We start from the raw sequence: 102,023 nt of genomic DNA, 5'->3' as shown, positions 1-102,023 counted from the left end.
CTAGTATAAACTGGGACCTTCTGAGTACTAGATGGGGCATAATTTGTTAGGTGCATCCGGGAGGGTTTCTTAAATCAATCTGCAGACAGTTCAACAAGGGGAGGGGCTGTACGGGACCTGCTGTTGGGTAACGAGCCTGGCCCAGTGACCCACCTCTCAGTGGGTGAACAGTGACCACAACCCTCCCGGATCGGGGGATTAACACCATTCAGACCAGAGCCTGCATTGCCAAGGTCTGGTGGGCTCCGGACCAAGTCCTGGTTAAACGGGACTAGTATAGGTAAGCATGAATGTGACAGGCTGAAGGGACTGTTTCTGTGCTGTATGGCTCTACAGCCTCAACCCCTTCTCTGAAAGTGGGGTGTCCAACAGCATAGAGTTGGATAGGACCAGCTTCTAGATGCTGTCCCCAGTGTTTCCAACAAGTTTCCTCCCCCCCCCCACCCAATGTTAAACTTTTGAAAAGTGAAATGAAGATAAGTTCCATCTGCCAGAAGTGGCCAACTATTTTACTTCCAATCCCCATTCTCACATATCAGCCCACGGCCTCCTCTTCTGCCACGATGGGGCCATCCTCGGGGTGGAGGAGCAATACCTCTATTTCTCTCTAGGTAGCCTCCAACTCGATGGCATCAACCGATTTCTCCAATTTCTAGTAATTTTTTCCCCCATCCATCTTCTTCCATTCCTCATTCTGGCCTTAGACCTCTCCTCACTTGCCTATCACCCCCTCCTCCTTCCTTTCTCCAATGGTCCACTCTCCTCTCCTATTAGATTTCTTCACCTCCAACCCTTTACCTTTCCCACCTCTCACCTCCCAGCTTCGAACTTCATCCCCCCTCTCCCCCCGGCTTCACCAATCACCATCTCCCTTGTACTCCTTCCCCTTCCCCTCCAGTCCTGATGAAGGGTCTCAGCCCAACACTTCACTGTTTGTTCATTTCTATAGATACTGCCTGTCCTGCTGAGTTCCTCCAGCACTGTGTGTGTGTTACTCTGGGTTTCGAGCATCTGCAGAATTCCTTGTGTTTACAGTAAAGATCAGTTGTTTATTTTTTTGTGCTGTTTTTAGTTAAAATGCAAGTGAATATTTTCATCGGAGCCTCTTGTGAGAAACGTATTTTATTTGAGCTGGGCAGCACCAGGCGCCGACGTTGCAATGTTTCCCCACTGCCTTGCTCTCAAACTTGGCTCCTGCACCAGCCCTGGTTCATCCCGTTGCCCGAATTCCTGATCTACCAGCACAGTTCAAATCTCCCTCCCCACCCCCCCCAACCCTCCCTGGAGGAATGTGCAACACAGAGGCAGCCCATGTGGAGGGGTTGACATCTCAGGGGGCAGCTTTGGCCGTCCCTGTACACCCAGCTTAATTGTGGGAGGGGCTGATGTCCTTGGGCAGCTGGAGTACAGGGGAGGGAAAGACACGTGCAGGGGACGTCCCGGTGGGGCGATGCCTGAGGTCCTGGGCCCAGTTGGGGGCAGAGGGGGATCACTGAAGCCAGACTTTGGGAACGAGGAGGAGGGGGATGCAGAGAGGCCATTTCCTGAGGTTGGAGATATGGGAGCAAGGACGGGGTCAGGGTTTAAGGACTGAACACAGGAGGCATTGCTTCACGCACAGGGTTACACATCTTTGGGTCTCTGCACCACTCATTCTGGAGGACACATGCACACATTGGAAGCAGTCTGTGTGGAAATCTGACCACCTCTATGGGAGGTCATCATGCCAGCCCGCAGGAGGTCCCAGTGCCCATCTTCTCCAGCCCAATGCCTTACTCTTCCTCAATTCTTCCTGGACCCTCCCCACACACCCACTGGCCTGTTGTTGTGAGGGGGGTGGAAATGACAGCACCCACGGGGAGGGGTGGGGAACCGAGACAGGTACAGGCAGACCATGCAGATTCCACACGGACAAACAGCTGCAGGAGACTGTAAATCAGAGCGAACCAGACCGCGGTGGGAATCCAGAGAGCGTGGGATGGACCCTCAAAGCCGTGGTCACTGGGAGACAGTTCCTAACCCGACCCGTTGACACCATTGTACCGTGGAGGGTCACACACTGTCCTCTCTCCCTCTGGGTCTGGGTGGGGCAGTCAGTGAGGGGTGTGGTGGCCCAGGGTCTCTCCTCAGCTCGAGCCGCGGAGCATCTGTTCCAGTCCCCTCTCTGCCTCCATCACTCGCTGCAACTCCTCCCGGATGGCCTCTGCCTGCAGGAGGAAACAGTGGGTCAGTCAGCACCAGGCAGGCACCCAGCACCCCCCTTCAATCCCCGGACCACCTGAGAGAAAGTGGGGCACGACAGGGAGTGGGGGGGGCAGAGAGAATGGAGGGGCAGTGAATGGGCAAGAAGAGTATTGATTGAGGAGTGTTGAGAACTGAATCGTGGAGTGGAAAGTGGGGTGTGAAGCGTGGAGGGGGGGTCCGGAGCGTGGGGGGGAGGGAGGGTTGGAGAGGCGGGGGTGGGGGCAAGGGGCATGGGATGATGACCAAGAAAACGGGTGGCAGGAGGGGTGGGGTAAAGAGGGCAGATTTTAAGGGAGGAGGTCCTGTTCGCAGCCCCCCTCCTCCCACATCAGAATGCCCTATCGCAATCTACCCCCATTCTTATCACCACCTTCCGTGCGTGCTCCAGCTGGATCCTTTCCGGAACCTTCTCTCTGTACCCGGCCACCCGTGTCCGGCCAACTGCTGCCTCCAGCTCAGCTTCCAGATGTCGCCGTCTTACCATCAGCTTCTCCAGCTCCCTGCGGGGCTCCCTGGCTCCCTACGGGGGACAGAGAGAGAGAAGGTTAGAGGGGAAGGGTCAGCCAGAGCCGGGGAAGGGGTTGGAGAGGGGTCACAGAGAAAGGTCATGGCAAATTTAAACCCCATTCTCCTGCCCTCTCCCCGTAACCTTGGATGCCCTGATCAAGCAAAAACCTATCAACCTCTGCTTGAAATAAGCCCAGTGACTTGGCCTCCACAGCTGTCTGTGGCTATGAATTCCACTGATTCACCACCCTCCGACTAAAATTACTCCTTGTCTCTGATGTCCCTCAGTTCTCAGGCTGTGTCCTGTCCTTGACTCCCCTTCCACAGGAAACATCCCCTCCACATCCAATTTGTCTAGGCCTTTCAATGTTCAATAGGTTTCAATGAGATCCCCCTTCATTCTTCCAAACTGTAGCAAGTACAGGCCCAGAGACTTCAAACATTCCTCATACATTAACACTTTCATTCACGGGATCATTCTTGTGAACCTCCTCTGGATCCTCTCCAATGCAACACATCACTTCTCAGATATACCACCACCCCAACTGGGTACGAGGTTTCACAGGGATGGTCATAGAGAAGCACAGCACAGAAATAGGCCCATCGGCCCATCTAGTCCATGCTGAAAACCATTTAAAATGCCAACTCCCAATGACCTGGTCCATACCCCTACTATCCGTGTACCTATCCAGACTTCTTTTAAACATTGAAATCGGGCTCACATGCACCACTTGTGCTGGCAGCTCGTTCCACACTCTCATGACCCTCTGAGTGAAGAAGTTTCCCCTCGTGTTCCCTTAAACTTTTCACCTTTCACTCTAACCCATGAGCTCTGGTTGTAGTCCCACCCGACCTCAGTGGAAAAAGCCTGCTTGTATTTACCCTATCTATACCCCTCATAATTCTGCATACTTCTATCAAATCTCCTCTTAGTCTTTTACGTTCTGAAGAATACGGTCCTAACCTATTCAATCTTTCCCTAAAACTCAAGTTCTCCAGACTCGGCAACATCCTTGTAAATTTTCTGTGTACTCTTTCAACCTTGTTTTGATCTTCCCTGTAGGTAGGTGACCAAAACTGCACACAATTCTCCAAGTTAGGCCTCACCAACACCTGCAACAACTTCAACATAATTCACCATTTCCTACACTCAATACACTGATTTATGAAGGGCAATGTGCCAAAAGCTTTCTTTATAACCCTGTCTACCTGTGACACCACTTCCAATGATTTATGGACCTGTATTCTCAGATTCCTTTATTCTACCACAGTCCCCAGTGCCCGACCGTTCACTGTGTGAGACCTACCCTGGTTGGTCCTACTGAAGTGCAAAACCTCGCACTTGACTTCACTAAATTCCATCGGCCATTTTTCCAGCTGATGCAGATCCCTCTGAAAGCATGATAGTCTTCCTCACATCCATGACACCCCCAGTCTTGGTGCTAACCGCAAAGTTTTTGATCCAGTTAACCACATTATCATTCAGATCATTGATACAGATGACAAAGGAAAAGGACCCAGCATTAATCCCTGTGGCACACCACTAGTCACAGGTCTCCAGTCAGAGGCAACTGTCTACTACCCTGTCTGTCTTCTCCCACAAAGCCAACATCTAATCCAATTTACTACCTCATCCCGAATGCCGAGCGACTGAACCTCCTTGACCAGACTCCCACATGGGACATTGTCACATTTCTTGCTAATGTCTATGTAGACAACATCCACTGCCTTGCCTTCATCCACTTTACTAGTAACTTCCTGAAAAAAATCTAAGATTGGTTAGACATGTCCTACCACGCACGAAGCCATACTGACTCTTCCTAATCACTCCATGTCTATCCAAATACTTTCATATCCGGTCCCTTAGAATACAATCCAATAACTTTCCCACAAGTGATGGCAGACTCACAGGTCAGAGCTCCCCCCCCACCCCCCCACCTACCTGGAGATGCAGGTGGACCTGGCAGTGCTGGTTGACCACAGCCATCGCGCATCCCTCGGGTGGCTTCACACCGGGATCCAGCAACTGCGTCCGTCCTGAGCGCGACAGTGTCCGCAGCGGCCCGAGGAAGGGGTGCAGACGAACGGCCTCCTCCTCCCGACAGCAGACGTAGACTGCGGAGAGATACAGACGGAGGGCAACGCTTATTCCGGGCTGGGTGTCGGGAGGGAGGGAGCTACCGTGCACCATGTCCCAGGCGGTAAGCGGGACCAGGGTGGGGGGGGATCCTCAGCTGACAGGGTCCAGACGGTCCAAAAGGCCTGTCTCTGCTGTATGACTGTGATTTACCCCCCAGACCACCTCCCCAAAACCCGTTGTTACTGCTGCAGGGGCCTCTTCCTCCCGACAGCAGAGGGACGGAGAGGGCGATGGGATCGGGTGGAGTGGGTTCCGAAGGAAAGGTGTTGGAGTAAAGGAGGATATGGATTTGCCCACAGTTCATACCCCAGATATTTATCTCCCCGAATATTCTCCCCCCATATCTGAGTATTTCCTGACCCTCTCCCAGTCTCCCTCTCCCCACTGAGTTCCCCTGCTATCCCCACACCCTGTGGGTGTTCATCACCAGGCTTTCCCCCCACCCCTGGTATTTCTCCCCCACCTGATCCCTCCTCCTCCCCACTTCCCCGGGTGTCCGAACCCCTCCCCACCCCACTCACGGTCCGGCCGCGCCTTGGTCAGCTGGTAATCGGCCCGCACCGCCCTCACCGCGCGCACCACCTCCTGCGCCAGCAGGAAGTCTGACTCCAGCTGGGGGCAGCTCCAGTCCGGCTGCGGGAAGAGAACACACCGAGTTACCGCTGCCCCGTAACCCCTCCCACCGCGCCAAGACTCGACCCATCTGTCCGCGGGCACTCGGACCAGGTGACCCCAAAGGGATCAGCACAGGCTGTGAGGGGCGGAAGGACCTCATTCCCTGCTGGACATCACTAGTTACTAGTGGATGAATTTCTCCTCCCACTCTGCACCCCCTTGACAGAGGTTCAATCTTTCACCGAAAACTCTTTAACCCCCACAGATGTACTGCTGAAAGCACCTTGCCAGGTTGCATCGCGGCCTGGAATGAAGCTGTGGAGAGCAGTGGACTCTGCCCGATATATCACCGGCACGTCCCTCCCCACTATCTACAGGAGGTGTCGCCTCAAGGCGGCAACTTCTGTCAGCACCCAGACCTCGGCATCGTCCCGCAGTCCCACACCACCAGCTTCAACCAGTTGGTTCTGGAACCAACCTGCACAGTCCCAATCGCTCCTGCAGTATGAGCACTATGCACTAAACGGACTTCGTTATAATTGAGTTCTTTCTTGAAAAAATTATGCATAATATATGTTCAATTTATGTTTTCTCTTGTGAATGTTGTGCCTCTAATGTCGTGTCCCTGAGATGCTGCAGCTAAAAAGTTTATCATTGCACCCGTGCGCACACGCACTTTTGACATTAAACTCGACTTTAACTTTTGTCAGACAATCTGAAAATAATTGAAACTTTTCAAATGATTTTATGGAAGTCCAATCGTATCTGACAAATCTGCTCCAATTGTTTGAGTATATAACAGGGAGGGTTGATGTGGGGGAACCTGACGATGTAGTATATTTAGATGTCCAGAGGCACATGACATGGTGACACATGTGGGGCTAGGGCATAAACTAAGAGTAATCAGAAACATTCGGGGATATTTGAGTATCAAAGGAAGTGTGTTAGAGCACCGAAATCCAGAGGGGTATAGTTCATGTTGTATAAGTTGTGTGTAATTTTCTTATGAATGTTGTATATCTGATGCTCTTTCCCTGTGGAGCGTAGAGTACATGAGACTGTAGCCTCAAAATGGTTGGTGGTCAGCTGAGCTCTGAAAGGCTGAAGGGCCCCTCTTCCTGCCAGGCATCCACCAGCGGTTCAGATTCTGGTCTCCCGACACAGCAGAACGAAACGAACCGTCCCCCTGGACCCCTTTATCCCACACCCCAGGCCAGTCTCCTACCAGCCACCCAAGGTTGGGATACGGGGCGAGGCAGATGCTGGGCTCCGGCCGCTGCTCCTGGCCCGGCAGACGCTGCCACAGTTCCTCGGTCAGGTAGGGCATGAAGGGCGAGAGGAGGCGGAGGGAGAGGTCAGCACAGGCGTGCAGGACCTGGAGGGTCCCCTCCCGAGATCGGCCATCTTCTTCACGCAGAGCTGGCTTCACGCACTCCTGGAGAGGGCAAAGAGTGGGGTAAGTCAGGCAGTTAGGTGAGGGGGAAAGGAGTCCGGGGGGATGAGGGGTTAAAAAAAGTCTGGGGATGAGGGAGGTCAGAGGGTGCAGGGTCAGACTGTGATGCTCTTCCCCCAGCCCACACTCACCAGGTAGACGTCGGACAAGTCGTGCAGCCAGAAGCGGTGCAGGGCCCCGGTGACCAGCGACAGGTCGAGCTCCTGAAACCCGTGGTCACACACGCCGACAGTCCGCTGCAGCCTCCCCAGCACCCACTGATCGACAGCGGCCATCCCCTCCACCTGCACACCACACGTCAATGCCGCACATGATCACTGTCGGCTCTCTGTATCCTGACCGTCCACACAACATGGCCATCCCCTTCTCCCCTGTCAGGACATCCCGGGGACCGTCCACACCCACACAACATGGCCATCCCCTTCTCCCCTGTCAGGACATCCCGGGGACCGTCCACACCCACACAACATGGCCAACCCCTTCTCCCCCGTCAGGACATCCCGGGGACCGTCCACACCCACACTGAGCCCACACAATGTGGCCATCCCCTTCTCCCCTGTCCAGCTATCCCGGGGACCGTCCACACCCACACTGAGCCCACACAATGTGGCCATCCCCTTCTCCCCTGTCCAGCTATCCCGGGGACCGTCCACACCCACACAACATGGCCATCCCCTTCTCCCCCGTCAGGACATCCCGGGGACCGTCCACACCCACACAACATGGCCATCCCCTTCTTCCCCCGTCAGGACATCCTGGGGACCGTCCACACCCACACTGAGCCCACACAATGTGGCCATCCGCTTCTCCCCTGTTCAGCTATCCCGGGGACCGTCCACACCCACACTGAGCCCAGTCAATGTAGCCATCCCCTTTTCCCCCGTCAGGACATCCCGGGGACTATCCACGCCCACACGATGTGGCCATCCCTGTCTCCCCACCCGGACATCCTGGGGGTACAGATCTGATACCAGTGCCCGACACTGTCTCCTTTCCCTGTGTGTGTGTATATATATATATATATATATATACACACACACACACACACACACACACACACACACACATCCACACACTCTCCTACCCTGCTTCCACTCACTGCAGCCCAGCCACTCAGGAACTGTCAGGTTCTGTCCACTGGGACGGGGACCCACCCCATTCTCGAGTGCCCCAGACATCACCCCTGTCGTGAGACCCCCCCCCCACCGTTGTGGACAGAGTTGGCCCCGACCAGCAGGTGGATCTTCCCCTGGCCGGTGCCTCATCCCCACCCAACCCCCGCACCTTCCCTTTGCCCCCACCTCATCCAGCGGCAGTGGTCGGAAATCTCTGGGCAGGGCGGAGAGGGTGAACTTCACGGCGTTCCAGATCTTGTTACAGAACCGTCGGGCGTTCAGGAACGAGGCAACATCCACATTAATGTCTTCACCTAGGGGTGAGGTGGGGGGAAAAGCGGGAGACGGGGAGATCCCGGTGATGCAGCAACAGAACAAGATAGATGACAGGGCGGGATGGGGAAGGACAGGACAGGGCTTAGGGAATCGGAGCGGGGATGAGACGGGGAAGGGGTTAACACCCCTCTCCCCCGATTCCTGTCTCCTTACCTTGACACCGGTGGGAGCACAGGGCGAAGCGCAGGGCATCCGATCCGCACTCCGGGATGCCCTGTGGGAAATCCCGGCGCTGCCAACACAACATCCCAGTGAGGTGATCGATCCTGTATCCCCTGTGTGCCATCACCTTTCTGACCGCCCACTCCCTCACCCCTCCCAATCTCAGCCCCCCAACTCCTCTCTCAATATTCCCCCCACCCTCCTCCACTCCACTTCCACCCACCCTTCAGTTCAGACAACCCCCCCGTGCCCGACTTCACCCCCCCGTTACCAGCACAACCTCGCCTCCACCCACCCCACCAAAACCTCAGACCGCCCCCCCGCAATCCCGATGTAGACACTCTCACCCGCTCTGTGACTTCTCTCAGGGGTCCCTCACACGCAATCCCGCTCCTGAGGGAGTCTCACCCACCCACATGCCCCTCCCGAGGGACCCTCACACCTACCTGCCCCTCCAGGGCGATGTGTCTCTCCCGAGGATCCAGGTTCCCCTCCTGAAGCTTCTCCTGCAGACACTGGAAGAGACGAGAGTCAGCGAGGGCCCCATCCCGGACAGGAATCACGGGATGGCAGACTGGCAGGCTTACAGGACGGGCCACAGCGGTGGGGAGGGGTTGGGTGTGGGTGGGAGAAGGTTAAGGGCTGAGGAGTTGAATTGGTCTCCCTCCCTCTACACCTTCACAGAGCAGAGACCCACCTGCAACGAGGTCCCATTGATCACGTCCAGCGGGTCAATGATGTTCCCCAGCGACTTGCTCATCTTCCGACCGTGGGCGTCCCTCACCAGAGGGTGGAAGAGGACCTGTGGGGTGGGGAGATCGTTGACTGGTCAGGGTGGAGGCAGGTGGACAATGTGACATGCAGCGTTTACTTGTGGGTGCAGGAGAAAGACACACACTTGTGCATGGTGAGAGATAAATATAAACAAGTAAATAATATAAATAAATTAATTATATCTAGAGGTAGGTAAGGGGCAGAACAGCGAGAAAGGAGAAGCACAAAGACACAGATACAAGTATAGAAAACAGACAGGCAGGCACGCGCGCACACTCTCACACAGAGTGAAGGGGTGGTATTAAGCCCCATTAACCCTCCCGGCTGCGAGCCTCCTCCCCCGAGGGTCTGCTCCCGCCCCAGCCCACCTGAGGGAAGGGCAGCTGCCCGGTCAGTCGCTGGCCCAGCATCACCATCCGGGCCACCCAGAAGAAGATCAGGTCGCTGCCCGTCTCCAGCAGCAAGTTGGGGTAGAAGGTTTTCAAATCGGACGTCTGTTGGTTGAAAGAAACGCAGGGTCAGCTCCCAGCCAGCTGTCTAGACGTCCCGACCTGCATCACCCCCACCCCTAACGTCCCAAAGTTGTGGCCCCAGCAGTGCACAGGATGATCCCAGCGTGGTCCAGAAGTAGAGCAGGGGAGTGGGGGTAAGGGGGAAGATGCTTAAGAACAGGGATGAGGGGTGTGGATGGAGAGGGCAGGGTAACGGGTGAGGGGTGTGTGGGTGGACAAGGCTGGAACAGAGTTTCACACAGAGAGGGTACAGGTAATAATGGGGCAGCGAGGGAGGCAATGATGTGTGTCGGGGAAGGAATCTCATCCTCTGGTCTCCCAGTGGAGGGACCGCAGGAGGTGACCGGACGCGGGAGGCAGGGATGGGACTGGGCAGAGGCAAGGAGGAAGTGAGGAGAGGTCAGGTGTGGGGCAGAGCAGTCTTCATCTCCCCGCGACTCACCTCTCGTGGCCACCCCAGAGCCGCGAAGGGGAAGAGTGCCGAGGAGAACCAGGTGTCCAACACATCGGCATCTGTGGGTCAGAGAGCAGAGTCACCTGGGGGTGGTGCAAACGCACTGTCACTCACACACTGCCGACACGCGTGCAGAGACAAACACACACAGACGTTCACACAAAGTGAACCGGCAGCTGTACGAACCTGGACACACAGACCACGGGCATCATCACCACCCCCGCCCTACCCTGTGTCAGCGTGAGCTCGCTCTCCTCCCGGCCGAGTTGCCTCGCAGCCTTCCCTCGGGCCTCGTCCTCCGTACGACCCACCACCCACAGCTCGCTCGAGTCGTCCTGTAACGGGAGAGGGAGAGTCAGCTGGAGAGGGAGGGAGAGAGAGACACACACAGCAACCTCTCCCCGTCACCCTAACCCACATGTACTCTGTCCTGTCCCCCAGGTGGCTGCAGGTCAAATCTCAACCCACCCCATAATGATCACCTCCCTCCCTGACTCCAGATTCCCACTGTCCATGGTTCCCACCCCTCCTCACCCCCGGTCTGGGACCGTCACCCCTCCCGGCAATTCCGAACACAGAAACACAAGAGGCTGCCGAGAAGAACAGAGCCCTCCCCACCACTGACGACATCTAGAGGAGACGCTGCCCCGAGGTGCTGGCATCCATCACCGGGGACACTCACATCCAGGCCAGGCCCTCGTCTCATTGCTACCGAAGGCTGAAGTCCCACACTGAGCTTCAGGAATAGCTATGATCACAGACTCAAGTGATTCTGCAGTGTTGCTGGAGGGTTTTGGCCCAGTCGAGGGGACTATAGATGCTGCCTGACCTGCTGAGTTCCTCCGACATTTTGTGTGCTGTACCTTCCCACAATCATCAGGTTGTTGAATCTCTAATCCTCACTCAGCAATGGAACATTACAGACCACCTCCCGCATTACCCTGAATACGTGTCTGATTGCAGCCTCCAACGTGCTGGCATACGCATCGATTTCTCCCCCATCCCCTCCCTTTTTCCATTCCCCTCTCTGGTTAGTCACAACATTGAAAGGCCCTTGGACAGGGACACGGATTCGAAGGGGTTACGGTGATAAGGGCCAAACACAGACAAATGGGACAAGCCTGGATGAGGCACTTTGGTCAGCAGGAACCAGTTGGGCCGAAGGGCCTGTTTCTCTGCTCTGTGACTCCGTGACAATAAAATTGATCTGATTTCTCAGAGACGAGCTCCGTCCTTCACCCCTGACATCCTCCTCCTCACCCCCTCCCTCTCCTGACCACCAGCACCCAGCTGCTGGGCTGAGCAAGGTCAAAGGTCGCCGGGTCATACACACGCACCTCGGGGTCACGTGATCCGGGGAGCGAGACGCGATAGGCTGGAATCCGGTGACCCCACCACAGCTGCCGAGACACACACCAATCACTGGAAGGCAAGAGGTCAGAGGTCAGCCTGTGCTCACATGGTCTCCCAGGTTACAAGGAAGGGAGAGTGGAGGTGGGTGGGTGTGTGTGGGGAGGGTGAGGGGATAGCGTTGGTGGGGTAATGAGAGGGTGGGGAGACAGAGGTGATGGAGGGGATCGGCAGAGGGGCTCAATGGAGGGGGGGCGTGCAGGGGGAGGGAGTGGAGAGTGAGAGAGAGGGACGCACACAAGACCGTGACTGAGGGGAGCACAGGGAACTGAGCCTGGAACAGTCAGTCCGTCCGTCCCCACAACTGTCCCACCCGACCCCCCGGCCTCCACCCACCTGATGTCAGACAGCCAGCTGTTCCAGATGTTGTTCAGGGAGGCAGGAACGAAGGTCAGATCTCCATGGTCCACAGCCTGTGGGGCAGACGGGTCAGTGAGAGGTGGGGGTTAGAGGCAGGACGGGGTAGAGAGGGAAACAGAGACAGAGGAGTTCAGTCTCCCCCCTCCCCACCAACGTCTGTGGGGAACTGCAGGCTCCTCTCCCCACAGAATCTCCCAGTGCCTCAATCTGTGGGAGCGTGAATGACTGCCTGTAACGCGGCCCGAGGAAATGACCGCCAGAGCACGGTCTGATCCCAGAAAATACAACTGGGGACCCAGGCAGCCGTGTCCGAGGGCCCCCACCCAAAGCCTGTGGTCACACCCTGTCCTCTCCCTCTCTGGGACCGGGTGGGGTAGGGGGTCACACCCTGTCCCCTCCCTCTCTGGGACCGGGTGGGGTAGGGGGTCACACCCTGTCCCCTCCCTCTCTGACACTGGGTGGGGTAGGGGGTCACACCCTGTCCCCTCCCTCTGGGACTGGGTGGGGTAGTGGGTCACACACTGTCCTCTCCCTCTCTGGGATGGGGTGGGGTAGTGGGTCACACACTGTCCCCTCCCTCTCTGACACCAGGTGGGGTAGGGGGTCACACCCTGTCCCCTCCCTCTCTGACACCGGGTGGGGTAGGGGGTCACACCCTGTCCTCTCCCTCTCTGACACCAGGTGGGGTAGTGGGTCACACACTGTCCTCTCCCCCTCTGGGACTGGGGTGAGGTAGGGGGTCACACACTGTCCTCTCTCCCTCTGGGACCGGGTGGGGTAGTGGGTCACACACTGTCCTCTCTCCCTCGGGGACCGGGTGGGGTAGTGGGTCACACACTGTCCTCTCCCCCTCTGACACCGGGTGGGGTGGGGGGGTCACTCACTGTCCCCTCCCCCTCTGGGACCGGGTGGGGTGGTGGGTCACACACTGTCCTCTCTCCCTCTGGGACCGGGTGGGGTAGTGGGTCACACACTATCCTCTCTCCCTCTGGGACCGGGTGGGGTAGTGGGTCACACACTATCCTCTCTCCCTTTGGGACCGGGTGGGGTAGCCTCTCTCCCTCTGGGACCGGGTGGGGTAGTGGTTCACACGCTATCCCCTCCCCCTCTGGGACTGGGGTGGGGTAGGGGGTCACACACTGTCCTCTCTCCCTCTGGGACCGGGTGGGGTGGTGGGTCACACACTGTCCTCTCTCCCTCTGGGACTGGGTGTGGTAGTGGGTCACACACTGTCCTCTCCCCCCGGTCTGTCCATTCCCATTGAAGGAGCCTCACTCACCGACATCGCGCTGTCTGCCAGTTGCCGACACCTCACGTACCACTGACTCTTCAGGAGGGGCTCCACCACGTCTCTTGACCGGCTGTGGGGAAACCAGACCATCAGCGGAGTGGGATAATGAGGGGTGGGGGAGTATCGGAGTGTTGGCGGTAGGGAGAGGGCTGCGGTGTGAGAAGGACTCAGGAGGGGATGTGGGTGAAAGGGTGAATTTTCCATCACTCACCACCCCCCCGGGGGGTGAGGACCCCACTGGACCCAGGAGCACCCCCCCCTCCCGAGCCTCTCACCTGCAGAGCCGCAGGACCATGGGGTGGTCCTGGGATCCTCGGAACAGGCCTCGCTCCGACAGCGCCGTCACTACCTGCTGACGGGCATCAAACCTCTTCACACCCTGGGGGGGTGGGGGGGGCAAAGGTAAGAGCTTTGGTACACAAGACAGCTCATGCCCTCATCCCCGGCTCTCTTCCCTCACCCCACCCTCACCTCCCACGTCCTCGGCACCTCCCCTCCTGATTCCTGCCTCATGTTCCACTCCCCGTTCAGCCTGGCTCCCCCACCTTCCCACCCACCCTCACCCCCTGCACCCCCCGCCCCAGGCCATACCTTCAGCCAGCCATCGCTCTGGGCCACCATGGTGCCATCCTGCTGAATGACGGTGAGAAGGGGGAGCTGGTGCCGGGCGGCCAGCTGGTGGTCAGTGTGGTCGTGGGCCGGAGTCACCTTCACCGCACCTGCAGAGTGGCCGGGTCGGGGACAGCCGTCACTCGGGGGGGGCCGAGGGGTGTCGGTGGTGGAGGGGTCACTCGCGGCTGAGCAGTCAGTGGGGGAGGGGGGGCGAGGGGTCCGCGGGGAGGGGGGCGAGTGGTCACGCGGGGGAGGGGGCGAGTGGTCACGCGGGGGAGGGGGCGAGTGGTCACGCGGGGGAGGGGGCGAGGCGTCCACGGGGGGGAGGGGGCGAGCGGTCATGCGGGGGAGGGGGCGAGGGGTCCGCGGTGGAGAGGGCGAGGGGTCCGCGGTGGAGAGGGGGCGAGCGTTCACGCGGAGGAGAGGGTGAGCGGTCCGTGGGGGGGGCGAGCGGTCATGCAGGGGAGGGGGCGAGGGGTCCGCGGGAGGGGCGAGCGGTCCGTGGGGGAGGGGGCGAGGGGTCCGCGGGGGGAGGGGGCGAGGGGTCCGCGGGGGGGAGGGGGCGAGCGGTCATGCGGGGGAGGGGGCGAAGGGTCTGCGGTGGAGGGGGCGAGCGGTCACACGGGGGAGGGGGCGAGGGGTCCGCGGGGGGAGAGGGCGAGGGGTCCGCGGGGGAGGGGGCGAGGGGTCCGCGGGGGAGAGGGCGAGGGGTCCGCGGGGGGAGAGGGCGAGGGGTCCGCGGGGGGAGAGGGCGAGGGGTCCGCGGGGGGAGAGGGCGAGCGGTCATGAGGGGGAGGGGGCGAGGGGTCCGCGGTGGAGGGGGTGGGGGCGAGGGGTCCGCGGTGGAGGGGGCGAGCAGTCACGCGGGGCAGGGGGTGAGCGGTCACGCGACAAGCACATCATGTAAATTTTACTATCAGAGAACAGACATGTCACCACAGACAACCCTGCGATCCATCACCCTGCATTATGTGCAGAACATTAACTACAACAGGAACAGTGAAAGATCAACCAGCGTGCAGACTGTGCAAATGCAAATGCAAATGTCAATAACAAGAGTCTTTAAAGTGGGATTATTGGTTGTGGGAACATCTCAATGGATAGGCGAGTGAGTGTAGTTATCCCCTCTGGTTCAACAGCCAGATGGTTGAGAGGTAATAACTGTTCCTGAACCTGGCAGTGAGGGTCCCGAGGCTCCTCTACCTCCTTTCTGATGGCAGCAATGAGAAAAGAGCTTGGCCTGGGTGGGGGGGGTCACTGATGATGGATGCTGCTTTTCTACGAGTGTTTCATGTAGGTGTGCTCAGTGCTGGGGAGAGCTTTACCTGTGATGCGCTGTGACAAATCCACTACTACCTTCTGTAGGGTTTTCCATTCGAAGGCTTTCGTGTTTGCAGGCTGTGACGCAGCCAGTCAATACACTCTCCACTACACATCTATAGAAGCTTGTCAAAGTTATGGATGTTGTGCTGAAATAGAGGTGCTGTCGTGCTTTCTTTGCAATTGCATTCACATGCTGGGTCTGGGTCAGAACCTCTGAAATAGTAACACGATGGAATTCAAAGTTGCTGACCCCTCCACCTCTGATCCTCTGATGATTACGGGCTGACGGACCCCCGGTTTCCCTCTCATGGAGTCTACAATGACACTGAGCGAGGGGTTGTTGTAACGACACCACTCAGCCAAATCTTCAATCTCCTTCCTTGACGTTGAATCATCACCCCCTTTGATCTGGCAAACAACGGCAGTGTCATCAGCAAACTTAACTATGGCATTGGAGCTGTGTCCAGCCTCCCCATATAAAGCGAGTAGAGCAGGGGCTCACCCGTGCTGAAGGAGGTTGTGGAGGGGACGTTGTTGCCAATCGAAACCGACTGGGGTCTGCAGTGATTCAATTGCATAGGGAGGTACTGAGGCTGAGGTCTTGCAGTTTATTGATTACTTCTGAGGGGATGATGGTATTGAATGCTGAGCTGTAGTCGATAAAGAGCATCCAGATGTGTGCATCTTTGCTGTCCAGATGTTCCACAATCGAGTGACGGCATCTGCTGTGGGCCTGTTGCTCTCGTAGGTATATCGGAGAGGATCCAAGCCGCCTTTCGGGCAGGAGCTGATGTGTTTCATCACCAACCTGTCTGAACACTTCAGCACTGTGGATGGAAGTGTGACAGGGCGACAGCCGTTGAGACAGGTCACCACACTCAGCTGAACGGTCAGCAGGGGGCTGGGGAGCGGGGAGCGGGGAGTGGAGGGACAGGGCGTGTTACCTGTGTCCTACAACAGCTCGACCAGTGGGAGGGAGTTGGAGGACGTGCGTTACCTGTGCCAAATGCCGGGTCGACCAGTGGGTCGGCGATGACGGGCAGCAGCCGGTCGGTGAACGGGTGACGGACGCACTTCCCCTGGAGGTGCTGGGGTGGGGGGAACAGGATCAGTATCTGTGTTCGGGATGCAGGGTCCACCTCCCCCTCCCCTATCCCCCACACCACACTCCCCCATCCTCCTGACCCACCTCCCCTCCCCTATCCCCCATCCTCCTGACCCACCTCCCCTCCCCTATCCCCCACACCCGACTCCCCCATCCTCCTGACCCACCCTCCCCCTCCCCTGTCCCCCACACCCCACTCCCCATCCTCCTGACCCACCCTCCCCCGTCCCCCACACCCCACTCCCCATCCTCCTGACCCACCCTCCCCTATCCCCCACACCCCACTCCCCCATCCTCCTGACCCACCTCCCCTATCCCCCATCCTCCTGACCCACCTCCACCGTCCCCCACACCCCACTCCCCCATCCTCCTGACCGACCTTCCCCCTCCCCTATCCCCCACACCCCCATCCTCCTGACCCACCCTCCCCCTCCCCTGTCCCCCACACCCCACTCCCCATCCTCCTGACCCACCTCCCCCTCCACTGTCCCCCACACCCCACTCCCCATCCTCCTGACCCACCTCCCCTCCCCTGTCCCCCACACCCCACTCCCCATCCTTCTGACCCACCCTCCCCCTCCCCTGTCCCCCACACCCCACTCTCCTATCCTCCTGACCCACCCCCCTCCCCTGTCCCCCACACCCCACTCTCCTATCCTCCTGACCGACCTTCCCCCTCCCCTCTCCCCCACACCCCACTCCCCCATCCTCCTGACCCACCCTCCCCCTCCCCTGTCCCCCACACCCCACTCCCCATCCTCCTGACCCACCCTCCCCCTCCCCTGTCCCCCACACCCCACTCCCCTTCCTCCTGACCCACCTCCCCCTCCCCTGTCCCCCACACCCCACTCCCCATCCTCCTGACCCACCTCCCCTCCACTGTCCCCCACACCCCACCCTCCTGACCCACCCTCCCCCTCCCCTGTCCCCCACACCCCACTCCCCATCCTCCTGACCCACCTCCCCCTCCACTGTCCCCCACACCCCACTCCCCATCCTTCTGACCCACCCTCCCCCTCCCCTGTCCCCCACACCCCACTCTCCTATCCTCCTGACCCACCCCCCTCCCCTGTCCCCCACACCCCACTCTCCTATCCTCCTGACCCACCCCCCTCCCCTGTCCCCCACACCCCACTCCCCCATCCTCCTGACCCACCCTCCCCCTCCCGTCCCCCACACCCCACTTCATCTTCCTGACCCACCTCTTTCCCCTATCCCCCACACCCCACTCCCCCATCCTCCTGACCCACCCTCCCCCGTCCCCCACACCCCACTCCCCCATCCTCTTGACCGACCTTCCCCCTCACCTGTCCCCCACACCCCACTCTCCTATCCTCCTGATCCACCTCCCTTCCCCATCCCCCACACCCCACTCCCCCATCCTCCTGACCCACCCTCTTCCTCCCCTATCCCCCACACCCCACTCCCCCATCCTCCTGACCCACCTCCCCTCCCCTATCCCCCATCCTCCTGACCCCCCCTCCCCTGACCCCCACTCCCCCATCCTCCTGACCCACCCTCCCCCTTCCCTATCCCCCACACCCCACTCCCCCATCCTCCTGACCCACCTCCCCTCCCCTATCCCCCATCCTCCTGACCCACCTCCCCTTCCCCTATCCCCCACACCCACTCCCCCATCCTCCTGACCCACCCTCCCCCTCCCCTGTCCCCCACACCCCACTCTCCTATCCTCCTGACCCACCCCCCTCCCCTGTCCCCCACACCGCACCCTCCTATCCTCCTGACCCACCCCCCTCCCCTATCCCCCACACCCCACTCCCCCATCCTCCTGACCCACCTCCCCTCCCCTATCCCCCATCCTCCTGACCCACCCTCCCCCGTCCCCCACACCCCACTCCCCCATCCTCTTGACCGACCTTCCCCCTCACCTGTCCCCCACACCCCACTCCCCCATCCTCCTGACCCACCTCCCCTCCCCTATCCCCCATCCTCCTGACCCACCTCCCCCTCCCCTATCCCCCACACCCACTCCCCCATCCTCCTGACCCACCCTCCCCCTCCCCTGTCCCCCACACCCCACTCTCCTATCCTCCTGACCCACCCCCCTCCCCTGTCCCCCACACCGCACCCTCCTATCCTCCTGACCCACCCCCCTCCCCTATCCCCCACACCCCACTCCCCCATCCTCCTGACCCACCTCCCCTCCCCTATCCCCCATCCTCCTGACCCACCTCCACCTCCACTGTCCCCCACACCCCACTCCCCCATCCTCCTGTCCGACCTTCCCCCTCCCCTGTCCCCCACACCCCACTCTCCTATCCTCCTGATCCACCTCCCTTCCCCTATCCCCCACACCCCACTCCCCCATCCTCCTGACCCACCCTCCCCCTCCCCTATCCCCCACACCCCACTTCCCCATCCTCCTGACCCACCTCCCCTCCATCCCCCATCCTCCTGACCCACCCTCCCCCTCCCCTGACCCCCACTCCCCCATCCTCCTGACCCACCTCCCTTCCCCTATCCCCCACACCCCATTCCATCCTCCTGACCCACCCTCCCCCTCCCCTATCCCCCACACCCCACTCCCCCATCCTCCTGACCCACCTCCACTCCCCTATCCCCCATCCTCCTGATCCACCCTCCCCCTCCCGTCCCCCACATCCCACTCCACCCTCCTGACCCACCTCCCCTCCCCATCCCCATCCTCCTGACCCACCCTCCCCCTCCCCTGTCCCCCACACCCCATTCTCCTGACCCACCCTCCCTTCCCTATCCCCATCCTCCTGACCCACCTCCCCTCCCCTGTCCCCCACACCCCACTCCCCCATTCTCCTGACCCATCCTCCCTCCCCTATCCCCCATCCTCCTGACCCAACTCCCCTCCCCTATCCCCCACACCCCATCCTCCTGACCCACCTCCCCCTCCCCTAGCTCCTACACCCCCATCCTCCAGACCCACCCTCCCCCTCCCCTGTCCCCCACACCCCACTCTCCTATCCTCCTGACCCACCCCCTCCCCTGTCCCCCACACCCCACTCCCCCAGATCCACCTCCCTTCCCCTATCCCCCACACCCCACTCCCCCATCCTCCTGACCCACCTCCCCTCCCCTATCCCCATCCTCCTGACCCACCTCCCCTCCCCTCCCCTATCCCCATCCTCCTGACCCACCCTCCCACTCCCCTGTCCCCCACACCCCACACCCCATCCTCCTGACCCACCTCCCCCTCCCCTAGCTCCTACACCCCCATCCTCCAGACCCACCCTCCCCTGTCCCCCACACCCCACTCTCCTATCCTCCTGACCCACCCCCTCCCCTGTCCCCCACACCCCACTCCCCCAGATCCACCTCCCTTCCCCTATCCCCCACACCCCACTCCCCCATCCTCCTGACCCACCTCCCCTCCCCTATCCCCATCCTCCTGACCCACCTCCCCTCCCCTCCCCTATCCCCATCCTCCTGACCCACCCTCCCACTCCCCTGTCCCCCACACCCCACTCCCCATCCTCCTGACCCACCCTCCCTTCCCTATCCCCATCCTCCTGACCCACCTCCCCTCCCCTGTCCCCCACACCCCACTCCCCCATTCTCCTGACCCACCCCCCTCCCCTGTCCCCCACACCCCACTCTCCTATCCTCCTGACCCACCCTCCCCCTCCCTTATCCCCCACACCTCACTCCCCCATCCTCCTGACCCACCTGCCCTCCCCTATCCCCCACACCCCACTCCCCCATCCTCCTGACCCACCCTCCCCCTCCCCTGACCCCCACACCCCCATCCTCCTGACCCACTTCCCCCTCCCATATCCCCCACACCCCCATCCTCCTGACCCACCTCCCCTATCCCCCACTCCCCATCCTCCTGACCCACCTCCCCTCCCCTATCTCCTACACCCCACTCCCCGATCCTCCTGACCCACTGCCCCTCCCCTGTCCCCCACACCCCACTCCCCCATCCTCCTGACCCACCTCCCCTCCCCTATCCCCCATCCTCCTGACCCACCCTCCCCCGTCCCCCACACCCCACTCCCCCATCCTCTTGACCGACCTTCCCCCTCACCTGTCCCCCACACCCCACTCCCCCATCCTCCTGACCCACCTCCCCTCCCCTATCCCCCATCCTCCTGACCCACCTCCCCCTCCCCTATCCCCCACACCCACTCCCCCATCCTCCTGACCCACCCTCCCCCTCCCCTGTCCCCCACACCCCACTCTCCTATCCTCCTGACCCACCCCCCTCCCCTGTCCCCCACACCGCACCCTCCTATCCTCCTGACCCACCCCCCTCCCCTATCCCCCACACCCCACTCCCCCATCCTCCTGACCCACCTCCCCTCCCCTATCCCCCATCCTCCTGACCCACCTCCACCTCCACTGTCCCCCACACCCCACTCCCCCATCCTCCTGTCCGACCTTCCCCCTCCCCTGTCCCCCACACCCCACTCCCCCATCCTCCTGACCCACCCTCCCCCTCCCCTATCCCCCACACCCCACTTCCCCATCCTCCTGACCCACCTCCCCTCCATCCCCCATCCTCCTGACCCACCCTCCCCCTCCCCTGACCCCCACTCCCCCATCCTCCTGACCCACCTCCCTTCCCCTATCCCCCACACCCCATTCCATCCTCCTGACCCACCCTCCCCCTCCCCTATCCCCCACACCCCACTCCCCCATCCTCCTGACCCACCTCCACTCCCCTATCCCCCATCCTCCTGATCCACCCTCCCCCTCCCGTCCCCCACATCCCACTCCACCCTCCTGACCCACCTCCCCTCCCCATCCCCATCCTCCTGACCCACCCTCCCCCTCCCCTGTCCCCCACACCCCATTCTCCTGACCCACCCTCCCTTCCCTATCCCCATCCTCCTGACCCACCTCCCCTCCCCTGTCCCCCACACCCCACTCCCCCATTCTCCTGACCCATCCTCCCCTTCCCCTATCCCCCACACCCACTCCCCCATCCTCCTGACCCACCCTCCCCCTCCCGTCCCCCACACCCCACTCTCCTATCCTCCTGACCCACCCCCCTCCCCTGTCCCCCACACCGCACCCTCCTATCCTCCTGACCCACCCCCCTCCCCTATCCCCCACACCCCACTCCCCCATCCTCCTGACCCACCTCCCCTCCCCTATCCCCCATCCTCCTGACCCACCCTCCCCCGTCCCCCACACCCCACTCCCCCATCCTCTTGACCGACCTTCCCCCTCACCTGTCCCCCACACCCCACTCCCCCATCCTCCTGACCCACCTCCCCTCCCCTATCCCCCATCCTCCTGACCCACCTCCCCCTCCCCTATCCCCCACACCCACTCCCCCATCCTCCTGACCCACCCTCCCCCTCCCCTGTCCCCCACACCCCACTCTCCTATCCTCCTGACCCACCCCCCTCCCCTGTCCCCCACACCGCACCCTCCTATCCTCCTGACCCACCCCCCTCCCCTATCCCCCACACCCCACTCCCCCATCCTCCTGACCCACCTCCCCTCCCCTATCCCCCATCCTCCTGACCCACCTCCACCTCCACTGTCCCCCACACCCCACTCCCCCATCCTCCTGTCCGACCTTCCCCCTCCCCTGTCCCCCACACCCCACTCTCCTATCCTCCTGATCCACCTCCCTTCCCCTATCCCCCACACCCCACTCCCCCATCCTCCTGACCCACCCTCCCCCTCCCCTATCCCCCACACCCCACTTCCCCATCCTCCTGACCCACCTCCCCTCCATCCCCCATCCTCCTGACCCACCCTCCCCCTCCCCTGACCCCCACTCCCCCATCCTCCTGACCCACCTCCCTTCCCCTATCCCCCACACCCCATTCCATCCTCCTGACCCACCCTCCCCCTCCCCTATCCCCCACACCCCATCCTCCTGACCCACCTCCACTCCCCTATCCCCCATCCTCCTGATCCACCCTCCCCCTCCCGTCCCCCACATCCCACTCCACCCTCCTGACCCACCTCCCCTCCCCATCCCCATCCTCCTGACCCACCCTCCCCCTCCCCTGTCCCCCACACCCCATTCTCCTGACCCACCCTCCCTTCCCTATCCCCATCCTCCTGACCCACCTCCCCTCCCCTGTCCCCCACACCCCACTCCCCCATTCTCCTGACCCATCCTCCCTCCCCTATCCCCCATCCTCCTGACCCACCTCCCCTCCCCTATCCCCCACACCCCATCCTCCTGACCCACCTCCCCCTCCCCTAGCTCCTACACCCCCATCCTCCAGACCCACCCTCCCCCTCCCCTGTCCCCCACACCCCACTCTCCTATCCTCCTGACCCACCCCCTCCCCTGTCCCCCACACCCCACTCCCCCAGATCCACCTCCCTTCCCCTATCCCCCACACCCCACTCCCCCATCCTCCTGACCCACCTCCCCTCCCCTATCCCCATCCTCCTGACCCACCTCCCCTCCCCTCCCCTATCCCCATCCTCCTGACCCACCCTCCCACTCCCCTGTCCCCCACACCCCACACCCCATCCTCCTGACCCACCTCCCCCTCCCCTAGCTCCTACACCCCCATCCTCCAGACCCACCCTCCCCTGTCCCCCACACCCCACTCTCCTATCCTCCTGACCCACCCCCTCCCCTGTCCCCCACACCCCACTCCCCCAGATCCACCTCCCTTCCCCTATCCCCCACACCCCACTCCCCCATCCTCCTGACCCACCTCCCCTCCCCTATCCCCATCCTCCTGACCCACCTCCCCTCCCCTCCCCTATCCCCATCCTCCTGACCCACCCTCCCACTCCCCTGTCCCCCACACCCCACTCCCCCAGATCCACCTCCCTTCCCCTATCCCCCACACCCCACTCCCCCATCCTCCTGACCCACCTCCCCTCCCCTATCCCCATCCTCCTGACCCACCTCCCCTCCCCTCCCCTATCCCCATCCTCCTGACCCACCCTCCCACTCCCCTGTCCCCCACACCCCACTCCCCATCCTCCTGACCCACCCTCCCTTCCCTATCCCCATCCTCCTGACCCACCTCCCCTCCCCTGTCCCCCACACCCCACTCCCCCATTCTCCTGACCCACCCCCCTCCCCTGTCCCCCACACCCCACTCTCCTATCCTCCTGACCCACCCTCCCCCTCCCTTATCCCCCACACCTCACTCCCCCATCCTCCTGACCCACCTGCCCTCCCCTATCCCCCACACCCCACTCCCCCATCCTCCTGACCCACCCTCCCCCTCCCCTGACCCCCACACCCCCATCCTCCTGACCCACTTCCCCCTCCCATATCCCCCACACCCCCATCCTCCTGACCCACCTCCCCTATCCCCCACTCCCCATCCTCCTGACCCACCTCCCCTCCCCTATCTCCTACACCCCACTCCCCGATCCTCCTGACCCACTGCCCCTCCCCTGTCCCCCACACCCCACTCCCCCATCCTCCTGACCCACCTCCCCTCCCCCCCACTCCCCATCCTCCTGACCCACCTCCCCTCCCCTATCCCCCACACCCCCATCCTCCTGACCCACCTCCCCCTCCCCTATCTCCTACACCGCCATCCTCTTGACCCATCTCCCCTCCCCTATCCCCCACACCCCACACTCCCATGCTCCTGACCCACCTCCCCCCCCATCCTCCTGATCCACCTCCCCCTCCCCTATCTCCTACACCGCCATCCTCCTGACCCACCTCCCCTCCCCTATCCCCCACACCCCATCCTCCTGACCCCCCTCCCCTCTCCTATCCCCCACACCCCTATCTCCTACACCACCATCCTCCTGACCCACCTCCCCTCCATCTCCTACACCTCCATCCTTCTGACCCACCTCCCTCTCCCTCACTCACCCCTTCGTAACCCTCGCCCTCCTGTGTTCCCTTCCCCTCCCTCGCACCGGTGACAACTCTCCCTCACTTCTCCCCCACCCCCCCGACTCACAGTGTACCGCTGGTCGTCAGGGTGGACTGCCACAGCAACATCCCCCAGCATGGTCTCCGGTCGCGTGGTTGCCACGACGATCTCCTCCCCTGCAGTGAGAGAGTGAGAGAGGGGGAGCGTCAGCTGGGGAGGGGGTTGCAAGGTTGGGGGGGTGGAACGGAGAGGGGTGGGGGAGATGCAAGAAGGTTGCAGGAGGGCCAAGGGTTGGGTGTGAGAGGAGGGAGAGGAGGGAGGGAGGGAGAGGAGGGAGGGAGGAAGGAAGAGGGAATGACTAGCTGTCCCCATCTCTGGACCCGTGCCCAAGCTGGGCAGTGTGAGAGCCTTACCCAGGGTGTGTGGGCACCACGTATGCCAGGGTGCCTACAGAGACCCCCAGAATCAATGGTCCTCTCTCCCATCCCCCTACTCAGTGCCAGAAAGGGAGAACGCAGAGTGCGACCCACCATCCCCTGGGAGCCAACTCAATCAGCAATCAGGGTCGGCCCAACTTCCCCGGGAGTGTGTGTGGACACCCCACCCTGCAAAGCCCTCCTCTCTCACCACCGTCCTGGATCTGGTAGGCAAAGTTCATCAGCTCTCCAAAGACCACCTGCTCCTGGTATCCAGGCACCGAGATGGGAGTTCGTCCACGCAGGGGCTGGCTCTCCACCTGTGAAAGGTTAAGTGGGGCCAGAGGTCAGGATCCGGAGTGGAGGGAGGTGAGAGTTCAAGATACAGATCGGGTGGCGGGGGGGCGGTTTAGACACAGAATGGAAGAGTCAGTATGTAGAACTGAGGAGAACAGAGGTCAGGATCCCAAATGGAGTTCAGGGGTCAGGATGTACAGTGGGAAGTCAGGGGTTAGGATGCAGAGCAACGGGGTCAGTGGTCAAGTTCCCAAGTGAGGGTCAGGGGTCAAATTTCAAGGTCTCAAGGGAACAAGCGTGGCGGTTTCTGGAATTCTGGGACAAGGAATGGGGCTGCTTGCCCTTCACGGGACAGAGACAGGGCAGAGGGCCACCTCTACCCACACCAGCCACTGGGAGGCTGAGGGGGCTGAGGTGCTCTCACCAACCACCGTGGTCCCGGTGTAGGCTCCCACAGCGCTGTAGGCGGGGGAGCTGGAGGGCTCAGATGACGTGGTCAGTGAGCTGTCCGGTGAAACAGTGCTGCAGGTCAGTTGGGTACCGAGGTACAGGAAATAGCTCTTGAAAACATGCCTTCCAGATCATTCCACACTTTGGAACGGAGATAGTAAAAAGAAAGCAGAATATAGTGTTCCAGTTACAGAGAAAGTGAAGTGCAGGGAGTCAAAGAGCAAAGGCAGTGACAAGACAGACAAGGAGATGGGGTCCGCTCGGGAGACAGACCAGGAGACGGGGTCCGTTCAGGAGACAGAGGAGAAGACGGGGTCCGTTCAGGAGACAGAAGAGAAGACGGGGTCCATTCAGGAGATAGATGAGAAGATGTGGTCCATTCTCGAGTTCATTCTAGTGGGGTAGAAACTGTCCTTGAAGCTGGTGGTACTGATCCTCAGACCTTTATCTCTCTCCAAATGGGAGAAGGGAGAAGAGAGAACGACTGAGGTGGGTGAGGTGTTTGATTATGCTGGCTGCTTTCTCGAGGAAGCAGGAGGTGTAGTCAGAGCCCATTAGGGTCTATTTTCTGTGCTTTAGTGTTCCATGACATGACTGAACATTGAACTGAACTTCCCCCGGCAGCTTTATGACTAATACAAGGGGAAAATTTTTAAAATGGTGTCCAAGTGGTTGTTGTGATGTGTCTAGTGTGCTAGTGTAGTCACTTCTCTGTGGATTGTCACCTTGTCGTGGTGGAGAAGCTTGTGTGGTCCCGAGATCCCGAGAGCGATGCCGTCTGGAGCTATACTGCTGGTAGGGTCACCCATGGCAGTAAGGTCGAGGGTGAGGTCCCTGACAAAGAACAATCCAACCAAGACCTCAATGGTGGAACAGGCGGATGAAGTTACTTCAAACTCAATGGCTGTGAAGGCGGATGAAGGCTGCAACAAATCCATCAGCTCCAATCGTCGTGGTTTCCATGTCATTGGAATCAGTGGTTGATTTGTGAAGTATCGTGTGCTTCTCGGAGTGCAACATCAAGTACACGTTAAACAAATACACGCACAGGCGTCTTCGCTCTGTGGGCCACTTCTTCAGAACGAAGACCATCATCCTCGACCTCGAGGGATAGCCACGACAACGAGGACAAGTGTAGTAGGTAGTGCTTGTCATTCCGCCGCTGACTAGCAGTCGTGAGAAAAGGAGAGCTGAATGTGTAAGTCTCTCCCTGCCAGTACATAGTCTCTCCAACAACAAGCCTCATGTAGTGCCTCCTCCCTAACGACACACTGAAACTGTTCTCAGACTCAGGCTGAACTACAGAGGATGGGGAGGAGTTCCTGACTCCTGCACACGGGCCTATCAATGTGTGGACACGCCCTGGTGCTCGTGAACCAGATCCCCTAGCTGTGGGTACATAGCCCCACTGCCTTGTGGCTGGCCTTGGGAGAGATGAAGGCTACTGGAGTAAACCCAGACAGCAAATCCAGAGTGGAGCCCCTAAGTTGGCTGAACATCCTTCTGGCAGCTCCTGCAACCAAGCTGGTGCCAAACGTATTGCTTCATAAGCTTTCCTTTGGACTCCACCGGTGAGGCCGAGAGAGGGATCTTGGCAACTGGGCATCTCAGGATCTCCATACCTTCCACCCAGGCTTGTAATGATGATCAGCATCACCCATTGTCCTTCGAGACAGCCAACCACCACCCATCTTAATGTGACTGGTTAAAAGTACAGGAAAGTTCAGAGACAAGTTCCTTACACAGAGTGCTAAGAGTGAGGAACATCCTGCCAGGGGTGCTGGTAGAGACAGATCCATTAGGGGCAGTTAAGAAACTTATAAAAAGACACATGAATGATCAGAATGGAGGGCTATCAGGCAGGGAAGGGTTAGATTGATCTTAGAGTAGGTTAACAGTTTGACACAACATCAGGAACTGAAGGGCATTTACAATGTTCTATGTACAATGCATAGCAAACTTTTCAACCTGAGGGGAAACGATTCTGGTTTTCTTTAACTCCGGGAGACTTTAGTAAGGAGATTTCGGCCGTCAATCCCTTGGTGGGAGTGGGGGCGGTACCTACCTCGATGTCAGATATGGCAGAGTTGAGGGCGCACGACCAATTGACCAGACCCTGCCCGCGGTACACCAAGCCTGCCTCATGCAGACGGACAAATGCCTCTGTCACGGCCTCGCAGTAACCCTGTGGGGGGTGGGGGGTGGGGAGATGCAGAGAGAGGTGAGGCTCTGGGTGGGAAGAAGGGTGAAAGTGTCTGATGAGAGCTTGGGAGAAAGAGGACGAGACATGATCGGCCCTCAGGGACAATATTGCCTGTGCTGTACAGAGTCCCAAATTCAACTACATCCCTTGTGCCTGCGCAGGATCCATACCCCTCCACCCCCTGCACGGGCTTTATTTGTTACACTCACATCGAAATCCACCGTACAGTGAAATGTGTCGACAACCAACACAGTCCAAGGATGAGCTGGGAGCAGCCCACAAGGGCTGCCACATCTCCGGCGCCAACATGCCAAGCACAGCCACAACTTGCGAACCCGTACGTCTTTGGCATGTGGGAGGAAACCAGGGCCCCTGGAGGAAATCCATGAGGCTTAAGAGGGGAACACACAAAATCCTTATAAATAGCACTGGGAACTGAACCCTAATCACTGGCGCTGTAAAACATTACACCTCTTCAACACCACTGTTTCCACCACCACCAGGCACCCATCACCCTGTGTAAAATACTTTCCCCTCTCACCCATGTCCTCCGGTACGACATAACTACCCTACTAAGAAGAGTCTGACTGCCCGATCTATGTCCTCCATAATCTTGTAAACGTCTGTCAGCTCCGAAGCTCTAGGGAGAAGATCTCTAGGCATTCATCCTCCTCAGCCTGTAACCTCAGCACCACCTTCTCACCCGCTTGATCAAGGCGGGTGTCTGCTCTACAAGTTTTCAAGTGCTTGGCTCCCTCTGCTCTTTGAGGAGCACTCAAGTCCCCCTCCCCGAGAGGAAGGATTCATCACGCGTCTGTCACCCCCGGCTCTACGCTCGGCGTGGGGGTGTGTCACCACTCACCGGGTCCATGGTGAAGCAGGCCCGGTCCCAGTCCAGCGAGGAGCCCAGGCGACGCAGCTGACGGTAGATCTCCTCGCCCTTCCTGCCGACAACACCCAGAGATTAGGGAGGGCCGGGGGATGCAGGTAAGGGCGGGCTGGTGCTGGAGGAGAGCGAGGGATGGGGAGAAGAGGAGGGGCAGTGGAGTGGGGCTGGGATAGGGAAAGGGAAGGAGATGAGGACAGGGGAGGGGATGAGAGTAGGGGAGGGGAGGGGAGGGGATGAGGGGAGGGAAGGGGAGGATGGGAGTGGGAGGGCTGACTTGTTGAGGGACCCCACAAACCAGGGGAAAGGTTCCTGGGGGAATGCCACAACATCCCAGATGGGGTTGACACCTCTGGAATTCTGTCTCCCAACTGCTGCTCCTGCCCCCATCCCGATACCCACTGCACCAGACTGGGATAGTGAGGGGGGCCACTCCCTTCAGACCAGGGCAGCTAGAGGTCCCACCAAATCAGGACTGACAGGAGGACGCACCCCCTCTGTACCAGCAGTGTGAGAGGGAAACGGCAACCTCTTCGGACCGGGACAGTGAGGGACCCCGACCCCCACCCCCTCCAGAATGGGACAGTGAGGGACCCCGACCCCCACCCCCTCCGGACCGGGACAGTGAGGGGATCCCACACCCTCCGGACCGGGACAGTGAGGGGATCCCACACCCTCCAGACCGGGACAGTGAGGGGATCCCACACACTCCGGACTGGGACAGTGAGGGATCCCACACCCTCCGGACCGGGACAGTGAGGGATCCCACACCCTCCGGACCGGGACAGTGAGGAGATCCCACACCCTCCGGACTGGGACAGTGAGGGACCCCGACCCCCACCCCCTCCGGACTGGGACAGTGAGGGATCCCACACCCTCCGGACCGGGACAGTGAGGGATCCCACACCCTCCGGACCGGGACAGTGAGGGACCCCGACCCCCATCCCCTCCGGACCGGGACAGTGAGGAGATCCCACACCCTCCGGACCGGGACAGTGAGGGATCCCACCCCCTCCAGACTGGGACAGTGAGGGACCCCGACCCCCACCTCCTCCGGACCGGGACAGTGAGGGACCCCACCCCCTCCGGACCGGGACAGTGAGGAGATCCCACACCCTCCGGACTGGGACAGTGAGGGACCCCGACCCCCACCCCCTCCGGACTGGGACAGTGAGGGATCCCACACCCTCCGGACCGGGACAGTGAGGGGATCCCACACCCTCCGGACCGGGACAGTGAGGAACCCCGACCCCCATCCCCTCCGGACCGGGACAGTGAGGAGATCCCACACCCTCCGGACTGGGACAGTGAGGGACCCCGACCCCCACCCCCTCCGGACTGGGACTGTGAGGGATCCCACACCCTCCGGACTGGGACAGTGAGGGATCCCACACCCTCCGGACCGGGACAGTGAGGGGATCCCACACCCTCCGGACTGGGACAGTGAGGGACCCCGACCCCCACCCCCTCCGGACTGGGACAGTGAGGGATCCCACACCCTCCGGACCGGGACAGTGAGGGGATCCCACACCCTCCGGACTGGGACAGTGAGGGACCCCGACCCCCATCCCCTCCGGACCGGGACAGTGAGGGACCCCACACCCTCCGGACCGGGACAGTGAGGGACCCCCCCCCATCCCTGCGTTTCGAACTGTGGAACCGATACTCACTCCTCCTTCCATCGCCACACCTCCTGCAGGAACTCGTGGCGGGACAGGTCCCGGCGGCTAATTCCACGCTTACGCTGCAGGATCTTCTCCACCACCACCTGACGGGGGAGGGAGGACAGTCAGGACAGGTTTGTGGAGCTGCGTCTGGCCATTCAGTCCATTGAGTCTGATCTGCCCAGGACCTGATCTGGCTGTTGTTTTTCCTCAACACCATTCTCTCAGTAACCTTTAACCCCCCCCTTACAAATGAAACACTCTCCAAACTCTGCTTTAAATTCCCAGTGAGTTGGCCTCCAGAGATTCACCTCTCTATAGCTGAAGGAAAATCCCTTCATCCTGTGCGTAGGACCTCTGATATTCTACTCTCCGACAAGGAAACACACACAAAATGCTGGAGGAACTCAGCAGGCCAGGCTGCATCTATGGAAAAAGAATAAACAGCCAATATTTCGGGCTGAGACCCCTCAGCTGGACCGGAATGGAAGGTGAGAAGTCAGAGTAAGGTGTGGGGGGGGGGGCGGGGAGGATGAAGTACAAGGTACAGGTGGCAGGTGAAACTGGGAGAGGCAAGGGGTGAAGTAAAGAGCTGGGAAGTCAGTTGGTGAAAGAGATACAGGGCTGCAGATGGAGGGATCTGACAGAAGACCATCGAAGGGAAGGGGGAGCAGACCAGAGGGAGGTACTGGGCAGGTAAGGAGATAAGGTGAGAGGGGAATGGTAAGAGAGAAGGTGGTTGGGGGGGAACATTACGAACTTTGAGAATGGATGTTCGTACCATCAGGTTGGAAGCAACCCAGGCAGAATATAAGATGTTGCTTCTCCAACCCGCGTGTGGCCTCATTGTGACAGTAGAGGAGGCCGTGGACTGAGATTTGGAATGGGAACGGGAGTAGAATTGAAAGGGTGGCCACTGGGAGATCCCGCTTTTTGTGGTGTTAGGGTTGGGACTTCCCTTATCATTTTCGTAAACGGTTCGGCGGTGAACGTGCACAGCACAGTGAAGCAGAGCCAGTGGACAGCCTTCCTCCTGACGGACCCAGGATAGGTCCTCGGAGACGATGCTGCTGATCCCTCAGTGAGGATTGGTGTGTGTTCTCCCCACCCCGTCCACAGTCAGTCCCCCCGTCTTGCTACTGGCAAAAGGATTGTCAGGTGAAACATTTTGGGCATTCAAGCCAGTGAATGGCGGGGCACTGACAAATGCTGTGGAACAGAGACGCCCGGGAGGACAAGTGACACGGGTAGACGGGGGCGGGGGGGTGAAGGTTTAGCACGCCAGCCTTCATCAGTCAGCGTGTCGACCTTAGGGGAAGGACATTATGTTGCAGATATGCTAGTGACTGGTCACCCTGTTAGAGCAAAGATGGAGAGGGTGGGGAAGAGATTTACCAGGACGCTTCTGGACTAGACGGCCTGACTCTTAGGTATAGGGTGGCCAGACTGGATCTTTATTCACCAGACCTCACAGAAGTTCAGACAACCAGCAAGGGTACGGACAGGGTGGACAGTCATAGTCTTTTCTCCAGGGTTGTCGAGTCCAAAACTAGAAGACACAGATACAAGATAAGGGGGCGGAAAACAGTACGGAAACAGATCCTCCAGCCCATGATGTGTGTGCTAAACACAGCTGCAAATGAAACCAAATGCCCGTTGTGAAGAAAGGGCATTTCTGTTGATGCTGCCTGAGCCGCCAAGTTCCACCAGCATTTCGTGCGCTGCTCTAAGTTTCCAGCAAGTGCAGAATCTCTTGTGCTTCAAAATCCCTTCTGCCCGCACATGCTGATATCCCTCCATTCCCCACATCTTTCACGACCGACAGATGCAAACACCACAAGCACAACAGCATCCACCACCCTGGTGCCGAGGCAGGGTCAGACCCAGTCACAGGGAGAGCTGAAGGGTCAGGATGCCTGGCACTGCCCCCCCATATCCACCAAGCAAGAGGCTGAGCCGGGGACACGGAGACGAACCACGACTCACCTGTGTGGCAATTCCGGCATGGTCGCAGCCCGGGAGCCAGAGCACCTTGCGGCCCCGCATTCGCTGCCTGAAAGGTAAAAGGTCACGACCTGTGAACACTCTCCAGGTCACAGTGCGCAGAGCAGAGTGAGAGCAGCCAAGCAGTTGGAAAACTGCACTTGCAAATAGTGCAGAATGCAGCACAGGAGCTCCACAGTGTTATGCAGAGTGGTTTGCAAAGGTACTGTACCCCAGTGTTAGACAGAGAGAGACGTTCCCACAGGTACTGTAACCCAGTGTTATACAGTGAGCTGTTTCCCCAGTGTTATGGAGAAAACAATCTGAACAGTACTATACCCCAGTGTTATGGAGAAAACAATCTGAACAGGTACTATACCCTGGTGTTATGGAGCATCTGACTCGTCCGTGTTCCCAGGTACCAGGTCGTTGTATTAACACAGTGATACCCAGGTACAGCCTGTTACCTGTCTATTGTACGTCCGAGCGGACACTCACCATCGGACCACAGCGTCTTCGATGGCCACGGTCAGCGCGTGACCCAGGTGCAGGGAGCCGGTGACGTTGGGCGGTGGAATACACAGGGCGAAGGTGGTCTCCTCTTGCTGAGACAGGCGGGCCTGTGGACAGAGTTGGACACAGTCGTTCTCTCTGAGCTCAAAGCCCCGAGCCCCTGGGTCCACAACATGGACCTCCCCTCCCTCTCGCCCCTCCCCACACGCACCTGATACTCCGGCTTGAAGAAGCCTTGTTGCTCCCACCAGGGGTACCAGGCGGCCTCCACGTACTGCGGGCTGTAGGAGTCAGGCAAGGGGACTGAGGTGTCTGCAACAGGGAGACAGTGTTAGGGGACACCGGGGTTCCACCAAGCTCAGTCGGTGGGAGCATCCCACAGTGCCGGAGCTGAACAACACAGAAGCTGGCCTTTCGGACCGACCCTCTCCCTAGTACCCCAGTACCTCAGTACCTGCAACACAGCATCGAATCACACCCTTTGGCCCACTGTATTCACTCTGACCCCCTCCCCAGCATCCAAATACACCAGCAACTAACCCAGCAGAAACAGGCCCTTCAGCCCATTGTATTTGAACTAGCCCTCCCCCGAGCGCCCATACACAACAACAACTGTAACACAGCACAGAATCAGGCCTTTCAGCCCATTTCCCCCATGCTGACCAACAGCCGCCTCCCTGGGCTGCTCCCATTTGGCGACACGGTTACGTAGCGGTTGGCGTGACGTGGCCACAGCTGGGGGCGTCGGGGTTCGGAGTTCAATCGCGGTGTCCTCCGTAAGGAGTCTCTGTACATCCTCCCCGTGGAACGCCTGGGTTTTTTCTGGGTGCTCCGGTTTCCTCCCGAGGTCCAAAGACGTACCGGGCAGGATAACTGATCGGAGTAAGCTGTCCCGGGAGTAGGTTACAGTTAAGTCAGATTTGTTGGGGATTGCTGGGCAGGTGGAAGGTCTTGAAGGGCCTATTGCCCTGTATCTCAAAATAAAAACAGGTGCCCTATCACCCTGGTGTTGTTGTCAAATCACTGAACTTTCACAGCTCACACTCGTTCCTCAATCTTGCTTTATTTAACTGTGCAGGTGGAGAACAGCCTGTTCCCTGGCACCAAACTGCCCTGAAGCTTGCACAAAATTTTTTTTACTATTATACAGAAATGCGAAGAAATTTTTTTAGCCAGAGGGTGGTGAATCTATGGAATTTGTTGCCACGGGCAGCAGTGGAGGCCAAGTCATTGGGTGTATTTAAGGCAGAGATTGATAGGTATCTGAGTAGCCAGGGCATCAAAGGTTATGGTGAGAAGGCGGGGGAGTGGGACTAAATAGGATAAAATGGCGCAGCAGACTCGGTGGGCCAAATGGCCTACTTCTGCTCCTTGGTCTTATGGTCTTACAGGTTGGATACAGATTGAAACTTTCTGCATGCTCAGATTCCTTATTTGCATTATCAGTAGATAACGTACAACTGTGGAATTGCACAGCACAGAAGGCCCTTCAGCCCATCAAGTCTGTGTCAACCATGTCCTTATCGTTCTAGTCCCATTTACCCACACTGGGTCTGCATCATCCTCTGTCCCGTCCAGAATATAACTTGTACATCCTGAAAGTCTCTGCTTCCTCCACCCCTCGGGCAGTGCGTCCCAGATTCCACGCACCCCACCCCTCGGTGAAATACACCTTCTCTCCACCTCTCGCCTTCCACCCATCCATTCTCGGTGAACAGTTACTTACTGGTCAGAAACGAGAGTCACCTTCCCCTGCTGTTCGCCAGGTCTATTAACCATCTGGGTGAGAGGGCAGAGGGGAGATGGCTGGTACAGGGAGGAGAGATGAGAGTGGAGTGACAGGGGCGAGTAGGAGGAAGGGACGACAAGCAGGTGGGAAAGGGCTGGAGAAGTTGTGGGGGACTGAGGGAGGGAGGGATGACAAGCAAGAGGGGAAGGGCTGGAGGCAGCTGCTAGAGGAGACTGAGAGGGAAATAACTGGGTAGGCTTTGTGTTACAGCTCCTTACCCTCCACTAGCTGTCTACCCATACCGCCCTCCCCAGCCTCTACGTACCTTTCTCTTTGCCTATGTCCATCTATCACCCACTTGTCTTCATCTCCCTACACCCCCTCCCCATCTATCAATTACCCCTCACTCCCGCGAGGTTCTTTCATCCCCTCGGACCTCCCCTCCCCTCCCTCAGACCTGACGTGACTGCTGGCTTTGGGGACCCCGCGTAGCAAAGACCACAGTCGGCCCCAGCAGACTCGTCCCACCTTTTGGGGACCCCGCGTAGCAAAGACCACAGTCGGCCCCAGCAGACTCGTCCCACCCTTCGGGACCCTGTGTAGCAAAGACCACAGTCGGCCCCAGCAGACTCGTCCCACCCTTCAGGACCCTGTGTAGCAAAGACCACAGTCGGCCCCAGCAGACTCGTCCCACCCTTCGGGACCCTGTGTAGCAAAGACCACAGTCGGCCCCAGCAGACTCGTCCCACCTTTTGGGGACCCAGTGTAGCAAAGACCACAGTCGGCCCCAGCAGACTCGTCCCACCCTTCAGGACCCTGTGTAGCAAAGACCACAGTCGGCCCCAGCAGACTCGTCCCACCCTTCGGGACCCTGTGTAGCAAAGACCACAGTCGGCCCCAGCAGACTCGTCCCACCCTTCGGGACCCAGTGTAGCAAAGACCACAGTCGGCCCCAGCAGACTCGTCCCACCCTTCAGGACCCTGTGTAGCAAAGACCACAGTCGGCCCCAGCAGACTCGTCCCACCCTTCGGGACCCTGTGTAGCAAAGACCACAGTCGGCCCCAGCAGACTCGTCCCACCTTTTGGGGACCCAGTGTAGCAAAGACCACAGTCGGCCCCAGCAGACTCGTCCCACCCTTCGGGACCCTGTGTAGCAAAGACCACAGTCGGCCCCAGCAGACTCGTCCCACCTTTTGGGGACCCTGTGTAGCAAAGACCACAGTCGGCCCCAGCAGACTCGTCCCACCCTTCGGGACCCTGTGTAGCAAAGACCACAGTCGGCCCCAGCAGACTCGTCCCACCTTTTGGGGACCCAGTGTAGCAAAGACCACAGTCGGCCCCAGCAGACTCGTCCCACCCTTCGGGACCCTGTGTAGCAAAGACCACAGTCGGCCCCAGCAGACTCGTCCCACCCTTCGGGACCCTGTGTAGCAAAGACCACAGTCGGCCCCAGCAGACTCGTCCCACCTTTTGGGGACCCAGTGTAGCAAAGACCACAGTCGGCCCCAGCAGACTCGTCCCACCCTTCGGGACCCTGTGTAGCAAAGACCACAGTCGGCCCCAGCAGACTCGTCCCACCTTTTGGGGACCCCGCGTAGCAAAGACCACAGTCGGCCCCAGCAGACTCGTCCCACCCTTCAGGACCCTGTGTAGCAAAGACCACAGTCGGCCCCAGCAGACTCGTCCCACCCTTCAGGACCCTGTGTAGCAAAGACCACAGTCGGCCCCAGCAGACTCGTCCCACCCTTCGGGACCCTGTGTAGCAAAGACCACAGTCGGCCCCAGCAGACTCGTCCCACCTTTTGGGGACCCTGTGTAGCAAAGACCACAGTCGGCCCCAGCAGACTCGTCCCACCCTTCAGGACCCTGTGTAGCAAAGACCACAGTCGGCCCCAGCAGACTCGTCCCACCCTTTCCCCTGCCTCATCCCACCCTACCTTTCTTCTCTCCGGGATGCGTTGGAACGTCATATGTAATCACCGGCAGCTCCGGCCACTTCCGCTCACCGTGTTCCTGTGGCAAAAGAGCCTTGGTTATCCCGTGCAAGGTTGGAATTGGAATTGGCTCATTATTGTCACATACACTGAAGTACAGTGAAAAACTTGTCTTGTAAACTGTACATGTAGATCAGATTGTCACCCAGAGCACTGAGGTAGAACAATAACAGAATTCAGGAGAATGAGAGGAGATCTTGTAGAAACATATAAAATTATGAAAGGGATAGGTAAGATAGAGACAGGGAAGTTATTTCCACTGATAGCTGAAACTAGAACTAGGGGACATAGCCTCAATATTCAGGGGAGTAGGTTTAGGATGGAGATGAGGAGGAACTGCTTTTCCCAGAGAGTGGTGAACCTGTGGAATTCTCTGCCCAATGAAGCAGTGGAGGCTACCTCAGTAAATAAAGTAAATTTAATACAAGGTTGGATAGATTTTAGCATAGTAGGGGAATTAAGGGTTGTGGGGAAAAGGCAGGTATGTGGAGATGAGTCCATGGTCAGATCAGCCATGATCTTATTGAATGGTGGAGCAGGCTCGACGGGCCAGATGGCCGACTCCTGCTCCTGTTTCTTAGCTTCATATATTAGAATGCAGAGTAAAAGTGTTACAGCCACAGAGAAAGTGCAGACAGACATTAAGGTGCAAGATCATAACGAGGAGGACTGTCTGGCCAACAGTCCATGTTGTCATATCAGAGAACCACTCAGTTAGACCTCTATCAGCGGGGTAGAAGCTGTCCCTAAGCCTGTTAGCCGTGCTTTAAAACTTCCTCCCGATGGGAGGGACGAGAAGAGAGAGGGTAGGGGGTGGAGCAACCCTACCCACCCCCTACATTCTCACTTCTCTCTCCCAACGGGCTAGGGTGTTTGACTATGTTGGCTGCCTTACAGAGGCAGCGAGAATTGCAGAGAGAGTCCGTGGAGGGGAGGCTGGTTCCTGTGACGTGCTGTGCTGTGTCCATGACTCTGTGGTTTGTTATGGTCACGTGTAGAGCGGTTCCCGTGCCAAGCCGCAGTGCATCCAGATGGGATGCTTTTGATAAAAATTGGTACGGGCTGACGCGGTCATGCCAAATTTCTTTGGCAGTGTTTGGTTGGAGCCGGACGTTACCTTTCACCCCCCCCCCCCCAACTGACAGGGGCGCAGCATCTGTTACTGAGCTCCTGTTGGTCCGTCACAGTCCCAGCTCGTTACTATCAATGCCATAAACAGTGGTGTAGTGCAGGGAGGGCGACACTGTTACACAGCAGATATAGTTCCTCCCTTCGTTACAAACCTTCTATATACAATTGAGCATCTAGGGAACTGATGAGGTTGGATTTGCCCAGCTTCTGCAGGGTGGCAGGCATCTTAGCCGGCTGGTGGTGCAGTGGCATCAGCGCTGGACTTCGGGGCGAGAGGTCCCGAGTTCGATTCCAGCCGGCACCCTTGCACGCTCCCCATCCGTGCTGGGTTAAGAGTTGGTGATCTCTTAAAAAAAACACTCACCCAGCAGAAGGCAGTGGCAAACCACTGCTGTAACTTGCCTCGTACACGATTTCCCACTACGTCAAAGCAGCGTGGAAGGAAATCGCCTGCTAACTGGAAAATTCCAGATGTGACATACTTTAATTAATTAAGCATTTCTGAGGGTGGCAGGCATCTTCAGCAAGGAGTGGGCCATTTCTGCAGAGTGGAAGGCAGCTTTAGCAGGGAGTGCAGACATCCCACCTCTCCCAGAAGTTCCGGGAGTCTCCCGCATATTGATAGCGGCTCCCTGATGCCCGCAAATTATATACCATATCACGGAAATTGATTTTTTTGACAGCGAGCAAGACGGAGAGAGCGAGTGACGGACAGAGCGAGAGAGTGATAGAGAGAACATCCTGATTGGTGTCTCTTTGTGCTAAGTAGACCTATCGGTTTTCTCTGTGGGCGGGCTTTACAGTCGACCTCTCTCTCTTTCATTGTCATCAGTTCAGTTTAGTGTCCTGCAGCGCCATGGCAGTGTGTTCCAAAAAAAGAAAATATAAAACACACTTCACCCCAGACTACACTAAAGTGTACCCCGGCCTAATAGGGGTCAAAAATAATGACAGTGTTGCTCGCTGCACTGTTTGCAACAGTGACTTTTCTATTGCCCATGGTGGGTTAAGACTGTAAAAGACATGTTGAGGTGAGTTTAACAGGTGTCATTCGTTCATTAGCATAGCTAACGTTATTTAAACTAGCTGGCTGGCTGCTAAGGAGCTACTCTATTGATGTCCTACGTGATGAGGCCAAACTCCCAAAGACTTGCTTAAAGTTGCAATAGAATAAAAAAAAATAACTCCATGATAATATAATATAATTGTGAATCTGATGTCTTGCAAAATTAACAAATTCATTGACACAGACTGCTATGAGATTGAGACTTCTGGCAAAATGCTCAAATCTGCCAAGCAAAGCAAAATCACAGTACAAGGAAAGTTTGCAAAAGAAATAAAAAAGCTACTTGCATTAGAATTTAGCTATTAGCATTGAGACTGCCGACAAAATACTCAACAAGGAATGTGTGTGTGTGTGTGTGTGTGTAAATAGTTTCAATATGTGATCAAATAAATTGTTGTGTTCTTTCATAATCAAATGTCCTGTATACATACACCCTTGGAGGCCGACGGGGGTGGGGTGGAGAATATGGGGTTGCGGGGGGCAGGGGTGTTGGTGCTACCTCCCTGAAATGAGTTTTTGCAGGGTGGGATGTCTGGGAGTGGGCCATTTCTGCATTCCTCCACTCCCTACCAAGCCCACCCCGAGCCGCAGCAATCGGGCTGGGTGGAGCCGAGCCGATCAGACTCACTCGTTTGCTAAGCCAGGGAGACCCTGCGGCAGCCATTCTTTCTGCACCCGATCACTCTCCCACCCCCGATGCCATTATGATCCTCTGCCACACACCACCCTCTGTTCACTTCCAACTGAACGGCTCAGGTTGCAAACAGTTCTCAGGGACAGAACACTGTCATAACCCGGAAACGGTGTTTTGAGGGGAATGTGGTGCACACCTCGCACAGCCTACACGAACCTCCACCTTCCCCAACTCTGGACCCACCAGACCAGAGCTTCCAGCGTTGGGGAAGGATGGCGGGTGGGGGAGATGGCTGAGGGAGGACAAGTCTGTCCAAGGTCAAAGTTCAAAGTTAAGAATGTAAAGTATATGTACGAACAGGTATAATGAAAAACTTAAAAATTGCAAAAGCATCACGGCCACATTGCATGAGGTGCGTAATACACAGAACAAAACAAGATTAATGATACAATAAACTGTGCCGTTTTCAGCAATTAGGGGAATGCAATGCACGTCTAGCAGTAAGAGCGGGGTCAGGGGTCATCAACAGGGAAGGTCAGGGGTCACCATGGGGAAAGGTCAGGGTCAATTGTGGTGGGCGGGAAAGGCCACTGGCAGGAGACGGGGCGTCGGCAGCCGCTCCCACCACCCCCTTCCCCCGACTCACCCCTCCGGCGCCCCCCCGGGCCTCTATCACCGCCTCCCGTCGCCGCAGCCGCCGCTCCTTCTCCTCCCGCTGCCGGACGCGGTTGCGGGGGGCGGGCCCGGGCGGGCTGCTGCTGTCGCTCCAGGCGATGCTCCGGAGTGGGAGCTGAACCCGCGACAGGAAGGTGCGACCGCAGCACCGTCTCACGGGCGCCGCCATCATGTCCCTGACGGTCACCGGAAGGGGCGGGGTCAGGGCGGGGGCGGGGCCCGGGCCCGGCTGTCAATCACAGTCGGGAACACAAAACGCTGCCGGAACTCAGCGAGTCGGGCAGCGGTATGGATGTGTTCGAGTCGCCGGTCGGGTCCCCTCCAGACCAACCCAGCTCGACACCCCTGCCCTCCAGAAACACCTGCTTTTTCTCCCGTGAATGCTGTGTCAGCAGGGGCATATGTTCCCCCCTCATCCACCGGTGGTATCTGCATATTACTCCCACCGTCCGGGTAGGCCATGCCATCTTCTTGCAGCTACGATTGGGCGGGAGCCTAAAGCCCCACACCACCAGGTTCGAGAACAGCTTCTTCCATTAAATCAATCGGTACAACCTCAATCAGTACAAGACCATAAGACACAGGAACAGAATTAGGCTATTCGGCCCATTCAGTCATGGCTGGTTTATTTTCCCTCTCAACCTCTTACCCGGTAACCTTTAACACCCTGACTAATCAAGGAGATGGTGGACCTGAGCAGGGCTAGGGTACTGGTGACCCCTGTTTCCATCCAGGGGGTCAGTGTGGACATGGTGGAGGATTACAAATACCTGGGGATACGTATTGACAATAAACTGGACTGGTCAAAGAACACTGAGGCTGTCTACAAGAAGGGTCAGAGCCGTCTCTATTTCCTGAGGAGACTGAGGTCCTTTAACATCTGCTGGACGATGCTGAGGATGTTTTACGAGTCTGTGGTGGCCAGTGCTATCATGTTTGCTGTTGTGTGCTGGGGCAGCAGGCTGAGGGTAGCAGACACCAACAGAATCAACAAACTCATTCGTAAGGCCAGTGATGTTGTGGGGATGGAACTGGACTCTCTCACGGTGGTGTCTGAAAAGAGGATGCTGTCTAAGTTGCATGCCATCTTGGACAATGTCTCCCATCCACTACATAATGTACTGGGCGGGCACAGGAGTACATTCAGCCAGAGACTCATTCCTCCAAGATGCAGCACAGAGCGTCATAGGAAGTCATTCCTGCCTGTGGCCATCAAACTTTACAGCTCCTCCCTTGGAGGGTCAGACACCCTGAGCCAGTAGGCTGGTCCTAGACTTATTTCCTGGCATAATTTACATATTACTATTTAATTATTTATTGTGCAACTGTAATGAAAACCAATTTCCCCCAGGATCAATAAAGTATGACTATGAAGAACCTACCGACCTCTGCTTTAAATATACTTGATGACTTAGCCCCCATAGCCATCTGTGGGATAAATTCCAAAGAGTCCCCTCACTCAGGCTAAAAAAAAAAATCCCTCACTACCTCCATTCTGGAGGGACGTCCTTCTAGTCTGGTCCTAGGCTCCCCCAGTACAGGAAACATCCTCTCCACCTGCACTCAGTATAGGCTCAGTAGGTCTCAGGTCTCTTCCCCCGTCCCCCCCCCCGCATTCTTCTAAAGGCCAGTGAATGCAGTCCCAGATCTATCAAACGTCTTGAACACCATTTGAAGTTTCACTTCCTGATGATTTCCTTTGCATCTCAAGTGACCAGTGGAAAGGCAGAGCAGACTTGATGGGCCGAACAGCCGGATTCTGCTCCTGTGCACCCTGGCAAGGCTCACTGCAGCTTCCACTTCCTTGCAATTTGTGGTTGCGGGTGGTTTCAGGGTTGGCAGAAGAGGAACCGAGGCTGCACTGGAGGAGGCCATGTTTGGTTTGTGATGAGTGGAACTCCAGATGATGAAGTGAGGCCATCGTTTCTGAGCACACTGCACAAATGGGTACTTTTTCCGGTCAGCATGTGGGCCAAAGGGCCTGGTTTTGTGCTGTGTGGGTCTAGCAGCAAGGCATGGGCCTTGGAGCCTCTATGACCAGGCCCGATGGCCCACTGAGCCTCTGTCCACGCACCAGACCCGCCTGCGTCCCATGTTCTATCCCCAGCTATTGAGTGAGACGGAGGAGAGGGGCTTGCAGAGACATCGTGGGCATTCTGTGTGGGCGCCGGAATGTGTGGTCACACTTGTGGGCAGCCCCCAGCACAGCCACAGATTGTCTGGGCTGGTAACGCAAATGACGCGTCTCACTGGATGTTTCCGTGCACGAGTGATAAATGAATCTGAATGCGAAACAATTCTGCTTGTGTTCAGCAAGACCATTTATTTCAGATCATCTGATCGGTGAAGGATGGGAGCCTTCAGCGTGACACTTCAATCTGTAGCTCAGCGGCAGCCCGGCGCCCGGCTGGACGGAAGAGGCGCTCCGGCCAGGAGCGGAAGCGGCCCGGTGCCCCGCTGATGTCGGGGCAGACGGCCCAGACAGACCCACACACACCCACGAAACGCAGACCAGCCGGTCAAACCTGGCGGCGACTCACTGGGGACCATCAGTGACAGCCCCACCCAGGGGTGGGGGGAAAGAGCACAGGAGACGTGGGAAAATGGTGTAACCTGCAACCTGGTGGGTGGGAGGAGAGAAGAGCCAGTCGAGCAGCGCCTGTGGGGATGGAGATGGACATGCACAGGAATCATCGGTGTTAATGGTCGATCTGGACAGTTCCATCTTCTTCCCCCCCCCCACCCCCATTTGCAGTTCGACCTGTTGTCTCTCTCCAGTAGCTGTGTGTAGCCCCCCCACACACCCCAACTTTGAACAACTTGCCTCCTGTAGTTACCAATATGTGTCCTCTGTACCATGATTGACGGTGTGCTGACTTCAAGTACTTGTGCTCGAGTGATTAGATTCCCTACCGACCCCGACCTCTGTGCTACGCCCTTCCCTCCCAATCGGCAATCAGCTCTAGGATTTTCGGCTTCGTGCAAACACCCTACTGGCTGGACGAAAAGTCCGTGCTCTGCATGCACCCTCCCCCCGAGGATCTGCTGAAAGGCAAAACCAAAAAAAGGTTCTATTAAATAAATTACAAATGCAATACAAATTTACAGGTCTAGTTCTTTTTTAAAAAAAACCCTCTTCCCTAAAGATAAGCAAAGGTCGCCACCGTGTGGCGGCCCCTGGGTTGTTGGCGTTGGGTCAGTGAGAGCGGGGTTGGCTGAGTGGTAGGTGGGGGTGACAACGCTCCTGCAGTTTGATCTGCTCCCTCCAGCCCTGCGTCTCCCCCCCCACCCCCATTCAGTTCTCCGGAGGGCCAATGTGTTCCTGATTCGAGTGCTCGGAGCTGTGGCTGGGGTGGACGGCCTTCTTGTGGCCCCTGATGCAGTGCGCATTCCCGCAGCCGCCATCCTCGTCCTCGCTCTCTGAGGAGCTCTCCCCGAAGGCCCGTGGCTTCTCGTAGATGCAGCAGCCTGGCGACAGCAGGGGGGGAGAGAAAGAGACACAAGATCAGAACGGCAAGGGGCCTGCCAGCTCGACCCAGTCCGCCCGGCAAAGGTCCATTGCTGCCTCAGGAAAGCAGCCAACACCATCAGGGCCCCCACCCACCCACACTCTCTTCTCTGCCCCCCACCATCGAAATACAAAGGTCACCTTCACCAGGGCCAGGGACAGCTCCCGTCCCACCGTTGTACCAACCACCCCTAGCTTGTCGTGGCCCTTGCACCGTCTACCTGCACTGCCGTCTCCGATCTCGGGGAATTATGGCATAATTACGAGAGGGTGATTGTTGGGAAGTATGGGGAGGTTTTTTACAATAGGTGTGTGGGAGAGGCAGATATATTAGGGACATTTAAGACACTCTTGGATAGGCACATGGAGGGAAGTAAAATGGAGGTTTGTGCGGGGTAGGGGGAGCATTAGATTGGTCTTGGAGTAGGTTAATGGGTCAGCACATCATTGTGGGCTGAAGGGCCTGTACTGTTCTACATATGGGCCTGATCTGTCTGGACAGCGCACAAAAGCTTTTTGCTCTATCCCAATGAGACAACTGCAGGTGCCATTCTGGTCACCACACTGTAGAATGCACGACACACTGTAGGAACAAATTAGGCCACTGGGCCTTTTCATCACGGCTAATTTATTATCCCTCTCAACCCATCTCCTACCTTCTCCTCATAACCGTCAATGCTCTAACTAATCAAGAACTTATCAATCTCTGCTTTAAATATACTTAATGACCTGGCTTCGACAGCCAGTAGATCCACTGCTATCTGGCTAAGGAAATTCCCCCTCATCTCTGCCCTAAAGGGATGTCCTTCTATTCTGAGGCTGTGCCCTCTGGTGCTGGCCTTCCCCACTATAGGAAACATCCTCGGCCTGTCCACTCTGTCTCTGCCTTTCAATATTCGATGGGTTTCAATGAGATCTCCTCTCATGCTTCAACTCCAGCGAGTACAGGCCCTGAGCCATCAAACACTCCTCATACTTAAACCCTTTCATTCCTGAGATCGTTATTGGGAACCTCCTCTGGACTATTTCCAATGCCAGCACATCCTCTCTTAGACAGGGAGACAAAATTACTGACAAAACACCAAGTGCAGTCTGCCCAATGCCTTATAAAGACTCGGCATTACATCTTTGCTTTTATAGGAAGGCTGTGATGGTGCTGGAGCGGGCGCAGAGGACATTCCCCAGGATGTGGCCCAGCTGGGAATGGGAGGGCATTAGAAGGATCCTGAGAATGAAAGCAGAGTCACTGGCAGCAGTGAAGAGTTCTTCTGGACCAAAGGACACAGGGCAAATTCTGGAATAAAATGGGTGCCGACTGGTCAGCACAGATGTGGGAGGGCTGAATGGCCTGCATTTATGCTCCTTGAGTTTCGGACAATGACAGGGTGCCCATGGGGAGGACTCCCTGCCCAGCCCAAGGCATCAGTAGGACTGGTCCTGAGGGAACTCCCACTCTCCGTCCAGCCAGAGTCATCAATGAAAATCTGCCAAAGACTGGAGGACGTGCGGGAGGTTGAAAGGAGGGGGTGGGGAGGGAAGTCAAGGGGTAGTGGGAAGTGCAAGTGGTACGGGAAGAAGTTCTGAGTGGGGCGGGGTGCCATTTCCCTGACCAACAACACTCTGGGATCAGAGGAGCAGGATGACGTTTTCATGAAAATTATTCACATGAAAAATTCCGCCAAAATTATTCCAGGTTTGACCAGCTTGTCACGTGAAGAGTGTTTGATGGCTCCGAGCCTGTATTCACTGGAATTCAGAAGGGATCAGTGAAACTTATCGAATGGTGAAAGGCCTTGATAGAGTGGTCGTGGAGAGGATGTTTCCTGTGGTGGGAGAGTCCAAGACCAGAGGATACGGCCTCAGAATAGAAGGGTGTCCTTTTGGAACAGAGATGAGAAGGAATTTCTTTAGCCAGAGAGTGGTGAATCTGTGGAATTCATTGCCACAGGCAGCTGTGCAGGCCAAGTCTTTATGTATATTTAAGGCAGATTCTTGATTGGTCAGGGCAGGAAGAGGTACAGGGAGAAGGCAGGAGACTGGGGTTGAGATTGGATCAGCCACAATGAAATGGTGGAGCATTTTTGATGGACCAAATGGCCTAATTCTGTCTTACAGACATTTTACAGCATGGTCTGGGATGATATGTTCCATCGTTTGTGACCGGGCAGGTGGCCGACCGGCAAGGAGAAATCCCCCTGCCTGGAGAAGCCTCCGAGGGAGCTCGCCACAGTGGGAGTCAAATCTGCGTGGAAGCAGGGGTCGGGGAAGACTCACCACTGTAAGCGGGGCCCCAAGACTGAGGCGCAGAGGAATGAGGAGTGTACTCGGGATTTTCTCTCTGGAGCGGAGGATGAGAGGTAGAGGTGTATCTACAGGGCGTGGACAACCAGTGTCTTCTCCCAGGGTGGAAAGGACTTCTATCAGAGGACATCCTTTTAAGGTGCGTCAAGGAGCATACTGGGGAATGTGAAAGGTTTTTTTTAAGAACACACAGAAAGTGGAGGTGGTAGAGGCGGATACATCAGGGAATCTAAAATGAGCACGTGGATGGAAGAAAAATGGAGGGTGGTGTGGGAGGAAAGCATTGGACTGATGTCAGAGTACGTTAAAAAGTCAGCCCACCACCGTGGGCCATACAGTTTCTAATATGGAACGAGCTGCCAGAAGGCAGATACATTCCCATCACTAACAGGGCACTCGGACAGGAAGGGTAGCGGGATATGGGCCAGATAGGACCTGCTTCCTCGGGATCTCAGTCAGCATGAAAGGGTTTGTTTCTTTGCGTCGACAGATGAACGGTGGAGAGCATTCTGAGTGGTTGCACCACTGCCTGGTATGGTGGTGGGGTGGAGATATGTCTACCAAAGAAAATGTAAGGTGTTCCTTCCCTCCGCTAGCCTGCAGGTCTTTGGGAAAGGAGTAGGCCCTGCCTAGCCCCTGATCAGGGTCACGTGAAGCCACGGCAGCCGGTGGTGGATGGTCATGTGAGCAACTGGTGCAGATCACAAGTCCTGGTTATGCGACCACTGACGCCAGGCAGACAATCTCTGAAGAGCATTGATATTGGCTTGGGTCACCACTCTTGTGAAGACACTGTCCAGAAGGCGGCAAAGGCAAACCGCTTCTGCAGAAAAATTAGCCAAGACCAGTCCTGGTCATGGAAAGACCATGAATGGTTACAGAGGGTCGAAAGAGGCTGCCGAGGGTTGTAAACTCATCCAGCTCCATCACAGGCACAACCCTCCCCTCCATCGAGGACATCCATCACTCAGGACCCTCACCTTAAGGAGAAGCCTTCTTCTCATTACTACCATCAGGGAGCCTGAACACCCACAGCTGACGATTCAGAATCAGCTTTTCCGACTCTGCCATCAGGTTTCTGAACAATGAGGTCCACGAACACGACCTCACTCTTCCTCGTAATGTGTTAATAGTTATTTATTCATATTTAATTGTAACTGATTTATGTTTTGCACTGTGGTGCTGCCAGAAAATAACAAATTTCATGATAATAAGCCTGATTCTGATTACTTCTTACCCCTCCACCGAGAGGGTGGTGGCTCAGGACAGACCAGGCTGGGTCAGAAACCCCAGTGAGGGGTAGGTACACACTTGGAGGCTGCTCACTAGAAGCAGGAGTCAACTCTCTGGGGAGGCAGGGACCAGGACACTCACTGCAAGCAGGACCCTGAGACGAGGGTGTGCTGCTCACAACGGAGGCCGCTCGGCCCCTCTGAGTCCATGCTAGCCCTCCCCATATACGTGCCGTCCCTCCCCGCCCCAATTCTCCAACCCGTAAGCTATTAGAGAGTCGCTTCCTTCCCCACCCCCAAGCACCAGCTTCCTGTTGGAATAACCGGCAAGCAGGGGAATTGTCTGACGAGAGCCCGCGATGAGGGGCTGACTTACACTTGGAGGAGCGCCGGCCCAAATGCTCGTTGTCCACGGTGTCGCTCGACCACTCCACTTTCTTATTCGTCTTGCGCTTCCTCAGCCTGATGGTGATGCTGCGGTTTTCCTGGGGTGGGGGGGGGAGAGCGGATTACAGGAGGCTCTGCAGATGCTGAAAATCCCGAACAACTCGCACACGCACGCACAAACTGCTGCAGGGACTCAGCAGGTGAGGGGGCACCCGTCCACACCCCTGAATGACCTGCTGAGCTCCACAAGCGTTTTGTACGTGTTGCTAAGGGAGAGTATCGTCACCGCAACGTCCAGAACACCCAAAGGAAACCCTCGCCATCACAGTACAAACTCCTTACAGACAGCAGAACTGAACCCGGGTCACTGGGCCTGTAGTTGTGTTAAACTACCATTACACTATAGTTGTTCAGTACGAGGCAGGTACATCAGTGACATTTTAAAAACCCTTAGATAGGCACATGGATGATAGAAGAATGGAGGGCCATGTAGGACGGAAGGGTTAGACTGATTTTAGAGTAGGTTAAAGTAGGTTAAATCATCGTGGGCCGAAGGGCCTGTTCTGTAACATTTGATGTTCTAAGATCACTAGAAAGAATACACAAAAGGTTTTGAACTCGAAACACACATATATAAAAATAAAAAACACTGTTAGATTGTTGCTTAGCAGAGAAATTTGGAGGGAAATCTAGGGGTAAGTGGACCAAAGTCCATGGCCAAATCAGCCATAATCTGATCGAATGAGGGAGCAGGCTTGATGGGCCAAATGGCCCAGTCCTGCTCCAATTTCTTATTCTTCTGAAGAATTACTTCAGTCAGCACAGTAGTGTAGCCGTTAGTGCAATGCTGTACAGCACCAGCAACTGGAAGATCAGGGTTCAACTCCTGCCACTGTCTGTAAGGAGGTTGCATGTTCTCCCTGGGACAACGTGGGATGCCTCCGGGTGCTCCTGATAAAATTTAAGGGAATTGGGGGATTCTCAGATTTCTGTAAATAATGGGTTAAGTACTGACTATGTATGTGTATTTTGTGAGTAACTGCAGTGTGTTTGAATAAAGTCTCACAGCTGCTTCTTTGGAGCAAGAAGGGTTAAAGTTCAGACAGACCCACAAAAGATGTCTCCTGATTTTGGTTTTGACAGAAGACGGTACCTGATGGGAATTAGACAGGATATTCCTTTCTTAATTATAGCATAAATTGGTGGACGTTCTTATCTTTGAAATTAAGTTTTGGCTCCAAACCAGGTAGGACTTTCCTTTCTTTAATTAAAGTGGCTGGAGTGTCTATCAAACTGATTGTTCTCCGTATCAATAGTCCATTGACTTGGCCGGAATAGTTAACAAACTGATTGTTCTTTTGCATCAATAGTCCATTGACTTGGCCGGAATAGTTATCAAACTGTATCGGTGGCTTTATAAATTGTAACAATTCGGGAAGGCAAACAGTGAACTTGTTGAACTGCTGGAGGGAAGAGAACAATTCTCTCCCCTGATGTTGGGACCAAGTTCACTCGCCGGCTGAGCTCGGAGAAATAAACAAGTGTAAAGATAAGTAACGATCTTTTTGTGCTGCCGTTATTTGGTCTGGCGGTTGACACTCTGGTTTCCTCCCACACTCCAAAGGGTTAATAGGTTGTGGGCATGTCATGTTGGTGCCGGAAGTGTGGTAACGCTTGTGGGCTGCCCCCAGCACGTTTCCGACGTAAACGATGCATTGGACAGTCATCATAATGTACAGGTGAAGACCAAATAAAGCTGATCTTTACCGCTCTGCCTGGCCTCCGGGACGGCGGGGCGGGGCGGGGGCTACTCACCGTGTCCGCAGGCTGGCTGCCATCCACGGTCTCTGTGACGGTCGCCGAGGTGCCTGCTGCCTCTGCCATCGTGCTGCACTCGGCCTCTATGTCCATCAATCCCGGGACAGGGTGAAACTCTGGGCGTCACCGCCTCCCACCCCTCCGTCAGCAGCTGCGGAAGAGTCGGCTACGCGGAGACTGCGGATCGCTGAGCCCTGTGAAAGATGCGAAGCGTTTACCAACCGCACCGCGCAGCGACTCTGGAGCAATGACTCCGAAAAGACGGTGCCTTAAGGCGGTGGCATCCATCACCATCCCCTCTTCTCATCGCTACCACACTCCATGTTGGAGGCAGTTTCTTCCCCTCTGCCATCAATTTCATTGTCTCCCCCTCCCTCCCCTCTAATACCTTCCAGCACTGATTAATCTCCAGAATTTGGCGGAACCCAGAACTGCCAGGGGAGAAGGTGCAGACTTCACACCAGACAGTGCCGGACCCTGGGGCCGTGAGGCAGCGGCTCTACCGGCTGTGCCACAGAATCAGGGGCAGGCGTCAAAGGTGGAGATGGTCGGTCCATTATCAGAGGGCATCACGGGGACAGTGAAAGGGTGGGAGAATCACCCTGCCTTACCATTTGCTTATGACAGACTCACACCCTGGGGGTGGGGGCAGGAGGGATCAGTTTGTTCCACTTTGCTCAAGGCCCACTGCCAGGCAAATAACCCCTTCCTCAGTGTCAACAAGACAAGAGAGTTGGTTATCGACTTCAGGAAAACCCGCACCACTCTCATCTCCCTTTACATCGGTGGCATAGCGATGGAAACTGGCCAATTTCAAACCCCCCCTGTCTTACACAACCTCTCCTGGTCCCAGAACACGTCCTACACCATCAATAATGCTCGCCAACGCCTCTACTTCCTGAGGAGGCCAAAGAGAGCTGGTCTGTGCCCATCAACACTCACGACCGTCTACAGACGCGCAGCTGAGAGCACCCCAACATGCTGCTTCACTGTGTGCTGCAGGAACTGCACTGCAGCGGACAGGAGAGCTCTACAACGGGAAGTTAAAAGTGGCCAAAGCCTCACCCTCCAAAGACACACATCAGGTGCCGGGAAAAGGCCAGCAACATCTTGAAGGATCCTACCCACCACCCTGCTTTAAAAGATCCATTTTTCCCCAGTCCCAATGGGGAACAGGCCACAACCATCCAGACCCAAAGACCATTACTTCCCCCAAGCAGTCAGGCTGATCAACACCCTGTCATTACCCACACTCCCACCAATACACACAACACACATCACTACAATCGTTTTATGTACATATAGTATAAACAGTGCTAGAAAATTCGTGAACCCTGTAGAATTTTCTCTATTTCTGCATAAAGGTGACCCAAAATGTGATCAGATCGATCAGATCTTCACGCAAGTCCTAAAACTAGATAGGGAACACAATTACATAAATATTACACAAAAACATGATACTTGTTAATTTATTGAGAAAAATAATCCAACATTACATGTACTTGTCGAAGAACGAATGTGAACCTTTGCTTTCAGTAACCGATGTGATCCCCTTGTACAGCAGCAACTTCAACCAAACATTTCCATTAACTGTTGATCAGTCCTGCACATCGGCTTGCAGGAATTTTAGGCCATTCCTCCTCACACTCTTCAACTCTGGGATGTCGGTGGACTTCCTTGCGTGAACTGCTTGCTTCACGTCCTTCCACAACATTTCTACAGGATTAAGGTCAAGACTCTGACTTGGCCATTCCAAAACACATATTTTCTTTTTAAATCATTCCGTTGTTGATTTACTCTTGTCTCTTGGATCACTGTCTCGTTGTATTATCCAACTTCTATTAAGCTTCAGGTGATGGACTGCTACTCCTGTAAAATGTCTTGAAACAATTTTGAATGAATTGTTCCCTCAACCATTGCGAGCTGTCCAGGTCCAGAGGCAAGCAGCCCCAAACCATGATGCTCCCTCCACCATGTCTCACAGTTGGAATGAGGTTTTGGTGTTGGTGTGCAGTCCACCTTTTCCTCCAAACGTAGCAATGTGCATTTCTGCCAAAAAGTTAAAATGCTGTCTCATCTGTCCACAGAATATTGTCCCAGAAGCATTGTAGAACATCCAGGTGCTCTTTTGTAAACTTGAGACAAGCAGTAATGCTTTTTATTTGGACAGCAGTAGTTTCCTCAGTGGTATCTTTCCATGAACACCACTCTTGTTCAGTGTTTTTCTTATAGTGGACACATGAACAGAGACTTTAGCAAGTTCTAGAGATTTCTGCAAGTCTCTTTGGTGTTAACCTTGGGTTATTTTTCACCTCCTTCAGTACTGATGTGATCTTTGCAGGATGCCCGCTCCTAGGGAGAGTAGTGACAATACTGAGTTTCCCCATTTGTAGACAATATCTCTTACTGTGGACTGATTAACACTCCAGTCTTTAGAAATGCTTTTGTAGCCTTTTCCAGCTTCATGCATCTCTACAATTCTTCAAAGGTCCTCTGAAAGTTGTTTTGATCGCGGCATGGTGCACATAAGCAGATCTTTCATGAGAAGAGCAGGCTTTGCCTTTGTGTGTGCCTTTTTTATAGGGCAGGGCACCTCTACAACCCACACCTCCAATCTCATCTCATTGATTGGAACACCTGACTCCAAATACCTTTTGTAGAAGGCATTACCTCAGTGGTTCACATACTTTTTCCAACAAATACATGATTATTGGATCATTTTTCCTCAATAAATAAATGAACAAGCACAATGTTTTGTGTGTTATTTGATTAATTTCTCTTTATCTAGTTTTAGGACTTGCGTGAACATCCGACCACATTTTAGGTCATATTTATGCAGAAACAGAGAAAATTCTACAGGGATCGCAAACTTTCTAGCACCACTCTATAACAGCTGCTTGTACATTGTCTTTTCAAGTTCAAAGTTATGGCCATCTAACTGCACACAGATACAACCAAATGAAACAATGTTCCCTTGGACCACGGTGCACCCACAAAACACATATCACACACAGTACATAAACCATCGCCCGGGCTTGTGTGCGACAGCTAGGACGCAGCATCTATGGTCGAGCCCAATCAACGGAGGGCCTCATCACAAAACAAAATATTACCATAAACTAATTACTAAAATATAACACAAAAATGCACAGGTAAACAGTAAACAGCTGGCTATCCTGGTGGGGGCAGGGTATTCATTAGTCTCACAGCTCGAGGGAAGGAGCTGTTACCCAGTCTGGCAGTTCTAGTCCTGGTGCTCCTGTACCTCCTTCCTGACGGCAGTGGGTCAAAGTGATCATGGGTGGTAGGGATCCACAACAATGTTTTGGGCCGTTTGTCTGCAGTGCCCTTGGTAAATGTCACAAATAGGGGGCGGGAAACCCCAATAATCCTCATAGCAGTTTTCACTATCCTCTGCAGTCTGATCCCTTGCAGCCTCCGTACCGCACGACGACGCAGCCCCCGTACCGCACGACGACGTGGCCCCCGTACCGCACGACGACGTGGCCCCCGTACCGCACGACGACGCGGCCCCCGTACCGCACGACGACGCGGCCAGACAGGACACTTTGGTTGATGCTCCTGTATAAAGTTGTTAGAATGGGGGCAGGCAGCTTTGCACGCCTCAATCTTCTCCAGAAGTGTGGACGCTGTTGTGCCTTCTCGACTAGTGAGGTGGTGTTGTGTGTCCAGGTTAGATCAGGCGTATGTGCAGACCAAGGGACTTGTGCTCGTCACTCTCTCCTCGGCAGGGTCATTGATGTGCAGTGGAAAGTGGTCTACCTGTGCCTTCCTGAAGCCTACAATCATCTCTTTGGTCTTGTCTACGCTGAGATTTAGATTGTTGTTCTTGTACCGTCTGACTAACCTCTCTACCTCCTCTCTGTGTGCCCACTCATCGTTGTTGCTGATGAGGCCGAGCACTGTCGTATCATCAGAGAATTGATGGTGTGGTTTCAGCTTGATGTGGCAGTGTGGTCGTGAGTCAGCAGTGTAAACAGCAGCAGGCTGAGCTCACAGCCCTGGGGGCACCAGTACTCAGTGAGCTGGAGCTTGAGATGTTGCTGCCAACTTGGACTGACTGGGTTTTACCATGGAGAAATCCAAGATCCCGTTATAGAGAGGGGCGTAGAGTCCCAACGAGGAAAGTTTATGCAGTGGCTGCGAGGGATGACGGTGTTAAACACCGAGCTGAAATTGATTAATAAACATCCTGGCATATGAAGCATTGTCTCCTAGTGGGACAGGGCAGAGTCGAAGACTGATAGTCGAACTGGAAAGTGTCCAATGTAGCTGGAAGGTGGGGTTTTATACAATCCATTACCAGCCACTCAAAGCACTTCACGCCTCTGGGCTGTGATCATTTAGTCCGGTTACTGTCACTCTTTTGGGCACCGGCCGGAATGATGGTGCTGCCCTGAAGCCTGCAGGGACAGTGGACTGTTTCAGACAGACATTAAAGCAGTCCAAAAGACCTCTGCTAGCTGGGTTTTCACGGGATGGTGTGATGTTTTTTGTATTCTTTATGCTTATTGTGTTTTCTTTCCGCTGCAGCAACAATCATTTTGCTCCCCCTTATATTCAAGAATGAAATAAACGATCTTGAACCCTGGATCGCAGGCTTCACGCACCGTACATCAGCACTGTTAAGGCGTTTGCCACTAACAGTGTACCAGTTCATCTCCAGAAGTGGAAGACTTCGCATTTAACTCCAGCTGCCATTTCTCCCCCACCCCCAACATATCTGCAACCGATCGATATCCCACTGTATCCTTTGCTGATCTTCCACACTATCCACAACATCAAACCCCCTATCATCTGAAAACGTGCCAACTCGTCCATGTAACGCCCCTCAGATCAGCCTTACAGCTTTCCCTCTGACCTTCAACCTGTGCCCTCTAGATTTAGACTGCCCTCCCCTTGGAAAAAGACCGACTATTACAGGGTTGTATAATGCACTCTCAGCTTGTGGGATCAATAAAACTATTAGGAACACTGGCAGGAATTTCTGCTGGAAAATACACTAGGTCATTTCATCCCTGCTCAGGCTCACTTGCACAATTACACACAGATATCTTCCATAAACCAGCATAATCCTTTACTCCCATTAAACCATATACTACGTTTGAGATTCAAGACTGTTCAATGTAATTTCCCGTACACAGGTGTAAGGGAGACTGAAATACTTGTTACTCCGGGTCCAATGCAGCACAAAAAGCATAGTAACATAAAGAACACAATAAGTTTTAAAAAAACACAGTAGTATAAATACACAACTTGTATACGCAGATCAATTGTACATCCATAAAGTGACACTAGGCACAGGAGTGTCTGTACTTAAGGTGACTGACAGGAAATGATAAAGTAGTGGTGGTTGGGGGTATGGAGGGTTGGTCAGTGGGTGGAGGCATTGATCAGCCTTACTGCTTGGGTAAAATGACTGTTTTTGTGTCTGGCATAGACATTCTGTAGCCTCCTCCTTGATGGGAGTGGTCAAACTATCCACCAGCAGGGTGGGTGGGATCCCTCACGATGTTACTGGCCCGTTTCCAGTACCTTTGTCCTTGATGGTGGGTGTGCTGGTGATGGGTCGGGCAGTTTTGACTACCGACTATAGAGCCTTCCTGTCCGCCTGTAGTGCAGTTTTGACTACCGACTATAGCGCCTTCCTGTCTGCCTGTAGTGCAGTTTTGACTACCGACTATAGAGCCTTCCTGTCCGCCTGTAGTGCAGTTTTGACTACCGACTATAGAGCCTTCCTGTCCGCCTGTAGTGCAGTTTTGACTACCGACTATAGAGCCTTCCTGTCCGCCTGTAGTGCAGTTTTGACTACCGACTATAGAGCCTTCCTGTCCGCCTGTAGTGCAGTTTTGACTACCCACTATAGAGCCTTCCTGTCTGCCTGTAGTGCAGTTTCCGTAACAAGCAGTGATACAGCATTTTAGGACACCCTGCACTGAGCACCTGTAGAATGGCGGGAGTATGGACGGGTAAAGTTCAGCTCTTTTCACCCTCCTCAGAGAGAGAAGAGGCAATGGTGAGCTTTCTTGACTGTGTAGGATGTGTTGTGGGACCACGAGAGGTTACGTGGGATGTGCACTCCCAAGGGTTTGAAACGGTTCACAGTTTGTACTGCTACATCGCCGATGTAAAGGCGGGGTGGAGAGGGGGGTGTGAGTTCTCCTGAAGTTGATAACCGTCTCCTGAGTCTTGTTGACACAGAGGAAGACGTTATTTGCCTGGCACCTTTACTCCCATTAAACCATATACTATGGTTAAACTCCTAGACTGTTTAATATAGTTTCTGGTACACAAGCGTAAAGAAAAACAAAATAATTGTTCCTCGAGCCCTTCCACCTCCTCTCTCTGTAGCACACCTCGTTGTGGTTGGTGATGAACCCCACCACTGTCGTGTCACCGGCAAACTTGGCAATGTGATTACTCGGGTGTGTGGGTATGCAGTCACGGCTGAGCAGAGCATACAGCAGTGGGATCGGTGCACAGCTTGGGGGGGCACTTGTGTTGGGGATGATGGGAAGTGAGGAGCAGTTTTGCATCCGGACTATCAGAGGTCTGCTGGTTAGGAAGTCCGACACCCATTACAGGGGTGTATTTGTACCAAGGAGTAGTTTTTCCACCAAGATCTGTGGCACAAGTGTCGAACACCAAACTGAAATCCAGAAACAATGTCCTGGCAGAAGGGTCCTTGTTCTGTAGGTGCGTCAGGGCAAGGTGCATGACAGATGTTGTGGTATCTGTCGTAGAGCATTTTGTTGGTAAGTATATTGGTGAGTGTCCAATGTCACAGAAATGAATACATGCATATTGTGCATTGTTGTATTTTACTGATATCCTCTACGGGTTTGTTGACTTGTACGTGTGAGAACTGAGAATCAAGCTCAGTTGCAGGGGGAGTGTCAGGACTTTTATTTTATATCATCAAGATTACGGCCCAGAAGCGGTCAGAAACCCAACACACCTCTATGGGCTCTGCGGATGCAGTCTCCAGTGTTGAAATGAACAGGGACCTGCCTGAACAAAGTGCCTGTACCGGGGTCGAGGAAGTGCAAGAAACTGTTCCTCATAATGAAATGGCAGTCCAGAACCTGGACACAGATCTCCCCGTAACCTCTGATGCCCTGACTAATCAAGAACCTATCAACCTGCATTTTAAATGACTTGGCCTCCACAGCCGTCTGTGGAAATGAATTCCACAGAATCATCACCCTCTTGGCTCAAGAAATTTCTTCTCATTTCTGTTCTAAAGGGATGTCCTTGTATTCTGAGGCTATGCCCTCCTGTCCTAGACTTTCCCTCTATAGGAAACATCCTCTCCACATCCATTCTATCCAGGGCTTTCAATATTCGATAGGTTTCAGTGAGACCACCCTCATTCTTACAAAGTCATAAGTAACCACATCATAATGGCACCAACATCACCCCTCCCTCCCCAACCCTCTCCTACAGATTGTCCTACACCCCCACCCACATCTCCCCCCAGGTCCAGCCCTGGCTGTGGCATTTGAAGGATGTATCAGTTAGTTTGGAGCTTGTGGAAGAAGGAATCCCACTGGGATTGGGTTGCATCATGTTGGTCAGAAAGAACGACAGTCTACAAATCAGCAAATTCCAATGAATCAAGGACAGTGGAAGCAGACAGACCAATTGCCTTTGTTCTTACCATGAGGGAGGAGATGAAGACCGCTATTTTACGAAGAGACTGTCTTCTCCATTTTGTGAATCAGTCACTCAGTTTTTTTAAAGTCGACACAATGATGCCTCAGGTAATCTGCTGAGCTGGGGATCATCTCCAAATAAGAAGATATTTGTGAGGTGTTCTTTGGTTGGATGTAACAAGCAGGTTGGGTTCTGAATCTGTTCTGCATGATCCAAGCTGGTTGCTGATTGAGAAGACCGACTATCACTTGTTGGGAAGAGGGCAATAAATGGCTGCTGGCCTGAAGCAGAGCCAATAACAAGGTATAAAGGTCACACACATGACCTACAGCCATTGACACTGGAATGTAACATTTGAAATGGTAAGGAACGAATACAAAAGCAAGGATTTTCACATTAAGGCAGTGATGACTCTACAGCAACGCGAGAAGAATTATTGTTGATGAGGAGAGCCCCATGGACGTGGCAATTTGAAGCAGGACTACGAGGAACAAGTGGCCATAAGCAGAAACTTCTTAACTGGGATTATATTTTCTGTTCTTTGACTGTTCATGGAAGGTCAGAAAAATTTAGTTGGTGTGCACACAGGGATTGGTTGTACAAGTTCGTGTGTTCTTCTGTTGAGACAATAAAGGTACCTGTCAGTAAATACAGATTCTCTCTGTGCCTCCCTGATCATCATTACAAGGGGAAATTCTTGTAATAATCGGTTCTTTACAGAAGGGATCCACTCGTCCCACTTTCAGGGAGGCTCCTGAAAATCCCGCTTTTTAAATCCCTCTTCTCCAAGTTCAACTCTCCTTCAGAAATTATCATTAGTTGTGCCACTTTCATCAAGTAAGTCATCCTGTTAAATTGCTCTGCTTCACCACACAGTACCACAGTACCACAGGCCTCAAGCCGCCACCTTATCAAGCTCGACCCCCCAGATCTCTCCTCCAGCTCCTTTTTCAAACTGGACCTGCTAGTCATCACAGACCCTCCACGGGTAAAAGTGCACCATTTAAACTGCTGCCAGTTAGTCACCATCTCCACAGCCTTCCTCGGTCCCCCTTGAGCCTGTCACCATCCTCCCCATTCCAGGTTACCTACAAACTATACAGTTATGCATTCACACACCATTAATACGCACTCAGTGGCCAGTTTGTTCGGCAGCTCCCGAACCCAATGCAGTGCCCACCGAGTGTCTGTTCAGGGCCTTCTGCTGCTGTAACCCATCCTCTTCAACGTGTGGTGCGTTCGGAGATGCTCTTCTGGACACCGCTGTTGTAACGCACGGTTACTGTGGCCCTCCTGTCACTGTGAACCAGTCTCCTCTGGCCTCTCTCACTAACAGGGCGTTTCGCCCACAGGACTGCTGCTCACTGGATTTTTGTTTTTTCATTTATGCACCACTCTTTATAAACTCTAGAGATTGTTGAGAGTGAAAATCCCAGGAGATCAGCAGTTTGAGACACTCAAACCACCCCATCTGGCACCAACAATCATTCCACGGCCAAAGTCACTTGGGTCACATTTCTTCCCTGTTCTGATGTTTGGTCTGCACAACAGCTGAACCTCTTGACCACGTCGGCATGCTTTTAGATGCCGAGTTGCTGCCACGTGATTGGCTGATTAGTTATCTGCATTAACGAGGTGTACCTCAAAGTGGACATTTAGCGTCTATCAAAATTAGTCATGGCCCTGAGGTCGACCCCCAGCAACATCTCATCGAGGCTTCAGTAATAGAAAAGGAGAGATTCCTAAGTGCCAACATCTCTAAAGATTTATCCTGCACCCAACATATAGACGCAGTTACACAGAAAGGTTTGCCGGGGGCTACACTTCATTAAGAGATTGAGGAGGCTTGGTCTATTTCTACTGATGTGCCGTGGAGAGCATTCTGACTGGTCGCTTTACCGTGTCTTACGGAGGAGCCACTGCAGAGGGTCAGAAAGAACTGCAGGAAGTTGCAAACCCAGCCAGCTCCATCATGGGCACCAGCCTCCTCAGCGTCCAGTGCATCTTCAAAAGGCCATGCCTCAAAAAGGCAGCACACATCATTTCAGGGGCAGGGGACCCCAGCACCCAGGGACATGCCCTCTTCTCATTACTACCATCACAGCAGAGGTACAAGAGCCTGAAGACACGCACCCAACATTTAAGAAACAGCTTCTTCCCCTCTGTTGTCAGCTTTCTGAATGGTCCACGATCACTACTGCACACACACACACACACACACACCTTGTTAAAGTATTCAACCACTCCCTGATTGCTCTGGCAGTGTGCTTTGGGTTGTTGTTCTGCTGAGAGATGAACTTCCTCTCCATTTTGGGCTTTCTGGCAGAGGCGAGCGGGTTTCTAACCTGGATCTCTCTGTAGTTAGCTGCAGTCACCTTCCCATCAATCCTGACCAGGTTTCCAGTCCCTGCTGCCGAAAAGTATCTCCACAGCATGATGCTACCTCCACCATACTTGACAGTAGGGATGGTCTTACCTGGCTGACGTGCAGTATTAGATTTATGCCACATGTTCTGCTTAGTGTTGAGGCCAAAAAGTTCCACTTCAGTCTTATCTGACCACAAGACCTTCTTCCATATCTTTACAGTATTTTCTAAGTGACGCTTTGCAAAGTCTTTATGGGCAAGGAGATGACTGCTTTTAGTGGCTTCAAATGAAGAAAATTGATGTCCCTGGCTGGCCCAGTCAGAGTCCTGACCTTAACCCAATCGAACATCTCTGGCAAGACCTCAAGATGGCTGTCCACCGCTGCTCCCCAACTAGCCTGGCACAGCTTGAGCAATTTAGCAAGAAGGAATGGGCAAATCTTGGTCCGTCACGTCGTGCAAAGCTAATAGAGACTTATCCAAAGACTGTAATACTTATGAGAGGTGGTTCCACTAAGTCCTGAGCAAAGGGGGATGAATACTTTTCTAAGGGGGGGGGTGTGTGCGCGTGTGTCTGTACTGTATATTTTTCTTATGCATGTGATGTATTGCATGGCACAGTACTGATTGCTCCAAACAACACATTTCATGAGATATGCAAGTGATAGTAAACTTGTTTCTGATTAATACAGCACAATATTATATTAAAATGGAATATATTTGAATATTAATACTATATAAAATTATAGATATTAATACCTGTCATCAGTACTATGTTATAGCTGACCAGCTCCTTCCCCATTACACTGGATTGTTAGTATTATGTAGCTGTGAAGACATGCCTAATCACTTGTCACTGACGTTCACGTACACACTGTTTTATGGCTGTATATTAGGTTACAGATCAGAACTATGTTACCAGTTAGCACCCATTCCTCCAGTTGGAGTTTGACCAGCTGAACAACCATCATCATGCACTGAGATACAAAGGGACGAGGGAGTCTTTGTGCAGGATTCCCTGAAGGTTAACCTGCAGGTCGAGTCAGTGGTGGGGAAGGCAAATGCAATGTAGCCATTCATTGTGAGAGGACCAGAATGTACAAGCAAGGATGTGATGCTGAGGCTTTACTTTGAGCATTGAGAGCAGTTTTGGGCCCCTCATGCAAGTACGGAGGTGCTGTCACTGGAGAGGGTCCCGAAGAGGTTTAAAAGAACTATCCTGGGAGTGAAAGGGTTAACATATGCCGAACGTTTGATGGTACTGGGCCAGTACTCCGGAGTTTAGAAAAGTGACGGGGGTTCTCTTTTAAATCTACTTAATATTGAAAGGGCCTAGACAGAGTAGACGAGGAGAGGATGTTTCCCATAGTGGGAGAGTCCAGGACCAGCGTGCACGGTTTCGGAAGAGAAGGATGTCCCTTTAAAACAGAGGTGAGAGAGAATTTCTTTAGCCAAGAGTGATGAATACGTGGAGGCCAAGTCACTGGTAAGGACATCAAAAGATATGGTGAGAAAGCAGAAGAATAAATCAGCCATGGTGGAACAGTGGGGCACTCGATGGACTGACTAGTCTACTTTTGCTCCTAGGCCTCATGATTTTAGTGTTTAGCATATTACATTATTTTAGAGAGAATATTTATTTAGCATCTGCTACTTATTGTAAATTATGCATCAAACATGACATTAATTTATAGATAAGCACATTTACCAGCATCCTTGAAGTTATACACTGTGAAAAGCATTACATCATCTTACAGGGGAGAATATTTATTTAATCAGCTGGTCCTACACGATACATTATATTAATTTAGTTCGTTCACTATGTGCCAAGTCAATGACGTGGGCAATCATGGCCTTTCCATGACCAGGATTGTTCTTGGCAAAATTTTCTGCACAAGTGTATTGCCACTGCCTTCCTCTGAGCAGTGTTTTTACAAGATGGGTGACCCCAGCCATTATCAAAGCTCTTCAGAGATTGTCTGCCTGGCCTCAGTGGTCACACAGTCAGGACTTGTGAAATGCACCAGCTGCTCCCATGGCTTCAGGTGAGCCTGATCCCGGGGGCTAAGCAGGTGCTACACCCTCCCCAAGGGTGACCTGCAGGCTAGCGGAGAGAAATAACACCTTACATTACCTTTGGTAGAGATACAGCTCCACCCAGCCACCCAAGATTTACATGGGAAAATTCTTATCAGCTCCCTTCAAGTTATACACAATGCTTATATTGATTTATAGAGGAAAACATTTATTGGTGTGCGACCTATATTATAAATTGTTTCAAGCATGATATTAAGATGAGCAAATTTATCAGCTGTCTCCAACTTATACAACGGGATAAGAGCATTTCATTAATTTACAGAAGATATTTTATCAACTGCCTCACATTATAGATTATGCTTAGAGCCGTATAGTGGTTTACAAAAGAGAACTGCCTACCTAATACACGTTGTGTTTAGAACATTAATTTAATTTACAGGAGAGAATACGGATTGTCCACATAATGCTTACCCCATGATATCAGTTTGCAGGTGAGGACATTTATCAGCTACCTCCACATTATGTTTAGAGATTTAATTTACAGTAACAATATTTATTTACCAACTTCTCTACCGGGATATTATCGTACAGATAAGGACATTTATCAGCAGACCCACGTTAACACTGCAGGGCACTGAATGGCAGACAAGATCCGTCTCACTGATGGATCCTCACTCCCCTCTTTATGCCGGTGTTTACAGGGTGAGGCAGCCGTCCCGACCGGGATGGCCGCCCCAGACGGCGGCCCCTTACCTGAAGCCCAGTCACTCCGCCTCCATCTTCCAGTCCTCTGTCCCCGGTCCGCCGCCCATCTGCTTCCCCCACTCCACTTCCGCCTTCGGCTGGCACTCACTCCGAGTCTGCTCGGCCCTATGGGGCGGGTGACCCTGCGGCACGCCGCCATCTTTTATACTGGCGTTTGCTGCGGGGGAGGCGGCGGCGAGGGGGTCGCCATCTTTGAAACAGGAAAACTGCCACCCAATCTGGTGCGCGAATCGGTACCGACTGTCTGAGTCAGAATCTGGTTCATTATCCCCGGCAAATGGCGTGAAATCTGTTGTTTGCGGCAGCAGTGCAGCGCAAGATCAGTTACAAATAAATGAATAGTGCAAAAAAAAGAATAAAGGTACTTAAAACACCCAACAGTGAGAGTCACGGATGCAGGAGGGAGGGTGAGTCAGCATCTGTCAGCAGGTTTAAGTGCAAAACTATCCTATGCAGACATTTTCATAAGAATGCATCCTTGCGAGGTGCCCTGTTTTATCTGTGCTGCTGCACACCAACTCATCCCTGTAGAAACTACGAAGGAAGGCAACAGAGGCTGGGGGTGAGGGTGAGGGTGAGGGTGAGGGTGGGAGGCAACAGAGGCTGGGGGTGAGGGTGAGGGTGGGAGGCAACAGAGGCCGGGGGTTGAGGGTGAGGGTGGGAGGCAACAGAGGCTGGGGGTTGAGGGTGAGGATGGGAGGCAACAGAGGCTGGGGTTGAGGGTGAGGGTGGGAGGCAACAGAGGCCGGGGGTTGAGGGTGGGAGGCAACAAAGGCCGGGGGTTGAGGGTGAGGGTGGGAGGCAACAGAGGCCGGGGGTTGAGGGTGGGAGGCAACAGAGGCTGGGGGTGAGGGTGGGAGGCAACAGAGGCTGGGGGTTGAGGGTGAGGATGGGAGGCAACAGAGGCTGGGGGTGAGGGTTGAGGGTGAGGGTGGGAGGCAACAGAGGCTGGGGGTGAGGGTGAGGGTGAGGGTGGGAGGCAACAGAGGCCGGGGGTTGAGGGTGAGGGTGGGAGGCAACAGAGGCCGGGGGTTGAGGGTGAGTGTGGGAGGCAACAGAGGCTGGGGGTTGAGGGTGAGGATGGGAGGCAACAGAGGCCGGGGGTTGAGGGTGAGGGTGGGAGGCAACAGAGGCCGGGGGTTGAGGGTGGGAGGCAACAGAGGCCGGGGGTTGAGGGTGAGGGTGGGAGGCAACAGAGGCTGGGGGTGAGGGTGGGAGGCAACAGAGGCCGGGGGTTGAGGGTGAGGGTGGGAGGCAACAGAGGCCGGGGGTTGAGGGTGGGGGTGGGAGGCAACAGAGGCTGGGGGTGGAGGTGGGGGTGAGGGTGGGGGGCAACAGAGGCTGGGGGTGAGGGTGGGGAGCAACAGAGGCCGGGGGTTGAGAGTGAGGGTGGGAGGCAACAGAGGCCGGGGGTTGAGGGTGAGGGTGGGGGGCAACAGAGGCTGGGGGTGAGGGTGAGGGTGGGGACGCCAGTCTGCCGGGGGACGGGAGGAACATCGGGGGTGGAAAATGAACTGCCGAACTTTCGGTGGAAACGTCAGGTAGTTTGTGGCCGCACGTTCCAGCGTCCCCTGTGTCTCTGGAGAGGCTGGGTGTGTTTTCTTTGAAGTAGCGGAGGCCGCGGGGGAGGTGAAATTGTGAGGGGCATGGACGGGGGATTTCCCCCGCTGCACTGCTGTCTGAAGATGGCGGGAAAAGGTTGAAGGTGGTGGTGGTGGGGGGGGTGCGGAACTGGGTTAAAGAATATCTGAGGATATTATTTTTCACCCAGACGCTGTTTGGAATCTGAAATGTTCTGCCTAGGAGGGTGGTGGAAGCGGATACTTTCATCACGTTATATAGAGCAGGTGTTCCGAGACTTGGGGCCCCTACCATTAACCGAGGTGACCGTGGAGCCCTGATTGGGAACCTGGCACTGGAGAGGCCAAAATATAGAACAAGTGCCGGTAAATGGAATGAGTTTACTTAATGGTCAGCAGGGCCAGGTTGGGCCGAAAGGCCTGCTTCTGTGCTCTATCACCATGTAACATGGTGCCTTTGATTTTGAGAAGGTCCAATAGATGGGAGCAGAATGGAAATCGGGAACGTGGAGCTGGGCAGAAGGAACACACATCAAAGTTGCTGGTGAACGCAGCAGGCCAGGCAGCATCTATAGGAAGAGGTGCAGTCGACGTTTCAGGCCGAGACCCTTCGTCAGGACTAACTGAAGGAAGAGTGAGACTGTTAGTCCTGACGAAGGGTCTCGGCCTGAAACGTCGACTGCACCTCTTCCTAGAGATGCTGCCTGGCCTGCTGCGTTCACCAGCAACTTTGATGTGTGTTGCTTGAATTTCCAGCATCTGCAGAATTCCTGTTGTTGGGCAGAAGGAATCAGGTTTAATATCACCAGCATAGGTCGTGAAATTTGTTAACCTTGCAGCAGCAGTACGATGAAGTACATGATAATAGAGGGAAGAAATGAATTACAGTGGGTATATCTATTAAATAAGTAGTGCGATGTTAGAAAGAAAAAAAGTAGTGAGGTAGTGTTTATGAGCTCAATGTCCATTTAGGAATCGGATGGTGGAGGGGAAGAAGCTGTTCCTGAATTGCTGAGTGTGTGCCTTCAGGCTTCTGTACCTCCTACCTGATGGTGACAATCAGAAGAGGGTATGTCCTGGGTGGTGGTGGACCCACTTTTTGAGGCACCACTCCCTGAAGATGCCCTGGATACTATGGAAGCCAGTGTCCGTGATGGAGCTGACTAAGTTTACAACTCTTTGCAGCCAGTCAGAAAGCTCTCCACGGTACATCTGTAGAAATTTCCATGTGGTTTTTGTGTTCTTCACACTGTGGTGAAGTCGAAGAGCGAGTCCATTGAGGGAGGTGTTTAGCAAGAACCCCAGGGGCTTTACCAACATTCCTGAGAACCCATGGCCTGCACAGCGTTTGGATGTAAGACTCCTCAGTGGGCAGAACCAGCGCCTCACAGCACCAGAGACCCGTGTTCGACCCTGACCTCTGCTGCTGCCTCTGTGGTGTTTGCACGTCCGCCCCGTGACCAATGGGTTACACCCTCCCCCCACTCGCTCCAGACTCACCTCACATGTAGGTCCGACGGCCATCGTTACTGTACTTGCCCCTCGTGTGAGGGGGGAGTGACGGTATCAGGAGAGAGTACTGTAGTTACTTGCCCTTGTTACATACCCCATAACTGGGTTGCCAAACCAGCAGAAATGGATCACTCAGTTGGAGTCTGGATTACTGGAACTAAGAAAGTTTTATTAAAGAAATAAGCAACACAGTACTCTAATCAAAAGGATAATAAATACAACAGTTCAGCAATGATAAACACACATGTCCACAGAACTAGGATAATAGGATCAATCAAGCTCTATCGTCGTCTAGGGGTAAATGACCATTTTCAAAGTGACGCAAAGTTCAGTTCAATTGAGTTCAGTTCAGTTCACAGTAATCACTGCCGTGCCAGTAGACGGGGTGGGGGGGGGAAGGAGAGAGAGGGCGAAAGCGAATGAATATTCAAAACGGCTTCCACACAGACCTTCGATATTCCTCGCAGTCAGCTTTCGGGCGAGCCCTTTGTAATGTCTTCTGAGGTCACCGACTGTGACCCCTCTGTTTCAGATACGATCGTTCCTCAGCAGTGAACCCGGCACCCAGGCAAGGGTGGACACACACACCAGGTACCCGCCGATCATACCTTTCCACCCTGTGCGTCTCTGGCTTGGTCCCGCGATCAGCCCTCCAAAAACTCCCACCGACTTGTGGGAGGCGCACCGCTTCCAGGGTCTCGTTACCTCATGGTGTCGTGTGTGTCCTGCCTTAGCGAAGCTGTCCCTTTTTATCCCCCTGCCGGGGTATCGCCTGTCCATCACACTTCAAACAGTTCAGGGTTCAAAAAGGAGCCGATCTTGACAGCTCTCAGACCAGTGTCTCCTTCTGTTAAACTCTCTCGTCTCTTCATTAACATTTCCAAATGCAGCTCCATTGTCTTCCTTATCTCTCTTTCTCCTGAAGACAGGTGGCAGACCAACTGCTGATCCCACTGGTGCCAGCACAGGACAGTTAACATCTTAGTCTATGTGTACTTTTTGTAACCCTCTTTCGTCACACCCTCATGTAGAAACATAGAAACATAGAAAATAGGTGCAGGAGTAGGCCATTCGGCCCTTCGAGCCTGCACCGCCATTTATTATGATCATGGCTGATCATTCAACTCAGAACCCAGCCTTCCCTCCATACCCCCTGACCCCCGTAGCCACAAGGGCCATATCTAACTTCCTTTTAAACATAGCCAATGAACTGGCCTCAACAGTTTGCTGTGGCAGAGAATTCCACAGATTCACCACTCTGTGTGAAGAAGTTTTTCCTAACCTCGGTCCTAAAAGGCTTCCCCTCTATCCTCAAACTGTGACCCCTCGTTCTAGACCTCCCCAACATCGGGAACAATCTTCCCGCATCTAGCCTGTCCAATCCCTTTAGGATCTTGTACGTTTCAATCAGATCCCCCCTCAATCTTCTAAATTCCAACGAGTACAAGCCCAGTTCATCCAGTCTTTCTTCATATGAAAGACCTGCCATCCCAGGAATCAATCTGGTGAACCTTCTTTGTACTCCCTCTATGGCAAAGATGTCTTTCCTCAGATTAGGGGACCAAAACTGCACACAATACTCCAGGTGTGGTCTCACCAAGGCCTTGTACAACTGCAGTAGTACCTCCCTGCTCCTGTACTCGAATCCTCTCGCTATAAATGCCAGCATACCGTTCGCCTTTTTCACCGCCTGCTGTACCTGCATGCCCACTTTCAATGACTGGTGTATAATGACACCCAGGTCTCGTTGCACCTCCCCTTTTCCTAATCGGCCACCATTCAGATAATAATCTGTTTTCCTATTTTTGCCACCAAAGTGGATAACTTCACATTTATCCACATTAAATTGCATCTGCCATGAGTTTGCCCACTCACCCAACCTATCCAAGTCACCCTGCATCCTCTTAGCATCCTCCTCACTGCTAACACTGCCACCCAGCTTCGTGTCATCCGCAAACTTGGAGATGCTGCATTTAATTCCCTCATCCAAGTCATTAATATATATTGTAAACAACTGGGGTCCCAGCACTGAGCCTTGCGGTACCCCACTAGTCACCGCCTGCCATTCTGAAAAGGTCCCGTTTATTCCCACTCTTTGCTTCCTGTCTGCTAACCAATTCTCCACCCACACCAATACCTTACCCCCAATACCGTGTGCTTTAAGTTTGCACACTAATCTCCTATGTGGGACCTTGTCAAAAGCCTTTTGAAAATCCAAATATACCACATCCACTGGTTCTCCCCTATCCACTCTACTAGTTACATCCTCAAAAAATTCTATGAGATTCGTCAGACATGATTTTCCTTTCACAAATCCATGCTGACTTTGTCCGATCATTTTACCGCTTTCCAAATGTGCTGTTACAGGATTTGGTGAAATCGGGAGAGAGTAGTTACTTGCCCTCATGTGTAGGGGATTGGTGGAATTGGGAGAGATTAGACGAGAATGCAGGGAGAATAACAAATGAGCTTTGTTGGTTGTGGGTTGACTGGAAGGCCTCTCTCTCTAATTTGAGCAGCTGGCAGCCCGGAATATCTCTGTCCTCAAGAGGCAGCTTTTGCCACCTTGTGCAGCAGAACAAAGGGATCCTGGAATACAGATCCAGATTTCCATGGAAGTGGTGACTCAGGCAGACTGGGTCCCAAAGAGAGATTTTGGCACCGTGGCCTTCAAAAATCAGACAAATGAACACAGGAGTTGGGGTGTAACACTGAAGCTGTATTTAACGTCAGTGAAGCCTAGTTTGGAGTATCGTGTGCAGTTTTGGTCACCTACCCACTTGTGCTCAGACACAGAGGACTTGTCACGCTCTCGTCCCTCTGAACAGGAACATCTATTGATTAAGTGCCAGCCATTCTACTTACTGAGAGTTCTCCTCAGTGATTCTGACCATGGTTTACGTATCACCAGAGGCTGGTGTTAAGCAAGCACTTGAGGTATTGCATGCAGTGATAAGCAAACAAGAAACAGCCTACCCTGACGCCTTTCCAATCATTCTCGGGGTCCTCAGTCAGGCTTGCTTAAAGAAATTTATCATCAGCATATCCCCTGCAGCACCGGGGGTCCCAACACACTCGACTACCGCTGTACTACCATAAGCAATGCACTATCATTCGATTCCCTAAACCGCACTTTCGGAAATCTGATCGTTCAGCTGTCCTCCTCCTATCTGCTTACAAGATACAAGGCTGAAGAGCGAAACTCCAGAGGCAAGGACAACAAAGAGGTGGTCATGGGAGACAAGGAGAGGCGGAGAGGCTATGGGATTGCTTCAGTCGGTGGACTGGGCCGTGTTCAAGGACTCATCAGAGGATCTGAATGAATACACTCACAACACGCTGGAGGAACTCAACAGGTCGGGCAGCATCCATGGAAACGATCAGTCAACGTTTCGGGCCGGAACCCTTCGTCAGAACTGTAGAGGGAAGGGGCAGAGGCCCTATAAGGAAGGTGGGGGGAGGGTGGGAAGGAGAAGGCTGGTAGGTTCCAGGTGAAGAACCAGTAAGGGGAAAGATAAAGGGGTGGGGTAGGGGAGGCAGGGAGGTGATAGGCAGGAAAGGTGAAGAAAGAATAGGGGAAAACACAATGGGTAGTAGAAAGAGGCGGAACCAGGAGAGAGGTGGTAGGCAGCTGGGGGAGGGGGCAAAGTGAAATAGAGATAGGGGAAGGGAGGGGGAGGGAATTACTGGAAGTTGGAGAATTCTATGTTTATACCAAGGGGCTGGAGACTACCTAGATGGTATATGAGGTGTTGCTCCTCCAACCTGAGTTTAGCCTCATCATGGCAGTAGGGGAGGCCATGAACAGACATATCCAAAGGGGAATGTGAAGCAGAGTTGAAGTGGGTGGCTACTGGAAGATCCTGTCTGTTGTGGCGGACGGAGTGGAGGTGCTCAACGAAGTGGTCCCCCAATCTGCATCTTGTTTCACCGATGTAGAGGAGGCCGCACCGGGAGCACCGGATGCAATAGATGACCCCAACAGACTCACAAGTGAAGTGTTGCCTCACCTGGAAGGACTGTTTGGGGCCCTGAATGGTGGCAGGAGAGGAGGTGTAGGGACAGGTGTAGCACTTACGCTTACAGGGATAAGTGCCAGGTGGGAGATCCGTGGGGAGGGACCGATCCCTGCGGAAAGTGGAGAGGGGTGGAGAGGGAAAGATGTGCTTAGTGGTGGGGTTCTGTTGAAGGTGGCGGAAGTTGCGGAGGATAATGTGCTGGATCTGGAGACTGGTGGGGTGGTAGGTGAGGACAAGGGGAACTCTGTTGTGGTTGCGGGAGGATGGGGTGAGGGCCAAAGTGCAGGAAATGGAGGAGATGCGGGTGGGGGCATCATTGATGACGGCAGAAGGGATACCACGATCCTTAAAGAAAGAAGACATTTGAGATGTCCTGGAACAGAAAGCTTCATCCTGGGAGTAGATGCGGCAGAGACGGAGGAACTGGGAATAGGGAATGGCATTCTGCATGTGGCTGGGTGGGAAGAGGTATAGTCGAGGTAGTTATGAGAGTCAGTGGGCTTGTAGAAGATGTCAGTGGATAGTCTGTCTCCAGAGATGTCATAGTCATAGTCATACTTTATTGATCCCGGGGGAAATTGGTTTTCGTTACAGTTGCACCATAAATAATAAATAGTAATAAAACCATAAATAGTTAAAATAGTAATATCTAAATTATGCCAGAAAATAAGTCCAGGACCAGCTTATTGGCTCAGGGTGTCTGACCCTCCAAGGGAGGAGTTGTAAAGTTTGATGGCTACAGGCAGGAATGACTTCCTATGACGCTCTGTGTTGCATCTCGGTGGAATGAGTCTCTGGCTGAATGTACTCCTGTGCCCACCCAGTACATTATGTAGTGGATGGGAGACATTGTCCAAGATGGCATGCAACTTGGACAGCATCCTCTTTTCAGACACCACCGTCAGAGAGTCCAGTTCCATCCTCACAACATCACTGGCCTTACGAATGAGTTTGTTGATTCTGTTGGTGTCTGCTACCCTCAGCCTGCTGCCCCAGCACACATGATCGCAAACCAAGATGGAGACCGAGAGATCGAGAAAGGGGAGAGAAGTGTCCGAGATAGACCAAATGAATTTGAGGGCTGGGCGGAAGTTTGAAGTAAAGTCGATGAAATTGACGAGCTCAGCATGGCTGATGAGGCTAAGCTCAGGTTGGAGGAGCAACACCTCATATACCATCTGGGTAGTCTCCAACCCCTTGGTATGAACATTGAATTCTCCAACTTCCGGTAATTCCCTCCCCCTTCCCCTATCCCTATGTCACTCTGCCCCCTCCCCCAGCCGCCACATCTTCTGCACAGATAGAACCATATATTTCACTTTTTTTGTGTCTTTTACATTTGTTTTGAATGAGATTCTGGAACTGTTGGAGCCTGTGATTTGTAGTTTGGAGATCGTTTGGGTGTTTCAGTGTCTGCACTCTCTAAGGGGATTCCGGGAGACAGAGGCTGCTGCATAAATCTCGTATTGACAAGGCTGCGGGACGGGGCTCGAGACAATCTTCAGCTCCATTTCACTGATTAAAGCTTCCATTGTTCACCAATTAAAGCAACAAGGGAGATTGAAATATTCCGAAACAGTAGACGGTGAAAGCTGACTGCCTGCCTTTTTATCACTATCGCTCTGCTACAGAGAGGGGAGACTGCTTTTTGATTGCTGGTGGGATCGCTCTACTACAGAGAGGGGAGACTGGCTTTTTATCGTTGGTGGGATCACTCTGCTACAGAGAGGGGAGATTGCCTTTTGATCACTGGTGGGATCGTTCTGCTACAGAGAGTGGAGACTGGCTTTTGATCGCTGGTGGGATCGCTCTGCTACAGAGAGGGGAGACTGCCTTTTGATCGCTGGTGGGATCGCTCTGCTACAGAGAGGGGAGACTGCCTTTTGATCACTGGTGGGATCGTTCTGCTACAGAGAGTGGAGACTGGCTTTTGATCGCTGGTGGGATTGCTCTGCTACAGAGAGGGGAGACTGCCTTTTGATCGCTGGTGGGATCGCTCTGCTACAGAGAGGGGAGACTGCCTTTTGATCGCTGGTGGGATCGCTCTGCTACAGAGAGGGGAGACTGCCTTTTGATCGCTGGTGGGATCGCTCTGCTACAGAGAGGGGAGACTGCTTTTTGATCGCTGGTGGGATCACTCTGCTACTGGAGAGGGGAGACTGCTTTTTGATCACTGGTGGGATCGCTCTGCTGCCAGAGAGGGGAGACTGCCTTTTGATCGCTGGTGGGATCGCTCTGCTTCAGAGAGGGGAGACTGCCTTTTGATCGCTGGTGGGATCGCTCTGCTACCGGAGAAGAGAGAGCCTGCTGCTCTGCTCGGAGAACGTTACCCAGGTTTTCTGTGCTTTGGATATGGACTTGGACAAAATACTTTTTTTTTGGTCTTATAGTATTTTCATATATTGTGTTTTTTTCGCCTGCTCTTTCTTGTTTTTTTGTGTGGGAGGAGGGATTTGGGGGTTGAAGATCGTGCTGACGTTTTTTTCTTGGTTTCGTGGCTATCTGGAGAAGAAGAATTTCAGAGTTGTATACTTTGATGATAAATGAGCCTTTGAACCTTTTTGTTGAACTCCCAGAGATGAATCTGTGATTTCAGTCTCTGAGGCCGATATGAGAGTACCCTTCAGGAGGGTGAACCCACAGAAGGCATCCAGCCCAGATGGGATTTCCTGGCTGAGTACTGAGTGTTGATCAACAAGCTGGAGTATTCACTGATATCTTTAACTTCTCACTTCAGCAGTCTGAGATACCCACTTACCAAAATCAAGCAGGCTGCAATTAGACCAGTGCCTAAGGAGACTGTGGTGACCTGCCACATCGACTATTGTCCAGTACCACTTACATCCACTGTGATGAAGTGCTTTGAGAGGTTGGTGATGAAACAGATCAACTCCTGCCTGAGGAGCCACTTGGATCTACTCCCATTTGCCTTCTGTCACAAGCAGATGCCATTTCACTGGCTCTTCACTCAACCCTGGAACATCTGGACAGTGAAGATGCACACATCAGGATGCTCTTTATCAACTATATCTCAGCACTCAATACCACCATCCCCTCAAAACTAATCAATAGGCTCCAAGACCTTGACCTCAATACCTCCCTGTGCAACCGGATCCTCGATTTCCTCACTTGCAGACCCCAGTCCATTTAGGTTGGCAACATCTCCTCCACCGTCACCTTCAGCACAGGCGCACCACAAGGCTGTGTGCTTCGCCCCCTGCTCTACTCACTGTATAGTTATGATCATGAGGCTAATCACAGCTCCAATGTCACCTTGTTTGCTGACGACACCACTGTCATTGGCTGAATCGGAGGGAGTGACGAATCAGCATAGAAGAGGGAGATTGAAAATCTGGCTGAAAGGTGCCATAACAACCTCTCACTCAATGTCAGCAAAACCAAGGAGCTGATTATTGATCTCAACAGGAGGAATCCGGAAGTCCATGAGCCAGTCCTCATTGGGGGATCAGAGGTGGGGAGTGTCAGCTACTTTAAATTCCTCAGTGTTATCATTTCAGAGGATCTGTCCTGCGTCCAGCACATAAGGTCCATTATGAAGAAAGCACAACTGCACCTCTACTTTCTCAGAAGTTCTGCAAAGATTCAGGATATCATCTAAAACGTTGACAAACTTTTATAGATGTGTGGTGGAGAGTATATTGATGGAAAAGCCTACTAGAAGTAGTGGATATGGCCCATTCCATCATGTGTAAAGCCCTGCTTTACACGGAGCCCATCTACATATATTAAATAGTTAAATAATTAGTGCAAAAACATAAATTTAAAAAGTAGTGAGGTAGTGTTCATGGGTTCAATGTCCATTTAGAAACTGGATGGCAGAGGGGAAGATGTTGTTCTTGAATCGTTGAGTGTGTGCCTTCAGGCCCTGTACCTCCTTCCTGATGGTAACAATGAGAAGATGGTATTTCCTGGGTGGTGCGTGTCCTTAATGATGGATGCTGCCTTTCTGAAGCATTACTGCTTGAAGATGTCCTGGATACTACAAAGGCTAGTGCCCATGATGGAGCTGACTACAACTCTCTGCAGTAGCCCCCCGTACCAGACAATGATGCAGCCAGGTAGAATGCTCTCCACAGTACATCTGTAGAAATTTGCGAGTGCTTTTGTGGTGACATACCAAATATCCTTAAACTTCTAATGAAATATAGCTGTTGTTGTGCCTTCTTTATAGCTGCATTGGTATGTTGGGTCCAGGTTAGATCTTCAGGCATATTGACACCTAGGAACTTGAAATTGCTCACTCTTTCCACTTCTGATCCCTCTGTGAGGACTGGCTTGTGTTCCCTCATCCTACCCTTTCTGATGTTCACAATGAGTTCTTTGGTCTTACTGAGTACAAGGTTGTTTCTGTGACACCACTCTTCTAGCTGGTATACTGTATCTCGCTCCTGTGTGCCCTTTTGTCGCCATCTGAAATTTTGCCAACAACTTGTCAGCAAATTTATAGATGACATTTGGGCTGTGCCTACCCGCACAGTCATGGGTGCAGAGAGAGTAGAGTAGTGGGCTAAGCACACATCCCTGAGGTGCATCAGTGTTGATTGTCAGCGAGGTGGAGATGTTACTTCCAATCCGCACAGATTGTGGTCTTCCAGTTAGGAAGTCAGGGATCCACTTGCAGAGGGAGATACAGAGGCCCAGGTTCTGTAGCTTTTCGATTAGAACTGTAGGAACGATTGTGTTAAACGCTGAGCTGTAGTCAATAGTCAGCATCCTGACATAGGTACTCGTATTGTCCAGGTGATCCAAGACCGTGTGAAGAGCCAGTGAGATCACATCCGCTCCAGACCTCTTGTGGTGATAGGAAAATTGCAGTGGGTCCAGGTACTTGCTGAAACAGGAGTTAATTCTAGCCATAATCACCCTCTCAAACACCGCATCACCGTAGATGTGAGTGCTACTGGCTGATATTCGCTGAGGCAGTTCATCCGGCTCTCCTTGGGCACTGGTATAATTGTTGCCCTTTTGAAGCAGGTGAGAGCTTCCGACTGTAGCAATGGGAGAATGAAAATGTTTTTGGACACACCCACCAGTCCGTTGGCACAGCTTTTCAGAGCCATGCGAACGTTCACCCTCTTGAAAGACAGCCTGACATTGACCTCCAATACAGAGATCACAGGGTCACTGGTGCTGCAGGGATCCTCATCGCTGTAGTTATATTCTCCCTTTCAAAGCCAGCATAAAAGGCGTTGATAGTGCTCCGATTAGCCCTAGTTTCTGGTAGTGAAGCATCACTGCCATTCATGATGTAGGGTTTTACTTTGTGGGATGTAATGTCCTGCAAACCCTGTCAGAGTTGACGTGAACTGCATCCAATGTCATCTCCAAGCTCTCCTGGAATTGTTTCTTAGTTCTTGAAATAGCCCTCTGTAAGTCATACCTGGTTTTCTTGCAGAGACTTGAATGCCACAGATCTTCAAACCCCCTGGTTCATCCATGGCTTTTGGTTTGGGAATGTACAGCAAGTTTTGGTAGGCACACACTGATCCACACAGGTTTGAATGAAGTGATGTACTCATTCAGGCTTGACCATGAATCCCTGAATACGGTCCAGTCTGCCAACTCAAAACTGTCCTGTAGGCGCTCCTGCACCTCCCTCGTCCATACCTTCTTGGTCCTCACTGCTGGTGCTGTGGTTTTCAGTCTCTGCCTATACTCAGGGAGTAGAAGTACAGCCAGGTGATCAGACTTTCCAAAGTGTGGGCGTGGGATGTGTTAGTTCCCCCGGTACTACAAAATTATGAGTGTCTTTTTCCACTGAGGTTGGGTGACACTAGAGTGGTTATAGTTTAAAGGGTGAACGATGAAATAGATAAGGGGAGTCTCAGGAGAACTTCACTTGGGGTGGTGAGACTGTGGAATGAGCTGCCAGCGGAAGTGGTGAATGCAGGTTTGACTGCGATATTTACAAGGTTTGGATAAGTACCTGGATGGGAGGAGTATGGGGGTCTGTGGCCCAGATGGTGGTAGATAGGCCTAGGTAGCATGGGGATGGGCCAAGGGGCCTGTTTCTTCACTGTAGTGTTCCCATTAGCCCGAGTTTCTGCAGCACTCCAAGAAAGGATTTGACATGCTTTTCCATCAACTCTCTCACGCCCATGACATTCAACCTCCCCCGTCTGTTCTGCAAGGGTGGGATTCCCCAAGACACTCCTGACAATAGATTGGAGAGGAAGATGTAATTTGATGTAGGGCCTTTCTGAGCAGCAAGTCTCTGCCACATGATTGCTGTGGAGCTGCAGCCTTGTACCATATGTGAATTCCAACTCAACCCAGGCGCCCAAAGCACTTGGGATACCAGAATGAAAGGTTTGCAGCGTGGCCCACTCTGCTGTTTATCCAGGGCTTCTGGTGCTTGGAACAGATTCCGTGACATTCTTTCCAAGAGGCTCCGAGAACATATGTACATCTGTTGTTGCCCTCTGCCTATGACAGAAAACAAGAACAGTAAAGCAGAGTTGTTCCGCAAAGTCTGTGTTGGCCACAACACCAGTTCAAACTAACCCTATCTGCCTACACATGGTCTATATGCTTTCATTCCCTGCCTGTCTAAATTCCTTTTAAACACCATTATTCATCACTGTGTATCCTGTGTGTGTAAGACTTATCCACAAGGCAGCATAGTGGTTAGCACAATGCTTTACAGTACAGGTGACCCAGGTTCAATTCCTGTTGCTGCCTGTAAGGAGTTTGTACATTCTCCCCATGACAAGTTTCCTCCAGGTGCTCCAGTTTCTTCCCACAGTCCACAGTAGTACCAGTTGCTGGTTAATTTGTCATTGTAAATTGTCCTGTGACTAGCCAAGAACTTAATCAAGGGATTGCCGGGCAGTGTGGCTCGAAGGGCCTATTCCACATTGTATCTCAATAAATAAACTTCCTTTAAATGTTCCCCCTCAGCTGCCTTTTATAGCTTTAGAAACTTGTAACAGGTCACCTCTCGGCTTCCAATACTTCAGAGAAAACAATCCAAACTCTCATAGTGAATACTGTCTGGTGCAGGCAGCATCCTGGTGAACTGTCCGCACATCCTTCCTGTACTGAAGCAACCAGAAATGCACACGATACTCCTGTGATCGTACTGCAACAGGACTTCATTTTATTCTCAACATCCTGATAGAAGCAGATATGCCGTACACCCTCTTTACCAACTCTCCACCTGCAATGCATTTTCAGGCCTCACCATCCCTCAGTACATCGGTGCCATTTACTATATATTTCCCTCTCACATCTGACCTCCTGAAGTGTAACACATTACTCTCCATCGACCATTTTTCTAAATGGTCTCTATCCTACCGAATCCTTTGGCATCCCTCCTGACTATCCATGCCACCAATTTTTGTGTAGCCTGCAAACTTACCAATAACGTGTGTACATTTCCTGAGTCTGCTGCCTAACTGCCCTTAGACCAGGAGTCAATGGACCCACTAATTAATTATTGATTCATGGCGTTTTCCTTAGACCAACTAAGGAAAAAAGTATTTGAAAATGAAGACCTCAAGACCTGGTACAAGACTCATGGTTTATCAAGTGGCAGTGGTATCCACCCTCTGTGTTTCAGAGACGATGATCTGCAGCGACCCCGCAATCCCTTCCCCCAATGCACTCATAAAGAACATCCTCCTCTCCTGACCTTGACACTCCAGACTGCACGTTGGCCCCCAACGTTGTGCAGGTAGAGAGACTGCACATGGTGGAAATTCAGGATTTTACAGCCACTCCTCCGCCCACCGAAGATAGAGTACAGGCCCTTCAGCCCACAATGTTGTGCCTCCTTCCAAGACCACACAGTCTGTGTGCCAGTTCAAACTAACCCTCTCCAAGACCTAACCCTTCCCTCCCAGAGCCCCTCATTTTTCTATCATGGACAGTATCCAAATCTCTTAAGTATCTCATGAACTTGCCTCTACAACCACCTCTGGCACTTAACCCACGTGTTAAAATATACTCTTGCATCCTCCCTGTACTTTCCTCCAATCACTTTAAATGATGCTCTTGCACTTTAGCCATTTCTGCTCTTGGGGGTGGGAATACAATTGAGGAAAAGGTCCAAACGGAGGACAGTAGCTGATCACCACGTGCACAGGAAAATTGTCAGGTAGGTGGAGTTGAGCACCAGGTGGTGCTGATGGCACTACCCTGACCTCAGAGCTTGTCTTGGGGATTGGTATATTGTCATGTGCACCAAGATACAGTGAAAAGTTTTAGTTTGCATGCCATCCGGTAGATCATGTAAAAAAACAAGTATATCCACATAGTCTAAAACAATGCAGAACATAGTGCTGTAGCTGCAAAGGGAATATAAGGTAGGTAGACAAGGGCCACGAGGTGGTAATTCAAGGTGTCACAGGATCAAAGCTGTCATCTAGTCCAGTGCACTGGCCTTCACTCTCAAATACTCCTGCTAAATATTACAATTTATGAGCCCTTGGGGGCACTGCAACTGTTGCAGACAATTTTAGCTTTTTACTTATGAACAGTTTGCACGACAGCTTCATGCAGCTGGCATCAGGGTATGTAGCAGGGAGAAACTGAGGGGAATAACTTCCTTGTGCAGCTCCAGAGACCCGCGTTCAACCCTGATCTCTGGCAGTGTCAGCGTGGAGCCTGCGCCTTCTCGCTGCGACCCTGTGGTTTTACCGTGCGTGCTTCAGTTGCTCCAAATCGTCCGCAGCGTGTTAAGTGTGTCGTAGGTTAAGGGAAGATCAGTGTAGAGAGAGGGTTGGCATAGTACGAAGACTCTAAATAAGACTTTACACGGAGTCTGCGACTGTTCAAATACTCATTGTTTATTGCAGGGTACTACAAAAGGGTTACGTTCACGTTTAAAATCAAGGGTAGCTCCCCATTAGTGATCTTAGCCATCACAGAACAGTTACCAGCAACACAAAATCAAACAAAAAAATTTTTTATTTGTTTCTTTAAAAAAAAGAACTCCAAAAAAAAAAGCAAAACACAGTTCATTTGGGGAAAATTAAAAAAAAATCAATTTTTGACTGCTAGTTTTAACAGAAAAGCACAATCTTTTATGTATACAGATAGTATTTTCCCTGGTGTCGTCCGCGCTAAATCCCGACGGTGAGGGTAATCCGCACAAGATACGACCCGAGTTTGTGACAGTAGCAGGGGGAACCGCGGTCTTGTCAACAGGTATTACCAATCTGCAAAAGGAAGCACATCACAGACTGTTCAAAGACACTCTGAACGTCACGGACACAGAACGCACACACAGCTCGCCCAAGGCCAGCTCAAGGCAGTAACACCGCCACTTTTGGTCTGTGCCCAACATTCAAAACAAAAAAGGCAAACGAGTCCTGGTGGGGAAGAGAGGTGGGGAGGGTGTTAAGAGAAAAGGTCGAAGAATTAATGAAAGATTCTGCATCTGAGATCACCCTGATCCCCTCAAGTTGTTGCGGTGGTTCATTCTGAGTAGACCACCTTAGCACTGTAGAGGAGTCACCCTGGGCTATTTATATTCAATGGTTTAGCATGGAAGTTGTGAAGGAGGTAAAGGAGGGTAGTGCATTCCATCATGGGGCTGTGAGGGCTGAGGCTGGCAGGGGTAAAACAGGGTAGTGAGGTGGAAATCAGCCAGGGTTCCTGCTCCTGGTTACTTTGCCAGCCTGCTGGTGAGGGAATTGAAAACAACTGCAAATGATCCATGGTGTGTGAGGGGTTGTTGGGCCTGGGTCAGCGAGAAACAGGAGGTTGGCAGTAAAACCTCCTCCAGGACTGGACAAAATGCTGGCCGCGCCCTAATCTACGCCAAGTTCCATTCACCCATCACCACGGTACTCGCCCGCTCGGTTGTGTAAGTGCCACAGGCTCGTGTTTAGAATCCCCCCTCCCCTCCAAGTGCACCCGCTTTGTCATCTTCAACTCCCTCCAGCCCTCTGCCTTGCTAAGAGCTCTGCGCCTCCAGTCCTTGCCTCACACTTGCCCCTCCATTCTCCTTCCCCACCCAGACCTCCAGAATTCCTTCCCTCTGCCTCTTTCTCTCTCCTTAAAACCTACCTCTTTGATTATTACTATTTTTTTTCTTTGTGCGCTTCGTCGCCCAATTGTAACATGACCCTTGGGGGAAGGGTTTGAGTCTGTCTGACAAGCACCCCGAGCGCTGTGGCAAACCCTTTTAAACTACGCGAACAAGTCCTACATGTACAACATCTGTGGCACTGCACGCAAGTAGGAACACCCGCCTCCAGGAGCCGACAAAACACAACAGCATCCCACTGCATTCCTCCTCAGATTGCGATCGCACCTCGAGGCGCCAGGCAGTTTAATTTCTGTTACTGGTGTAGCAGGTGGCAACTTGGGTGCGTTCAGGCCCCCCGCTGTCTCCGCACTCTAAACTGCACTTCCATCTCTCGAGCCTTGGCCGCTGGTGGAAATGGTGACTGGGGAAGTGGACAAGAGTAGGAGGTTAAACAGGCAGCCGCGCCGTCAGCACGCCCTGGGGTCTCCCCTGCCCTCGGCACCTCTCATTACAACTCGACAGGCCTGAGAATGGAAAGGGCTGGAGGTTGGGGGCAGGAGGGAGGGAAGGAGGGAGGGACAGGGTGGGTGAAGAGATGGGGGGGGGGGGTGGGGGTAGGGGAAGGGAAGGATGGAGAGGTGTGCGTGTGCCCGCGCGAGCGTACGTCCGCGTGTGTCGAGAGATCACGCACTTGACCCGCGCCGTGCGCCGTTCCGCGCTGCCGACACTCGCCAAATGAAGGAGGAAAAATAAAAAACAGAGCGGAGGGCCAGATGGGACAGGCACCTTTTGGAACCATGTCCCAATCACGTGGGGAACGGGAGGGGAAAGGGGAGGGAAGGGGAAAATAGAGAAGTGAACGGTCCGAACAAAAATCAAAATAAAAAACGGAGAAGAGAAAGAAGGTGCTGCGCCAGTTACCACGAAATGCAACCTGAAGCTAGTGTGATAGTTGCTACTGTCCAGAGGCTCCGCTGGAGGGAACAGGAGCTGAGATTCCAACAGGCACAAAACTGTTAAAGAGGAGGGGAGATGATACACCAATTCAGTTCATTCAACAAACCTACTGTCCCCGCGAGCTGACATGGCTTTAAATAAAAAGAATCACGCACGGAGAGCCGTCGGTCACACCGCCAGACACGAAACACCTCAATGCCCAACACACGTCGCCTCGCTACCATTGGCAGATTGCACTCTGCACTGAAAAGGGCACTGGCCCTGTGACAGCCCATCGTCCAGATTGCATGCTCATGGCCTCTCTCCCCGGCAGCATCAGCCAGTTCTACACTATTTGAGCAGATGGGGGTGGGGGGTTTGGGGGTAAATACAAAAGGGCACCTAAATGGCTTCTGGGAGGGGTGACCAGCCTTCAGGCTGGCAGATGGGCATTGGGCTAGGGTTAGCACTTGAAATAGTACAAAAAAAAAGGAGGGTGGGTGGGGGATGATAGCAGGCGTTCCTCCACTCTCTCCCACCCCTCTCATTAACTATTAACTAAAAACTGGACCTCCCATTAACTATTAGAACGTGGAAACATCATTGCAAACAACCACCAAAAACAGACAATGCAGCAATTGATAGGAGGTTGTTAAAACCCTTGAATCATCCATGATCTCAGCACAAATCACTCAACTGCTCAGTAAAAGGGGCAGAAAAAACCAATAGTACAGCATGTCTTTAACAACGATGGGCCAAACCACGCGGTAGCAAGAAGCACCTGTCTAACACTTGTCCCGATTCAAGCCACTCAAGCAGAACCCGTTAATGGCCGGCCAAGGAAAAGACCCACCTCAGCACCACCCGCTTCCCCACCTCTAACCTGGTTGAGTGCGCAAGTGAGCAACCCCAGCAAAGGACTCGAACGCCTGCTCTGTGCCGTCGATGCAGACAGGACATGCGTGGAGGGAGCGAGGGAGAAAATGGTGAATCCAGCACCATCCCCCAACTCTAGCTTGTGGTCTCTGCAGGAACAGAGCGGAGCCGGGGTCGGACTGAAGATTACCTATGTGTCCGAAATAACTCAGGCAGGGTAAGGTGCATTGGAAAGGTCACTGTACTCACATGGAAGTGGGCAAGCTCAGGAGGAGAGGAAACAAACTGAGGTGGGTAGGGGAGGAAAAATTGAAGACTGCACACCACATCTAAATCAGGATGACAAAGCTTCCTCAGCTCAAGTTTGTACAAAGGCATGCACACAGGTTATCCTTCCTGGAACGCAAGAGGCACAACAGGTATAACTAAACCACCACTGTAGCAGAGAGCGCGCCGCTGAGTGTTTAAACAAGCCGGTCAAAGTCAGTGCCACCCGAGCTCCTACCGCACGGAGATCTTAGGTTCAGGTCCAAAGGCAAGCGTCAGCCTCACCCGGTGGGCTCCTTCTGCACGGCAACACGTGGGGAGATGGGAGTGGTTAATTCTGCTCAGCAGCGGGAGAGGACAGTTTTAGATCAATTGCAATAGCTGCCGCCCGTCTCTGGCACTGCCCGGACTCGGCCCTCGCCAACAGCGAGGAAGGTCAATCCGCACGCGCGCTCGCGCACACAGTTTCTCCCGCCTCACCTGGACTTGCTCAGACCCCCGTGCATCAGAGCCCATCGCCTTCTGCTGGGTCAGCCACAAAAGTAACCAAGGTCAAGCTTCAAAGTCTCAACAACGTATGGCAACATACAAAAAGAACATGCAGGGGTGGGCTTTAAAACAAAAACAAAGGGATGAGAAAGGAGGAGTTACTTTAAACACAGATTCAGGATATACGGCCTGAAAGGTGACACTGGGTGAACAGCCCATCTCTGATGTGCTGAGTGATTCAAATGTTGTTCACCCCTTCATCTCTTTCTCAGTGTATAAAATTCCAAGGGTAGTTGATGAAGGTATGCAGAGGCTGGATTAAACCCACTGGGACAGGGACAGAATGAGACATTACCTCACCAGAGGATGCAAACAAACTGTTGCAACTTGTTGCTCAAGGGCTGGGATGCTCAGATTTTCAACACCAAGGAGTTTCTGAGCACGGGGGCAGGTGGCAATAGGGATAATCTGCAGTGGCTTGAGGGGCCCATTATAACACTGCACGTTACTATTGAGGTAATTGATCACAGGGCCTTTGCCTGTTGACACGGACCAGTCGAGTTGAATGATGGCCCGTGCCATTAGATACTGTGACACAGTGACCAGCTGTTGAGAAACTTTCAAGTGACACACCTGCAACAGGTAACCGGCCCGCCAGCAGCAGCTTTGGAGTAAAGGGGAGGGCGAGTGACAGTTACACAACAGGAGTTTGCAGGGTCACACATGGGGCTAATCCCTACAAACTTGCAGATGGACATGCCTGGGAATGAGGGAGAGAGAGATCGCGGATCACAGCAGGAACTCCAGCTGCAACCGGGTGGTGAGGGGTTGGTGGTCCTGTCACGTTCCTCACAGCCACTACCAAATTAGCCAGAGGCAGGTCGTACCTGGGCACAGCTGGAGGGAAGCTGGTGGCCACTTGTTTTTCTCTTTTTGCTACTGTTGTCATTTGCCAAGACATTAATCCCACTGAAGCGAGGACAAAGGTTTACCACAGGGAGGAAATCTGGACGGAGGACAGCGTGCTGGGAGGTGCCCTGCACGTGACACACACACAGTCACAGGAAGGGACGTGCCATCCGACAGTGTGGGGGTGGGGAAAGAGGTTCGGATCAACTCCTGCACGTGACATACACACAGTCACAGGAAGAGATGTGCCGTCCGACAGTGTAGCTGTGGGTGTGGAGGTGGGGAAAGAGGTTCGGATCAGCTCCTGCTCTCTTCCCTCTGACCAAGGCAGGTAGAAGGGAAAGACCCATGTGAGCACCCGAGGGCAAGAAAGAAGGCAGTGATACTGCACAGAACCTCAATCCTCAACTCCAACAGAATACGGCAGTTTTAAGTGATAGGATATTTACACTAGTAAAAAAGGGATTAACTCACACTTGTGCGCACACACGCAGCCAGATGTGGAGACATGATTTCGGGAATTCCGGTGTGGAGGCAGGAAGCCATTCCTGGGTCCCCAGGTGGGGTACAACAGAGTAAACACTGGCAGGTTGACTGGTGGGGGTTGGTGGGGAAAGAGGAGAGAGACTGCAGCTGACCCCGAGAAGCCCCCAGCCGCCCCTCACTCACCTGTTCAGTAGGCAGAGTACTGCGACTGTCTCGCGAAGACCTCACCGGTGGAGCCGGCAGAGTAGGCAGCACTGCTGGCCGCTGCACTGGAGTAGTCGAAGCCGTAAGCGCTGGCGTAGTCAGCGGCAGTGTAGCTGGCGTTGGTGTAGTCGCTGGTGGTGGTGGCGTTGGCTGCTCCATAACCTGCAGCAGCGGCTGCAGCAGCGAAGTTGGCGCCAGTGTAGTCCTGGGCGGCGTAGCTGGCGTAGTCAGAGGCAGTGGCGGAGGCTGTGGCAGCAGCGGCGTACTCTGTGGCGGCCGTGGCGTAGTCAGTGACTGCGGAGACTACCGCACGCCGCAGGGGGCTGCGATCGCGGGCGTAGTAGGTGGGTGGTTGGGAGATGGCACTTTGGCTGTATGCCTCCAACGCCTTGGGCAAGCGCTCTCTCAGCCCGGCGCTGTAGGCCCCCAGCTGGGCCCCCCAGCGGTCGGGGTAGGGTGTCCCCACCGCTCCATAGGCACCTGCCCGGTACTTCTCATAGTAGTCGACGTAGCGGCTGTCGAAAAACGGCTGATCGCCGTAGCGGGCGGACATGGCGAAGGGGTCGAGGTAATCGGTTGCGAAGCCCACCGCCAGCTCCGGCCGGTCTGCTGGGCACTCCTTGGACCAATGGCCATCCTTTCCGCACCGGAAGCAGGTGTTCTTCTCACCCATTCCAGGCTGCACCCGTAATCGGCTCTTGGACAGCTCCACGTGTATCCGCTTGCCTTGGATGGAGAGAAGAGCCCAGTCATTACACGGATCCAAGGAGGAGTCCGTTATCATATGAACAGGTACAATGAAAAACTTACTTGTAGCAACATCACAAGCACAGTATTGGACACAACATTCACAAATACAAATTATACCAGAAACCACACAAAACACCCAAAGTCTATTGCTGTATGAAGTGCTAATAGTGATGTACTGCCAGCACTGGACCTCAAGAGAGAGAATCTGTAGAATGTCTAAGGGATGACTTTTTAGAATAGCTTGTTGTTGAGCCCACTAGGGGATCGGCTGTGCTGGATTGGGTGTTGTGCAATGATCCAGAGGTGATAAGAGAGCTTAAGGTCAAGGAACCCTTAAGGAACAGTGATCACAATACGATCAAGTTCACTTTGAAATTTGAGAAGGAGAAGCTAAATTCCAATGTGTCAGTAATTCAGTGGAATAAAGGAAGTTACAATGGCATGAGAGGGAAGTGGCCAAAGTTGACTGGGAAGGGACACTAGCAGGAAGGACAGATCAGCAATGGCGAGAGTTGCTGTGAAAAGTGAGGGAAATTCAAGACAGATATATTCCAAATAAGAAGAAATTTTCAAATGGAAGAAGGACACTACCGTGGCCGACAAGTGAGCCATAGCCAAAGTAAAACCAATTGAAAGGGCATACAAGGAAGCCAAAGCTAGTGGGAAGATAGAGGACTGGGGAGCTTTTAAAAACTTGCAGAAGGAAACTCAGAAGGTCAGTAGGAAGGAAGCTGGCGACTAATATCAAAGAAGATTCTAAAAGCTTTTTTAAGTATATATAAGAGTAAAAGACAGTTGGGGATAGATATAGGACCAATAGAAAATGACGCTGGAGATATTGTAATGAGAGACACAGTGATGGCAGAGGAACTGAATGCGTATTTTGCATCACTCTTCACAGTGGAAGACATCTACAGTATACCGGACATTCAAGAGTATCAGGGAAATGAAGTATGTGCAGTGAAAATTACGACCGAGAAGGTGCTCAAGACACTCAATGGTCTGAGGGTGGATAAATCTCCTGGATGTGATGAATGCACCCTCAGGTTCTGAAGGAAATAGCTGGAGAGATTGTGGAGGCATTAACGATAATCTTTCAAGAATCGATAAGATTTTGGCATTGTACCGTATGACTGGAAAACTGCAAATGTTACTTCGCTATTTAAGAAGGGTATGAGGCAGCAGAAGGAAACTATAGACCTGTAAAGGCTGATTTATACTTGTGCGTACTAGCTTATGTAAGTGAGCTACGCCGTTGTGAGCATTTATACATGTGTGTTAGTGTGTCTGCGTTGCTCTGCAATTCACCGCCAAAACGTTAGTTGGCGGTGGGGTTTCTATGCCACTGTGTTGAGTTTCTTCATGTTGAAACTCAACACGAAGAAACTCAAACTTCAAACAATGGCGACTGAAACTGAAGGAGGGTGAATTTTCTGTGCTTGTCCGGCCACTGAGAGACATGGACGAGGAAATGCATTTCAAATATTTTTGGATGTCAGCAGGTAGATTTGACAATTTGGTTCATTGTCTCCAACCATTTATTTCGCATCAGCGTACACACAGTAAACTCAGAGACCGGCAATCACCATTCGAGTTTTAGCTTCAGGTTGAAGTCAATAGACTGTAGCAGTTAGCTACAAACTGGCGTCAAGCACACGGTCCTCCATAATTTCGGAGGTCTGTGAAGCTTTATGGAAAGTATTGCAGCCAGAGTTCCTTCCCTGCCCTTCAGTCGCCCAATGGGAAGCTATTGCAGCGTAGGAAGAAATGCAATGCTACCAAGCAGACCAATCACACTTTTTGAGGTCTGCGTCGCCGTGACGCGTAGTTACATTTTGGGAGAGGTGCGCGTTAGGCTATGACGTAGAGTACAGCATAGGTACATCGCTACGCCATACAACGGCGCGCATTTGATGCACAAGTATAAATCAGCCTTTAGCCTGACACCAGTGGTTGGGAAGTTGTTGGAATTGATTGTTAGGGATGAGATTATGGAATACCTGGAGGCACATGACAAGATAGGCCAAAGCCAGCGTGGTTTCCTGAAAGGAAAATCCTGCCTGACTAATCTACTGCTATTTTTGAGGAAATTACAACAAGGTAGGCAAAGGAGATGCAGTAGATGTGGTGTACTTGGATTTTCAGAAGGCGGTTGACAGGGTGCAGCACATGAGGCTGCTTAGCAAGATAAGAGCCCATGGAATTACAGGGGAGTTACCAACATGGGTGGAGCATTGGCTAGTCGGCAGAGAACAGAGAGTGGGAATAAAGGGATCCTGTTCTCGCTGGCTGCTGGCTACCAGTGGAGTTCCACAGGGGTTGGTGTTGGGACTGCTGCTTTTTACAATGTATGTCAATGATTAGGACTATGGGATTAATGGATTTGTGGCTAAATTTGCCAATGATATAAAGATAGTTGGAGGAGCGAGTAGTGTTGAGGAAACAGACAGCCTGCAGAGAGACTCGAGTAGTTTAGGGGAATGGGCAAGGAGGTGGCAAATGAAATACAATGTTGGAAAGTATATGGTCATGCACTTTGGTGGAAAAAATAAACCGGCAGACTATTATTTAGATGGGGAGAGATTTCAAAATGCAGAGATGCAAAGGAACTTGGGAGTCCTTGTGCAAAATACCCTAAAGGTTAACCTCCAGGTTGAGTTGGTGATGCAGAAGGTGAATGCAATGTTGGCACTCAGTTTTAGAGGTATAGAATATAAGAGCAGGGATATGATGTTGAGGTTCTATAAGGCACTCACAAGACCACACTTAAGAGTATTGTGCGCAGTTTTGGGCTCCTTATTTTAGACAGGATGTACTGACATTGGAGAGGATTTAGAGAAGATTCATGAGAATGTTTCCAGGAATGAAACCGTTACCGTATGAGGAACATCTGGCAGTTATTGGGCAGTATTCCCTGAGTTCAGGAGAATGGGGGGGGGGGGGGGTGGATGTCATAGAAACATTCCGCATGTTAAAAGGCCTGAACAGATTAGATACGGCAAAGTTATTTCCCATGATAGGGGAGTCTAGGACAAGAGGGCACGTCTTCAGGATTGAAGGACGTCCATTTAGAATAGAGATGCGGAGAAATTACTTTAGTCAGGGGGTAGTAAATCTGTGGAATTTGTTGCCACGAGCAGCTGTGGAAGCCATGTCACTGGGTGCATTTAAGGCACAGATAGATAGGTTTTTGATTAACTAGGGCAGCAAAGGGTATGGGGAGAAAGCAGGGGAGTGGGGATGATTGGAAGAATTGGATTAGCCCATGAGGGAACGGTGGAGCAGACTTGATGGGCCGAATGGCCTATTTCTGCTCCTATATCTTATGGTTGAAGGGAAAACTGGTGGTGTGGGACTTTAGGCTTCTGTATCGGCCGCCTGAAGGAGATGCAAGGGGAAGCAGGGCCTGCAGATTATTTCCCTTTAATTTAAAAGTCACTGTGATGTGATGTCTGTAATACGTGCAAAGGTGGGAGAGTACAGTGTTCCAGTAATAGGGCAGCAGAGGGCAGTTCAAAGAGCTGACAGGAATGGGGCAAATGGCTTCATATAGTACAATATACCTGATTTAACCATGCTGATTCTACCAGTGACTGGGCACGGGTTCACATCACACAAACCCACCTAACATCCATTCACACGGCTGCAGAATAACTCTTAATAAAGATAGAAAATCTAGATGTGAAACTATTCCCAAAATTGATTGCTACATTTAGTTAACGGATAGTTTCCAAACAGCAAAGCAAAAGTCTGATACAACATCCTGTTTCAAATGACATGGTTTTACACGGGGGTAACACCAACCATTCCTTTTTACACTAACAATGCAGTTGTGGCATCTTGTGTGTGATACACACATGCATGTCATTTGGCTGTAAATGTACAATGGGGATCCCACCGTAGTGAAAGGAATGGTAAATACACAGCTGTAACTACTCTTACAATTCTTCTGCTGGATACACACACACAGGAATGCAAGCACATACAAAAGATGTAGTCAGAGCAATATTGCTAAACTGTTTTGTTTTACAGTAAGTAAACACAGTTATTGTAAATCAGGGGCTGCACACCAGAAATAATTAAAAAGCGTGTTCACCCTTCCTACAATTCAATTGAAACCACATGGTCTTTCACCAGCCCCGCAGCCTAACAGAGTCTATTTTCCTGTGCTACTGATTGAATGGAAAGAGTCTGGTTCCTCAAAGACTGAGGATTAATTAAGACAAATCTAACAAAAGGGAGAAAGATCTACTGCTTATTGGCTGTCTCAATCTCACCAAGCTTTTAAATAACACAATAGATAATTCAGGACTTTATAAAACACACAATTTACAGTTTCAAATTAAAATATGGAGATCACTATTTGCAAGCTCAAACCCGAGGGGCCCACTGTTCCCAAAAATCCCCCATTGTAACCATGGACACCACATGTTCCATATCCAGGGACACCAGGGCAAAATCCCCCACTGGTGTCCACTGTCTGGACCGGTGAACAGCTGCTAGGCCAGATCAAGGAGCAAACAGACCAGGAAATCCTCCCAGATAGGTTGCGAGTAGGGTGCTGAATGCTAACCTCCAGCTCACTCAAGAACAATTCTAAATAAAAGATAAGGAGCACTGTTTTTAGTCCCAGCAGGGAAACGTTACTGCACGGCAGGAAGGTATTCATTCCACCAGGTCTACATAGAGGGGACTAGCAGTGATCTCACACTCCCTCCTGCTCATGCCCTGTTCTGTCACCAAAGCCCTACAAGTTATTCAACATCCAAAGCTGCAGGTTATTTAAAACAACCTTGCATTCAACATCAGCAAGACCGAAGAGCTGATTGTCTTACCCTTTCTGAAGTTCACTAAGGAACACCAACCAATCCTGAAGGATCAGAAGTGGAGAGAGTGAGCAATTTCAAGTTCCTGGGTGGCAAGATCTCTAAGGATCTAACCTGGTTCCAACATATTGATGTACATTTTCATTAGGATTTTGTGGAGATTTGGTTGTCGCCTAAAACACTCAAACTTCTACAGATGCACCATGGAAAGCATTCATTCAAACTTCCTGCATCACTGTCTGGTATTGGGCAACTACTGCAATGGATTGAAAGAATCTACAGAAAGTTGTAAAATTAGTCAGCTCCATTTTGGGTATTAGCCTCCACAGACATCTTCAAGGAGAATACTCAGAAAGTTGGTGTCCATCATTGAGGACCCCATCACCAAGGACATGCCCTCTTCTCACTGTTACCATCAGGAAGGAGGTACAGAAGCCCGAAGGCATACACTCAGTGATTCAGAAACAGCTTCTTCCCCTATCATCCGATTTCTGAATGGAAATTCAACCCCTGAACACTACCTCTATACCTTCTTTTTAATGTTTTTGCACTATTTATTTTTACTATTTTACATGTATACTTAATCTAATTAATTTGCCTCTATATTTATCATGTATAGCATTGTACTGCTGCCTCAAAATTGACAAAATTCATGACATATGCTGATGATTCTGACACTGAAGACAACTCATGCCAACAGTTTCACCCTGTAACTATAAAAGTGTGTGAAACAGCCCAGCCGCATTTCACAAGGATGGCAAACAAACTCAGAAGCTGACACTTTGTCAGTCAAGGTAAATCAGGCCCTCTGATGCTAATGAGGCAGAACAATAAAGGGCGCGATCAAGCTTTAGAAATGATCACCAGACAGGATAGCATGGATATAAATAACACAAACAGTAAAAACCTAGCTCACTAACACTGTACCAATAAGATTCAGCAGATGCTGGAAACCCAGAGCAACGCCACACCCACACAATGCTGGAGTGGGTCGGGCAGCATCAACTGCTTATTCCTCTCTATAGATTGCCAATAAACTCTTCCCCTTTCAAAAGGGAACTTCAAACTCCAGGGTCCGAGGTCAGTCTTAAGAAACCACCAAAATCAAAAGGTAAGGGCTTAAGAAGATATTGTACAACTTCAGAAACAGCAGCTGGAAGCAATGGCGTTAATCTGAACGAGTGCATTTTATAGATAATCTGGGGCCTGAATGTGAAGGAGAGCAGATGTAGCCCAGGGCAAGTGGACTGGAAGGTTACATGGATGGGACAGGCCTCGATAAAAAAAAACGAGGGGACAGGATGGAAAATTTAAAATCAAAGTGGAACCCAACCTGGTCAGTGGGCAATTGAGAGAAGAGGGGCAAATGGATTTACAGTCTGCATTCGGACACAGATAGCAGATTTTCAGGTGCTTATTTGTGGAAGACAATGTGAAAGGGCAGCCAATTGAAAAGTTTAGCAGAGAGCAAGTTTAGTGAGGGTGGAGCTCGGTGATGTTACAAGTGAAAATTGGTATGAAAATAAAGCTCAGCTCTGGATTAACCACATTACCAAAGCTGCAAAGTCTGGATCAGCCTTAAAAATTGGCAGAGCACAGCAAAGTTTGTGACAAAACACACTGGCCAACATCCAACACTGAAAAATTCTACTCAAGACGAGAACAGTCACAAGTTAGCACTTTCAGGAAGAGATAGATGAAAAATATAAAAACGGCAACGACAGCGGATTTAAAAGTGAAGTGGTACATGAAGAAATGAAACAGTGGATATTGTTAAAATGGGAGGAAGGTAATGGCAGTAGGGTGTTATTCCTGGATGAGACCAAAGGAAAAGCAGGAGAGAAGTACAGAGGGTAGGAGGGTTAAAACAGGGAAACAATAATTGGTAAAGCTATACTGTGCTCAGTTCTGGTCACGACATTATAAAGAGGTGGAGAGGAGATCGGATAGCATGTCTTATGTCTGTTACGTTAGGTCTTCCCAACCATTAACAGAAATTTTTCACCCCTTGATTATCAATGAGTTTCAACACACTCAATAAAACCCAATGTTCAGTAAAAACCCAGGAGACTAGATGAAGCCTTCAAGCTGTTAACCCCACGAACCCCAGAGTAACACCATGGCTCTGTAGCTGCTGGCAACACCAAGCACCCCTTCCTACCCCACTAGCACAAGTGCCCTATGGTAGTTGTACCTTTTAACTCTGTGCCATCCAGCCCTTTGATGGCTGCCATAGCATCTTCCCCTCTCTCCATGTGCACAAAGGCGTAATCCTTGATGATGTCGCACTCCAGCACGGTTCCATACTCCTCGAACTTGGCCTGAAGCTCCTCGCTCGTACAGTTGGGGCTCACTTTGCCCACGTGGAGCTTGGTGGAGGACTTGGTCATGCTCTTGCTGGCCTCCACGTTGATGGCGACTCCATGCAGCTTGTAGTGATGCAGACCCTGAATCGCCTCCTTGGCTGCCTCCTTGTTGTCCATGTGCACAAATCCATAGTTCTGTTTGGGAACAGGCACAGACCAATGAATCAATGAATAGTCTATAATCTAGTAAAAATCCACCACACAGGGCCTTTAAAGCTCAAGTTCAGTTCATCGTCATTCAACCATGGAAGTATACTGCCAAATGAAACAATGTTCCTCTGGACCAAGGCGCACCACACAGTGCGTATAACTCACACCAAGTCATATTACCACAAATAAATTAATAATAAGGTGCATATACAACACAAGTTAAAAAGTATAACACTACTGGCACTTCATACATGATGAGACCTGGATGGTGACAGGTAGTTCAGTAGCCTCACCGCCTGGAAATGTTTCCCATTCTAACAGTCCTTGTCCTGATGCAACAGTACCTCCTGCCTGATGGTGGGGGTCAGAGATTGTCAGCTGGATGGGAGGGATCACTGACAATGCTAAGGGACTGCCTACACTGTGCTGCTGATAAATATCTCTCATGGTTGAAAGACATACAATAGGGTCTTTAAAGAGACTCTTAGGTACATGAAGCTTAGAAAAATAGAGGGCTATGCGGTAGGGAAATTCTAGGTATCTTCTACTGATAAAGTTTAAGGGAATGGGGGATTCTCAAGATTCCTGTAAACAATGGATTCAGTACTGACTATGTCTGTGACTGCAATGTGTTTGAATAATGTCTCACAGCTGCCTTCTTTGGAGTAAGATAATTCAAGTTTGCCCAGATTCACATCAGATGTCTCTGGGCTTTTCACACCTTTTGATTTTGACAAAAAGCGGTACCTGATGGAAATCAGACAGAACATTCCTTTCTTAATTCAAGCATAAATTTGACAGATGTTCTTATCTTTGTAATTAAGTTGTGGCTGCAGCAAACCAGGTAGGGCATTCCTTTCTTTAATTAAGGTGGCTGGAGTGTCTAACAAATTCATTGTACTTTTGTATCAACAGTCCACTGACTTGCCCGGAATGGTTATCAAACTGATTGTTCTCTGTATCAATAGTCCATTGACTTGACTGGAATAGTTATCAAACTGATTGTTCTTTTGTATCGGTGGCCTTATAACTTCTGACATCAGGCAGTGAACTTGTAGAACCGCCGGGGAGATGAGAAAGGGTCTCTCCCTGATGTCGGGTCCGAGTTCACTCGCCGGCTGAGCTCGAAGAAATAAACAGGTGAAAAGATAAGTAACGATCTTTTTGTGCTGTCGTTATTTGATCCAGCAAAGTTATGTTTACACTACAGTAGCTTACTGGTCGTCACAACATTGTGGGTCGAAGGGCCTGTAATATGATTCTATGAGAGACCCTGATGATCCTCAATCCTTTGTCGGGGCCTGCGGTTGGTCTCCGAACCAGACGTTGATGCAGCTGCCCAGGACACTCTTGGTGATGCCCCTATCAAGAGTCGGAGTTGAGAGTCCATTTTCTGCATTCCCAGAAACTTCCAACACTCTCCACACAGGAGCCATCTATGTGCATTAAGGAGTGCAGCCTAAAGTCCACAATCATCTCTTTTGGTTTTGTCCACGTTGAGACTCAAGCTGTTGGGCTCACACCATTTTACCTACCATCTCACCACCACTGTCACCAGCAAGCGGCTACATACAACTGTTGTTATGAAGCCATTACAACCACTGTATATCTGACGAGTCCCTGAACACAGCCCAGTCCACCGACTGGAAGCAAACCTGTCGACATTCCCAAACCTCCCGCGCCTAGCTCTGGAGCCTTGCTCTTTAGCCTCTGGTAGGAAGAGGACAGCCAAGCGATCAGGAATGGAACAGGAGGCATTCCTAATCATGGTCTAAAGCAGGGGTCCCCAACCTGTTTTGCACTGCAGACCGCTTTAATATTGACAACGTTCTTGCAGACCAGCCAACCGGGGGGTAGTGGTGGGGGGTGTTCAAGTAGGGTTAAACTCACCTCAACATGTCTTTTACAGTTAGGGTTGCCAACATTCTCACTCCAAAATAAGGGACAAAAGTAGCAGGCAAATCCTGGGACACTTTACCCCAGGAAAGACTACCATGACCATGAAGCCTTGCGCAGGCACCTGTGTGCGCATGCGTGACTGAGCATGTGATGTACGCATGCGGGTACGTGCCGATTTTTTCTCACAAATCAGTTTTGCCTTCATCTTCCCAACTACACTGTACATACATTATTTCTACTTTATATAGGCTGTGTATTTATCATCATTCCTGCTTATACTATATTTTAGTGTTATTTTAGGTTTTATGGGTTATTTGGTATGATTTGGTAGGTTATTTTTTGGGTCTGGGAACGCTCAAAAATTTTTCCCATATAAATTAATAAATTAATGGTAATTGCTTCTTCGCTTGATACCATTTCGGCACGAAAGGTTTCATAGGAACGCTCTACCTTAGCGGGGGAAATACGGGACAAGGGCGATCCCGTATGGGGCAAATCAATTTAGCCCAATATACGGGATGTCCCGGCAAATACGGGACAGTTGACAACCCTATGTTCAAGTTCAACAGTGCGTGACAGGGGATGAGGAAAGGTGCAGCTGACTCATATCATTTCCTCGCGGCCCGGTAGTTGGGGATCGCTGGTCTAAAGTGGTGGGACAGCTAAGTGGTCAGCGAGCCCAATGTGGAGCCGAGGAATAGCTTTGTATGCGCCGGATACGATGATGGTATTAACCAGATTTAATATGTTCTCACTCTGGTGGCAAAGTCAACTCGCTGACAGAATTTAGGCAGGACTGTTTTCAGTTAGCACGGTTGAAGTCGCCAGCCACAGTAAGAAACTATCGGGGTGTGTGGCTTGCAAATCTCTGATGGCACCGTAGAGCTTAGTGCCTCAGTGATCCACAAGATCTTAGGCTCAGTGGCTGTTTGTTAACTCTGCCATGGATGGTCCCAAGCCCAGCTGTGAGAGGAGGATTGACCAAGGGTCTGACCCCACCCTGTTAAAAACCCGGAGCGACAGAAGCTCCAAAGACCTCATCCCTGGGAGAGGAAAGATCCTTGCCGAGAAGTTGTGTGGCCAATCAGCCCTGGACAGAGGACTCTGGCGGGCTGCTGTAGGTGACCCATGTCCCAGAAGGAAGAATGGGCTTAATTAATTGTTTTATTTATTGGTGAATTAGCACTTTCACAAGTCACTAGTAAACTCTCCCATACTGCTGTCACAGAAGGAGTTTCCAATTCTGATTGAGCAACAAAGCACAGAGCACATGATGGCATGTGGCTTAACGCCAAGGATGTAACGCTGAGGCTTTACGAGGGATTGGTCAGAACACAGTTGGAGTATTGGGAACAATTTCAGGCCCCGTATCTAAGAAAGGAAGTTAAAAAGTTGGGACAGCCAGTGGTCACTACTGGAAAAACAACTCTGTTTTCCACTCCCCGGGCAAGTGGAGAACAGAAGGCATCGGATTGCAACGCACCTTCCATCCACCAGGCAGTTCCAGGTTCGCTGAGATTCCCAACAAGGTGGTGCCAGAGCAACAGTGAACAAAATTCAGCCTATTTGCAATGGTTCATCCAACCCCAGGCCTAAAGTGTGTACTCAATTAGATACTTCCATTCAAACACGATCCCCAGTCCTACAGCAGGCATGAGAGGACCCTCACTACCACCCATCAGGAAGCAGGTACAGCAGCTGAACTCAACGAATCAGTTTCTGACTGGACATTGAACCCAAGTACCTCACTACTTTTTTCCCTCTTTTTGCACTAGTTAATTTAACACTTCTGTTTTATACGCTTTAAGAGTCTGTATTACGTACTGCTGCCGCACAACAACAAATTTTCCGACATACGCCAGGAGGGGCTAAACAAATGGTTACAGGAGACCCTGCTGACCCACTCTTCCATGCCAATCAAGTTGCTTAGTTAACCGGGTCCCCTTCCCACCAGGCTTCATCTGCAGAGGAAGACTCTCCACACACGCGCTCTTGGTTAATGAGGCAATAACTAGCTAAACCAGTTAAGCGAGACTGACGATACGGGCGGTCACACGAGGCCGGTCCGCCATCACATGGCAGCCGGGTGCCACTCCGCCGGTTGCCATGGCAGCGGCGGAGGTCCCGCCCCCCCGCGCTTACCTTGATGAGGTCACACTCGCTCACTTCGCCGTACTTCTCGAACAGGGCCCGGATCTCCTCGGCCGTCGTCAGTCGCGGCAGGTTCCCCACGAATATTTTCACCATTTTTCTCGTCTCTGAACCCTCCGACTGATGTTGAGGGAGGGGAAGAGAACACACGCAGCGAGAGCTTTGAAGCAGAAACAACAGCCCCTGAAGCCGGACGATGCTCACCCTCCACTCGTCTCTCTGCCGCGACGTAAAATGGCGGCTGCAAAGGGCGGGAGGTGGCGGACTTCTCTCCCATTGGTTAGAGTTCCGGAGGGGGTGGCAGCGCCGGCGCTGATTGGTGCATCACACGTCAATCGGCGCCGCAGCCTCTGTGCATGTCTGAAGGGGGCTCCCGCAGCTGATTGGCTCGATGGAACGTCAATCATGTCAGACGCCACAAGCGTGACGATCACTGAACGAGATGGTCAATGTGTGGGATGTGAAATTCTTCATTCTGTATTTTGTGCACATTTCTGCAGTGAAGTGGTTAATACTTAGCCATTTTAAAACAGTTTGGCATTGAAATAGCAGTTGCAGGATTTCTGTGCTGGTTGGAAAGCTGCCATCTTTTGTTCTGGCAGCAGGATTTGTGGGTAGCACGTGGCTCAAAAGATTGAACAAATGTAATCTCCCCACGTTGATATAGGATACTTAAAGATAGACCAGTATCTGTTCAATGGGGTATAATGCAATTTCTTTTCCCCTCGGCATCTTACAGCATGCTAAGGAAGTTTGCCGAAGATAGGAAAACAGAAATGTAGTTTGGTGGTTTTCAAATTTTTACAATGAAATCCCCACCTTTCACACTCTCTGTCTGCCTATCCTGATGAAGGGTCTCGGCCCGAAATGTCGGCTGTTTATTCCCATACGTAGATGGTGCCTGACGTGCTGAGCTCCCCCAGCCCGCTGTGTGTATTGATCTGCAAGTCTTTGTCCAGGTTCGTACCGTCCCGCTGGGTATCAGCTGTGGACGGAAAAACTCTATGGACGCAATGAAAGCCTTTGTGTTTCTTCTGCAAGTTTTAAGGAATAAAGTTTTGGAAATGAACGGGGGGACTGCAAACGGAGAGTAACATTAACTGCAGGAAGGCCATTAATTTGGTGAAGACCAACTTTGATCTGCCGTCTGGCGTGTTGCAGGCTGTACAAGGACGTGGGGACCACAGTCAGGTGGACAGTGAAGCGCCGGGTCCTGAGAAACAGCCTCCCGGCCACTTTGAGTGTATTTAGTGGCAGAAACAGGCGAGGCAGACATGTAGGAGAATGAATTTTTTCTATTTTTATTACATTGAGATCGTGTTCAATACGCCCATTCGATTCTTTGAGCCGCGCTACCCGGCAATCCCCCAGTTTAACCCTTGTCGATTCACAGGACAATGTCCAAAGACCAGCACCCGGATAAACCCGTGCATTCCACAGGGGGCAACATACATACTGCTTACAGAGGATGTGGGCAGTGAACTCCGACAGCAGCAGGTGTAACATCATCACCCTACCTTGGGCACGGTGAGTGGGGAGAAAGAGACGGGACCCAGCCGACTGGGATTACTGGCAGGCATGTGGTCAGAGTAGCTCCCGCGTCCACTTTGCTTAATGTACCTGCACCTTCCGGTGAACTTTCGAACTATGTTGTTAAAGAGTGTCCCAGACCTGCCTGCTGACAATGAGAACGAAAGGTCCGAACTGCCAGAAAGCATAGATAGGTTTCTGAGTTCTGAGATTCCAGCTGGAGGGGTGTAACAAAAGCAGCAGAACACATCGTCAGGCCTCACACACAAACATGAAGACCCCGCTTAGCTGGCAGCGGTGGGGCGGGGGGAACCCTCCCGCTTGGGGATGTGGGAATGTTTCAGAAAGTACTGGGGAACTAGTCCACAGCCATCTTTTGAGACCTTAGTGTGAATACCTGTCTACTGAGTTAAGAGTTTTTAAATAGTCATAGAACACTGCAGCGCAGAAACAGGCCCTTTGGCCCATCTAGTCCATGCCAATCTCATCTGCCTAGTTCCATCATCAAAGCCAGACTTTGGTAATATAATGAACTGATTCAGTGAGGCTTTGGGCCTACTCTGAGGTTCAGATCTGAGGACTCACTTGGTTCAGAATGCTGCTGTTTGCATGATTTGTATCATTTTCTTTCTCTTGTGCATTGAGTGTTGGTCTTTTATTCTTTAATCAAGTTTCTTGCTCCGTGGGCACACAAATCTCAAGGCTGTGTAATTTATATTCTTTGATAATAAACATACTTAAAAATCTTGAACTTGCACCCAGACCATAGCCATCCAAATCTCTCACATTTATGTACCTATCCAAATTTCTCAAAAAAAAATTTGAAATTGACCCTGCATCCGCTACTTTCACTAGCAGCTCGTTCCACACTCTCACCACTCTCTGAGTGGAGGCGTTAATGGTGGAAAAACATGTTTGTCTGGGAAAGTAGAGCCAATCATATTGAAGGGTACAAAGTGATAAATTTATTTGTGTGAATGAGAATCTCAAGCTTGTCACGACTAAGCTAGAGATAGAACCATAGAAACTACAGCACAGAAACAGGCCCTTTGGCCCTTCTTGGCTGTGCCGAACCATTTTCTGCCTAGTCCCACTGACCTGCACACGGACCATATCCCTCCATATACCTCCCATCCATGTATCTGTCCAATTTATTCTTAAATGTTAAAAAAGAACCCGCATTTACCACCTCGTCTGGCAGCTCATTCCATACTCCCACCACTCTCTGTGTGAAGAAGCTCCCGCTATCGTCCCCTTTAAACTTTTCCCCCCCCACCCTTAACCCATGTCCTCTGGTTTTTTTCTCCCCTTGCCTCAGTGGACAAAGCCTGCTTGCATTCACTCTATCTATACCCATCATAATTTTATATACCTCTATCAAATCTCCCCTCATTCTTCTACGCTCCAGGGAATAAAGTCCTAACCTATTCAACCTTTCTCTGTAACTGAGTTTCTCAAGTCCCGGCAACATCCTTGTAAACCTTCTCTGCACTCTTTCAACCTTATTTATATCCTTCCTGTAATTCGGTGACCAAAACTGAACACAATACTCCAGATTCGGCCTCACCAATGCCTTATACAACCTCATCATAACATTCCAGCTCTTATACTCAATACTTTGATTAATAAAGGCCAATGTACCAAAAGCTCTCTTTACGACCCTATCTACCTGTGACAACACTTTTAGGGAATTTTGTATCTGTATTCCCAGATCCCTCTGTTCCACTGCACTCCTCAGTGCCTTACCATTTACCCTGTATGTTTTACCTTGGTTTGTCCTTACAACGTGCAATACCTCACACTTGTGATAGAGATGGAGAGAGAAAAAGTTGGACACTTTCGGTTCCCTCAGACAGTATATTGTGCAGGTTAGTGAGTATTATTTTGCATTTTACTACTTCATTAACCATTTTTATTTCTTTAGTCTCTGGACCCAGCTGGTAGCGTACTGGCATCAGTGCCGGACTTTGGGACGAAAGGTCCCGAGTTTGAATCCAGCCTGCACGCTTTCCATCCGTGCCGGGTTACGAGCTGGTGATCTCTTTGGAAACTCACCCGGCAGAAGGCAGTGGCAAACCACTGCTGTAACTTGACTCGTACGCGGTTCCCCACTATGTCAGAGAGGCGTGGAGGGAAATCATCCACTAACCAGAGAATCTCTGGCTGTGACCTACTTTTCCTTTTGGACTCTGTATAACTAATAAAGTAATTTCATATAACCATTAACATGTGTGCAGCTTATTTGCAGATGCCTCTTGCTGCTGCTGAATCAGAAAAGAACAAAACTAATTTTAATGATGTGGGAATTTGGGAGGGGATAGGTGAAAGAAGGGCTGAAGAGATATTCTGATAGGAGAGGACAGTGCCTTCCCCTCACCTTCTTATCCTGGCTTCAGCCTCCTTTTCCAGTCCTGATGAAGGGTCTTGGCCTGTTTATTTCCCTCCATCCATGCTGCCTGACCTGCTGAGTTCCTCCAGCACTTTGTGCGAGTTGCTCAACATTTCAGAATCTCTTCTGTCTGTAGGGGGCAATGGACAGATGGAGGGGAGATAGCTAGTGAGGGGATTCCAGCAAATGTTCCCTCTGAGGTGTGCGTGTGCACACACATCTTTTGCTGCCAGCACACCAAGGAATTTAAACTGCACGCAAAAGTCTGTCACCCTCTACCTCATTGGCATGTGAAGTATATTTCACGATCATACACACATCACATTTCCTTTTCCACTTTCTGATGCAGACAGTGTTGACAAGGTGGAGTTGGCCGTGATTTGTCTGAAGATTTTAGAACTAGCTTATTTATACTGTTTATAATTGAAGAAATTATTCAGTGCGCACACATTGTTGTTACTGGGCAAAAAATTGCACAGCACAAGATTTCCAGCAGCTTTTTCTGGTGAGCACCAGAACAAGTTCTTTGGAGGTAGGCGCTGGGCTTTCAGCTTTTATTTTAGCAGTAACAGCTTTCTCTCAGTGACTGGTTTAAGGGTGTGGTTGCTCAAAACTCCAGTGACACAAATGTCGTTCAACCTGTTTTGTAAAGATGAGGCTGCTAAGGGAAATGGATAGGTTGAGTGAGTGGGTGAAGATCTGGCAAACGAGAGAAAAATCTGCAGCTGCTGCAAGTTTAAAAGGGGACAGCTCCGCAGGAACTCGACTATAACCGGCGCACCAATCACGAGCTGGAGATCTCCAAGAGAGGAGGCAGCGCACAGGTCCGGGAGCGAAGTTTACAAGGGGAAAGCTTCGTGGGTGCTCGGTTATAACCGGCACACCAATCGTGTGTTGGAGAGCTGGGAAGATTCGGGCATAAAAGGGATAAAAGGGAGACACTGCATAGCGGAGCGGTCATTGACAGAGTGGTCAGAGTCAGAGTGGTAGGGCTTTGGCTCATTCGGGCTTCGGCGAGGTAAGTGGGTGAGTGGACTTTGTTTTCTCCTTGCCTTTTTTTTGGAGGAATAGAGAGCATGTTGTGGGGTTAGTACTTTGCTCTGGGTGTCAGATGTGGGAATCCTGGGAATCTTCCGGTCTCCCCGCTGGCCACATCTGCGCCAGGTGCACCGAGATGCAGCTCCTGAGAAACCGTGTTAGGGATCTGGAGCTGTGGCTCGATGACCTACAGCTTATTAGGGAAAGCGAGCAGGAGATAGATTTGAGTTAGTCACTCTGAGGCTGCAGGAGTTAGATAAGTGGGTGACTGCCAGGGAAGGGATGGGAAGAGCTCAGACAGTAGAGAGAATCCCTGTGGCCATCCCCTTCAATCGTTATCTCGTTTGGATGCTGTTGGGGGTGGGGGGTGACCTGACAGAGGACGACCACGGCGATTGGGTCTCTGGCACTGAGCCTGGATCCGTGGTGCAGAAGGGAAAGAGGAAGATGAGGAATGCGGTAGTCATAGAGAATTCCATAGTGAGGGGAACAGACAGGAGGTTCTGTCAGCCTGATAGAGATACCCGCATGGTTTGTTGCCTCCCAGGTGCCAGGGTACGAGATTTCTCGGATTGGGTGCAGAGTATTCTGAAGGGAGAGGGTGAACAGCCAGAAGTCTTGGTACACGTTGGGACCAATGACATAGGTAGAAAAAAGGAGGAGGCCCTGAAGAGAGAATTCAGGGAGTTGGGTAGGAAACTGAAAAGCAGGACCTCTAGGGTAGTAATCTCAGGATTGCTGCCTGTGCCATGTGTTAACAAGCGCAAGAATAGCATGATCAGGCCTATCAATGTGTGGCTCAGAGACTGGTGCAGGGGCAGGGCTTCGGGTTCCTGGATCACTGGGGCCTCTTCTGGGGGAGGTACGACCTGTACAAAAAGACCGGTTACACCTGAACCCAAAGGGGTCCAATATCCTAGCAGGCAGGTTTAATAGAGCTGTTAGGGAGGATTTAAACTAATTTGGCAGGGGGGTGGGAACCAGAGTGATAGGGCTGAGGAAGGGGAAAACAGAAATAAATCAAAGATAGCATGCAACAGGGATGATAGAAAGGACAGGCAGGAGATGAGGCATAATCACAGCCGGTGGGATGAGTTACAGGGCAATAGAGATGTGGTGCAGTTAGAACAGAAAACAACAAATACTGGACTGAAAGTGTTGTATTTGAATGCAGGCAGCGTAAGAAATAAAATGGACGATCTTGAAATTCAGCTACAGATTGGCAAGTATGACGTTGTGACCATCTCTGAAACTTGGCTAAAGGATGGCTGCCATTGGGAGCTGAATGTCCGAGGATATATGGTGTATAGGTTAGTAGGCAGAGGGTGTGGTGTGGCCCTGTGTATAAGAAATAATATTAAATCATTAGAAAGGGATGACATAGGATTGGAAGGTGTAGAGTCTATATCGGTTGAGTTAAGAAATGGCAAGGTTAAAAGGACCCTAATGGCAGTTGTATACAGGCCTCCCAACAGCAGCGGGGGTCTGCACTTTCTCTGTGGCTGATACACTTTATTCTGCATTGTGTTACTGTTCTACCTCAGTACACTGTGTATGATCTGATCTGAATGAACAGTATGCCAGACAAACTCGTCACTGTCTCTCAGTACATGTGACTATCATAAACCAATACCAATATAGTTTATACCTTGGGTATGTGTGCTACAACAATAAACTTGTTTTTGATCTAAATGGTGAGAGTCACCACTGAGATCAAAAATGGAGTTGGAGAGGTGT

The 102,023-nt window shown here is 52.5% G+C and overlaps 3 protein-coding genes across 9 annotated transcripts; all 3 read right to left on the bottom strand.

Moving 5' to 3' along the window:
* Positions 1–878: 878 nt before the first annotated feature.
* vars2 (valyl-tRNA synthetase 2, mitochondrial) lies at positions 879–40,036 on the bottom strand. The gene is made up of 29 exons (XM_063048136.1): positions 39,793–40,036; positions 36,259–36,334; positions 32,803–32,903; positions 32,577–32,698; positions 32,082–32,148; positions 30,102–30,199; positions 28,408–28,489; positions 27,408–27,527; positions 24,807–24,915; positions 24,267–24,355; positions 16,306–16,396; positions 13,965–14,092; positions 13,649–13,752; positions 13,362–13,443; positions 12,059–12,135; positions 11,650–11,734; positions 10,542–10,647; positions 10,301–10,371; positions 9,715–9,840; positions 9,270–9,374; positions 9,019–9,087; positions 8,564–8,642; positions 8,261–8,388; positions 7,091–7,243; positions 6,732–6,941; positions 5,413–5,524; positions 4,694–4,866; positions 2,615–2,764; positions 879–2,207 (listed from the first exon to the last, which is right to left on the bottom strand). The coding sequence occupies exons 1-29, from the start codon at positions 39,991–39,993 to the stop codon at positions 2,127–2,129; spliced, it is 3,195 nt and encodes a 1,064-aa protein (XP_062904206.1). The 5' UTR covers positions 39,994–40,036; the 3' UTR covers positions 879–2,126.
* A 2,088-nt stretch (positions 40,037–42,124) lies between these two features.
* Positions 42,125–62,011, bottom strand: ppp1r11 (protein phosphatase 1, regulatory (inhibitor) subunit 11). Its single transcript, XM_063048140.1, has 4 exons — positions 61,901–62,011; positions 49,065–49,261; positions 47,239–47,347; positions 42,125–43,289 (listed from the first exon to the last, which is right to left on the bottom strand). Exons 2-4 carry the CDS (start codon positions 49,158–49,160, stop codon positions 43,117–43,119), a joined length of 378 nt encoding a protein of 125 aa, XP_062904210.1. The 5' UTR covers positions 49,161–49,261; positions 61,901–62,011; the 3' UTR covers positions 42,125–43,116.
* Positions 62,012–77,964: 15,953 nt separating this feature from the next.
* On the bottom strand, positions 77,965–95,580 carry LOC134346652 (RNA-binding protein 4-like). 7 transcript variants are annotated; one of them, XR_010017977.1, is made up of 6 exons: positions 95,321–95,580; positions 90,958–91,264; positions 83,167–83,913; positions 79,942–80,033; positions 79,306–79,441; positions 77,965–78,205 (listed from the first exon to the last, which is right to left on the bottom strand). XR_010017977.1 is itself a non-coding variant. In XM_063048138.1 (4 exons), exons 1-3 carry the CDS (start codon positions 95,423–95,425, stop codon positions 83,171–83,173), a joined length of 1,155 nt encoding a protein of 384 aa, XP_062904208.1. In that variant the 5' UTR covers positions 95,426–95,580; the 3' UTR covers positions 77,965–78,205; positions 83,167–83,170. The 7 variants fall into 7 exon arrangements, 1 of the variants encoding a protein (XP_062904208.1); XR_010017978.1 differs by having other exon boundaries at positions 79,955–80,033; XR_010017976.1 differs by having other exon boundaries at positions 79,201–80,033.
* Between the last annotated feature and the right edge of the window lie 6,443 nt (positions 95,581–102,023).

This window comes from Mobula hypostoma, chromosome 5 (genome assembly GCF_963921235.1).
Source record: "Mobula hypostoma chromosome 5, sMobHyp1.1, whole genome shotgun sequence".
Taxonomy (NCBI): Eukaryota; Metazoa; Chordata; class Chondrichthyes; order Myliobatiformes; family Myliobatidae; genus Mobula; species Mobula hypostoma.
Note: the sequence above shows the minus strand (reverse complement) of the source record. Positions and strands in the feature narration are given on the sequence as shown.

Excerpts from the sequence above, each read along its gene's own strand:
- LOC134346652 (XM_063048138.1), bottom strand. The coding sequence starts at position 95,425 with ATGGTGAAAATATTCGTGGGGAACCTGCCGCGACTGACGACGGCCGAG. Across the intron at positions 91,265-95,320 it reads GCGAGTGTGACCTCATCAAG|AACTATGGATTTGTGCACAT; the intron begins GTAAGCGCGGGG and ends GTTCCCAAACAG. Across the intron at positions 83,914-90,957 it reads GGATGGCACAGAGTTAAAAG|GCAAGCGGATACACGTGGAG; the intron begins GTACAACTACCA and ends TCTCCATCCAAG.
- vars2 (XM_063048136.1), bottom strand. The coding sequence starts at position 39,993 with ATGATGGCGGCGCCCGTGAGACGGTGCTGCGGTCGCACCTTCCTGTCG. Across the intron at positions 13,753-13,964 it reads AGAGCGATGGCTGGCTGAAG|GGTGTGAAGAGGTTTGATGC; the intron begins GTATGGCCTGGG and ends CCACCCCCCCAG. Across the intron at positions 8,643-9,018 it reads ACATCGCCCTGGAGGGGCAG|CGCCGGGATTTCCCACAGGG; the intron begins GTAGGTGTGAGG and ends TTGTGTTGGCAG.
- ppp1r11 (XM_063048140.1), bottom strand. The coding sequence starts at position 49,160 with ATGGACATAGAGGCCGAGTGCAGCACGATGGCAGAGGCAGCAGGCACC. Across the intron at positions 47,348-49,064 it reads GCAGCCAGCCTGCGGACACG|GAAAACCGCAGCATCACCAT; the intron begins GTGAGTAGCCCC and ends CCCCCACCCCAG. Across the intron at positions 43,290-47,238 it reads GGGCCGGCGCTCCTCCAAGT|GCTGCTGCATCTACGAGAAG; the intron begins GTAAGTCAGCCC and ends TGCTGTCGCCAG.